Consider the following 106,699-nt stretch of genomic DNA (forward strand, 5'->3'; position numbering starts at 1 on the left):
CAGCTGTTCTTCTATTAACGACCTATTCCATTCGTCAAACGACCGATTTCCATTTTTCTAACTTACATAAATAATGAACTTCCATACAAGTTTACGTCCAAGTTTCAACCTCCTAGGTGATAGATAGTTTTTCAAACATTTTTGAACTCATTGCCTTTAGCTTAAATACCGATTTCAATAGTTGTAATATAATATCAGAAATGATGAATTTCCATACAAACTTTTACCCCACATGTAATCACTTTATCAAGTCGTTATAAAATGTTATTACATATTATACGATTAAAATCAACGAAATATTTAAATTTATCTTGGTTTTTAAAACAAATATGATTTTTAAAGTTAATTTTAAAGAGATATGTATATTTCGTTTTGGTTGATTGTGTACCCCCACCACCACATGCGTCACCAGGCAACCCCCTTTCAGAAATTACGTAAACAAATGGCATCCCGTGCAGCAAAGCGTGTTATTACGCCTTAATACGGATTCCCTGTGTTGTTTCTTATCAATTCATGTAATATAATTTTGTTTCATGTAATTCTTTGACGTTTGATTAAGTTGCAATAAGTTTGGGGAATATTTATTAGCAATAACACATTGTTTATATTCTCAACGCTATGATAACGATATCGTTTGCTAAAAAATTTGTTATTGTTTTTGTTTTATATTTTTATGTCGATGGTTATAAATTGCCAAGAAGTTGTAAGTCTGGTCAGTTTTATGAGCCAAGTTTGATGGATTGCCTGGATTGTCCTGTTAATGCATCGTTAGTCACATCCGCTGATGGTAAGTTAATGTTGATAATTTTATACCGAGAGTATTTGCATAAAATAATTTTCTTTGATGGCTTTTAAAGGAACACTTGTAAATTTAATGTTGTTAATTATCCATTTCCATTCCAATTGCTTATTGCTTATATACTTAAATGAATGCAAGGAGAATGTCAATATTACTAGGTTACATGTGATAGTTATGTTTAATTTTCTCTATATTTACCTATTGTCATATTATTTATTGGCTTGAACTGCCAACAAGATTTTATTGTTGCATGGATTTACTGTCTCAACCTCCAGCACTGAATTACATATTACTGCACACACTTTTCATATTAGACATAATTATTAAATATGTAATTTAGTACTTTGGTTTAAATAAGTTTTACAATTTTGTAATTGTTAGGATTTGCATGTACCTGTGAGGAGCATAGTGTAGCGACAAGTATTGCACGTTGTAAGCCATGCAACGTCACCGAAGTCGTTTCCTCTGATGAAACTACTTGTGTTCCTCGAAGATGTCAAAGCTCCGCGGGTCGTATAGTTTGCAGAAAGTGTCCACAGGATCACATTTCAGGCAAGATGCTTTTCTGGTTTAAGATAAAAATTTTAATAATATATTTGTGCGAGACTATCAAAGAACTTTATTTTTACACATTTTATTTAAAAAAAGATAAATTTATTTATAAAAGGATGCAATTAAGCCTGACTTTGACTTTAACTTATTATTATGAATACACATTTATATATTTTAATATAAAAAGATACATTTTAAATTTCGAAAGGTTTTCTAACAAAAATAAACTTCGAATACGTTGTCAATATTTCTAATTTGATTTGTTTACGCATATTTCAGTGACACAATTATTCGATGGTTCACCAGTGAAAGAAGTCCAGTGTGTTAAGTGTGCTCGTGGCTACAAAGTTTTTGATAACCGTTGTGTCAAATGTGAGGCTTGTTCGTGTAAAAAGCACGAAGTAATCGTAAGAGGAAGATGTATACCGAAAAAATATATTTTAAGTCGACCTAAATACATTGAGAATCAATTGCATCCAAATGAACTATTAGAGATAGTAAAATTGGAATATTTGTGTACGGTAAGTTTATGATTTATCAACAGTTTTTAAAAGAACACTTAATAATAATTTTCTGAACCAATTGTTAATAATAAATAAAATATAATATTTTGAGGAAAGACAACAAGAGACAAATCGTTTCAATTATCAACATACCTTATAAATTCAAGTTGCATAGAATAAATAAAAATTAAATAAGTTAGAAAGTAACCTTTAGAAGTTTTTAATTGTAACTGCTATATAAATATGTGGACGTAATAGCTCAGACCACACTTTATATTAAATTCTAATTAAGTATATATTAAATATCTTATTAAACATTTTAGCAACAAGACTTTAGAGCGTGTCGTAGTTTAGCGAGCGCTTGCGTTCGTAATTTCTATTCATTGGATCCCGCAGGACCTTGTAGGCTTTGGCTTCAACCTAATTTAGGAGAAATCAAAGGTAAACTAATATTTTCTTTATTATATAGGTGCATGAATTAGTCATTTTGTAAATACTATATTCCTGAATTAGTAAATTCCGAATTTTAATGTAAAAACCATACAACGATTTTTTTTCTAATAATTAGAAGTATCTTATTGGTATATAATAAAATCTAGTACACTACATTTTATTCGCATTCATGCGATGTTTGCAATATAAACACTTGTTTTAAGTTTTTTTTTTTAATTAATTTAGGACTCCCGTTGCTTACGATAGATGCTTCGAAAAACAGTAATCCAGTTATCTCTTTAGATCGTGAAAAAGTAAGTGCGTTTGTTGATAATATGATATGGCGTCATTACTGTAGTAGCAATGAAGATTTTATACAAAATCGAGTAGTTAAAATGGAGTTAAAAGCATGGTGATATCATAATTAATGAGTTAATCTTAAAAGATAAATACAGCTTAAGCAAATATAATTAACATTTAATATTTATTATAGGATATATACATAAAAATAGCAACGGGAATCCACACCAGGGTTGGAGGATTAGATTTATTTTTAGATACGAATGACCGTCCAAATACATGTCTTCCACCAATCAACGTTAAGATTGGTGAAGATTTTTCGTAAGTAGTTTCAGTTTCCTATAACAATAGAATTGTTTATTTATTTAATTAATCAACTTGCGATTTTCTTTTTTTCTCTTATATATAATTTGTCTTTAGATACAAACGGATACGTAAACTATATTTAGTTCTGTCAAATCAATATTAACTCGCAACTTACTAAGTGCCTCGGCTTGGTTAAGTTTGATGTGAGCCCAATTAAGATAGGCAGTGCTTAGATTGTGGTTACCAAAAAATAACGCTCATTGCTTAACCCTAGTTTAAACATACGCGATCGGCTACAAAATCAACGTTTCAAGTAAACTTGAGCCTAGCACGAACTACAGTGCATTTATTTATAATTCATCTCTTGCTCGGCTTTTGTATATGTCAATGAATAAACAATTCTGCTGCAATTCTGTTACATGAATATCCACCAAACAGCAGTGGAGCGTGTAGGAAAAACACTCAAGTCATTTCTTTAAAATTAACACTTTGCTCTGCAATGCTATTCTATAAAAACTCACTGCATATCTCTCTCGTGAAATGTTGAACCTGATTTTATATACTATATAATGCATGTATTCTTTATCTGTTATAATAATTACATAATAGTCTATTATATCTCATGTACCTTTCTGGTGTTTCACAACCGTTTTTAGCGGTGAGTTTTGAGCTGCTTTTACAGAATAGCAGCTACAGCTGGGTTACTTTTTATTTTAAATACATAAGTGTCTACTGTTTTTTAAATATGGAAGTCATTTTGCGACGTTGTTTGTTTATTTTATATTTGCTTAACGTCGGCGTTCAAATACAAACTACTCTGTTAATGAATGGTGTATACCATTTGTTTTGTTGGGTGTGTACTAGTGTTTATTTACGTTGTGTAAAGTGAACTTAATTTAATTTTTATGATTACCCGTATAGAAAATTTTGTCAATTATATGAGAGTAAACCACATTATTTAATTTTCTTATTATTTTTATTTTACCTGACCTATCGACAATATTACATATACAAAACGATGTATATTAATATAATATATTCTATATCCTTCTATTTAAAGATATATTTTTAACTTTAAGGGTTGAAAACTTTTATTTTATATTAAAGTTTCTAGAAAACGAAACAATTCAAAAGACTCAATTTTTCTTCACGCTTGAGATGTTCGCAACCTTTCTAACAAGTTTTGACAGTTTTTTTATCTCTTTGAATAAAGTAATTTAAGAACTTTTAATTAAGTTTTTTTCTTATATTCCAGACATGACTGTTTAAAAAATGTAACTAAACTTACAGAGGATGATTTTGGAGGTATAATTGAACTATACATACCTTCTGAAACGAGCTTAGGGCTTCTTCCAATTAAACTAATAAAACCAAATGGTTATGATATTCAGGTATGTAATGCATGAATTTTGACTTCCTTTTAACCGTTAAAAAAATGGTAATCTGCAATGCTTTTCATCTGTACTTGACCGATAAAAAAAGATAAAAAATTACAGGAAACAACCAGAGGTGCAAAACCTACATAACGTACGCGCTTTGAAATTTTAAATAATTTAAATTAAAAGCCATTTACTATCAATCTCCCTCACAGTCGTGGTATCAACGTGAATAAATGACTAGAATTATTAATTAACGTCGAATTTAATTTTAAATATGTTTGTGTGTACCAGACTCGTATATATTCGCAATATTAAATAAAATTATATTGTATTTGCAATTATAAGAATATAATATTCGACTAGCGTCATAATTTAAGCATCAGCTTTTATAATAAGTATAGGAAGAAAATGTACTGAATAAACTGAAGCAATTAAAATAATACTTTAAACTAAAATGCAAAGCTATAAATCTTTCTATTTAATGAAATCGGCTTAAAGAGTATGTAATAATACCTCGCTATATATATGTGTATATATATTACATTTTTTATATAAATTTGATGACCCATATAGTGATATAAAATTTTAAAATAACGTAAAATGGTACGATATAATAATATATAAACTCGTTTCTGCTTTGACAAATTCTCTTATATTTATATATTATTCTATGTTTAACGTGGCTCGAACGTATCTTTCATTCCGTCGCCTATATGTTTGTGATCTTGAAATGTTTACTCGTAAATATAAGTTAATATAAGTTAATATAGGTTTAAGTATTAGGTACATTATCTTAAGAATATTATTTCAATTCCCCAAATATCATATGTAACTGTATTTTTATTTTATTCTAATTATTCTGTGTACATATATCAACTATTATTCCTTTAATCGGCAACGAACTCTTAGCAATCTTCGTTGACATGGAGCTTAATTAAATATTTTTATAATTTAAGAAATTATTTTGCAGAAACAAAAATGGCCATCGAAACAATTTAGAAAATTTTTCCTATTCTATAAGTTTCTGTCAACGGTTACAAATACCACTAACACTGTTTATTTACGAACACTTCTGTTTCAAATAAGGTTAGTAAATTTATAAAGAAATATATAATACATGTAAACAATCGCATAAAAACTCAAAATTAAATTCTAATTTCATATATTTTACGTTTTGACTTATTTATGACATATTTATATCATTGTTAATGGCATGTTATTGTCACGTCGTAATAGTCTAAATATGTATGTACACGGCCACAGCACTGTAATCACGCGGTGTTAAATAGTTGTGTATAAATCATTCGTTTTCTATGCTGTCTTGGGTCTGGGTGTTTGTGGTACAGTTGTTACTTCTGATATTCCATAACACAAGTGCTTTAGCTACTTACATTGGGATCAGAGAGTAATGTATGTGATGTTGTCCAATATTTATATTATATATTCTTATCGATCAGAAGGGAATTTGAGTTTTAAAAAAAAGAAAACACGGATAACAACCTTATAATGAACAATTTGACAAAACATTAGTTACATAAAAAAACAATATGTACACACTACACACAAGCTAACTTTCGAGATAGAATTCGCCCAGTATCAAACGTCACGAATGACACTCGCAGAATGAATCGAGGCTCGGTAAGACGGCCGTTCCTGACAGCGAGGCGTCCTCGACCGCTTCATCATCCGACCGAGGCGGGTCTCTCCGAGCTGCACCAGAGATTGTGTCGGAGTCTGCTGCATCTTGAGGTTTTAAAGGAAAAAAAAAAAAAACACATGTAAGAACTAATGTGAGGCTACTTAACTATGGGGCCTTCTGAATTTTATTAAATAGCCGAATGTTTTAAATCCTCACTACAGATGTAAGCGTGCACTCAAACATCAGCAGCAAGAATTCAAAAATAAAATTTTGAAGTATGAAAATTTTGTTGACTGAGCATTGAAAAGGTAATTCAACGAAAAATGTATTGCTGATCTCAAAAATGCCGGCTTTCTGACAACGGCAACACATCATTTAAACAGGGAAAGGAAAAGAGAGGTGAATGCCATACCAATGTCCCAAACTGCGCAATTCAAGATAAAAGTACGACACCTTTGAAATGGTTAGCACGCCAGAGACGCCTAACAAAGTAGCACACTCTATTGCCCATGGTCTACGATACAGATGAGACCATTGCCAATAAAGTGCCTACACAGTATGGGAAGAAAAAGCCCTGCAGAGCCCACCTCAACCGTACTGTTACCTCAATCGCACCGTAATCCGGATGAGAAGTTCAACCGTACAGCTGCGAATTGAGGACATATAATGTGTGCCCCGACAACAACATACCAGTTTCAAAGAAAGCACTGCATGTCTCCGGGGTCCACTCGCCGCGCCACAGCACCATGTGTTGCGCTGCTGCCTGGGTCTTTTTGCCATAAGATCCAGCGACCAGCTCTAACTCGTAGCGGTGATGAGGGAGCACGCACAGGACCTTGTAGGGCCCGCGCATCCCGGAGTCAAGCTTTCCCGTTGACTGCGTCGCCTTGTTAACGAACACGAAGTCGCCAACGGCAAACGTCATAGGTTGCCGCCGACACTCGTTCACACGCTCGTCTTGCCGTCGCTGATTGGTTACCAGTCGTTCTGATGTTCTCTGTCGACTAAGGGTTAGTAAAGCTTCCCGATTGAGATTACCGCCTTCTAGTGCCACGTCACGCACCAGAGATCTGATGGCTGGGGTGGCTGCCTCTATCCCAACAAGCAGCTGAAGCGGAGATGACTGTGTTGTCGCTTGTTTCGTGATATTCAGTGTGAGCTGCATTTTCCACAATACGTCTGACCATTGGGAGCCTTTGTTTCCAACCTCAACACGCAGCAAGTTCAGCAAAGTTCTGCAGTAGCGTTCCGCTTGCCCGTTCTCACGATGCATGCCCGGTGTTATATAATGTATCGAACAGCCTAGGCTACTAACATAGTTCTTAAAAGCTACACTTTCAAACATTCTTGCGCGATCACAAACAACGGTATTTGGAGTACCAAACAGAGAAATAACATTTGAAAATACACGTTTTAGTTCGTCTGAATCTTGCCGATATAATGCATACAGTAAACAATACTTAGAAAATGCATCTACAACAATCTGAACATATTTGTATCCATTAGATTCAGGAAGAGGTCCTAACACATCAGTATGAATAACAGAAAACGGGTTTTCGGGCTTAGTCCAAGATTCAATGGGCTGTAAAGAAGCGGAAGGTACCTTTTTGTGTGACAAACAGACAATACAATGACCGACATACTTCCTGACAAATTGGCGTAAACCCGGAAACCAAAAATTTCGTAATATTAGATCAGTCGTCCTGTCTACGCCAATGTGACTGTGCTCGTCATGAAATAGCCTCAGGAGACTGAGTCTGTGACCTTTAGGTATATAACACAACAGACGCGAATCGGCACCAGTAGGAGTGTATCGATAATACAGCAAGTCATTCTTAATTTCGTATCTGCGAGAGTCAAGTAAACCGTCTTTTAACTTACTCATTAAATCTTGCGTCTCCTCATCAGCAGTCTGAGCGATCTTTGCCCAGTTGGTAGGGCTGCGAATGTGAGCCACGTCAGCAGGAGGATGCCGGCTTAAAAAGTCAGCGTGTTGCATCAGGACACCTTTTCGGTACTCAAGTGTAAATTGAAAATCCTGTAAGTACACCCACCAGCGCGCGACTCGAGGCACCAGATCCTTCTTTCGCTCTGTAAGCTTCATCGAGTTACAGTCGGTAACAATTTTAAAGTGAATACCGATTAAATAATGCCGAAAATGCTGTAGCGCCCGAACAACCGCCAAAGTCTCCAGCTCGTAACTATGATACCTCGACTCCGCGCCCCGGGTTGATCCACTAAAGTAGCCTACCACCCTCTTTCTTTTACCGGCATGCTCCTGCAACAGAATTGCACCGAAACCCACAGCACTGGCATCGGTATGTAGTTCCGTTGGCAGCTCTGGGTCAAATATCGCTAAAACTGGTTCGGTTGTCAAACAATGCAAGATATACTCACGGGAAGCATCTTGCTCGGCACCCCATTCAAAAGGAACACCTTTCCTTAGAAGTTTAGCAATGCAAGCAGTCTTGGAGGAGTATCCAGCAATGTATCTCCGAAAATATCCCGCTAAACCTAAAAACTGACGTACCTCTCTCACGTTCGTAGGTTTTGGAGACTTAATGAGAGCTTTGACCTTACCTGGGCTCGGCCGTACCTGACCATGTCCAATTAATCTGCCCAGGTACTCAACTTCAGTGGCTAAAAAGGTACATTTCTTTAAATTAACAGAAAATCCCGCAGCAGCTAGCACCTGCAAAGTTTCACGCAAGTTACGGAGCCCTTCGGCGACTGTATTGGACAGAACCAAAACGTCATCAATATACGTCATCACCTTCCCTGCAATACAACAACGTAATCTTTCTACACCGTTTTAAGTAAACTGTCAAACACAGAAGAAAAAACGAACCGTCACTATCAATGTCAATATCTATCGGATAGCCAAACTCAAAGACACGCGAGTATATCCCACTTCTGATCTTATCGATCAGAAGGGAATTTGAGTTTTAAAAAAAAGAAAACACGGATAACAACCTTATAATGAACAATTTGACAAAACATTAGTTACATAAAAAAACAATATGTACACACTACACACAAGCTAACTTTCGAGATAGAATTCGCCCAGTATCAAACGTCACGAATGACACTCGCAGAATGAATCGAGGCTCGGTAAGAATATAATATAATATATATATATATTTATATTATATATAATATTTATATTATATATAAATATTGGACAAAATACATAATATATAATATAATTATTATAAATAAAAATTAAAAATAGTTACTGTACAAAACATGATTCGTGGAATGTTAGCAAGAACAAAAAATCCCAATTCCGACCGTCTGGACAAAAATGAATTTCGTGTTCAATCGCGTCTTCGGTGTCTTGGTAATGACCGCATCACAGCGCACGCGCACATGTACGTTGATGAGTTGTTGGTTTAATTACGACCTATCTTGCTTTACTTGGTGGCGGGACTTTTTGTAATCCCGTCTGGCTAGGTACTACCCACCCATTAGATCGCCAAACAGGGTTACTTACTATGGGCGTGTTCCGGTTTGAAGGTTGAGTGAGCTAGTGTAAGTACGACCGACATAATATATAAGTTCTCAAGATTGGTGTTACATTGGTGATGTATGGTGTGATGTATATTACAGCGTTAATGTCTATGAGTAATGGTGACTAAATAATATCAGATGGATTTTTTATAATAGGGGGCAAACGAGCAGCAGGCTCACCTGATGGAAAGTGATTACCACCGCCCATGGACATCTGCAACACCGGGGGGCTTGCAGGTGCGTTGCCGTCCTTTAATATACCTACAGTAAAATACCTATAGTATCCTACCCCTACTACCTAAATATTATATCTTTCCAGACAAAGACTGGAATGAAACAATATTTTTATTACACGTTATATTATCACACGAATTATTCTTGTCAAAATTAGATTGATTAAAAGTATTACTAATTTGCTTTCGGTAGTTTACAAATCTAGGAGCTTTTGCAAGGTGATTACGCCGTTTATATAATAACGAATAATGTTATTTGTCAAGCACAATATTATTAATTCTAGTCGACGGCCACCAATGATCAAGTCTTGTAAATGCCTTGTACATGTGAAAAAGGAACCAAGGAGCGTAATTATCAAAACGGCTACTGTATGCATAATATAAAAGACTCTTTCTATTCTGAATGGATAAAACAAAGAGCAGCATGAAGGCCAACAGATTGAGTGTGATGTGGGCACGAATACTAATGGATTGGTCAACGTCCAATATATCGAATACTAGCTACGTATCCCGGCTTCACACGGGTACAATAAGGATCTATATAAAAATTTTAAATTGAATAATAAACACAAAATAAAACCTTGGTTATTCTGCCTAGGAAAGTTGAACTTATCTACTTTTCTCTACTACAATATAGATGTATTATAAATATATATCCGTTCCGTAGTTTAAAAGATCTAAGCGTACAGGTGGCGAAAAGCTACTTTATTTTATACTATATAAAGAAATGCGTAAAATACTTATTTATTCCTTTACCGGCGGAACTATCGGTACAATCAGAATCACAACATAGCGCCCAACCGTGATTATATGGGTGTTAGTATATATTCATAAAAAAATCTTGTTTATAGGATAGAGCGCGATGCGTCTACGTTTGGTCTACGTCTGCAAATTACTGTCGAAGGTCATTACGCTACAAAATCTCCTTTGACAGATATCGTCACGACATCTCTCAGAGTTGAACATGAGATGCCCATGGCTGGCGTTCTACGAGGTTTGGAAGTCAGTGCTAAAAGTTTAAATAATTTAGACTATGAATAACTAAATGTACTGCGGAGTGCAGGGATCATACGTTCATTAATGTGTATATATTCAATCAAAATAACTCAACTAACACAAAAAAACAATGTTGATTGATTGAATGTTGGTTGATGAACAATGACTATGCTATGAATAAAGTAAATAAGGAAGTTGTAGCTTTTTTCAAAAACAAGTTCTTCAAGAATTTTGAGTCGTTGCCAATGACGTAAAAAACCATTTCTAAAAGTAATATTTTACATACAACTGTTATCAATAGTTTAAACCGATGAGGAGTTCCTTCGTATAGAGCCTAATAGAATTAAGTCATGCTAACTTGTAAAAATTCAAAAACTTAGAATAATAACCACATTGGTTGCAACTAAATAAAATAAAATAAATTAAATTAATATTAAATAATCAAACAATTATTGCAAGTTAAATAAAAAAGCTTGTGAAAATATGTGATTTATCGGCTTAAACTCCAACGAGAAATAAAGGGAACACTGAAAGAAAATTAAGTTTAACTCGTATCTGGTGACAATATCAAGAGTTATATCAAGAACTCCGTAATCAAAAAAATGTTCAATAATTAAATTATTTTCTTACGATTACAAGCCTGTTTAAATAGGTAAAATACTGTATTTAAGTCCTAACAATAGCATATCCCTATATCTATACCAAAAATTCAAGGCATGAGTAAATTTTGTTATATTAAAAAGATAAAGAACTGTTTAGCAATAGGCTTAGTACACCATTTGTAATTTATTTTATAGATATCCGGGGGAGTTTTTGGATCTTTGATGACATTGTACGCTTTATTGCAATGGAGGGGAGTCCTGAGACGGGGTGGGCTTTGTTTTGTTGTTGTGCCTTTGCTGTCGAGTTGTATAGCCGATGGTCTTTATTTCGTAAGTTATTGTATCAATTCAAATATGACTATTATAATTAACTATCCTTCCGACAATTTTCTGGGTAAAATTTGCTTAGAATGTATGTTACTATGTTTGGATTTCCGACTCCAAATTATTGCATGTCAAAATGTTTATGTAATGAAGGAGTGATGTTCGAATATACTGAAATGGATTTAACCTTTATGTTAATAAACAATTAATTACTAAAATATTGTACCCTCTGACAGGCGATATTAATATCGGCGTTCCACGCGCTGGTTGCGGAAGCAGGGACTCTCGCACTCACTCTACCGCTGTCTCAAGCCGAGGAACAAGCTATAGAGGCGGTAGTTTATAGCGTCATTTGTTTAAAGGTTTGGAACTTATATAAAAACTATGATGAAATACATTCGATTTCGATATTGTATGCCTTTCTTTAAGACTAACTGTACTACTAAAACGAACACATACAACAAAACATAGCTTCTTCATGCATTTTCCTAAAATGAAAAAGGTACATCTTAATCATTCAAGCTTAAGCAGTATAAAGATTTTTTGAATGTTTTATAATTATATTCATTTTATTACTAGCAATCATTATCAAATTTATATTTAACAGTACAATATAAATGGTTTGGTAGAATTTCTTAAATAGGAACGCTAACCGATTTTTATGAAAGAAAGATCTGATGAGTATGTGTTAAGCTTAAAAAGAGGAGATTGTTGTCTAAAGGACCAGAGTTAGAATACGACTTTTTATTTCTAATGTTTTTTTTTAAGAATAGAAAATATCTCTCGCTTCGCAGGCACTTAAAGTTTTTTGGATAAATTGGAACCAATGTCGGTGTGACATATTCTTCATAGACTGGTCGAAATATAATCCTCCTATTAGAGGTATGTAATTAATAACATTCCACACTCGTCAGATAAGACTTTGAGATTTTTTCTTTTTTATGGCATTGGTTGGCGGACGAGCATATGGGCCACATGATGGTAAGTGGTCACCACCGCCCATAGACAAAGGCGCTGTAAGAAATATTAACCATTCCTTACATTACCTATGCGCCACCAACCTTAGGAACTAAGATGTTATGTCCCTTGTGCCTGTCTTGGAAGACCTTAGCTTAGTAGTGGGACATTTATATTGTGAATGTAAATTTGTATATAATGATACATAATACGATAATGTTTATAATGATTAACCAACAGATGTATTTATTCAAAATAAGCCAAAAAATTGGAAAGAAGCCATCTTGGCTAAAGAATGGATGTCAAAACAAACAAAACGTAGAGTTTCACCCGGCTTCACTGCTGTCAGCACTTTGTTGATTTTACATGTAAGTTATTACTAATATTAATAAAATATTTAAATTTTATTTTAAATAATTTTAACATTTTTATCAGTTTTTAGAACAAACATCAATGAATCTATCAAAGAGCCAAGGATACAAATGGGTTATTGCATCCGTAGCTTGGTGGAGTTGTTATACAATACTATTGTGTACAAGGATCTTAATCGATAAATTCATTAAATCTTCATCAATCAAGTTGACGAAAATATGTTCTGATTTGGAACTTTCATTATTGATATTTGAGCATGAGAATTATGCGCATTACGTGGATGGAAGGTGAGTCTCAGTATTGTTTTTACATAAGTTTATTAAGATCTGTATTTTTAATTTTAAGTCTATCCATACGGTTTTTGAGTTTCATTTTTTATTTTGTTAACTGTACTTATTAACTTCTTTAACTGCGAATTTCCAATTAATTAAATTTAAAAAGAAAAAGAAGAATTGTAATAATAGTACATAGTATTGTTTCCATTATAACAATCGTAAATAAGAAATTAAAAATACAACTTTTCAGAAATGAAGATTTAAATGACTTCAGGCTGACCGTTCACGCTTTACAAACATGTCGTGTTGTTTGTTCGCCTCAGTTGAGGTAAGTTTATTTTCCTTGAAATATAATTATACCTACACCTTTAGAGGTCTACATTATTTTAAAATTACTAAATGTAAATCAGATATGGATCTGTGTCATCACCAATATATTTTAATGTACTTAATTTGTATTCCTAATTAAGCTCGTGCTCGTTGGGAAACATCGTCAAAAAACCTATATATGTATGTTGATTGAACCTCACTTGTTAAATAAGCCCCAAAACCAATAAAGAGAAAAGGAGGCCTTTACAAGCAGCGGAATATTCACGGGTTGTTACTTTATTTTCTATATCTTATAAATTCCTTGTTAAGAGAATACATTTGAAATATAGACCACTGAATTGTAATTAAGTAATGTGACGTATTTGATTGCGTTATAACTGAGAAAAGCATACTTTTACACTTATTAAAATTTGAAGTCCAGACCGAAGTCGCTCAAGTCGACTATTCTCTTGGGAGAATAGCGAAATGCGCAGAACATATTATAGTGTACGAGTCCTTGAATTAGTTCGAGAAAAACATTTATGAATTTGAATGTTTTGAACCATTTTTTTTTTCATTCATTTTTAATATATACCCTTTAAATAAAAGAATATCTTTTAACAACTATATGAGAAAATGGTACTAAACTGTTTTGTTTTGCCTGTGTTATCTCAATATATAGATAATAGATATTATGACTATGGGTAGCCCTTCTCAACTTACGTTCCATTAATTTTTATGAGTAACATGACGATTTAAAATTGAGGTTGTCAAACATAATGCGTTGTGAGGTCAAAATAGCACTGTCAATCTTCTAGATCTGACTCGGAATTTGGATAGTTTTTTGCCCCACGGGAAATATCTTTCTCTTGTGTCATCCGAGAAATAAAAAGGGTGGAGTATTACCTCGACTGCCTTGACTGACTGACTCTTAATGCCTAAGCAAGTTTGACAAATGAGATTTTGTTTGTTTTGATTGAAATCTCACAAGTATAATGTAGAATATGATTTACTAGAAATGACAAACGATTTTAATTTTAAAAATAATTAATTCGTGTTCTTGTCTTACCTGAGATATACCCTTATTGTACTTTATATAATTACAATAAATGCGACGGTATTTTTTTTTCTTAATTATTTTGTTTCAATGTAATTCGATGCGAATGTTTTTATTATTAATTTTAATTCTAAAAATCCATCTCTTTGGTGGTTTGGATGGATATAAAGGTCTCCGTAATTTAAAAAGGTGCTGCGTCATTTGTGATCATTTTAAAGGTACTGCTACTATGCCAATTTTATATGTAAAATATATTACAACTATGCTATACTTATGCAACACCAAAATTATAAATGCCTAATCAATAATTTCCTTCTTTAGAAATTGTCTCGTTTTTTTTTAATATGTTAAATTGATATTGAAATATGAAAAATTTATCTTATTTTTTCAGAAATGTATATAAAAAGCTGACAAATAACGGTATGTTTAACTCTTTTACTTAATATATATTATATTTATTGGTAATAGATTTTTTTGGAACTAGATAATTTTTATACTACATTTTTGGGCTTTTGCAATTGACTAATAAGAGAGACATTTTGTTTAATTGAAACTTATATTTTTTCGAATAATAATAGTAGTAGATATTGTAAATACACACCGTACTGCCATACTTAAGTTTGGCAATAGTTTTATAAATAACTATTTATTTCTAGGTGAACTTGACCACAATTCGAACCGTGCACTTTTGTCTCAGTTTTTGAGTGCATTTTTTGAAAGGGTAAGTATTATTTTTATTTCATATGCCGTTGCCTTATTATATTATGTAGTTGACTGAAAAATACAAATGTGAAAAAATAATAACGCATAATTGTTTTTGATAGCCGAAAATATTAGTACTTTTTTATATTTCTATTTTAATATGTCAATATTTTAAGAGATTAATATATCTAAATAAGAAAAAAAAAAATATTATGCTTTTATTTTATATTATTCTTTTTATTTATTTTTTTCTTATTATCATATACGACTGATGTAAGGCTCTTGCCTTACAGTAGTCGTATATGAGATGATGCTGATCATACGTATGAGACTACCTGTAAGTAGTAGAACTTTTGCCTTGATAAGTTTGAAATGTAATTTTTTATTTTGGATGTGATATTGTATCTACTGTTTGTTGTCCCAATGAAAATAAAATAAAATAATAAAATATATACGATGGTAACATTTGTCATCTCCTCTTGGTAATAAGCAACAACCTTAAATCCTCTTGGAAAATGCTTTGGTTTCTGATGGTAATCAGACGGATCCCTCTTTATTACCGCGCGCGCCCATTATTCTAATCAAATAGCGCGCGCTTCTTGTTACACATTTACGTCCTTTTTCACGAAATCACCCCCATAGATTGCAGGAAAGCTAGAGGAAAGTTGTTACACGTCACTAATGTAGAAAATTCAAATTCCTTACAGGCATTAGACGGTCTAAACTGGGTGGCCAGTGAGAGAACAATATTTGAGAAATTATTTGATGTTGAATTTATGGAAAGAGAGGGCGGCAGCACTAGTGTATTACTCTACGATGGTGACGTCACAACGCCATCATGTTTTGCTGTTACGTGGTTAGTTATATGAACTTATATCAGGTTCCTGCCTGAAAATATTTGGTCTTGTTGAAAATGTTTGTAATGATTCTTATAGCTTACTTCGGCAGTACCAACCGCTTCTTTTTCTTAATCAAATATCGCATAATTTTTTTAGTATAAAAAACATATTTCAATTGTTATTTATAACGTTTTCACTATTTTATAATGTACATATACAACGTGGTTATTTTATTTACCTATCGATGGCCTTATGGATTTTTTTTTGATAAATAAAAATATTGCGTATAAATCTGTGTATTTTATTATAATATAATATCAATCGTTTATTATAATAGATTAAATAATTATTTGTAACTCAGGTGGGGAGAAGAGTGGACGCTGGCAACATTCGACTCTATGTTATTTGGCTGTATTGTGATAATGACCGGCAATTCTGTTTTATCTGCGTTAATTACCCTAATAACGTGGCAAGTAAGTTATAATAACGAATTTTACTGACCTAATTAAACTATATACACTTGGCTGTTATGCGGCAAATTATTCTTTGTTAAAATGCAATTAAAATAAAACTTATGTGTACACCGTACTCCCAGTTTTTGCAATGTTACTACAAGTTATAACAATATAATTTTATTAATTTTGTACAACAAATAAATACAAGTATATTCTGATTATAGTTTATTTACAGATAATAGGAAAAAGTTATAATCTATAAATGTTTACGTTTCAGATTATGAAATGTACTCGAGATTTCTTCGGAAATTTGAATGTAAAAAATAAAGTCGGCTTAAATAATTAAAAATAATGGCAATGTTAAGTTATTCTATACTAAACGCAGATAAAACTGTTATACGCAGTATTTTGTAATGCATAGTACTATATTTATTGTTGCTGTAGTTTTAGTACAAAGTGAAACTAGAGAAGTGACAAAAAATATACAATCAGACGATAGAAGTGATATTGAAATTTTTGATGCAAGTAAATACATGAACCGTCCCACCGTATACACGACACCAATCTTTCCAAAATCAGAAATGTATCAATCTTTACACGGCTTCATTGTAAATATATGTAACGTAATATTAAACCGCTTTAAAAGTTCCAAAATTGGGTCATACATATATACATTGAGCAAAACCTTAAAAGGTTTGGGATCGGAATATATAATGAAAGTGATTATAAGAAAATTTGCCAAATATTTAAAGGAATTGTCCACTCTCAGGAGTAAATTCATAAAAGATAAAGTTAATGGTTTTTTGAAAATTATAAAAGGGAATAAACCGAAAAGGAAAGAGTTGTTTAAACTACTAAATTCTTTATATACCCTACCACAAAATATTAAAATGGATGTGTATATAAATCGCTTAAAACTATTTGGTAGAAGTCGATCGCAACGTATTAGCAAATCAACCAGAGATATATTTAAGTATATAATATTTTATACGATAAGTAATCAAGATGATTATATCAAGGATAATATTCGGTTTAAATTCCATGCCGCTCTTGTTGAGTATTTGGAGGAAATAAAGAGTTCTCACACTACATAGATTACAGTAGTATGATTTAAAATATTTATTACTTTTATTTTATTCTAATAAAATAAATATTATGAATAAAAGTTGGTTGGGTTACTTTGATGACATAAATACGTATTAAAAAAACATGTTAAATTAATTAAAGGTTCTTAACTGAAAATGAAATTACATTTTTTTAGAAATTGTTCTTATTGATCAATCAGCCTTTCAGTCAGTTTATCAAATTTGTCTACTCTCATAAATTGAAGCGGAAAGTCGTTAGATAAGTATAATAGAATTAAATATTTAATAGTTTTACTATTAATGATTTTGAACGGTTTGAAATATTATTTTTGAACGAAGCATTGTGTGAAAGGAAATAATTTATGAGGCATCTTAGTTATCTGTCTCATCTCTCTTACATCAACTACGACGCCGGGAACCATTTAGTGTATGTATACATATGTGTGCTCTTAACATTAAAAAATAAAAATGGTTTAATTAATACCCAAAAAGCTATTTCATTTAGACCCTTACACATTAAAAAAACATGTATAACAAAGTTTTTACGTGTATAATTTAGTTGTTTGTGTTTGTTGTTATTGTTATTTATGAATTATGATAAATAATTATATATACAATTTTAATATTGATGATATCTATCCTAAAGACGTTCAAGGCAATCTTACTATATTCATAACTGAATAAATATACACCAATTAATAAAGATTTATTAGCATCAGTGCATTACAGTTTCAGCATATATACTAAAACTTGATTACAATTCACGGACCGTGAAATTAAAATTCATTGCAAACCAATGTCAAATGCTATTACGTTTTCAGTGCTAAAAGTAAAAATGTTTAATGCGCTAACACATATCTTTTTCGGTTTACTTTCTATCGAGTACAGTTGTTGTGTTAGTATAACAGGAATAATAGATGCCCATAATCCGAACGGTCGAATGATATCATTACCGAATATGAAAAAAGATGGTGCTTTAAGATCCTCGGGCATATTCGAAACATTTATTCATAATTTATTGGAAGTATTAACCACTCAATTTCCGATGAAAAAGTTGCCAAAATACTGTCGAATTCTTAGCCGCAATATGTACGATCTAAATTATAAATATGCACAAAGGCTAGCGAAACATATTAAGTATTTGTCACGTATGTATCCAGAAGATTTGCACGATGAATTGTTATTTTATAAGAAGGAGCTAAATAAAAAAACGCGTCATCGCTCTGAGTTCTTAGATGCTATGAACAAGGCGTTCACTTTAAGAGAACATATATTGTTTAACGATTATCTATATGACTTGAGGGACTATGGCAGTGATGATAAACTTTATATCGATGAAGAAACAGATAAACTTGTTGACGAGATTATTTTGGGTAACATTTTGAAGTTAAGTTCGTTGGATCGTAAAGAGTTGCGAAGAAGGTTACGTTATGCTGTTAAGGAATTCACTTGGGATATCGAAACCTGATTGAAAAGTGACAATTATTGATTAAATAAATTAGTAAAGTTATGTTACCAAATTATAAGTTTTTCTTGCCTTATTTTCGTTACTTATTTGCTAGAAGTGTAAACAGCCTGCCAGAATTTAGCTTTATTAACAAGAATTAGCTTTTTTAAATATCTCTGTTACAGTTTTTACTGTGTTAATAGTGTCGCTCGCTTTGATGATATTTATTTTCAGAAATGTAGAACTAAAATGAAAAACTGTAAATAATGTAATATAAATTAAAAAAATAAATAAATGTCGATGACATTAGAAATACACTGCTGGACAAATCATCCAAAATTCTCCAATAAATAAAAATAAAAATAGTTTTAATTCATGTAAGTTACTAGAACATCATTGCATCTTCAAATCACTGTAATCAGCAAAATCCTTTTAAATTAATTGTTAAGCGACCAACTGTTTGGAAAGTAGATTCTACCGAGAAGAACTAGGTAACGTAGGTTTGAACGATTGAAGAATAATTGAGGCATAAATTTAGAAAAATCAAGATATTAACTGTCGTTTCTTAATATATGTTCTGTAATGTTATCTACCTACGTACGGAAAAATATCGAAAGTCGCGTGCGAAAGTTTATTAAGCAATTAGTGAGTTCATAGTTGATACCTTACTATACCTTGGTAATGAAACGGCTTACTGGCTATTTTTTTTTATATTCCGGTTTTTCTGAAGTCAGATTATTATCATTTCTCAACTGGTGGTATTGTTTAATTTGACAATCAATAAATATTTCTATATAGAATAAAGGAATATAAATAGATTTGATTATCGAACAAAAAAACCAACAACTGCCTTGTGATCAATGTTTTATTATTATTTAGACGATTTGTTACTTAGGCTAAGTAGCAAATCGTCTAAATAATAATAAGTTAACTGTAATACCTAATTAGTTTTCGCTGGACAAATTTCTAAATCTACACATTTAAATTAATACATAATCGCTTTTTAATCGCTAGTCTGTTAATTTAATAGAGAACTAAGATTTTCAATAAGAAAACCATCTGGTGACTTGACCTTTCTTAAAGCAATATATGCTTAGCCAGCATTGAATAGCATCAGCTACTATAAGCTCAGTATAATATAATTTGCAACGTATTACATTCAGCAGTGCCGTTGCTATATATAATAAGATAACACCTCGTATAGACGGTTTTATTCTACATAATAAAAGTACATAGTTCTTAAGAGTGACATATGACATAAATAATAAAATGATATAAAAAAAGGAGGTTAAATATTACTACGTTCACCCACACTTTACTTTAAAACATAGTTTTGCAGTCGTGTAGGAAGTCTGTGCTTTCTATTTGATCTACGCAAAGTTGCTTCCTCTTCCATAGAATTGGAGCGATTTCCTTCAGGTGGCAGCTCTTCGGTAGATTCATATTTAGAATTTGATGTATTATCTTCACTTGGTGAATTTTGTTCTTCATCAATCGGTACTTCATTTTCACTTAAAACATCATATTTTCTTTGACTTTGGCCTATAGGTGCTAAATTACGATTTGAAACGGTAGTGTCTATAGCATCCGATAAACGTATGTGGGGAATAATTTGGATTAACGTGTATTAGTTCCATCTCTTCAACGAGTGGTTGATATTTTTTAGTGCGATTGCATTTTCGCATAAGTGCATGCTCCGAATTTATAAATCAACTAGGTACTGATACACCGTTTGCTGATTTACTTGTGTGTGTGAACATTCTTTCGTGTGTCGTGCAATTTGTAGCAGTACAGAGAAGAGAGCGGATAGAATGTAATGCTTAAGGCAGCGCGAATTCCCAATTGACATGTTTTTAGAACGTAATGTACAGCTTTCCATAAAGTAGAATTAAGGCGTTCTGCTTGACCATTACCTCGAGGATTGCGACTCGTTGCAATGCCACGATTATAAAGAAATTCTTTCAAATCAGAAGACATGAATGCTGTACCACGATCAGAATGTATGAAAGATGGCATACTGAATGTAAGACATATTTCGTTTAGATATTTAATAACCGTTTTTGAAGAGATATCAGCACAAGGAAATGCAAATGGGAAACGCGTAAATAAATCAATTATAGTTAGTATATATTTGTTCTTCGTATTGCTTGGAATTGGTCCTTTGATGTCTAGACATCAAAGGACCAATTCCAAGCAATACGTCTAGACTTAATCTTTCAAATGGAGCTGTTGCTTTAATTCTAGGAATAGGATTCCAAACGTAATTACTTGGTGGTAGGGCTTTGTCCCGTCTGGGTAGGTACCACCCACTCATCAGAGATTCTACCGCCAAATAGCAGTACTCAGTATTGTTGTGTTCCGGTTTGAAGCGTGAGGTAGCCAGTGTAACTACAGGCACATGGTGACGTAACATCTTAGTTCCCAAGGTTGGTGGCGCATTGGTGATGTAAGGAATGGTTAATATTTCTTACAACGCCATTGTCTATGGGCGGTGGTGACCACTAGCCTGGTGAGCCTACCGATATGATAAAAAAAAAATGAGGCTTTATTTCTGAACAAACACGACGAGATTTAACATGTTTTTTATTTCTTCTATAGTATATGGTAGATTTTTTAATCCAGTGAGCCATTCTTGTAACTCCAGGATGACATAAAGCTTCATGTAATGAAATCAATTTTGTATGTTGTACTTGAGCTGAGGAATAGATACGTGATAATGCATCTGCATTGTCATTTTGCTTACCTGGCCTGTAAATTATGTCGTACTTAAATAGTGCCTATCTCTATATTTTTTCGTTTTTAATTTTATTTGTCAATTTGTTAATAAACATAAATAATACGGATCTCTGATCGGTTATTAGTCGAAAAGGTTTACCAATAAGATAATGTTTCCATTTTTTTATAGCTTCCTCTATGGCATAAGCTTCTTTTTCAATGGCTGAATGATTTTGTTCTGTTAGATTTAATGTTTTAGAAAAGAATGCGACAGGTCGACCATTTTCAGATAAAACAGGAGTAATAGAATGGTCAGAGGCATCGGTCTCGACAGTAAGCGGAAGGCTATAATAAATTGCATACACAGCTGATTTAATTATGTCTGATTTTAATGACTGAAATCTTTGTACTAATTCTTCAGAAAATTGAAGTATTATGAGATTGATTGATGATTATTATGAGATATAGCATGTATTATTTCAGAGAAATTAGGTATCTATCGACTGTAATGTGCAAACATTCCAACGATCCGACGTTGGGATGGTAAATCTTTTGGTGGTGATAAAGACGTCAGACGTCGAAGGCGATCAGCATCAGGTCTTATAACTTGATTTTTAATATTATATCCTAAAATATTTATCGTTGTTTGAAAGAATTTCTTTTATTCCTGTTAACAGTGAGACCATACTTTCAAGCTGCAGCTAAAAACAAACAGTAATGTCATCTAAGTAGGCAAATGTATCTTTGAGTTTTCTTCTTTTAACACCCAGTCAATGATTCTTTGAAAGCTGGAAACGCCATTATTAACTCCAAAGGGAATACGTCGAAATTGATACAGATTTCCATCGGCTTCGAAAGCTGTATATTGTTTTTCTTTAGCAAGTATCGGTATTTGGTGATAGGCATTTTGTAAATCTATTGTGCTAAATAAAAAATATTTCGACACTTGAGAAACCATTTCTTCTATATTAGGAAGTGGATATGCATATAATTCATATCAAGACGTTTTTTATGATTTTCATTTTTTGTTATTAAGACCTGAGCTCGCCAGGGCGAAGAACTCTCTTCAATGATACCTTCAGCTAAAAGCTTTCTAATTTCTTGAATAATAAATTGTTTGTCATCTTGACTAAATCGGCGAGACTTTATTGCTATCGGCTTACAGTCGGCAGATATATTTACAAATAAAAAAAAGAGAAGGAAATAACAGAGATTTATACTATTAAAGTTGAAAATGGCTACCGCTTCAACATTTAGGATGGAAGTCGAAGAAAATGTCTTGAAGGAGAGAGACATTGAAATTGAAAAGATAATAAAGATAGTTGAGATAATAATAAAATAATTGGGGAATTTGAAAGTAAATGAACTTGTTAATGAGATAAACAAAAATATAATTGACCTGGACATTTCAGACGAGATTTTTGGTTTCCTAATGACTGTTTTTACATGTCTAAGGAAAGAAAATGATAAGCCAGGACATTTGAGATTTTTATAATACTCAGCCAAAGTAGCGTGTGTTGATGTTACAGTTAAGTCTGGAACAGAAACAGCAGGAACTGACGCTTCTGCTACATTACAAACTATTATCGGCTCTTTAGCCCCTCCAAAAGAAAATTCTAATAATTAATGTTTTTCCAGTATATCGTGACCTATAATACGATTATTGTGATTTCCCACTACCACATAGTTCTAAATCATCATAATATTTATCCATTATTTGAGATGAAAAGCATAATAAGGTTCTAGCAAATTGTTGCACTCCATATTTGAAAAAATCTTGAGCTCGTAACCAAAGAGTATATAAAGTACTCGTAACTCACGAAGTCACGAACTGTCCTATTTTTTGTCAATATGACAGATTAGCTCAGTATTGCTATGCTATGCTATATGTTACCTTTACCTTTATATTATTATTAGTATTAATTGCGTTGTTTTTTTCACGAATATGTCTAAAGCCAAAAAAAATTGAAAATTACCTAAATACAGTAATATCGTATCTTGAATGAATATTTTATATTTATTTGATTCAAATCTAATTAAATAGTTTTGTTTTTATTTTTATGAATTAAAGTAAATTATAAACGAAGTGTTTATTTTATGAATTTAGTTGCATAGTTGTCACATCATTTTAAAATTTAAAATGTTTTATTATTTAAATTTAAGAATTATGCTTGATATTTCAGTAAATATAATTTTATTTAAGAAATGAAGACTAATATTACTTTAATTTTCTTACAGTGTTTTATGACTTAAAAAACAATTGAAAAGGAAAGTCATGACCAAGTAAAAATATACACAAGTTAAGTTACGTGGTCTAAATAAAGTTAAAAATAATACAGATGAAAACATAGAAAAGCGTCCATGGTACTTCCCGAGTATGGAGAGTAAACTCGGATAATTAAACGGGCATTTGAGGTTTTTTTACTGTTTATTAGTGTTTTTGCTAAGATATAAAATATGTATACGTTACAAAAAAAACTTATTACATTGTACAAGCAATTTAAGATTCAAAATAAATTTCACATTACAAAATCAACATTAACTTTGAGTTTTGACTATAGACAAAGTATAAAACTTGCAACATTGGCGTTATCGATATAGAACAAATGAAATACGGCAACGTCACGCACAGCGGATTCACAAAGTGTTGAAGAGTGATTATACATTCGGCGTTACAAATAATTATTATAGATACGAATTATAAGCTAAATTAGTGATTAAAATGGCAGATAATAAGAGGTAAGACTATAATCGATTGAAATTTAAATAGTTAATTATTTTTAATGCAAATTTTAAAGAAATGTTGTAATATCATGGAAACCGATATTCGAAAATTGGCTTGTCATCATGTCTAACACTACAGTATATGACAATATATTATAATTCCAACACGAAAATATGCTTAAACTAGATGATACTCTAGTATAATTACATTAAATTTATAAATTTCGTTCAATATATATGATTTTCTAAGAACGCTATCGACGATTTACTACCGGGCGTTTCTCTTGATTTGTTGGATTTTGTTTAGCCCCGATGATCTTTCCACCGCGATCTTGCGCCGTAAAGACAGACCAAATCGCCTGATCGTCGAGGAAGCTGTAAGCGATGACAACTCCGTGGTTGCTTTATCACAGGTCAGTCCTTTGTCTTTTTTACTGATATAGTTTTAAGCTGTAGATTTAACATATAATTTGACAAGCAATTACTGAACTTTATATGATTTATAAAATATACATTAATTAAGTTTTATGGTATAACACTTTATTTGATGCTTTTTGCAGTCTATTTCAACTTACTTTTATAACTACATAATAAATATTAATTGAAAATTTTCAAAACTATTATTTTGATAGATAATTGTAATAAAACAAAAATAAGCTAAATTCAATTTTGTTTCTTTTTTGCTTGTTCTGTATCATTGGCAGTTTTTGACTTTGACTATTAATAATTAAGTGTAATGCTTCTATATTGAAAATAAATTGCATATGAGAAGGTTGAGTATCAAACAAAAACTCCAGAAGAGGCAATTTATCAAGATCTATTTATTTTCATACATATTCATGAAATTATTTTATTATTTCAAGAAATAAATACAAAAGGTAATTTTTAAATGCTAATGAAGTACTACATTATTATTATAATTCAAAGATATTATAGGACTTGAGTAAAAAAAAATTTAAAATAAAATGCAAAGTCATGTTTTATAATGCTTTACCCAGACAGATGCATTTATTGAATTTAAATAAAGTGTTAAATTTATAAAGTTTAGTCTTATCTTACAAAACTTTAGCATTTATTAACAAATCTTTATTAAAAATAAAATTATGCTTTTTGCAGCAGAAATGTATAGAGTTCTAATAAGAAATTTCTCTGTAATATTTGGAAATATGTACTTCTAAAATATTTGTTTTGTTAATAAAAAGTTAATAAAACTTTATTTTATAAAAATAATTACACTCATTTTATATTACTTAAATAAACATGTATTGATTTGTAAGCAGTATTTGTAATTTGTCGATTTAAAATATAGTAATGCCTACATGCATAGAATTATATATGAAATAAAAAATATTGATACATTAATATTTTCATCATAGGCTAAAATGGAACAACTACAGTTATTCCGTGGAGACACCGTACTACTGAAGGGCAAACGCCGCAAAGAAACTGTCTGCATTGTACTCTCAGATGACAATTGTCCTGATGAAAAGATCCGCATGAACCGTGTTGTTAGGAACAATCTCCGTGTACGGCTCTCTGATGTAGTTTCCATTGCTCCTTGCCCCTCAGTTAAATACGGCAAACGAGTTCATATATTACCAATTGATGATTCAGTTGAAGGTTTGACTGGGTAAGTGAATACTTATATTACGAAAATTATATTTGAAACCTTTGTATTAACACTTGTATAAGTACAAAAAAATGTACTGCTGTCTTTTCCTTGATGCAATGTAATTACTTTATTCATTTAACTTTTTTATGAATATAACTTTATTAAATATATTCAAATTCAAAATGGTCTCGTTTAGAAACTTATTCGAAGTGTACCTGAAGCCGTACTTCATGGAAGCATACCGGCCCATTCATCGTGATGACACCTTTATGGTTCGAGGTGGCATGCGTGCTGTTGAGTTCAAAGTAGTAGAGACAGATCCCGCTCCATACTGTATTGTAGCACCAGATACAGTTATTCACTGTGAGGGAGAACCAATTAAGAGAGAAGTAAGTAAATTGAATTTCAATATGTTTTGTATATTTATAAAACTTAATAGCAGGTGGTTAGTTATAAGTTTTTGTGCAAGTCCAAGTAAGTACTACCCAGACAACAGATATTTTAATGCTAAACAGCAATACTTTGTCAATACTAGAACAACTATTAGGGTTCCAGTTTGAAGGGTGAGTGAGCCAGTGTTTCTGTAGGCACAGGGGACATAACATCTTAGCTCCCAGGGTTAGTAATGCATTGGTGATATAAGAAGTGGTTAATATTTTTTACAACACCTACATCAGGAGACATATTTGCCTGTTCGCATTTAGTTAATAAAAATTTAATATGAGAATAAAGACATTAAAAAGGGTTAAAAACAATATTTTAATTTGTGTATACAAATAGGAATATAATGTTTAGTAAACATGCAGTGTCAGACAAAGTATTTCCCCTTGTATTACACAATCTGCATCCTGTTTCATAGCATGATGTTAACATCTATAATCTTTCTTAATAAATGTCATATCACAAAAATTTTTTTCAAATGGGACTTATGCTGTACAACAGCTTATTAAAATTTTTCGGCTATATATTTTAGTATATTTTTGTTCTTTTACTATTTAATAGGAAGAAGAAGAGGCCTTAAATGCAGTGGGCTATGATGATATTGGCGGTTGTCGTAAGCAACTAGCTCAGATCAAAGAGATGGTGGAGTTGCCTCTGCGGCATCCATCACTTTTCAAGGCCATCGGTGTGAAGCCTCCGCGTGGTATTCTTATGTATGGACCTCCAGGAACTGGAAAAACACTTATTGCTCGTGCTGTTGCCAATGAGACAGGTACTTAATACATTTTTAATATTAAATTTGATAATCATAAATTAAATAAAGTGTAATTATAACTACAAGTAGATGATGCTAACTAACAACTATACTGTAAATAAAATCAAAGTTCATTTTATAGAAATAGTGCAATTTAATTATAGTGTTTTTTGTTTATAATACATTTTAATTCAGCTATTAAGTATATCAGTAATAAACAAATTATTTCATTTTATTAGGTATAATTTTTAGTTTTAATATTATATCTGAACAAGCTACAAAAAAAATCTTTTTGTCTAGGTGCATTCTTCTTCCTGATCAACGGTCCAGAGATCATGTCTAAATTGGCTGGAGAATCTGAGTCGAACCTGCGTAAGGCTTTCGAAGAAGCAGACAAAAATTCTCCGGCCATCATCTTCATCGACGAGCTGGACGCCATCGCTCCGAAACGTGAGAAGACGCACGGCGAGGTCGAGCGCCGTATCGTGTCCCAGCTGCTCACTCTTATGGACGGTGAGAAGTTTAACAAGTTATTAGAGAAATATTGATTCACATGGCTTCTTTATATTTGAACTAGATTGGTTGGATTAACAAGGTATTGTTATCAATGGACGTTGTACAGTAGGGTCATGTCTATGATTTGATTCTTTTGTTTAATAAAACAATTGTTTAATTGGCTGGTTTAATAACTATCTCATATAGCGTTACGGACGGATATGCATCCGTACGCAACGCTTATTTTTTCTTTCTTTCATTACTCAGTGGTTAATTCTTGTAACTTTTATAATATGAAATGTGTACAAATCTTTTAATCAGGTATGAAGAAGTCGTCCCACGTGATAGTAATGGCAGCTACTAATCGGCCGAACTCTATCGACCCCGCTCTCCGTCGGTTCGGACGTTTTGACCGCGAGATTGACATCGGCATCCCGGACGCCACCGGACGTCTCGAGATACTGCGCATACACACTAAGAATATGAAGCTAGGAGATGATGTCGATCTAGAACAGGTCAGATCAGTAATAATCACTTTCCGGTTTTGATATTTCAAAGATAATATCAGGTCATATAACATGTATATATGTGTACATTTAAGAGATTTGAGGCAAAGTTGGTATGAATCATAAAAAAAATTGGATGAACTGAGTTTAATATACTTAATGTATACAAGAACTATATGTTGTGCGAATAAAATACATAGTTTTCCCTTGCGTTAATGCCGTACTAATAATATTTTTAGTCTTCTATATATTTTATCGACTATATATTGTATCAGATCGCAGCCGAGTCTCACGGTCACGTGGGCGCGGATCTCGCGTCGCTGTGCTCGGAGGCGGCTCTCCAACAGATTAGAGAGAAGATGGACCTCATTGACCTCGAGGATGATCAGATCGATGCAGAGGTGCTCAACTCGCTTGCCGTCTCCATGGACAACTTCCGTGTAAGTGACATCCACACAAAAGACCATGAAACCATATATGTGCATAAAAAAGATTGAGAATCAATTTAGTTTCTTAGCTTTCAATAAATATGAAGTAATTTAATATTAGGACAATTTAATATTGTAAGTATAAGTAAAGTTATAATAACATTTGACTTTAAGGTTTTATTAATTAATTGAGTTACACAAAATAGTTAGACATTATTTGTTGACACAGTATGCGATGACAAAGTCGTCGCCGTCGGCGCTCCGCGAGACTGTCGTGGAGGTGCCCAACGTAACGTGGACGGACATCGGAGGCTTGCAGAACGTGAAGCGGGAGCTTCAAGAGCTGGTGCAGTACCCAGTGGAACATCCCGACAAGTTCCTCAAGTTCGGCATGCAACCATCACGTGGTGTGCTCTTCTATGGACCACCGGGTTGTGGTATGTTTCTTTTACTCAAAATATGTCAATAAAATTGGTTTGCACATTGATATTAAAAACCTGACATTTTATTAATTTTTCACTTTACTTGGATTACACACAATAAATTATTTTACGATCATATATATACGGAATAATAATAAACTAAAATAATAAATATTCTCTATAATAATTATATAGATGATAAAAAAGCGTGGAGCTAATACTTGTTAAATTCCAGGCAGGATGTATTATATACATAAATAATTGTATTTAAATGTTGAAAAAGTTGAACCACTGGTAGTTTCACTTATAAGCATATAGTTTGTTAAAGAACGATTTAAAAGTGCTTATAAAAGCCTACTTGAATAAAGTATATTTTGATTTTGAATATTGTTACTTGTTAGAAAATCTATCACAAGCAAACTTTGACATGGAAAAGGTTTTAGTGACAAAGCAATTAACAAATATGGTTGGCTTAAACAGTGTTTCTCTTTGATAATAGCTCGTATTCTTTACACAGGTAAGACACTGTTGGCTAAGGCAATCGCTAATGAATGTCAGGCTAACTTCATCTCAGTGAAGGGACCAGAGTTACTTACTATGTGGTTTGGTGAATCTGAGGCTAACGTCCGGGATATCTTCGATAAGGTAATATCATTTTATATTTTTTACATTACATTACATTAGCAGCCTGTAAATTTCCCACTGCTGGGCTCATCTCTGCTCTCAGCTCAGAGCAGAGATGGCCCAGTGGTTAGAACGCGAGCATCTTAACCGATGATTTCGGGTTCAAACCCAGGCAGGCACCACTGAATTTTCAAGTGCTTAATTTGTGTTTATAATTTATCTCGTGCTCGGCGGTGAAGGAAAACATCGTGAGGAAACCTGCATGTGTCTAATTTCAACGAAATTCTGTCACATGTGTATTCCGCCAACCCGCATTGGAGCAGCGTGGTGGAATGTGCTCCAAACCTTCTCCTCAAAGGGAGAGGAGGCCTTTAGCCCAGCAGTGGGAAAATTTTATATTTATTCTAATTAAATCTAATTTCGTAATATTTTAAAATATAAAGTATACCATAAAAATGTCGTGCTGGGACACCCACAAGATGTGAAGCATCTAAAATGACATTAATAATGTAATGGCATGTAAATGGGCGAGAATTAATAAAAACATGATTAAATCAAATAAGTATGTATACTTATTATTATAATAGCAATGAAGTCTATGGCATAAGTTGCTCGCGCAAACATGGTAGTAGAGGAAGGCGGTGGAGACGGAGACGCGGCATGATGGCGTACGACAGCGTATTCCCCGAAGTAATTATACATAGTGTGAATGAAGTTAACACAAAGCATTACGCCGTCAGGCTCGCTCGGCGTCTCCCTGCGTGCTGTTCTTCGACGAGTTGGACTCCATCGCGAAGTCCCGCGGCGGGTCGGTGTCGGACGCCGGCGGCGCCGCCGACCGCGTCATCAACCAGATCCTCACCGAGATGGACGGCATGGGCGCCAAGAAGAACGTCTTCATTATTGGTAAATATTCGTTTTATCAATTCACCTGAATTGAGTTACTCAGCTTGGTTAATATTATTTTAAAATTTTTCTCGGTAAACCTATCGATTGATTAAAATCGATAACACACGATTTCCTCAGATTAGATTGTAAACGATTTTTTGTTTCATTGAAGTAGAAGGAAACATTTTCTAGTTATGTTTACAACATTGTTTCACCAATTATTTCCTCAGGTGCCACAAATCGTCCGGATATCATTGACCCAGCAATTCTGCGACCCGGCCGTTTGGACCAGCTCATCTACATCCCACTTCCAGATGAGAAATCTCGTGAGGCTATCCTCCGCGCCAACCTTCGCAAGTCACCTATCGCTAAGGACGTCGATTTGTCGTACATTGCAAAGGTATGTAATGTAATAACTAGCAATTCTAAAAATATCAGTCGAATGATAACGATTAAAGTCAATTGTTCTTAATCTAAGATTATATTAATTTAAATTCATGAGAACTAAGATTGACGATTCGACACATGTGCACAAATGTTACAAAATATAATCATTCTCAGGTCACACAAGGGTTCAGTGGTGCCGACTTGACAGAGATCTGCCAGCGCGCCTGCAAGCTCGCCATCCGACAGGCCATCGAGGCCGAGATACACCGCGAGCGGGCGCGCCAGCAGCAGCAGGCCGCCGCCGTCATGGATGTCAGTTTATTGTTGATACTTATGACTTGGTTTTAAAGAAATTTTCTTACATTTTTTATTTCAAGTCACTTTATTTTCAAATTAGCAAAAACGTTAACCATCACACAGCTCCAATTAATCCAAGAGCGTTATAGCTATTATTATGGTGTACCTATTCCATGGATTATTTTAGTATAAGTTATTTGGCACGAAAATACATGAAACTAATCGTTGTTTATCCGTTGAAAGAGTTGTTATGATGAAATTTTGGCCTCGTAGATGGACGAGGAAGACCCCGTGCCGGAGATCAGCCGCGCTCACTTCGAGGAGGCGATGAAGTTCGCGCGCCGCTCCGTGTCCGACAACGACATCCGCAAGTACGAGATGTTCGCGCAGACGCTGCAGCAGTCGCGCGGGTTCGGCACCAACTTCAGGTTCCCCACGAGCGGCGCGGCGGCGGGCGGCACGGGCACGTCGGGCGGAGACCAGCCCACCTTCCAGGAGGAGGGCGGCGACGACGACCTCTACAGCTAAGCGCGCGGGCGCCGCCAGCAGACGTCACTTCATAAGAGTATCACTTCCCGACGGCTCGACCGGTCCGACCGCCGTCGATTCTGAATGAATATGTAAATGTATTTATTTCGTGATCCGCTCGTTAGTTTCGTTCGCTTATGTTTAGTCTTACAGTTCGAATGCACCCGCTCGGTCGGGCCCGTTTGATCCTATGGTATATTGTAACTGGCAGATCGTTTGCGTTGGCGTCGTCGGCGCGTGTCGACATTACACGATATCGCAGTGATTTTTATTAAATAAAAGATTTTTATAGTCGAATCTTGTGTTTTATTTATTTCTTCTTGAAACGTAATAATTGGGCTTCTAACTTAGTAACTGTGTAATTATTCCTTAATTTAATTAAATTACGTATTGATTGGCATTCTGAATGACCAAATACCGAATTTTTTGAAATAATTCAAAAGAGTAAAATAAAATGATATAATGTATAATATCTTATTTTTTCATATATAATATCATTGAATTTAATGACAATTTTTTTCCTATATAAATGCCTTCATAGATTAGTTTTTTAAACTACAGGAAGGAGTCTGAGCTTTGATTTTTTTTTTTAAAGTAAATGTCAACTAGAACATTTTAACTAAAAATATTTAAAAAAAAAAAACAAACGTCACATTTTTTATGTGAACCGTATCAAAATAATGCTTTTATTTTTATAGTTACAGCAAAAGTCGTATATAGTCCCAGTATAATCATTGCAAATAAATAATTTAAAATGCCAAAACTAAATGAAAATTATTACCTAAGAAAATATTATCTTGAAAATGAGCAAGTTCCAACTCAAAGCGTTATGAAGGAAAAAATGACACCAATGCTTGCAAATGTTTATTTTAAATCTATGTCACCGAAATTAAAAGTACTTGCTGGTCTCGAGCCCCTAATGAAAGGCGGAGGAAGTGATTGGTACATACCACCAGCAGATTTACTACAAGGAAGACTAGTAATGAAACCTCTCCATAGGAAATTTTTGTCAAAGTTAAATTTTAGCGGCATTGACTATTTCGGTGAAAGAATACTCAAAGAACATCGTGAGAAAATGGAAGAAGAAAAACAGAATGCTTTACTTGAAAATGATAGAAATTGGAAGGAAATGATTGAGAGGAGTTGTTGCCAATACTGGGATGACATATCAAAAGAACAATCTAAAGAAAATACTTCAAAAATTCAACAGGCATTTCATGAATTCACCACATTGTATGCGACTTCTATAACTAAAATAGAAGCTATTCTTTCTGACGCAGCTACCAAAGAAATCGAGCGTGTCAAGGAAGAAGCGTTCAATAAAATGGCTTTTCAATACGAGACTCTGTTGAAACAACAAGCTACAATGCTATATGACAGATATACAAATAAACTATTAAAAGAGAAAACTAAACAAAAGGAGCAATTTATATCTGCAATTGAAAATTGTAAAACAGAGATGGGAAATAAACTTCATGACATTAATGTAGAAAAACATGTTGCAATAGAAAAGCTCCGCATCATCTTGGAATGTCAGAATTTAGCTTGTCAAGTATATGTGGCATTAAAAGAACGAGAAGAATGTAAAAAAGAGATAGAGTTGGCGAAGCACGAACATAAAAAGAAAATTAAAGAATTTTCTGCAATAATGAAAATGCAAGATTTAGAAATCAGTCTTGCAAAAGAAAAAGAAATGAGGAGAAAAGAATTCATTCAGGTTTGGCAAAAGAAAGTTTGCCATGTTGTAAAGAGGTTTCAGGAATTTGTGAAATATTGCTTAAATACGTTGCCAGAACAAGCAGATTTCTTTATAAACATGGAAAAATTAATGCTTTTACAACTCAGCGAAACACTAGATAATCCAAGTGTCGAAAGCATATTCATTCCCGAAGAAGAGACCTTTAAAACTCCAGTTCCGAAACCACATCCATTCTACCTCTTTTGTGATAAAGGATATAAACCAAATATAGAAGATAATCTGTGTCCCAAGCATTGTACATCTAGTGCATCGCAGCTGCCGGTAATTGTTGTTAATAAAAAATGTATTTACTCAGCTTGTGATAACTTTTATAACTTTGCCGAAAAAGTGCAACAGTTAATAGAAAGTCGACATGACGAAGATTTAGTTGATGACCATGACTACAAATTTGATATTCCAATTAAAAGTACGTCGTCAGACCAGCTGAGGGAACTGAAATTGGAGAGTTCCTTAATGCAGCTCTTACAAAAAGAATTTCCTAATCCGAGAGATGTTCAAATCGAATGTTGCGTGTGTAAAATACCTACATGTTATTGCGATAGCCCAGTCAAGAAATCGCCTCATAGGGCTGTGGAAGAATCGAATGAAATAGAAATATGGCAGCGGAAAGACTTTCGTCCAAAAATAATTCCAAGAAGTATTGAACTCGAACACGAACGAGAGCCAAAGTGGGAAAGTTATTTACAATATATGCTGCCCAAAAAATGTCAATGTGCCAAGCGGATTAAAAAAGGTTTGAAAGAACATCTTCCTGCTTATATGCGAAATATGTCAACATACAATGCACCGGATTTGCCAAATTACGAAACATGTACATTGGACAAACTAAAAAAGTTAGTTAAAAGAAGTAGAGGGCGAAGACCTCCGGAAGTGGAAACTGTTTCTACGGAATCTAAATCTAAAGATGTTAGCACGCAATATTCGGATCAGGAATTCGAATTTATGTGTACTTGTTTCTCTGACGAAGAAGCTGATAAAGTACTACAGAACTTGATAAAAGAATCCATGCTATATAAGAAAAATGAATTTAAATTTGTGGATGGCTCTGTTTCTTCGATGAAACTTCAGAGTAGCATCAGTTCTTTTGTCCAAGATAGAGCTCACTCTTTGAGGCGTTTACTCGATAATGCTCCAGAATTAGAGGAAATATTTATTAAAGAAAATTGTAACTTTTATGATTAATTTATTTATCAATTATTATCCTGACATAAATGTAATTATTTTTTAAATACAATTAATCATAACGATATGATTTAATATGTATTATGAATATATACACAAAAAAATGTTGTAATAGTTATTTTACTACTTATAAAAATACTATTTTGAAATTATCTTGAAAAATATTTTTAGGTCAACTTCTAGTCAACGTTATATTCATTTATACGGAAAACTTGGTGATTTTAAGATGGGGGGGGGGGGGGGGTATGAATCGCTAATGAATGTTGTATAAGTATTGCACAGTTCTACAACGCTTTGTCAACTTTCGAATTACTGCTTACTGATGATACAGAGATAAATTGTGGCGAAACTATTCATCCTTATACAATATTTATTTTGAAGCCCTATTTATATATGACAGTTTTCTGTAAATAGTAGCCAGGCATGACCTACGAATAATGTCAAATAATACGTCACAGTTTTTAAAATAATCAAGCGAAACGAAAATAATTCATTTCATACCTCGATTTATTTACGTTTCATGTTATTATTCTCAAAGTTTGTTATCTTTATTTAGTAAAATAAAATTTAACTAAGAATGTAGGGCTTGGGTAGCGTGTACAATTTTTTGCTGACGTAATGGAAATTAAATAAATTAGACCTATTTCTTTTACACTTGAGAGTGAAGTTTAAAATTTTTGCATTTTGTAAAGAAAGAAAGAGACCCGGCAGGATTGACGAAAACTGGAAAAAGACTTTTGGCTTTAGTTGACGATTTTGATAATTTTTAACAATAAAAAAAGTACAAAAGAATTATAAGAAATAACGTTTATTTGTAATATATAAAATTATAAATAACACTTTTACTTAGCACTAATAAATTCAGATCCACTACTACTATGTGACGTCACCGACCGCCATTTTTTGCAGTAGGTTCATAACGTGACAGAATCTTTCTTTGATTTCTGTCGTCGTGCGATGGGGGAGCTGTTCTCTTATGCGACAGAATACTTGTTCGGAGCCAGGCTCTCCTTTTAGCACTTCCAACATCGTCTTATCCTCGTCACGTGTCCAACTTCTACTTTCTACTTTTGGAACATCTACTTTCGTTTGTTTCACTTTAAGTCCCTCGTCTTTTTTCGAACAAGGACTTTTTGTGTCGTGTTTATCTTTCTTCTTAGCCGCGACGTCCTCTTTTTTACAATGTTTGCTTCTCGAATGTGATTTTCCTTTAATTTTTGTGTTATTCAACGGGGTTGTGATAGAATTTTTCGTGTTATCATTTACGTCTTTAGCGTTTTTTGTCGGTGATTTGAGTTGTTTTCTCGGTCTTTTCTGTGGTATTTTACAGACTGTTTTTGCGTTTCTTTTGGGCGATGCTCGTTCCGAATCCGATTCGGGCGGTGAAAGACAATGATTTGGGGCTAATCGTCTTGCGTGAACTCTATAAGGCTCTTTACTGTAAGGATAAGTAACACAAGCTGTGCGTAAAAATCTGCCGTGTTGAAGGAAAACCCGTCCGTGTAAGTACTGAAAATAGTAAAATATAAATAAATACCAGAAACGAATTTAGAATGTATTATATTTCTTAGATCACAATAATATTAACGGTTAGGTTAGCAAAAAAGTAATAAATTGTCTATGGAAAAAAATAGTAATTGAGCAAGACTTAAGACTTAATACATTTACTTGCCTCAGAATCTAGAACTTTTGCTTCAGGTTTTCTTTTGTTGTCTTTGTCTTCAAATTCCCAAACGTCATAGCCCTTGTCGGAAGTTAGAAAACTTTCTTGTAGAATATCCGTACCAGTTTCGTAAACGCTGTGAAAGAAATTCATATTACTTATATAGAAATATATATTAATTCTATAAAACTTGGTGCTTTTCCTTTGTATGTAATTGCTATGTTTCTATTACAATATACTCATTAAAAAATATTATTTTTAAGCTAAATTTTTTTCTTGTTAAGTGCCATTTCGGACCGTACCTACTCCAGTGACTTCAAAATGGCAATAAAACAAACACTTATTAAGAATTTGAAATATAAAACAAAATATACAAGTTTAATGTCACCTGTCTGGGGGACGTTCATCTGGGAACAGGGACTTGAACATCTGTGTAAGTCGTGGGTTGGACCTGAGATGTGGCAGTACCCTCGACTTCAAATCCGAACTGTTCCCGCTGTTGATACTCGTTGTGATTGCGCGTATTATCTTCCTCAGAACTGTAGGTTTGCGACTGAACGTTGTCTAAAAATAATAAATATATATTTTAATAATACGTTTTTGAAAATCAAGATAGTCCAGTGGTTAGAACGTGTGCATCGATAATTGCGGATTCAGACCCAGAAAAGTACAGAGATACTTGTCTGGGTCAGACCCAGATCCGCAATTATTATCGTGTGCTTAATTTGTTTTTATAATTGATCTTCTGCTTGGCAATATAGAAAAACGTCAAAAAGCGAGAGAACTTCGCCTCAAAAGGCCTGGCCCAGCCGTTGGAAATTTACAGGTTTTATAATTATTTTACTGATAGTAAAAAAACCGGCCAGGTGCGAGTCGGACTCGCGCACGATTTCGTATTGGGTACGGAACCCTAAAAAAGTGCATAACGCGACACACTGAATGTAAGTAAATTTTCTGTCAAATATTTAATTGTTAAAAATATTTTGTGAATATTTCAAACGTTTATGTAGTGCTGATTTTAAGATCGGGCAAAAAACGGTAAAAAATAACTTTTGTTGTATGAGAGAAAAATATAGTTTATTTTAATTTTATTATTTATTTTTAAAGTAAATATACAATTAAGTATTTTGTGAATATTTCAAGTGCCTATCTGTTACATTTACTGATATCGAGCAGAAAATAGCTTTATTTGTATGGGAGGCCCTTAAATATTTATTTTATTTTGTTTTTAGTATGTGTTGTTGTAGCCGTAATAGAAATACATAGTTTGTCAAAATTTCAACTGTCTAGCTATCGCGGTTCTGCAGCCTGGTGACGACGGACGAACAGACCGCGAAGTCTTAATATGGTCCCGTTTTACTTTGGGTGCGGAATCCTAAAAGTAATAATTGGAAGCAAGAACCACCGATTAAAAACGATATTTCGCAGGGTAGTGTTCTGGATCCTACTCTCTTTTTAATATACATGATAGATTTTTAGTAACATAAAGAAACAGACGTAAAGTTTTGTTTTAGTATATAGGTTTGGTAATTTCAAGGCGGTGGATTACACATTTATATGTAACGGAATACATCGGAGTGATAACTTGATAACTGTTAAAAATTTAAATTAATATAAATAATTTAATAATACAGTAAAGAGAAAAGACTTTATTATGGATTTTTAAAAAGTTCGAACAGAATTACCAAAAGCCATGTATGTATTTTGAAAACTTTGATACCAACTTTGATAAACTAAAATAAACCTATACCAGATAAACGAGTTTGACGTACTAAATTCTTACAAGAGTTATATTGAAGATAAGAGAGCCTAGAGAGCCTTACTAATAGTAATATATTTTATGTCATATAGATATTCCTGCACAAACAACAACAGCTAAATCATTAACCGTGCGACAACTATAGACATTCTGAAAACAATAGTCCAGAACGATGGCACTGCCGAATATAACGATTCATGGCACAGATGATCGAGTATGCAATTTCAATTAAAACCCATTTTGGTGTAAGACATTAATCAATGCATATTGCCTGCACATATATGAAATTAAATAAAACATGAACACGCTACGTACGATATGCAGATATTTAATTGCAAAGAAACTTAATTATTTGTCTTAAAATTTAAATTACTATGACAACGAAAGCTAAACAACTTAATCAAGCTCAATATTTTAACTGTACTGCATAATTGAATAATATTTTAACATTAATCTTATAGCCCTATCTTATGTGGTAAATACAAAAAACAGACAATACTCGCACACACAAACTCAATAACATCAATTAGTACAAGGATTATAAGAGTTGTCCCCTGAGATACTGAGCTGAGTGACATTTATTTAATGATATACATATATATATATATATATATAGGCGGTTTGGCAAATGGAGTCCTTGATGGTCATTACTACTCATAGTCGCTGTAAAAAAATTTAACCACTCCTTATATGGCCCATGCGTTACGAACCTTGGGAACTATAATGAAATGTCCTTTTACCGAAACACAACAATGGATGAGCTTGCATAAAGTCTTTGTCAGTATAAAACATTGAATGTATGTATTTTGACACGGAGTGTTCATATGGTTATCCATCGGAGACCGGGCCATCTCAGCTCTTGCCGGAGCAAGTAGATGGCCCAGTGGTTAGAACGCGTACATCTTAACTGATGATTGAGTTTATAGTTAATCTCGTGCTCGGCGGTGAAGGAAAACATCGTGCCACCTGCATGTCACTAATCTCAACAAAATTCTGCCATATGCGAATCCACCAACCAGTATTGGAGCAGCAACCTCAAAGGGAAAGGAGGCCTTAGCCTAGAAGTGGGAAATTAACAGGCCGTACAACGTACATGTTGGAGACCGGATATAATAAATATATAAAATAAATTCAACGGTTTTTTTTTTGTAATAATATATTGCAATTTTCAAAACACCAATTATTTGTTATTCCAAATAAACGGGGACAACAAAAAGAAAACAGCAATATAACCAAACCGACGTGATGTCAGCATAAAACCAAACGTAACACGCAAAGTGCACACAAACATATTACGCCATTTTTCCTAACCAATTTTTATAAACAGCAATATTAGTATGACAAACGATAATCACACAAAAACTTTAATAAGTGAGACAAAAATTAACTATGTACTTTTAAAATGCATTTTAATTCAATCAAAGTAAAGTAGTTCATTAACAGCTTAGTTATGTTATATCCCATACTATTTTAACCGTCTTTATTATTACATAATAAATCATTTACCATAAACGAACAATGCCAACTTTTAAATTAACATAATATTGTTAGACCGTGAAGTAACGCAATAAAATAAAACGAATATCTACGGTGTAGTATTGTCTCGTGTGATATCTATCACTGTAAACTCAAAAAAAATATCAAAATATACCAAAGCCAATGACATTTTAATTATGGTTATAGCAACACTAGGCTAACGTTACTTTGTAGTATAATTTAAAATAATCTTTTAGTCAAATATCCATATAAATAAAGCGTTCAAACTCAAATTATTTTAATATAGAAGCATTACAGTTACTTATTGATAGTCAAATGAAAAATTAGCACCGGAAAAGAAACAACCCTGACCTGAGAAGAACCGGTGAAAGAAACTGAATGGGTCTTTTTTTGTCAATTTTATTATTTACACAATTGAATACGAATAGAAATAGCCAGGAAGCGATCGTTTCATTCCCAAGGTGTGGTATTAATGGTAAATTCACTAATTCTATAATAACTACGCACACAAGCGTGTTCCAGATTTTTTTTTTTTAATTTTGCAACAGAGGCATTTTGAACGCTGTCTGGCATTCTGTTGTAGTAGAACCGTATACATTGCCCCGCAAAGGAGTTACTCACTGTATGCAGTCGAGTAACAGGAGTAACAAGTTTGTGTTTGTGCATTGTATCAATGCTATGAGTATCACATTTTTTCATAAAATCGTTAATATTTTTAAACGTACATACATAACATTACAGAATATATATTGAGAAGCAACAATAATATCTTGATTTCTTTAAATTTATACCTTAACGATTCATTTTTTCAATTCGAACGTTATATCAATAATGTAAAATACAAATATTTTTTTAATACTTCATGTTTTAATATATACATATACATAAACGTAAACTCATTACGATAATATTTATGTATAAAAATACATATTATATTATTAATTCAGATGTCGGAAGATTAATGGGTTATATTTTCACTAGCTTTAACGAATCAACCCATCTTTACAAAATTGACGCATACTTATTTGTAAGTAGCGAAATGTAGGAAAATGCTGGTATCTGCCAGGATGTCTGGATTTTAATGGAGGAGCTATTCATATTTATCAGTGTAGAAGTGTCAAAGATACTCTGTATACTTATTCCAACACAATTACAATCCTATACGATCAGACGCAGGACCAACGGTTTTAAGTGTTTTTCGAGGCAACGATTCTTTTTTTTTATTCATCTCACCTGATGGAAAGTGTAGATGAAGACGAAGGTGGTACACGCCCATCCAAAAGAAACCTGTTCACTCTACTCTTAAAGGTTCCAGAGTTCAACTCATCAGGAAAAATAGGCCCAGGCAGGTCGTTCCAAATTTTGGCGACTCTCACCTAAAACGAGCTGTCAAACCATTTGGTTCGAATTTTGGGTATGTCAACAACGTATGGATGAAACTTTTGCCTGCGCCTAGTTGTCCTATAAAGGAATGGGGATGGCTCAACCAGTTTGAAAAGAGCCTTTGAGCACTCTCCAAAGTGTATCCTATAAAAAACCGATAAGCTGGCAACTCGACGACGATGCTCAAGAGTATGTAGTCTGCTATTTGAGAGCTTTTCGTTGTTAATTAACCTACGGGCTCTTCGGTCAACTGAGGCCAAAGCTTCCAGATGATATTTGGCTGCACCGTCCAAGAGATGACTGCAATACTCCATGCGGGATCGAACTTGGGCTTTGTAAAGATTAAGCAGCTGTTCAGAGCTGAAGTACCGCCGAACCTTTGAAAGAATTGATAATTTCTTGGACGCCGCTTGTACCATAGACTCAATTTGTTGGCCAAAGTTGAGGTTAGAGGTGATGGTAATACCTAGAAGCCCTAGATGGTTAGTAATCGGTAATGATACACTTTCGAAAGTGGGTGTTAAATCGAAGCTACTCTTTTTCGAGGAGAAAAGACACGCCTGTGTTTTTGAAGAGTTGAACTGGACAAAATTGGCGTCACCCCAATCGGACACCCACTGCAATGTCACATTCACCCGTCCAATCATGGACTCTCTCAAGGACCGTATTTCCTCTGGACTAGCTCGCGAGTTGGACACGTACCTCTCAATTACTGTGCTGTCATCGGCGTAGCTAATAATACCAGGTTTTAAAGGATCGTTTATGTGCAACAGAAACAAGGTCGCAAAGAGAACAGATCCCTGAGGTACCCCAGCGTTAATGGGCATTAGATCGGAAGAGCAGCCATCCAAGACAACTTGAATTAACCGTTCCCTCAAGAAGTCACATATCACATATCAACTCCAACTCTCGTGATCTTTATCAGATACTGAGGGTAACAGCAACCAGTAGTGCTAGCGAGGAGTGAGGGAGGTCGTGGTCGAGATTTTCGCCTCTTGAGTAGAGCCTTGCTAAGTAACGAGTGCTGCAAAGCATAGCATAGGAGCCGTGGATACGTTTTATAGACACGAATTTACAAGCACTCCGATTCACGACCATCGCAGTGGTTTTAATGGGTAAGAATACCACATAACACGGTCCATCCGACGCACTAAGGGTCCGGATACATTTCCGAAAGTTTTCTTAGGTTAAAAATAATAGGAAACAAAGGCACATATGACATGCCTTTGATACGATATGACATGACTTCAGGACATTATAATGATCATCATCACAAACGTATTTATGGGCGACGTCAAAGAATCTGAATTTGGTAGACAAGTAAATGGTGAATCTAGAATCTTACTGCTTGATGATGAGCGCTTCTTTTTCACGCTACAATACTTTAACGATCTCTTGATGAATTATTAAGGTGAAATATAGACCAGTTCAACTCAATCTGAAAGAGCGATCACATCTATTTCGATCGATATCAAAAAACGGGAGCGAGGCGATCTTGATTTTATTTAGATAAATAAAAAGACACTCTCATAAAAATAAGTCTCAGCCAGAATGACACACGACCACTTCTCTCAAATTTGTCACAAGCCGACGTAGCCTGGCCTGAAATGACTAGTTCAGCCTTCAGAAAGTCGACTCTTAACATCTTGCCAAAACGCTTCATCACCTAAACGGCGGTAATTATCCGGTGTTATCTCAGTGTAAAATTGGACAAGACCAGAAAAGCCAACTTACATGATGCAATAAGATTTGGGTGGGAAGTAATTGGCAACCTTCGGTAAGACTGGATTACGTATGTACCACATGTACAAAATAAAAGCATCAACGAAAATTATATACTCTTTTATTGCACACCAATATAGACAAAAATAATAGGAGTACAACAAAAACAAAGAAAAGAAAAATGTACAATAGGCGGCCTTATCGCTAAAACAGCGATCTCTTCCAGGCAACCTTTGGTAGAGGAGAGAGATAGGATGGTAGAGGTGTACAAATTATTTAATACATAAAAAAAATAGATACAATAATAAATAATATATATACGATACATAAATAAATATTCCATAAATATATAATTATATAACAATATAATATACATATACATTTACATACTATAGATACTTACATAATAAATAAAATATTGAATTGCAGTATTTCTTCATGAAGCAAGATAGTGCTCTTTTATCATTTTTTTAAAAGAATTAATAGTTGGTGCACGTCTTGCTTTTAGTGGAAGAGAGTTCCAAAGACGAATTGAATGGACTGTAAATGAGTCACTATAAAAAGATGTTGTATGGGGAGGTATTTTTAACACCAAATTCTCTTCAGAGCGAAGATTATGGCTATGTGAAGAACAGAGAAATTGAAAACGTTCTTTTAGATATGAAGGAGAGGACGGATTGAACAGAATACAGTACAGATGTTGAAGGATGTGAGTATTCCTGCGAAGCCGGATTGGGAGCCACTTGAGCTTTTTACGAAATTCAGAAACGTGATCAAATTTACGAAGACCAAATATGAATCGGATGCAAAGATTTTGGAGACGCTCAAGTTTATTAAGTTGCTCCTCTTTTAGATCAAGATAACAAGCGTCAGCATAATCGAGAATTGGTAGTAGGAGTGACTGTGCTAACATAATTTTGGTAGGGATGGGTAGAAAGTTGCGTAATCTTCGAAGGGAGCCAACGGCTGCAAAAATTTTTTTACTAGCCTCACTTATCTGTGGTTCCCAAGATAGGTGCTGGTCAAAGGTAATTCCCAAATTCCTAGCTGTAACACTGAACGGTATGTTAACACCGCTAAAGTGTACAGCCGGGAGATCCGAAAAAGATATACGTGAAATTAATTTTGAACTACCAATAATCAGCACCTGTGTTTTATTTGGGTTTACACGTAATCCAAATGCAGTAGACCACTTTGAAATATTTAATAAATCATTATTAACTAAATGTATAGTTTCAGGAAGGTTCGCAATTTTACTTTGTGAATAGATCTGAAGATCATCTGCATACAGGTGATACAGAGAAGATATATGAGAAGTGATGGTACTTATAAAGACCGAAAACAAGAGGGGAGACAACACGCCACCTTGTGGAACGCCAGCAGTTATAGGAGCCCATTCTGAGAAAGAATCTTGAACTCTTATCCGTTGCCGGCGCCCATAAAAGTAAGAATGAAACCAATCAATTACTTTAGGAGATATGTTAAGAGAACACAAAATAGCAAGAAGAATATCAAAGTCTACAGTGTTGAAAGCATTACTAAAATCTAATAATGTCAACACCGTAACCTGTTGATTATCCATTCCTAATCTAATGTCATCAGTTATTTTGATCAGAGCCGTAGTCGTACTATGATCAGGACGAAAGCCAGATTGTAAAGGATTCAATAGGACATTTTTTGAAAGGTATTGGTTTAATTGATTGTGAATAAGGCGCTCAAGTACTTTAGACAGGAAAGGGAGAATGGATATAGGACGATAATCAGTGTAAGATGAAGGATTTGTTTTTTTGGGGAGGGGGATGACTTGTGTGTCTTTCCAGGATTCAGGGAATTCACGAAGGATAATGGATTGGTTTAAAATATGTGTGACTACAGGAATTATGATATCTAGGATTGGGAGGATCATCTTACAACTAATGCAATCCGAACCAATGGCATCAGAATTTATTGCTAAAATGTTCTTCTTAACATCACTATCAGTAAATTGACTAAAGGAAAAAGGAGAATTTTCAGGAGTTGATTTAGCAGAAATTTCTTTTAAAGTATTAGACTTCACAGCAGTGTCGAAAGTTTGAGAGGACGAAAAATGATTATTTTAGAGAATTAGTGTCTTGTCTACGTGTAAAATAACCACCACGAGGTTAGTTTACAAGTAGCTCAGCGAGTTACGCTCGGAGTATCTTTGAAAAATGAAATCCATTGAAAAGATTATATGGAGAAGAAGCATATTCTTGATTTTAGGAAATTTTAAAAGTGGTAGAGGGCTGGTTATGTATGTTGACCTGTTGGAGGTTCCAACGGCCTTCGACTAGGAACAAGTGAGTCCTTGTATCTAGATCGCGAACCGACAAATATTGAGGGTTTCTTATGGTTAGGGGATCAATGACTTTCAGAAGTGATGGGACCCCACTGAATACAAGGCAGAGGATGGTTGCCTATATTCAGTAGAGTACTCGGCTAGGCTGAATGATGATATGGAACTGCATAACTCAAAATCAGAAGCCAAAGATCCTTGCCATAAAACTATGAAATATTCTTGTAATCATACAGATATACCACATGGAATAACATTTAGGAGTGACACAAACTTTACTGCCAAGACACTTAAATATTTGAAATTGTAATGTATCACAAACAGCTAAGACTAAATAAACACATAAATATTTAATACATGAATATGATACTGAACTGCTCGAATAAACATGATCCAATGCATCATGATCAGCATTGGATCATGTTTAAGTGAAATTAGCATCAATTTTTATATATAGATAATGAATGAATCAGACTAAAATTTTCATGTAAGTATCACAAAAATATCAGATTGTTTTTAGTAGTAGTACTCTTATTGTCATGATATGTTACCGATTCTACTTCAAAATTAAACTGGCAACATGAAGGTTGCTTGTTGTTTGTCAGTGTTTACTGATGAGTTGATGGTACCTTCTCAGATGAGCTTGCACAAATCCCTCCCAAAATCTTTTTGTAATGGCATTGCTTGGCTTATTTAAAATGTATCACTAGATCTTAAGTAGTTGATCGTGCCCATTGATATTAGTGTTGTTTGAAATTTGGAAACTGAGATGTTATGCCCCTTGTGTCTGTAGTTAAGCTGGCTCACTCACCCTTCAAACCAGAACACAACAATATATTCTACTGCCAAACAGCAGTCTGTTTGGCAGCAGAATATGTGATAAGTTGGTGGTACCTACTCAGACAGGTTTGCACAAAGCTCTACCACTGTAATAGGAGACCCAATAAGAAGTTGGTTTGCTTGTATATAATAACTTAAGAAATTCCATCATATTAAATATAAGAAACATTATGTTTATTGCAAAAGAAATATTTACATTAAAGATCTAATGAACTTCATGCATATGTATGTAACTTGAAACAAAATTAATATGTAGGTTATTTTGTTAGCCATGAATATTAAAATTAGATATTTCCTCAGATATCATTCTTTAAAGTACAGAAAAAAAAACAAGATATATATCTGTAGATTTATATCTTATTTTGTATATTATTATAAAAGTTATATGCAATAACCATTTTACCATTCGCAAAATGCATGCTAGCTGTATAGAAAAAAAAAAAATATATATAGATAATATATATATATCTAGCCATAGAACACAATTATGATTTTATTCTAAAATATATGGAAATTTTATTAAATCAATATTGACTTATTTATTGCTGTAGGTTATTTTTTAAAATGAAACTGATTGTTCTTCATACTGAGTAAACTCATTATGTGTGACATAGAACTCCCATTTCAAAATGAAGCTCTCTGTAGAAGTCACAGAATCATAGTTTTAGATAGTAGTAGTAGTTTTAATAAAGTTTCAATATATTTTAGAACATTAGAGAGTACTTTATCACTATTATATATGATATATATAAAACTTACTTGTAACAGAGCAATGAATCTTGTTATTTGAGTCATCATAAAATGATCCATAAACCTGCCAACTTGTGAAGCTTGACCAGGCTTTAAAAAGAGAAGGAATTCCTCTACAATATCCTTATGTTCCTCACCAAATAACTGCTCAATCTTTTTAAACAAATCTATGGGAGTCTCCATCGATGGATCAAATGATTTCAAAATATTTCTGAACTGCACAAACTTGTTCGTAGGAACCGATGAGTGAGAAGCAAACCTTGATTGAACTTTTGCATAATATGCCTTAACAAGTGCTGAAATGTTTTTAAATATATATAAACAAATAATATATATAACATATATATTACATTGTATTTATGATATTAATAGATTTTAATATACTATATCAGTTGGAACTGTAACAATGATTGGCATATTACTATTAGGGTCAATATAGTTGATTATAATTTCTAATTATTCTTATAGATTTTAGGAAACTTTTAGTAGTTGTTAAATATTACTTTAATATCCATGTTTCATATATTTTATTTTCACTTTAGTTAAACAATTAATAAAACTTTCTATTTTAACTTCACTTGTTTACCTGCTTCCAATGGTTTGTCATCACTGTTTGGTTTTGCTTGTTCTTCTTTCTTTTTAATATTCGTTTTATTTTTCGTGTTATTCTGTAAATCATTTTGTTGTTTGTGTGCTGACTTCGAAGAATGGGCCTTGATCCAAATAAATCATAATTAAAAAATAGATTATCAGTAAAGTAAGATGGCAGACACCATGTCAAATATGAATCGTTAATGATCGTTTATTTTTACAATACTTAAAGGCGCAATTAACTATTTCTACATTTATCATATTAAAGGACTATTACGTTGTAATTATAGACGAAAAAACAATAAATAAGTGAAGTATTCACGTAAAGAAAATTTTACAAAATAACACGCACTGACTCACCTCTAATTGAACGATGGGTTGAGCTTGAATACTTTTGTTAAAATAACTTGTACTAGGTTCTATTTTATTTCCAAAGGCATCTTGGCTGTCTCTTGTAAATAAAATGGGCATAGAAGGCAACATCTGGCAGATTTATGTGCACTACCTATGAATCTAAAAACAAAACAATCGAATCCACTTTGCTGCACACTTGGTAAACACTTTTGCAATTAATTTAAACACCTTATTAATATTTCCCATATAACTAGTACAATATATCTAAATTAAAAATACAATGTATTAATGATAAAACTAAAAAATATGCCATTGAAGATATGGAAATATTTTTGTTTGACAGACAACTTTTAGCACAACATCAACGACGCGGAGCGGGCGGGCGGGAAGAACATTTTGGACGTTTCATTCTATGAATTAAGATAAAGTTATTAATAAATTTAATAATGTTATAAATACTTTAAGGATGTATGTTTTGTTTTATGTACGTATAAAAGGTTTAGTTATTATTTAGAACTATGAAAATAAAAAAAAACAATAATAAAAGAGCGCGATTTGAAGTTTTAAAAATTTGTAAGATAACTTCTGTAATGTAACTTCTCTCTATCGCTTATGTACAAACCTGGATTATTTTTTTTGATTTAAAACTTTCACATCAACTTTATGACTAAACTTTATTTGTGGGCTCAACAGAAGGTCTATATATTTTTATAATAAAACAGTATTTAGTTGCGTTTTTAATGATTTTACCGTTTTTATGGTTTTAAGTACCTACTTACGTATAAAAGTAATAAAAATATGGTTTGTGCATTATTATTTTGCTATCCTTATTGTTATAATATTCGTCATCAGATTCATAAAGTTTTTCCGCTATTTAAAATCTCATAGAAAAATAGCTAGCAAGCTACATCCTAAAGGTACCTAATAATCTGATTGTTTTTTTTTTCAAAAGTTGGACTTGTAACTTTCTGTAAATAGTTCTATGACCTAAAAAAGGAGTAGGCTTTTGTCTTTTTTTCTGTTTGAATTACATTGCCTTTGAAGCTTAAAAATACTTTAACAAGAATAAATATTTTATTCCCAACAGTTTTATAAAGACACATATAATACATATTATTTAAGAGAAAAATTATAACATTTTAATTACTATAACATAAATCAGGTGTTATGTTGCTTTTCGTCGTTGTCAAGTAACGACATCGATTTTACCATTACTATTTGCAGTTGGCATTGTCTTTTAGATTCACATGCAACACAATGAAAAATTTGAATAATCTTATTTAATAGTCATAACAAACTTCACTTTTTGAGTTTGAAATTATTTAGTATCTAAATACTTATTTTTACCGTTTCTATATTTTCACTTACGAGTCCAAAATGGCATCTATTTTCCCAACAAGCTTGAGGAATGGGGTGAGTGGTTGAAAAATATTCAATAAAATTAATGTGTAAATTACTTGAATTTACGTGAAATTGACATTTATTAAAATTTCTAAGATTTACCAATATATCCATTTCTAAAATGGTTTTGCCAGCTTAATTAGGGCTAGATGTGTCCTTTGAAAGTAATTATTTAAATTATTATTATTTAACTGCGCACCTAGTTACATCAATGGATTTGCTTTGTCGTAAGAAGTGAAACCTACTTCTAATAGAAAATAAAAACAAAATTATACATTGTTATTATGATTATAATAATCAGAATTTATACAACACATCAAAACGCTAAAAATTACACACGATCGAATGCTAAATTGTTTTTTTAGTTTTTAAGTTTGAGGTTCAGTATCAATTAGGTTCTAGATTTCATTATTTAAAGGTTCCGTAGTTTATTACATAATATGAATTTACTAAACAAGCAAACCGATCCGACTTCTATTCTATAAATTACGTTTTATCTGATATCAATTTTGAAGCACATTATTATAATTATTGTACAAGACGACTTAGTTTATTTGAAACATTTTTTGTTTTGTTGTTAGGTTTAAAGAGTTTTTCTGATTCCCGGCTATTATAATAGACGGATGCACTAACCAGTAATAAGAATATTTATACATATTTTTTTCCAACCGAGTGATAATTACTATTATTAGACCTTTCTGATAATTACCGTACGGATGGTTTAAGCCTAAAGTAATTTCCGAGACACGTAAGGTTATATAAGGTTGCCAAGATTTAATGATCAATTCTGCTTGCACTTTTCTGCAAAAATATTAATGTATAATATATTTAGAATGTTTCTTTTTCTGATTGAATATTGCCGCAGAGATTCGCAGAAATATAAACCTATGTACCTAATACGTACTTATACCAAGAGACTTACTACGTCTAAACGTAATTATAATATTTATATTTGGTCATGAATAAAATTTTTAATTCAACAGCTATTATACTTAATTCGAAAATTGGCTTTTAATTCTACTGGCCTTGTTCAAAGGAAACTTATGATGATTTCCGTTAAATGTTACTGTTAAATCTTAGTTCTCATTAACACGCAAACTGGTATAATACAAACAGTGAATTACATTTTTTAAATAATTTAATAGTAGAAAAGTAAATATGGACGAAAATAAAAGAAAAAGTGAAACCGATTTATGTACAAAGGAAGTGAATATAGATGATGTTTTGAACAATCAAGATGCGTCGACGGCAATCTGTGAAGCGGTAATATTTTTTAATCACAATTCACATTGGTGTTGTTTCTAAAATAGATATTACCTAGTTTTACTTGCTATCTTTTTAAAATCATTTAGAAAGAGATAGAAATATTTATTGTACAGTAATATTCGGCGTACTGCTACACTTATTATAGTTTATAGATTGTATACAAAAGTATGACGATGCCCAGTGAATATGACTTGGTTTGTAATTTATTGTCCCGGGTTAAAATCCAGGCAAGCACACCTTAAGCTCGTTAGTGAAGGATATTTTTAGATAAAATGTCAGGTTATTTATAAAAGATAGATATAATAATTGCGTTTAAATATTTGTTAGAGGTAAGATATGCATGTGAAAAATAATCTATAAGTTTTGTATGTACAATGCAAAATCAAACGAAACTTACCTCTTTAGTTTCTTACTGTAAAAATTCTCAAGAGTCTGGAAGTGAGAGCTTGACAGTATCGCCTCTCTTGCCTATACAGGCATGAGATATCATCTTTACGTTGCTAAAGGAAAAATTGTCGAGCATGCGTGCATACGTACGAGCGTGCGTGCGTGCGTGTGTGTGTGCGTGCGAGAATATATAACTTTAAAAACAAAACACAATATGAGATATTTTTATATGAAGTGGAACACTAGATGATAAACAAATTTGATTAATTTTATTTGATAATAGATACTTATATTAAGTTTAGAATTTTCTGTAAATAGCACTTTACGCCATAAGACAATGCTAACAGAAGACGATAGCTTAGCTCGACAGCGTTAGTTTTACACATAATATTTGTTTATTTAGTTTTAAAAAAAATGCATGATCGGTAAATCCTTTTTTTAATTCTTGCGAAGTCAGAACTGAAAGTCTAAATGTCTGAAAGGCTAGTAATAATTAACAGACTTTACCCTCGAACTTCCACTAACTAGCTTAAAACTTCTTCTCAATAAATACAAATAATTTTATTTGTATATTTTTAACCCATACGTTCCTAAACTATTCATCCGATTGTGATGAAACTATGGTGAGGTGTTCTGCGTACTGTTATGCGATGTTTGAAAAATCGGTTTTTAAAAAAAAGAGAAATTATTTTCACTCACGAACTTTTATTTAATAACATTAATTACGGATATGGATAATTTTAAGTACGCGAGGAAATAAATCCTTAGGCAACCGCTCGAGTCAGAGGATAAAGACGAACTGAACTCTGGACTACAATTCGAAACTAGACTTATTGGCAAACCGCTGTACAAGCTAGTCAGAGTAGACCTGTCAGCAATAAGCCTAGCAGAGCCAGGGTATAACACCTCCCCCTTTAAGAGGAGACTTTGGGGTTGATGCAAAGTCTCTGCTAAATTTTAGTCCTAAGTGGAGCGATAGGGCAAGTCATTTCTATTTCAGAGTCTTGTCCGTCTGCTATGTTTATTGTTTTGGGAGCAGGTGAAGGTGATGATCTTTTGGGGTTGAATTTAATTTGAAAAGGTAGGTTGCTGCCAGATTTATTTATTTTCTTATATGTTAAATAACCTAAAAATAGAAGGATAAAAACTAATACTACGATTATAGAAACGGAGTAATGTGTCCCATACCTAATTATATGAGGGCTTAATGTCTTTTCCATAGAATTTAAATCATTTAAAAGAGTTTTAATTTTATTTTTATTTTCAGAATTAAAATCGTCTAAATCTATATTTTGTAAATGGATAGGAGACACTCTACTTGCTATATTATTTAACTTATCTAAGTTACAGCAAGTGTCGTTGATTAAGCTAAAGTCGGGAATATGATTTACAGGTGAGGTAATATTTAAAACAATATATTTTGGTATTAGTGTAGTACTTTTACAATATCCGATACAATTCTTAGGGATGCTAATAATGCCTGTACCTAAAATATTTGTTTCATACAATTTAGAATTCAGACAGTCAATAGAAATTTTGTTAGGTTCCGATTGTATGAAGAGCCACTTATTGTTCGTCAACGATTTCCAAATGTCCAGTTTTCCCACTATGATTTTTGTTTCGCACTGTAATGGTTTTTCACTTATCACTTTTGCTAATAATTCACTTTCACAGGTAGGTTTCGCGTCAGTGGAATACACATTTTCGATGTCGCATATGAAGTTTCCTGGGCTTACTGATTTGCAAATTTCCAGAGTGTCGAATATACAGTAAAAGGATTTGTCTTTGGTCATTGCTATATATTTATTATTGGGTATGATTAAGCTAAATGAACTAGGTTCTTCCGGTCTATAAGGTGTAGGCATTGCAATACTATGGAATAATACGTATTCCCTGGTTTGGACCAGTGGCACTTGTAGAACAAAAACAATCTTATTATTAACATAGTAACAAACTAACTTAGATATATTTAAAATAAGATGGATAGAACTTATATCTAAAGCAACAGGCAATTCGAGGTCGTTTGGTAAACGTCTGTAGTTATCGGCGAGCTCTTTGTATAATTGACTTGGTGTGATTATTGCAGGATGCAGAATATTTTGACTACTAAATAAAATTGCGTTAGTTATATCTTCTAATTGGAATGATAAAGTAAGTATTGATGTTTCTAGGATGTCAAGTAGTTCGTTTATATTAGCAAGTATTTGTAATCCGTTAGTTATTTCAGAAATATTCTTGACACTAAGAGAGAGCTTGTCGATAGCTTCACCAAGATTGGCTTCATTATTTTTAATTTTATGCAAGGTATCATTATAATAAGTCAATATTGAAGTAGTAACTAAGATATTTTCTTTCATCAGTGAAGTCAACTGCTTTTCATTATTTTGCAAGGATATTATCGCCTCATCGTATTTCAAACCATCGTTTTCATCTAGATTACCAAAAATCTGTTTTAGGATTGTTCCTATACCTCCAATCCATGCATTACGTTTGATTCTATTATCTATTAGGTGCGAAATGGATGCAAACTCTCTACTCATGTCTTGAAAGCGCGTTGATAATGGTTGTAACAGACTTTTACATTCTGCATCAGCTTGAATAATATAAGTTTGAAAACACAAACGCCTTGTAGTTCCTAAAGCTGTTTCGATATTTTGTATGTGAGGGCCAAAATGTGAAATATCTACAGGTATTACAATTTTTAATTGGACATTATTAATTTTGAGTTTTCCTAAGTAGTCAAAGAAAAGACCCGAACTTGAAGTAATCGGCTGGATGAAATCTTGAAAAGATTGACCTCGAACCGAACTGCAAATAATAATCTTAATTAACAGTAAGCTAATATACGTAGGTTTATATAGGTATAGGTATATAATATATAAATATACTCTCTTTTACTTTATTTAAATTTTAAAACTTTATTATATTTTAATTTTACCCATTACAAGTTATTATTATACGAGTTTGTTCCGATTTCGGCAGGTTTCACTTGGTCGAAGTGATGCGTGACGTGACGTCGGTTAATAAGTAAAGTAAGTGTACTGTTACCATTAATTCTAATTATTTTGTAGGGCCCTTTCCAAAGGGGTGAGAGTGCTTTACGCATTCTTAAATGATTTTTGAGATATACGTAATCGCCTGCCTTGTATTTAATTGGGCGTGTGCGAGTGTCATAATAAGTCTTTGAGGAGTCTTTTGATTTCCTTATAAAATCTAAGGCTTTCTCTCGTGAATATTTTAATCGGTTCTGAAGCATGCGGACATAATCAGGGTATGTTGCTCCTGATGATTCTTCATAGATGGAATTTGGAATGATTGGCTTACTCCCGAACATCAGTTCGTAGGGAGTGAAGTGGGTTGTTGTGTGAACGGTTGTGTTATAAGTGAGCATAGCTGTATAAACATAACGAGGCCAATTTGACTGCTCTGCGTCAGTGAAAGATCTGAGATACTCCTTAAGAGTCGAATGGCTTCGCTCTAGAGCTCCTTGGGTTTGTGGATGATACGGGGAGGACCAAAGGTTCTTTATTTTGAGAAATTCGCAAGTCTTTTTGAAAAGGTCGGATGTAAAATTTGTTCCTTGATCTGTGAGGATTGTCTTAGGGATACCGAAGATAGATATGTAGTGAAGTAAACATTCACTCGTTTCCTCCGCTGTGGTACTACGGATTGGATATGCAGAAGAGAATTTCGTAAGGTCGTCCTGTATTGTTAGAATGTATTTTAATTTGGCTGGTCCTGCTTCAGGCAGTGGTCCAACGATATCAAGAGATATTCGTTGACAAGGTTCTGTTGACGTGCTAGTGATTTGCATCGGGGCACGATTTATTTGCCTGAGAGCCTTATTAGTCTGGCATTGCGGACACTTTTTAACAAAAGTTTCAATATCGCTACGCATGTTTTTCCAATAGAAGGTTTCCCGTATTCGGTTGTACATGCGACTGCTACCAAGATGTCCAGCGATAGGGATATCGTGGTTTTCCCTAAGAATTTTCGGAACTTCAGAGAGTGACGGGTATATTATTTTATTTTTATATATATGGATATTGATGTTCATATTATCGAATAAATACAGAAACATGTTATAAATTTTAATAAATTGATGAACTTCAAATGGGTTTTTAAATTCAGTTATTGCTATATCTGAAACAACATCGTTATCGAGATTGTTAACCAATTCGTTTCTGAGTGACTTAAGACTTTCATAAATGTCTTCGTAAGTGGATTTGTCGAAATGATGGACTTTAAAGAAGAGGAAGTAATACGTTTTGTCTTCGTGTGTGAAAGACAAGAATGAATTAAGAGTTCTTTCTTTACTTAGAATATCGGAGCTATCGGGTATGATGTCAAGAATATTTTGTACAAAGGGATTCGATTCGTCGAGGTCAATAGAAGTGGGTATAATAACGATTTTTTGTTTTGACTTTGTTATGTCTTCGTTATGTTCTTGAATGTCTGTGGTGAAAGTTTTATCTTTATTATTCATTACTCTTAAGAAAGTAGAATAATTATCATCAGGTAAGTCTAGAGGGGCATTTGCAGGTGACGTTGGAATAATGATTTGAGCATCAGTGGTTGGCAATTGTTCGGGAGCGGGCGAGAGTTCAGGCGGATTCGTCATTTCATTTTCAATTTCCTTCCTAAGGATATCAGGAATATTAGGAGGTAAGTTTATTTCAGGAGGTGGTACGATGTCCTCACTGGGATCAAGAAGATTCGGAAAAGGTGAGTTTATAGGTACTTCAGGTAACGATAAGGTATTTCTACCAAGGTCAAGAGGGTCAGATAAAGGTTGGTTTAATTCATCTGGATTAAATGATGGTGGTGATATTAGTAGGTCCATTAGATCCTTGTCTAATTCATGAGAGGGTTCTTCCTCTATATTAGGATTAGTTTTAGGGACATTTACAGGCTGGACTGGATTGACAGGGAATCGAGATAAAGCGTCAGCATTGGTGTTAATTTTCCCTTTCTTGTATTGAATTTTATATTCGAACTCCTCTAATTTCAGACGCCAACGGATTAGCCGTGATCCCGGATCTTTACAATTAAATAACCATTCTAGTGGTTTGTGGTCCGTCAGGACTGTGAAATTATGACCATATAGATATGGTCGGAATACTTTCGTTCCGAAAATGACGGCTAGACATTCCTTTTCAGTGACACTATAATTGCACTCAGCTTTGTTTAGGGTGCGTGACGCGTATGCAATCGGGCGATCTTTTCCAATTGGTCCCTGTGACAATATTGCAGATATTGCGAAGTTGGAAGCGTCACATGTCAAAAGAAAGGGTTGTGTGAAATCTGGGTATGCCAGAATTGGTGCAGAGACGAGTTTATTTTTCAGGGTATCGAAAGCAAGTTGTTGTTCATTGTGCCATTTAAATGGGGTATCTTTCTTTAAAAGAGACGTTAGAGGTTTAGCCAGCTTGGCGAAATCTGGTATAAACCTTCTGTAATACGATGTCAAACCCAAAAAGGATTTGATATCTTTTGGAGATTGGGGAACTGGAAATTCGGTTACGGCTTTGGTTTTGTCTGGATTTGGTTGGACACCATCTTCACTGATAATATGCCCTAGATAGGCAACTTCCTTCCTTAAGAACTCACATTTTTCCGGTTGAAGTTTTAGATTAAAATCACGGATTCTATCGAAGACAGCTCTCAGATTTTCGATGTGAGAACTTAGGTCATGAGAATAGATGACGATGTCGTCTAAATAGACGAAACATCGTGAACCTTGAAGGCCAGAAAGACAGTTGTTCATAAGTTTTTGAAAAGTGGATGGGGCGTTTTTAAGCCCAAAAGGCATTCTATTGAATTGGAAGTGGCCTTGGGGTACGGAGAAAGCTGTTTTAGGAGCATCTTCGGGAGCAATGAGAATTTGATGGAAACCGGAAGTGAGGTCCAATGTTGAGAAATATTTACTATGTCCTAACTGGTCAAGAATTTCGGTTATTTGTGGAATAGGGTAAGTTTCTCCAATAGTTATGTCATTTAATTTTCTATAGTCAATTACGATTCGCCATTTACGTTGGCCCTGAGGGTTTAACTTTTTGGGCACTATCCAAATTGGCGAACTCCAAGGTGATGATGAAGGCTCTATGATGTCTTGTTCAAGCATTTTATTAATTTGAGTTTCAACCTCTTTCTTGTGGCATTCTGGAAACCTATACGATTTGGTGTGTACAGGAATATCACTACTCGTCTTAATTTGATGGTTAAGGGCTGAAGTATAGGTTAGCTGATCGTTCGGCAAATAGAAAATATCAGAATATTGGGAACAGAGTTCTATAAGGGTATCTTTCTCTTCCTGATTTAGGTGATCCTTTCTGAGTGAATTAATTACCTCGTCAGTTCGGTTGATCACTTCTTGGGTGTTCGTATTGATTGGATACGCAGTAGAATGCAGAGGTTCGATATTGAGATTTAAATTTGTTTTGACATTTACAAAGGTTTCTGATATATTGGCGACAGTTAAATTAACGCGGTTATTTTCTTTTATTTTTACCATGCAATTAGATATGAGTAAATTATCAGAAATATGTTGATCCATAATGATACCTTCTTTAAGATCAGTTTTTTGAATCGAGCATTCGATAACAGCTTCTGTACGAGGTGGAATGACGAAGAAAGGTTCAGAAAAATGTAGTTTAAGATCTAACTTTCCTATTCTCAAAATATCATGTGTATAGTCTATTTTGCATCCAAAGGCGGTTAGGAAGTCGGTGCCTATGATGCCGTCATAAGGCAGATTGATGTTTTGGACTACATGGAATTTGAATGGTATGGATTTACTATCTTTCAATTTTAGTTTGAGTTGGAAATGACCTTCAGTCTGGGTAGATTCATCATTGGGGTCTATGCCTTTAAGTTTAATCGATTCTTTGACTAACTTCTGGGTATTTTGGATGCTGGATTTCTTTAATAAACATATAGCAGAACCTGAGTCGACCAACAATGAAAGGGGTATGTCTGATGCTTGTGTATCAAGTAACACGTGAGGTAGTAATCTTTTGGTAGTATCTATGTTCACTTCATAGATTTTTTTATGGATATTATCGTTAGACGAGGGAGGAATACTTGGATTGTTAACATCATGTAGGGTTGATTTGAATTTTTTCTGACCGTCAGTTTGGGGCTGGTTACCCTGTTGATTGGCCTTATTTGGTTTCTGAATTAGGACTCTTGTTTGGGGCTGATTACCCGAGTGGTCCTTAGGATTAGAGAACTGGACGCTTGTTTGGGGCTGGATACCCGAGTGGTCCTTAGGATTTGAGGATAGGGCGCTTATTCGGGGCTGGTTACCCATGTGGTCCCTGAAATTTGAGGAAAGGGCGCTTATTCGGGGCTGGTTACCCATGTGGTCCCTGGAATTAGAGGATAGGGCGCTTATTCGGGGCTGGTTACCCATGTGGTCCCTGGAATTTGAAGATAGGGCGCTTATTCGGGGCTGGTTACCCAAGTGGTCCCTGGAGTTTGAAGATTTTATTGGTGTGTCGACTTTTGGACTTTGTCTCGGGCGACACCGTGACGAGACTTCTATTCGTTTAAATTATCGGCGGGCGAGTCTACTTCGTCATAGCCGATATTTTCCTCAGATTGTTCGAGGAAGTTTACACGAGGGGAAGGCCTGAAAGGGTTTGGATTAATCACTTGGTTTTGTTGAACCCTGAAACGATTGTTATTATATTCGCGTTTCTTACACACAGAGATATCGTGTCCAGCGGTTTTGCAGTAACGGCAAAATACATTGCTAGGACCTTGTGGCGAAGGGCTTGGTCTCTGAGGAGAAGGATACGTATTAAAATTTTGTTTAGAAGGACCGGCTTTGAATTTATTGTTATTATTATTATTGGGTCTTTGGTCCACCTGTGGGCGTCTGTACAGCGTCTGCTGTATGCGTTCTTCGGAAATAGCGAAATTGATCGCCTCATTTAGTGATTTAGGAGATTTACATCTTACAATGTTCGAGATTCGGGGATGAAGTCCCATGACAAAGTGATGGAGAGCGAGGTCTTCCATGGCTGCAGTGCGACCAGCTAGTTCTTTGGATTTAGTGTTGGATAAAGATATTTCCGTCAATAATTGAGAGAGACATGTCTCTGTGCGTAACGCGTATTGACTCACACTATCTTGCGGGTTTTGTTTATTTTCTTGGAGATCGGTAAGAAGGTGCGAATAGTGTTTACGCTCACTAAATTGCGTTTTTAGGAACTCTTTCAGCTGATCCCAGGATGCAAATTCTTTTATAGAGCAGGCAACTTCTGCTTTACCATTTAACTGGCTGAGAATAAATTTAAACAAAATAGGCTTTTGAGTGTCGGATGCAAGAGCGAAAGCATTATCGCAGTTTACAAGAAATGAGTTAATAGTTTCCCTACTACCATCGTATGGTTTAATGAATTTGAACAAAGTATTTAATTCGAGCTCAGCCATTGCGTGAGCTGCTGCAGTTCTCCTGGTAACTCGAGGAGAAAGAGCAGGTGACTTCACTTCAGTATCACTTTCACCCTGATGTGGTTCAGGAATTTCAACAGTTAATTTACTTTCCTCAGTTTTGGGAACTTTTGGCATAATTGTATTTACGAAACGAAATTAAAAGTTCCAGGTATGAATACCAAACATCAAATTGTTTTAGCGATAAATAAAAAAAATAGCTTAAATTTAGTCTAGACAATGACCAAAGACTCACAGTACGAGTAGCGCGAAGGCGGCCGATAAGAAAGCGCCGGTGACCGGGATCATTCCGCTGAGATAAGGCACGTTCTTGTGACTTGATCCAGACGCCTTTCTCCAGTTACCGATTCTCGGATAATTTCGAGTGACGAATATGGTTCTCGGTCGTATTACAGATGCAGGATATATGTACGCCGAATGTATGTATGTATGTTTCAGATTTGGAGTTTAGAACACCTTTCACGTAGCCGAAGATTAGAAATTTTGGTTCACCCCACAATAGTTTTCTTTACAGGATATAGTAGATTGATGCCGGCAATAACAGCTCAGTTATTGCAATGTTTTATTTATCACTGAATAAGCAGACCTCTCACAGGATCTAGCAGGATTTCGTAACGAAACGTTAAGGATAACACCATAAGTATTATTTATTACACTTATGTTTATGCACTAACACAGGATATGATTTAGAACACTTTGTCTTTGTTTTATTTTAATTTCGAGATACGGAACGAGTTCGCGGAGCGGTGCCTGGCAACTGGAAATTTCCGTATCCCACCGCTGCCACCAAAATTGTTATGCGATGTTTGAAAAATCGGTTTTTAAAAAAAAGAGAAATTATTTTCACTCACGAACTTTTATTTAATAACATTAATTACGGATATGGATAATTTTAAGTACGCGAGGAAATAAATCCTTAGGCAACCGCTCGAGTCAGAGGATAAAGACGAACTGAACTCTGGACTACAATTCGAAACTAGACTTATTGGCAAACCGCTGTACAAGCTAGTCAGAGTAGACCTGTCAGCAATAAGCCTAGCAGAGCCAGGGTATAACAGTACGCTAACCTGGGCCCAAAAAAAGGGCTTCAAAAAAGCCCTGGGCCAAAGAAACATGATATTTTTTTGTATACTTGTATAAACATTTTAATGTTTAGGCCATTATATGCGAAACTGGATCGGACAGCTATTATGAGAATATTAGATGATGTTTGTTGAGATTAAGAGACAATAACAAAATTGAAATTTGAAAGACATTTTATTAAAGATACCTTACGAATTGACAGCCAGAAACTTTAACCAGAACCTTTAACGGCACCTCCATTTTCTCCACTGTATTCTAATTTAATAACTTGAACACTAACTGAAGACTAAAGTTTGTTACGTGGAGACAACTTCCTGAGGAAATCTCGGAGCAATTCTGATAAATATTTTTATAATCAAAGTGTAGATATATAACATCGTGAACTTTAAAAATCTGATACCTAACGGAGGAAACGTAAACAGGTTGTTCAACTGTAATTTTTCATTGCATATTTTCAAGTTTTTAAATAATCTAATATCATATAAAAAAGTGAATGCCTTCAAGGGATCGGGCTACGCTTCGATTAAAAATTTTGCAATGTCCGTTGCAGGTTAAAGGGCTTGATGCCAATCGGTACGCGACGAAGAAGACTGTCGCGCAAGGAATGCTGGACATTGCCCTGTTAACTTCAAATGCTTCTCAACTGAAATATGTGCTTCAAGTTGGTCCTAAGCATGAATTCTATATGCTACTAGTTGTCCTTATATCCATCTCGATAGTTTTACAGGTGAGATAATTAAAAAAAATTCATTTATGTATTATTTTAACTTTTTTATTTTTATAGTTATCGCAAAACTGCGAATTTACTTCTTTATGTAAATTTTCCTTTCGTATTCTTCTAAAAATATAAACAGATTTTCGAAATAAAATACCAAAAAATGGCAAAAAATTGTTGATAATGTTTATCATGAAATAGGTCTAGTAAAATAAGAGATTTGTAGGTGGCGATGGGTCTAGTGCTGCTCACACTGAACTTGCTACGTGATTGCCGATTTCATAAGCCTCAACATCGGACATCTGCTCTTAATATTAATTACGCTACCACAGCGATTGCGTTTGTGGTCACCGTATTAAACATCCTTGTTTCCGCTTTTGATTCCTCTCTTGCAAGATATATGGAACTTGATTATGTTTGAATTTGATTTTGTTAAATATTTTACGATGGTTTTGGGGTTCTGTGGGGCGGGAAACCGTTATAGCCACACTGACAGTTAGTGAGTGTCCGTGTTGTTGGAGAACCTCCATCATTCAGCATATCTATCATTGCTCCAGTAGTTGATACGTTCGTGCACCGCTACGTTATTTAATTATTTTTATTAAAGTACCGTGGTAGGTTTGTCCTAGCACAACACAAAGCGTAATATTATAAGGAACGGAGCACATTCCGAGGGCGAACATAATGTTTAATCGCTTTCATGATTTAATTTTTTACATACCTTTACGAAAACTGTATCCATGATTTGACACGTAATCTTTGTTTTAAAATTGGACGACATTGTATTTCATATCTATTTAATAAAAACTAACTTAATAGTTATTATAATAATAAAAGTTGTTGTTTTAAGTATTAACGTCATGTTGTAACACTGACAAAATTTTAATTGTATTTGTTTGAATTATAGAAATATTTAGCCGTAGTATCTTTATTTTTGTTGAAATTTACATTAATATTGATCCTTCTAGCTTCTTGTTGGATTACTATTCGTTGTAATTGGCGGTTTGGACCTGAACGACGACAGCGACCAGCCCTCAGCAATTATTCTCAACGATGTCATAGTTATATTTATATTTGTAATATCGGTTACAAATATAGTTATATCAGCATTTGGCATAGAATATTCAAATAATCCGCTGATACTTGAACGGTTGAAATACATTAATAACGAATATATAAGAAAAGGAAATGTAACATCTAGTTAAATGTAATTATAACAATACCGTATTTCAAATATCTAGATTGAGTGAACCTTGACGTATCGTTAGGTTTTTATAGTTTTAAGACGGAGCAATAAAACTGGTTAATATTAAGGTATTTTATAATAAATTTAATATGGCAATTCTAAATACGATAAGCCAAAAATTGTCAATAGGCTAGTTGACAAAATTTGGAAATTAGTTTAAAACTATAGCTTAGCATCTATTTCACCCCAAAAATATACTATTTTAAGAAAAATACGTTTTTTAAGTTAGTATTTTGAGTTTTTAGAAATGAACTTGAAATTGACCGCGAAAAAGGCCAAGATTGTCATGGCGTCTTGAATGACGTCACACCTCGCGAAACAGCCGTGTTTGTGTATGACAGTCAATTGTGTTTTTTAATAAATAATGAATTCCTCGTATTATAAATACTGTATGGTGCCCCAATGTGAAAGTACAACGATAAAAACGCCAGACAAATTATTCATATACGTACCAAACAATAAATAAATACGAATAAAGTGGTTAAATGGCATGGAGGCAAGATGCTCTTATTTTGTCAACTAATTCCACAATTTATTTCTGTGAAGATCATTTCGATGTAAGTATTAAATACAACTTGATATATCTATTTATAAATGTATAGTAAAAGAAATGAATTTAGCAAATATAATATATCACACATAACCTATAAAATGTTAGGACTAGAATAGGATTTTATGATTTGTTTGAGTTAAAATATTATTTTCGTTTTATAAAATGTAATAATTCAAACGCTTTTTATTTTTTTAGTTGCCAAATGATATGACTAATTATACAGAGTATCATATTATGGGTAAAGACACAAGTGCGCATGAAACCAGGTTGTATACCAACGAAGTTCGAATGCCAAGACGATATATGTTGAAAAAACAAAGTTTGTTAATAATCGCAGAGTGTCTGAAAGATCCAGAACCAAGTAGTACCCCCAGTTTATCTGCCATAATGATAATTGATAGCAACAACGTAGCGTTCCACTCTTGTTTCGCGAGGTGTGACGTCACGCGACTCTGATTGGTGTTTAATGTCACGTGATTAAATGCCTCATTTTGTCGATTTTATTTTCCAAAAATATAATGAATCTTTTATAATTTTTGTAGAAAAGTTGTTTTTTTATTTACTAATTATCATGGTTAATCATTAGAAACTTAAAGCCATCCGATTTATTATTAGTGGAAACAAGCCTATTATGCCTAAAAATGCCAATCTTAGGAAGCAAAAACATTGATTAATATGGCAGTATTGCCACTAATTAAATGTCTATACTCTATTCCAACCATAACAGGAGAAAAGCCAAATAATCAACGTTTAACAGCAAATTGACACGATATAATTGGTCGGGAGCTTGATTAATTTGTGATATTCAGTATTCACTATGGATTTGCGAAAAAATGGCGTTATGAACGTCGACAAAACTGTTATCGGAATTTGTGTAATTGCATATAAATAATGATATATTCATCATAAATTCTTAGTAGTGCACAAAATAGCTGAGTTATTAGCGAATCGCATGAAATATGTAAATTTAAGATTTGTTTATCTTTATTCCTACTTCGATTGGAATAGGCTATAGTTACAATTACAAGGAATTGTTAATCGGTTACAAATTACAATTGACCATTGTTACTCCTAATAAAAATATACACTCCTTTGCAAAAAAACGGGCACTTTTGATTTATTCGATGTAAAAGCACTTTTGTTTTGTAATTAAATCGAACTTAATTTGTTTTATTTAGATTTTTAGGAGATTACTTAAATAAGGTTACTTCATTTGACTTTCTCCTTCATTTACTAAAAGTTACAAACAATAAAATAACATTAATATCGAGTGTGGGCTCCTCTTGCTGAAATCTGCTGCAATTACTCGAGGCATGCTTTGTATGAGGATTTTTATGAGGTTTTGGGGAATACGCTCCCAATCGACCTAAATAGTAATTTTAAGCTCTCGGATGTTCTGTGGGGCCAGATGTAAAGCACGTCATTTTAGAAAGTCCCAACGATGCTCGATAGGATTGCGGTCGGGACTTCGTGCTGGCCAATCTAAACGGGCGACGTAGACGCTTACTTAAGTGAGGTCGGGCTCACTTAAGTAAGCGTCTACGTCGCCCGTTCGGTGTGCTCGAGCATTGTCATCCATAAACACAGCAGCACTTCCTGTAACAGCTAAAGCTGGTTGTGCATGAGGAATTAGAAGTTCCGTGATGAAGCATTGTGCATTTAGAGAGCCATTTTCTGCGAAAACTAACTCTGTACGATCTTCAGAAGTTATACCAGCCCAAAACATGACAGAGTACCCCCACTGTACGGCGTAATTTCTTCAAAACGTACCTCTGTATAACGCTCTTCTGATCTTCTTAGCACTTTACGACGTTGGTCCTCAACAAATAAGGAGATTCTGGCTTCATCAGAAAATAAAACCTTGCTCCATTCTAAATTGGTCCACGACGCACGATTTTTAGAAAATCTTAACCATGCTATACGGTGCCCACATAGTAATTTAGGACCCCTAGCTGGTGTTCGACTGTGTATGTCGATTTCTAGAAGTCTCCTCCTGACAGTACAACTCACATTTCTAACTTTCTATTCACAGATCTTGGTCTTCTTTTCACAGAACCGGTTTCTTGAAACCTAGTCCAGGTTCTCTGAACAGTTGAACGACTGACACCAAACCGTTAGGACACAACTTTGAGTACAGCCTTCTTGAAGGAGCGTCACTATATTACCAGCGATAATTGTCTTGTCTGCCATATTACAGTAGAAATTTTGTCACGAAAAAAGCAATTTAAGTAATTTTACATCAACATCAATTCATTAAAAAGACAAAAATCTCTTTTTTGTTTATTTATAGCACACTATCTAAACATATACTGATAGCGAGCAAATGTTCGAATCGAACAAAATATTTTTAAATAACATTGAATTTTTCAATTTTGGAACCTTTTATTTTACTTGCCAGTACTTTTTAATACGTAGGCAATTGTTTTTAATAAATTGAATGTATGTAAAACCTTTTTTGGTTTATATTTCCATAGTTGTACCGAAAAGTTTTGGGTGCCCGTTTTTTTGCAAATGGGTTTCTATATTTATACATATATATATATTATAAAGTACATTTTATTCATGCAGATGAGTGCGGGAGTCCTGGCCTTAGTCATATCGGCTTTGAATGGAGATCTTAGTGTTAAACAGAAGAAAATAGCAGATTGGCTTTATCATATATCAGTGGGTATGATGACTTGTGTCGTGTTCTGTGACGTCATCAAAATGACATTTGGCCTTGATCCTGCACTCTCCGAACAAGATTACTTTAGCGTCCTTTAATAGTTTAACAAAGATTGAATATGTATATTTTTTGTTCACTTTAGGATTGCACTTATTATTATTTATTATTTTTATGTTTTGCTTCTTTTTTTAGGTTATTTCAGCAGTAGCATCTGCAATTCTTGCTTTAATCTTTGATATCAACCACGAGCCTCAACAACGCAAAGCTGACATGTTGAATAATCTGTCTCTGATGTTTAAAGTTATAGCCTCTACTCTTAACGTCGTCATTTGTATTTTTTATTCAATAGCTTTTGACACCACGATTATTGTTTAATTTTTTTTTTGTAGATTATAATAATATTGTTTCGCTTTTTAGTACTTCTAATTTTTGTTTATGCCTCTTTTATACGAATTATATTGATAAAGTAACTACGTAATCAATATTATTCTGTTACTCGTGATAATACTCAGGTATAATAATTATTAAGAAAATTTCACTCGTATAGAAATTGTATTTTTTTTTAACATGTAAATTGTAATTAATTAACCTTATAATAGCTACAGTAATTAAATGTATTAGAAAATATATTTTATTTTTATTTTTGCAATTTCTATTGGCTCCGTTGGTTTTTGTGCGTGCAATAATAATGGTTCAAATTAAATTTAAATGACTACATCATAAGTATTACCTAAAAGTAAACTTTGTCCTTTCTTGGGATTTACGTTATTATATATTATAACGAGGTTGGTTTACAATTACACTGACTGCATCAATATTCAAGACGCCTTAGAAATAAACATTTTAACCAAGTATTCAAACTGTTTATACAAATTTAAATCGATACCCATCGTTTGGTTCGTCAACTTCATAACAACGTAGTTTCATATTATGCTTAAGTGTATGTTTGTATAATGGGAAGGACCATTCAATTATTTCAACAAAATCTATAAATATTTGGTGAACTATATGGAGGTCCATTGCTCTTCAGTCCAATTAAGATGTTCACGCGCAAATCTTAAACGAGCTTGTTTTAGAGCTGCAGATAGCTTTGGACTATTTACTGGTCTAAAAAGGGTGATTGCCGCTTCCTTACGCCTCCTTCTTATTGTTCGGGCACCCACGTTTACTCCACGCACTTCATTTATCTCTGATTTGATATTTACTGGCGTGAGGAAACGATTTCGTAAGTTAAAACAATATATCGGTTGTCACGACAGGTCTCAGGCTCGAGTTTTGTCGGTACCAGGACTCTTTTTGTAAGGATCTGTCTCTACAAACCTTTGGTATAATCTAGGAACTGTAGACTGGTTTAAATGATAAATCAGTGTATTTTATTGGTTTTAAACGAGAAAAAAAATAAAGATTTCCATATCAAATGCTAAAATAACAGTATTTTAAGTTGGAAAATCTATAAAATTGCTGTGTTACGGTATATTAATATCAAAGTTTGTAATAGGTTTTTTGACATTAATGTTTAAAACTTTGAATAATCTCATGACAAATATAGATAAACTTGCAACGAACAAGTTTTGTTTCCACGAACTTACAAATTACAAAATTCATTTTGGCAAATTAGCAGGGCAGTCGCATGGCAACATTATAATAATGTTTGATTTCATTTGATTACATTATAAATCGTACTTATTATCAACACGGCTTTTGATGAAGTTAACATTGTTAATTAATAAGAACATTAATATTTTATAAGCTTATAAAATCCTATGGAGCTGGCAAGCTTCACCTGACACTTGACACTCTTGACAGCAAGATTTTGATTCAAATGATACTTCACAAACAAATTTTGTATGACATTACTACTTACTTTGTATTGCAAAACTATCAATTGATAGATAACTTATTAAATTGAATTAATTGTGTTGAGAAGATTTGTCAATTAAGTTGATTTGAATTAAAATTTTCTCACGTTCTACTAGTTAACACAATTTGTATTAATTTTGCGGTTTTATAGTCATCTGTGCTGCTGTTTGATAAAAAGTGAGAGTCGAGGTTACTTTACTCGGCGTTATTGGCTTCTTACTATCTTGCGCAGACTCGTTGCTTGAGTCGGTTAAGAACTGTCGATTAATTAAGACGTCGAAATGGCTAGCGGACGAGTTGTTGTATACGGTGGACGGGGCGCTTTAGGCGCAGCTTGCGTGAATCATTTCAAGAAAGCAAACTTTTGGGTGGCAAGCGTCGATCTTAACCCAAATGAAAGTGCAGATGTCAATATCACGGTTCCTAAAGAAGCGTCGTGGGTTCAACAGGAGGAACACGTGGTTAAGGAATTAGAAACAGCATTACAAGGCCAGAAAGTGAATGCAGTGATTTGCGTTGCCGGCGGCTGGGCCGGAGGTAACGCGGCCAAGGATCTAAGCAAGCAAACCGATCTTATGTGGCGGCAATCAGTTTGGAGTTCCACAATTGCTGCCACTGTTGCTTCCAAATACCTCAGCCCGGGTGGACTTGTTGCACTAACTGGAGCAAAAGCTGCTTTAGAAGGAACACCAGGAATGATCGGTTATGGGTTAGCAAAAGCAGCGGTTCATCAACTGACCAAATCGTTAGGTGCTAAGGATTCTGGATTGCCAGAAAATTCCCTTGCAGTTGCTATATTACCAGTTACCTTGGATACAGAAATGAACAGGAAATGGATGCCGAAAGCTGACTTTGGCTCTTGGACACCCCTGACCTTTGTTGCTCAGTTGTTTGATAAATGGATAAAGGGAGAGGAAAGACCCCCAAGCGGTAGTCTCGTAGCTCTGGTCACAAAAGATAATGTTACTGATTTAATTATTCAGTAAATCTATTAAGTTATATGTATATTGTAATAAGTTATCGTAGATCTGACAATATTCATCATTAATGTTGTGCAATATTGTTTTAGCTCAAGTTAATGGTTATCAAACTGCTTTCTATGTCTTTATGTGATAAGAATAAGATGTATCATTCGTTAAATGGGAACAATCTCAAAGCATTGTATTTAAAATATTTATTAGACATTATATACAAATGATAACAAATCAATGTGATATAAACAATAAACGCTAAAGCAAGTATTTATTCTCTTTTAATACTTCAAATTCCTTGTTACATTGTATTTTTAATTAAAACATTTATATAAAAAAAAAAAAAAAATACTTAAAGACAATATTAATCATACTATAATATTTGTAATAATTTTTTAACATGCAAACTGTATATAAAACAGTTAACAGTTCACAGAAATCTTCATATATCCAATACTATAGTATTTTATAACTTTTCCTTGTAAAGTTGAAACAAAAATTCCCCTTTTAGTCATCGATTTTATAGATGATTTTTGCATGGACGTTTTAATAAGTCAAGATATTAATATAAGTATCTATTACCTGTAATGATTACAATAATATAGTTCAATGAAATAAATATATACAAATAATAATAATATATATGAATAAAATATTAAAAAGTCAAAACTGTCACTGTGAAAAATTAATCTACATAATTTTAATGTAACAGTATAATATGTAATAAAAAAATATACCATGATAAAAATAAATGTTATATAATAAACACTACTACACTACACGTCTATGATAGTGGTTTTTATAACTACCTACTTCGGTTTTGACGCAATCTCGATCGCACCTATCAATTCGTATTTCCTCAAGTATACGACATAGGTACTTGAACGCACAACCGGAGTTCAATTCATATCAAATTTGATAATTAAGTAAGGCCCCTTATGGAACAATTTAATTTTAACTTTATTTATATCACAATAAAATTGAAAAACCAATTATTTTTACAAGCGTTATAATAGCACCTGTTATACCCACATATTTTTTATTGAAAGCGTTTTATATACTCGATATTTTTTTCATTCGATTTCATTTGTTAATTCCTGGAAAAATAATTAAATATGGAAATGAATAAATAAAGCGTCACGTTGAAAGGTGAGTGGTCCGAGGTGGTCCAGTAATAAGAAAGGGTGAATTTTAACCGGAGATTATAGGTTAAAATCCGAATAAGTCCTGTTTTGTGTTTGTTCGTGTTTATAATTCATCTCGTGCCAAGCTGCGAAGGTAATCGTGGAAATCTTCTCCTCACGCGCTTTTGCCCAGCAGTGGGATACTTACTGGCTGTAACTTTACTATTTAAAATTTTCTGAAACTCGATCGATACGTTAACTATAACAGTCGCTTGTGTCGCGATAAATGAAAGTGAATTACTTAACCAGATTTTTTACTTAAGTGATATTATTTACTTTCACTTTCTCCTTTAATAGAAAGCGAACTAATTTTGACTTAAAAAATTACGAAATGTCTTGAAAACAATGTAATAATAAAAGCAAATATTTGATATTGAAATTTCTTGATTACTCTTGTCTCTATGACCCCTTGATAACTCGATTAAAAAATGTTATAGAATGTACCTACGAACATACGAATATGGGTATGTCGTAAGCTAATTATTAATAATATTACTCAATTGATAAAATTTACAGTATAATGCTATATATATATATATATATATATATATATATCATTTTATAGTTTATTATATTCTTTGATTACATTGATTATACTCAAATAAATGAACAAAATATATAGGCTTATGAACGGAATGGACGGAAAATATAGTTTAAAAAGATTGAAACAGTGGTTTCCATGTAATTAATTAATAAAATATTTACACATCATAAGTTCATATCATAATTACTAATTAAGCTCTCTACCAATGGACTTTTTTCCTATTATGGTTAGTATAGAGTATAGATATACTTTTTTTGTTGTTAGTTACTTTCACTCATGTACCTATTAACTTTAAGTTAATTTATTTAAATCCTCACTGCAAGCTATGTTTACCAATAATTAGCTTATCATATTATTTTAAACTGGCATAGATACTAAGGTTATACGGCGTTGGTAAGCCTAAAAACAAAAAAAAATAATCAAGAGGGTCCTGCGTAATACCATATCTGGTATTATATATATATATATATTATACCAGATATGGTATTACGCAGGATATATATATATATATATATATATATGTATATTTATATATATATATATGTCTTTACATTGCTGATTTTAGAAACGTAGTAAATCCAAGGAACTGAATTTATTTCCGAGATCGGCTACGTGTGTGGGCGTTGAAGTCCGTAAGAATTAACACCTCTATAATAAAAAGATCTGTTAATTTGTGTAATATATTCTAGAAGAGTGCGGGAGTGCTATATTATAACGCAGATACTGACTGTAGATAGAGAAAAACAGTAAATAAAGTTATAAATATCTATCATAATTTTCTCTAAATACCCATTTTTAATAAGAATCACTTTTGATTCAATAGTTTAGGTTCAAGTCCGACGTTATTGTGATACGTTCTTGTTTATCTTCATGTTCATACATATTATGTAAATAGTATAGAAGATAAAAAATGAAATAAAAATAAAGAATTTCTTTATACTTACTATGTCCTTGACTCTAACGAAGGTGGCAAATTTCTCTAGAAATGAGTTTGCACGATCGTCAGATAGGTAAACGAGGACCATATTATTGGTAATTAATAAGGATATAATATAAATTATTTCTAGATTATTTTATATCATTACATAGTATAAAATAAAATCCCTCACCGCTGTCTGTCCGTCCCTGTCTATGCTTAGATCTTTAAAATTACATAACGGATTTTATTGCGGTTTTTTTAATAGATAGATTGATTCAAGAGTAAGGTATGCACATGCACAATATAGTAGAAAAAACTGATAATTTTAGAGGTTTCTAAAGTGATGTCGTAAATAAACACATTTTTTTGCGCTTACATTGCAAACGCTGGCTGAACCCTACGAAATAGATCAAAATAACGTACTACAGTATTGTAACTTTTAAACAAGTCTACAAAAAAATCCGCGATGGTATTTGTCTATCACTAAGGGCGTGGACACATGTCTACGGTGCGGCGCCGTGCCGCGCCACGACGTCGGTCATGCCATGTCGGTAATTTTTTGCATAAAATGGAGGACGATTTAGATTTAGAGTTTTTGATATCATCCAAATTGATTCCATAATTTATTATAATATTAATTTATTATAAAACACTGTTCATGAACGTTGTAAGACATTCTGTACTTATATTCATCCCGAAGCTTGGGTTCAAATCCCGAGTAAAATGTGCGCTTTTCTGTCAAAAATAACTTCTGTGTCTGGTTACACACTTGTGCAAAACATTTTTTTTATTTCCTGTAGTTGTAGTTGTAGTTGCTTTCTCTAAATAGGAAATAAATATAAGATACAAGATTTTGTAAGGCAAAATATTATAAAATTTCAGAATACATTATTTTATTATAATACTAGTTTATATGTACCTAATTATGTGGATCGTTGATGATGGATCTAAGATGAATAGTTATAAATAAAAAATGTTTAAATACACAATTATAAAAAATTTATTGGATCACTGCTCGACTTAAAATTAATATTCTTATTTTATGACATATTTTTATTTATTCATCTAAAACCTAGTGTTGTACGATAAATTCTTAATTTAACAAATAATTTAAAACTTAATTTAACAAAATTTACTTATAGTTACGCTACATAATCTTATTCTATGTGTTACAAAATGTTTTGTTTCGTATAAAATTTTACATCTGGATTAAAATTTTGTATTATTTTAAGTTTTTTTTATTCCGTTTGTCGTAATAAGAGTTCTTTGTATTTTGTTTTATTTGTTTGATTCAGTGTATATTTGATTACACTTAATAATGATCTGCAATTAATTTTTTTATAGTGTTTGGATGCTAAATTTTAATAATCTCGTATTTTAAAAAGTGTACTTAACTAAATTATAATTATATTTTTTCATGTATCAAATTCTCATTTTAAAGATAGAGTTGTCTACGAAAGTAAATAACAAAACATTGTTTTTTTTTTATAAAAAATAGGTATCTTTTTAGGCCGAATGACTACAATGCTTTAGCACTTTTTTTACAAATAAAATCACTTTATAATGTATGAGTGTTATCGTCCGACGACAGCCCGAACAGTATTTCTCAGTATGTCAGTTACGAGTTCTGTTGTTCTTATGATCTTGATGCCGATCTGGTCGATAAGTGTCATGGCGGTTGAATATGGCAATGGTAGATTATCTTTTGTAGGACGCATCGTAAAGCGTGTTGGCATTGTGCCTGTACCGACGTTCGCCCATGCTATTGGTGTTGGTCTGAAAAAAGAAGAGATCAAGTAAATAAAATATAAATTATAAACATTTAGTGTATATCAAAATATTTTTATTCATTTTAAAACAATAATAATTTTTTATTCCACTATATTTCCATATATCAATTTATCTCTAGTAGACGTATTATTTCTTGGTCTTTATTAAAATTTAATATATTTGATTATTTATATGCCTGACAGCTTAGTTTCGACGCCGTTAGCGACTAAGTACACGCACACTAGTGATGTATTACGTTTGGCGAGTTTTAAGGGTTTGTATCACGCCCTCTAAGATGATAAAGTTGGCTTATTTGTTTTTTTTTAGTGCGACACTATATTTAAATATATAAATAAACTTAGATAAAAGCATTATAAAAATATAAAATAGATGGGTACACTTCTTTATTAACACATTATTTGAGTAGAGTGCCAGAAAGTAGAATATCATGTTCCGTTGGATTATCTTGAGTTAAGAAAATACTAGAAAAGAAATCTCAAACTATTTATATTGTCTAAGAGCTGCTGCTACAATTTCACTATTTTCATGTGGAGTACCTATCTATACTTATTAAATTATTTAGTATCATTGAATGCAATGTAATGTTTTTTATGTTAATTTTTGTTTGTCTTTTTTTATTATCTTTAAACAGTATAAAATATTGCTGCAAAGTGTCTATGTGTTCGCTTAGCTTCATTTCAAGTCGCGTGACAATTTTGATATTATTTCTATAAATTGTATAAAACAATGTCGCTTTCTGTTCCTATACGTATCTCCGCTTTCTTCTAATGAACCAGTCGATGGATTTTGAAACGGTTTTGGTGGGTTTTGAAACGAGGATGGTTTGAATATATGTGTAAATAGTTTGTATTATTTGTATTAGGTGTATTTTTAGACGAAGTTTATGACCGTCTATGAAGGTTAAAAAAAAACGTAAACGAATACAGTTCCGTACGCTTACGCGGCACACGCTGTATAAACAATAGGAAATACATCAAATCATTGAACTAGAAAATTGTAAGTCTTAAAAAATTTTAAGAGGTCTAATTCATTATTAATCCTTATTCAGATAATCTCAGAGAAATAAAACGATTAACTTAATAGTGATAATAATACAAGCCAAAGCCTTCTTTGTTTTTGAAGAGATGGCTGACTAAACTACGAGAGGTCTATTAAATGATTGTGCAAAATAGCAAATCAGCGATCTGATATTGTGTAATATTTTTTCATTTCAATGTAGTACAATGTTAACACACAATAATCCAATATGATTGTAAAGTGCGTCTTAATTTTAATGGAAACTATAATCGTAATTTTATGCATAATAACCTTTAAACCTGACTTCAACTGGTATGACTATCGGATTACATACGCACCTGCATCTCAATTATTATTGGTCTCTCGTGATATTATAATGAATTCGGAAAATTATATAACATAACACGTAGATCATTAATAATTATACACTAATAACAGGAAATATTATACAAATTAAATCTATGGGAAAACGATTAGAAAATATTTCTTATAGAATATTAAAAAATTATCTTATAAATATATCTTAGAAGTAGTATTGTTATTACAGAATTAACAAGAATATACTTTTTATAAGTAAATACTACATACTTATTTAACATAATTATTATTAGTTACGTACTTCTTATTTACACACATAGCTCTCATAATTACTCATGGTGTTTCTTATTATTATTAATTTTAAATGTTGATCCATTAATAAATAAAAAACCAGAATTTATTTCCGATTAAACCAGTACCGTAATTTTTTTTTTGTCATTTGCCAACGGACTCAAGCCTTGCGTAGCTCATACCAATACTCGCTTGGATAATTAATAAATCAATATTAAAAATAATTTTAAGTCTTCGATATCATAAATCATTCTAAAGTACTGGTATGTTTACCGATTATTACTTATACAGTTAGTTACCTCGGCGGCACAGTTGGCCTCATAGTGCTTGGTCTAGTTGTGAGAATTGGGGTCGGTCGGGGAGTCGTGACCGCCGACGAGGGACTGCCGACCATTACCTCATCTTCGCCTCCAAACCTGAAATTGAAAAAAAAAATAGCATTAATATAAAATATTATATCCGTTTTATTGGTATGTATACTTAGTAAATATAAAAACTTATTATATTGGAACGAATATGCTGACACATACAAGCTTTCTTACACTCTGGGTGGTTCAAAAAAATGGACCACCTGATCAGGTCAGAGGTCACCACCGTAGATAATGGCAATGTAAGATATATTATCAACCTTACATCAGCGATGCACACATAACCTTATATTTATTAAAAAATAATTAGCCTACTTTACATAATTTTTATGTTAAATATAACAATATTATATAATAAAATAAATACAAAAGAATAAATAAAATATTATCCCGCTATAAAAGTTATAAGTTCGTTATGTCATATAAAATCGGGATGCTAGAATTATACCTTCGTCGTAATGTTTACACTTTTACCTTAATCGGACTGATTTAATTAATATTATGAATTTTGGCTTTTAATTTAGTGAGCTAATTTATATCTAAGTGCACACTAGTGTCAACTGTCTCTATACACAGTGGTCAGAGTCAGCCAGTGTAACTAAGGGAACATAACATTTAGTTCCCAAGGTTTTTGGCGTGGGTGTAGTTAATATTATTTGCTAATATATAATACTTTTTCGCTAATTACGTTAGTATCTGTGTTTAGTGACTACTTACTACCGAACACCTATTTGTTAGTATGCCTGCTTATTTTAAACAAACAAAAACTAATAACTGTGAATTCACGAAAGATAGATGACGTTAGTTAGAGTTCCTTTCATCTTGAGGCTATCATATCGTTCGTCGCTAGCATTACTACTATTATGTATTTAAGATAAAATATTAAACAAAAGTAAATAGATAGCAATCGTTACGTAAACAGGAAAAAATAGAAAAATAGCGCATTTTACAGAAATTACATAGAAGAAAATAGAAGTAAATTTTCAGTTCTAAACAATTTTCTGTAAGATAAGTATGTTTTTTTTTTTTTAAATTGGAACATGTATGTGATAATATATAAACATTGTAATAATCATTTCTTTATTGAGTAATCAATCTTTCTCCACCGTCGCGTTGTTCGCACGCAATCGACGTGGGAATGCGTTGCTATAATGCATTGTTTATGCACTACGTCTTAGGGCTGTCATGTATATTCGTTATTCATATTAGATATGGACGTCAGAATCATAGAATAGAATAACTCCTTTAAGAATAATACCTATATTTTATATCGTATCAAAATCCAATGAAAATCATACTCAAAATTAAAATATACTTTGACAAGCACTTTTGAATCGTCATTTAACAAACTATGAGTGAAGCTACCACCGGTTCGAAATGCAGATTCTACCGAGAAGAATCGGCAAGAAACTCACTAGTTACTCTTTTTCAACATTTAAAAATACAAAGTCATGTTAGTTAAATACAATTGTATATGTATATAATACATCCTGCCTGGAATTTAACAAGTAAAGATATTGCTTAATCGATTTTTGTCCTGTAGAATATATACATATTCTTAAATGAACAACCATTTACGCGTACTGCCTTTTTGCTTCTGTTACCCGATTACACAGGTTTCGTAACTATTTCGTGTAGCAAGCATGTATGCTTTACAGTTTAAAAAAAAAAAAACATAATTTTTTACTACATTTTTTGGTTTCAATTTAATAAAAATGAATCAAATATTTCAACCATTTTTTTAAATATCAAGGAGATATTTAGCAAGTCAAAGTTGTGATTGTGTAATAATACAAATCGATTCTACCTCGAGGCAGCTTTGAAATATTAAAATAGATGGATATTCTGGATTTTGGCGTTAATAATTTTCACAAAAATCTGTACTTAACATAAATACATTTAGAACTTTTTTATAATTTACGTTGCCTTTTCTCTTTTCATAACTGTATCAGGTGTCTCTTGTTTCTCAATATGTTAGTAAGAGTGATTGTGTCAAGAACTGTATTTTTTTATATTATTTTGTTCAGATTTTCTTAAAAATGTATGGTCTAGATTAAAACAATTGTAAAAATAGATTTGGAAAGAAAAAAAGCAACGAAAGGATTCGGACATTTTTTTGTTTTAATTAATGCTTCCTGCAGGATAGATGTTGAAAAAGAGTAACTACTGAATTTCTTGCCGGTTCTTCTCGGTAGAATCTAGATTCGGGAGCGGTGGTAGCTTAACCTTTAGCCTACTTGAATAAAGTATATTTTGATTTGATAGCGACATATCGATTAGTTAGCTATCAATCTGAAATACAATAATCAATGCTTTTGATTAACAAGTAACGAGCCATTAAAGGCATTCGTATACGCCATATACATACTTAAAAAATAATGCTATACTATACGTAAGTGAATTAATTCTTGAATATAATAACCGGACATACTCGTAGATATATCGTGCGAATTTGACACAATCATGTACGCAAAACATGCGTGATATATTAGTTATTGTTAGGTACTAGATTATTCAAATAAAACTGGACACTTAGCTATAACAGATCATTAAATAATAGTTATTTTAATTTACGCCCAATGAAGTGGGTAAGTATTTGCTCAAACTTGTTGTTGCTTTTAATGAAATAATCAATAAACATTACATTATTACTTGGCGTAGGATACTTAAAATGAAATAGATACATTAAACATTCAAACATTGCGTTGATTCATTTAGAATTGAAAGTATTAATGAAATATGAAAGCGAATCTCAAAATAATACACGGAAGCGAAAGTCTGCGGAGATACGAAATATTAAATATATATATATAAGTACAAAAAAGCGTTTACATAAAACACGAACAAACAGAATATGATCAAAATCGAAATACTCTTTATTTAAGTAGGCTCAAGAAAGCATCGTCATGTTACGTGTTGAATTTAATGTATAGCTACCACGGGTTCGGAAAGTAGATTGTACCGAGAAGAACAGGCAAGAAACTCAGTAGTTACTCTTTTCCACCATTTTAATAACATAGTCCACGCTTTTTTCTTTTATATATCTTTTATATAATCTTGAATTGAGTAATATGCTTTATTTATTAAAGTTTTTTTGCCTGTATTGAACTGTATTGTCACCAGAACTTAAAAGTGCTTGCAAAATGAAATTTCACTCAAACGCATATAAATTAAATAAAAGTAGAAAAGTTAAATAAACAAAATATACGATTGTGTTTGTGTTATCAACAAAACTAAGATGTTGTAATCGACACATAACAGATAATAACTTATTGAATAAAACCAGTTAAACTGAATTGTGTTTTAAGGTAACAGAACGTTCACGCTGTTTATTATTAAACGCACGCGATTTTAAACTATACAATCTGAATAATTGTTATGCAACAAACTTAGTTTTCGAGAATCTGAGAATAATATATTTTCGAGTAATCTGAACCCATGACTATGTAACAATTACAGATGTCGTGGTTATATCTGTATGTAGATATGTATTTAGAAGTGTGTGTATTATACAGAATTCAATAATTTATTTTAAAATCGTATTATCTTTAAAAAAATCAAACTATCTTTCAATAACAGCATGAGCTATTAAAAATGGACGATATGGGACGATTGACGGTTAAAATATCAATTGTTACCAAATACATCAAATAATTTATAATTTCTTAAAAATTTGGTAACATCGATCATCAATATTTAAAAGTGTATTTAAAATTCGCTTCTTTACGTAATTAAATTTTATCGTCAATAGATATATTGAGGTCGTATTGTAGTAAAAGTTTTATTTTTAAGAAGGACAACTTATCGGCAAAATGTAATATGACGGAGGTCAGCCAGTTATTCCTATTCGCAGAATATCAATTTACAATATTATTACTATTATTTGACAAAAAGTTGTATTTTCAAAAGTGTCATATTTTTTTAAATATTTTATTTTGTTTAATTATATGAATTTCTTAGTCTTTTTAAAATTAAATTACATTAAATATGCTTAGACTACAATCACATAATTATGGATTACAAACATTTTATATATTTAAAACACATTTATTTAGAAAAACATTCAGGAACAGACGTATTTCAATAATAATATACTTAGGTATATTTTATAATAATATCATATATTTGGCATTCACCATTGAGGCAAAAAATTGCATAAAAAGAGTAAAAAAAAAAGAAACAGATACATTAAACGTTCAAACATGCCTTTGGTGACATGTTGGGAAAACACTATAAACATTATTTCATATATCTCGCTGTTTAAAAAAATATCATGGGACAGATCACTAATTTTGCCTGTACGAGGTCCTGGCCTCAATCCAGGCGTTTGATATTTTCATTAAGCAGGCTCTTTCCGGTTACAACGAGTCAAGGATTAATCCTTCACTCTCATTAGAGTGCACTTGTGCTTGCACGCACAATTTTATATGTAATCGGCCATCATTATTCCAAGGTAATGTATATTTTTTTTTATCTACATCAATTATTTATTAACGAGTATAACTTTTTTAATACACATGTAAATTAGGGCAGGAACGATATCAAGAATTCATTTGATATAATTTTGTTTGTCGAAGTGGTTGAACTTTAGGTTTGATGGGATAACTCAAAGGCATTATTTTAATATATATTATACTAGCTACCCAGCCCGGTTCTACACGGTTACAATAAGCTTTTAAATAAAACTTTTAGGTTGAAGTACAAACATAAAAAAAGTTATATCTTTTCCGGCTAGGAAGTTAAAAATGACGGTTTTTCTTTTATCTGTGTATGTATAAATATTTCTCTTCTATCACTCTATTTATTGATCAAAACTGAATTAAAATCAGTTGCGCAGTTCGAAAGATCTAAGCGTACAGACGTTGAGAAGCGACTTTGTTTTACACTATGTAGAGATTCATAATACTCGCAAATTGAATAAGTATAAACTTGCGTAAAATTTGAGATTGGTCTTATACAAGAAAAACAAGATCATTAAAATATATAGTTGATTACTATACCTAACTTTTTTAAGTTTAACAATGTGGTTTTTAGATAAATAATATTTAATTGGCAGAAAAAAATGACAGTCAATTATCTTAACGAACTAAAATGTTGTGCAATAAAGTATTTAAAATAAAAAAAATAAAATAAATAAAATGATCAACAATTAATTCTATGGTCAGCAAAAAAAGCCGAGTGGCAAGAACACGTGATTCTTAAACCGATTATTCCAGAAAAAGTCCATGCAAGACAGACAGAGTTTTCTTGTCCTTAAGAATGGGATATATTTACATTTACATGCTGTTAAAGTGGGACTTCAATGAGCAGTATGTAAACTGAAGATAAGTATCGATTTGAATTTGAATATCATTAAAACCACATAATCTTTTGGATTATTTTAAACACTAATGAACGATTCAAATTGCATAATAATTTTTATTTCAATACATCACTTTCATTTCATTATATTTTTGTTTAATATATAAGAAACAATTATGTACCTAAAATCTGGGAAGGCATTGACTAAAACACAGCAAAGCTAGTTTGGAATTTAGGGCTTGTAATAAAATTGTAAACAAAACTTGTTTGTGAAAAATAAATCAAGTTACTAATATTATTATATTATTGTTTAACATTTATAAACTCCTGTGCCTCGGAGCACGTAAAGCCATTAGTCCTGCACCTGAAGTTTAACTGCTTGTATCGAATTGCCGTACCATCAGATTATTAGAGTGAGGGTGGGTATAGAGTGTGCACTAGTTCACTATAATATCTTGAGCTTGTCTCAGAGACAGCCATTTGGTTAAGTTGCTATTTTACACCAAACGCTCTCTGCGACTTTACATTAATATTTTATTTATATAAATTGCATGTTCTTTTTTTATTAGTTAGATTGACGTTGTTTGAAACTTACCTATTAAGAAGAAGAGGTCGCGGTGGAGTGGCACTAGATGCTGGGGTATCAGACGTCGGAGCAGGTGTCGTAGGTACTGGTCGTAAAGTTGGCAGCGGTGACATCGGTACTTCGTTACCTGTTTATGGTTAAATAGGTCGGCTTTACATACATTACATTAGCAGTCTGTAAATATCTCACTGCTGGGCTAAGGCCCCCTCCCTTTGAGGAGAAGGTTTGGAGCATATTCCACATCGCTGCTCCAATTCCAGTTGGTGGAATACACATGGGCCAGAATTTCGTTGAAATTAGACAATATAGGTTTCCTCACGATGTTTTCCTTCATCGCCTAGCACGAGATGAATTATAAGCACAAATTAAGTACATAAAAATTCAGTGGTGCCTGCCTGGGCTCGAATCCGAAATCATCGGTTAAGATGCACGCCTTCTAACCACTGGGCCACCTCGGCTCGGATCGGTTTAAAATATTAAAAATACTGCAACACAATAAAAATTAAAATATTATCTGGTGACCGCTAATTCTCAGGTGGTCACTAATTCTGTTTGCCAGTTTGCCAATAGTCTTTCCATAATAAATAACAAACAATACAAATTGTAAGGAAGTAAACAGACAAACAGCAAAAAAAAAAATTTTGCACGTAGCGCTGGCCTTCCGTACCCATGCATGGTTAAATTGTAATAAATATAATAATAATATTGCGATACTAGATTAAAAAAAAGTTAGATACAGTATGTTGTATATATAGAGATTATTATAATATTTAATGTTAATAAAACGCATTAATCATATATAAATTGATATATCTATATGTATACCGTATGTGTGTAGACTTTATTATATTTTTTATTTACAACATTCTCAAGTCTCTAATTGTGTAAATTACACTGGATCACTTACCATTCACATACCATAAAATCCATGAATATAGAGTATTTATATTAACCAGAATAAACAGCGATTAAGTGTTACCCATACATTTTATATTCCATTGCCTACCATCCATAAGAATGTTTATTATGATACATAGTTTATTTTTAATAGGGGCAACACCTAATTATGTTACGCAGTACACAGTTTCTGCCAACTAGAACCTCGGAATCGTGACTTTCCAGTAAACTTGCTGATTCCTTCAAAATTAATATTGTATATTTTTTTAATTTAATCTTTCATTACATGATAAGTTTTAGTTTTTGTTTAATTGAATTAATTTTCTTTTTTTTTTAAGTACAATTTGAAGCACTCGACTATCTACCGTAGTAATGTACGGTATTAATATTGAGTGTAAGTTTTTTTTAAACTCAATATTAATACCGTTGTTATGGCACTTCGCACAATTCATTAATTTAAATAAGATTTATATTAATATTATTTAGAGTTTTGATTTATTAATTTGTTTTTTTATCCCGTTTCACTTTAACACTAATCGTAGAGATATGGAAATTTCATATTATTTTAGTTTATAGTTGCAAGACGGACATTCGTTATTATATATTATAGTGTGTAAATAGATCGTATGTTGTTAGAGATATAGGTTCATATGACGACATAGTCAGAGAGATGATGAGATTGATGGTCCAGAAACTTTCATAGCAACTAAGAAAACTATAACAAAACTTAAATGAGTTTTTGTAGGTCTCCTATATGCCTTTATATCTACCTTTTATAAGTAATTCACAGTAATCATAACTATGTATAATAAAATTAACAACGATGTTAGTTCAATTATCACAAAGTATAAAACATTATCAAAGTATCGTACGACAACGGAACGGCGTCACGAGACGGACGAAGTCGCATATAACGGATATTATTATTACTATTAATTATATTTCTAATTTGATGAACAATAAAACATTCACTCTTCCATTAATAAAAAATAGTCTTGGATACATTATACGAATATATTCATGTCATTATCTATGATTAATATAGTATTAAAATATAATGAACCGGTGAAGTCAAGATGATCCGATTCAAACTCGCGATATGTCATTGACCGACAAAACCAAAAAATACATCGTTAATTTTTCATTATATTAACGGCGATGAAGACAAAAAAAACCAATGAAAAAATTGTTTTTGCATTAATTGAATTAATCGAGTTGGATATGCAATAATCCATAAGAATCTAAAAATAAAAATTGTTTATGATATCATAAAAAAAAGCAAAGATCACCGTTTCGTTCGATCAGATCATCGATTTAGCTTGATTTTCACTTTACTTACGTTTCGAAGTTTCGAGTAATTTAATTTTTCGACAGATATGAAATTTTAGACGCGGTAAACCTTGCAAGCAGGAGAGTTTAACTCAGTTGCTTTTGGAATTATACCTAAAAAAACTTGTATTAATTTATATAGTCGCGATTCATTTCAAAAGTGAGCATAAGTATGCTATAACATCCTTAACTCATACTAATAATTAAAGGTATAGGACCACGCATACATCAAGTGGCCCATCAGGTATGTGACTCGTTTGGCGTCTTATTTAAAAAAAAACAACCGCATAACTGAAACGTGCCGCAAACGAAAAAAGAAAAATGTTTCTTGTTATCTAGTTAAATGTAGATCTTCTTTTAAATGTCAGTTGCTTGCTATGCCGTTTTTTGTGTTGTTTTTAAGATTAACCGGTACATACAACTTGTAAATACCGAAAACAATTATTGTCTTCTTTTAATAATAAGTAATGTTTATCCATCGTTGTTGTAAATTTACAATAGTTATTCTACACTATTAATCTATTTACAAAGAAGATAAATTGTCATACTCTTTTAGGTGGATCCTGTTTTTTGCGATAAAACACGTTCGGCATTCAAACACACAATAACTCTTTTATGTGTCGTAATTATACTTCAGATGCGATCACGAAAACTACATTTCATAAAATAATTTGAGATGATGAGCCACGTTTTAATATGGAAATAATGTTTTTAATTTATAAAAATGTTTTAGTTGAATAATAAATATGATAATAATTTACTTTTAGTGCCTGCGCAAACACAAGTACACACTGACCCGAACAGGACCGGAACGTAAGTTTAGGGGTTCCTGGGCTAACACTACTTAGGGGCCCACCTAAGACATATCTGAACGTAGACTTGAATTAAATTAATTGAATCGGTTTGATTAATTGCAGGACTCACAGGCCTGCAAACCATACGATCTGTTTAATTTAATAAAATTATAGTTTCTTTCGCATTATTACGATCTGTTTAATTTAATAAAGTTATAGATTCTTTCGCATTATCGTATATTTTTGACTTTGACTTGACTTAGCTGGGGCCCACTTGAATCCACGGGGTCCTGGGCTGACTCCCAAAAAGCCGTATGGTAGATCCGGCCCTGGACCCGAATTCGTGTCCAGGGCCGGAAACCCAGAAGGGCAAACGAAAATAATAAATATTTACCTATTTAATTACTACTCTTATTGTGGATATTGTTTTATCAAATTTCATAACGTTGACTGATTTTTTTCAATAACATTACAGTTTTAGATTATAATTATTAAATTTAAATCGATTATTTATATTTAAAAACATATTTACACTTACATTTACATATTAACACGATAACATATTACGACAATACTATTTCAATAATGATTTTACAAATTAATCGAGAAAATTTGACTTTAAAAAAAAGGTTTGGTTGATTTTAATAAAAAGTCCACAACGCTTAAATAATAAATTATTTCTTACATATTTGATTACTTTATGGAATAAACAGGTTCGTTGGTTTTAATTACTTTGTAGTGCGAAACTATCCAATACTTTACTTCAACCATAAGAGGAAAAAGGCCAAATAAACATTTGACAGTAAATTGACGTGATATCATTGGTCGAGCTTGATTTATCTATGATATTTCGTATGGATTTGCAAAAAAATTGCATGTTGAATGTCGACGAAATTATAATGATATATAGTAATGTGATGAATATGACGAAAATATATATAGTAATGTGCAATGGTGTTGTATTATAAATAAAGATATATTAATCATAAACTCTTGGTAGTGCACAACATAGCTGAGTTATTATCAAATCGCATGAAATACGTAAATCTAAAGTTTGTTTATTTTTTTTCCTGCTTCCATTGGAATAGGCTATACATAATCTAAAGGTATGTCATATGGATGAATAATTTTTATATAAGGACAATAAAAATTAAAACTGTAGGGACCACTTTTATATTATAAATTCATATAAACAAAAAAAAATCTTAAAATATAAATCATTTCTTCCAAGTGGGTTTCTATATACGTAGAAATTGTTTAACAGTTTGATTTGTTGTTTTTATTTATCCTTTGGATAATTTGGAAATTTCCTAAATGTCTGAAGGTTACATTGCCAGTTTCGTTTTTGTTTTTGTTTAAGAATACGTTCCAGATAAAACATTATGTCGTAACTTTAAGCTTTTATATTTTTTATTATTCACTTCTTCTAAACCTTTTTTATATAATTTATTATTTTTAAGGCGACATAATTTATACAAAAGTGTATAAAATCAGAATCATTTACATCAATAGTTACTAATATTGTAAATGCGAAAGTAGCTTTATCTGTCTGTCTGTGTGTTGCACTTTTACGGCCAATCCACTGAACCGAATATGATAAAATTTGGTATTAAGCAAGGTATCAACTACTTCGATTTACTTTTGGGGTGTTCAAAAGTAATTAATTAATGAATTTTAACAAATATTATTTAAGGCTCTAAGAAGTATCTAATCCTTCTATTTTCTATACTTACATTACTTGCCGCATTAAAATCCATTAAATACGTATATTAATAGATTTTTGAATTTATTAAAGCTTTTTATTTCTGATTTATACTCTGCAACTCTATAAGCCAACGAGGCGTATTACCTACCATTGCCAGATATGGTATTAAACTGCTCATTAGCCAGGAACACTTCGAAGTATCGCGTGAAGTCTCCCGTTGGATCCCATCTTGAAGACAGCTTCGCCCATTCGTCAGGATACTCATTTTTCAGTCGCTTGATTATCTTGACTGCTGTCCTTTTCTGACTTTCCGTGCATCGTATGCACTTTGTCCTTAAGGCTTCTGGCAAGAGCCCTGCGAAAAAGAAATAAAATTTATGTAAATATTAATTATTTATAGTGACGGCTTAAATAATACTCGCTAAAACTTTACTTAATTGTAAGCCCTTGAATTTAATGAAAATATATCGCATTCTTTTCATGATTTGATCATATTAATTTTTTCAATTTTCACTGTAATTTATCGAATGATTGGGGCTTTATGGCGAAACTGAAGGCTTTAACAAAGAAAGGAACAAAGAGTAAAGGATATTTTTTTTTTAATTTATTAATACTATATTCTTATGTAGTTTGCATTAATTGTCATTTAAACAACCTAAAAGTATATTAAGAAATAAAATATGCAAGCAAGGCAAAGATTAATTTATTTAAAAAAAAAACAAATAGAATCTATTTAACGTTGTTATTTTTATATTAAAGAGACAATCAATCTGTACTAAGATATTTTAAAACTCGTTACAAATACAGTCTGTAACAGATATACTTACAAATACGTTACTTTTATTTCATTTATTGTTTAGTTTTTAAACCTCACCTAATTATTTGGGTTTGAATTTGTATATAATAAAATATCGTGAAAAATCGTTAGTTTTACTATGTTTTTATAACATTTTGGTTTTCAAAGAGCGTCATTCAATTGAAATTATTGAAGGAACTGTATCAGAGAGGTTTTATTTTATTTCATTGATTTTATTCTGCTAATAATCTGAAATTTAAAGGAAATAATTTTATTATGTAATGGTTACATTTTTGTTTTCATTAAAAAGGAATATATTACAAATTCCCCTAAATACGAAACATTCAAAATATATATAACTCAGTTTTTATGTGACTATATTATTAAGAGTAATTATGCATGTTGTGTTTGGGTTTTATTTCCGTGTTCTATATTTTTTGTTATGTTTGTAGTTTTGCTTTAACTGGCTCAGGGAAGATTTAACATAATGATGATTTCTGTTGAGACTTTTAAATTTGAACTACCTGTATTAGATTGATTGTAGAATCTTTAAAACAATACATGAGAAATTGAAGCTACTAAATAAATAGCTATATAACTAATTTTACTAAATAACTAAATAAATTAGCTACTAAATAAATTAAAATCACTTATTACTAGAACACTTATATCTCAACCGATGATTACGAGCTTAGGCCTCAGCCCAGCAGTGGGACATTTAGGTACAGTGTTATAGAATATTGTTATATTTTGGCACTCTTCTTCATTAAAAAAATATAGTTTATGGTTTACCTTAATTTAGTTAACCCGTGCGAGGACGGTACGGATAATTATTTAAAAAAAAAAAAAAAAAGTTATGTTACGCTCTGGCAACTAAATAAATCGGCCGCATAAGTTGTTCTGGTTAAATCTGAGAACCTAATTGTTTCTTTCCTGCATACGAATTACGATTGAGTCACGAAAATAAATAGTTGTGCTATTGAATAATCGTATTGAACTTGAACTTCGAATGTAAACCTGCGTCTCTGTAGAACGAAATTGTTCCCTTTCGGTATATCGATTATTCGGTTTAATATATATATTGTATACGTAATTAATGGTACAAATAAATTACAAATAGTTTTAACTAAATTACACCATATTACGATTTTTAGTTACAGTACCTTCAGAATGGACCAGTCATCAGACCAGTATATTATCGATACACATTTTTTTTCTTTCGTATGAATGCTCAAGCAATGACATGTACAAAGAAATAAAAACGTTATTGTATTAGAAAAAAAACATGTTTGTTAAAAGTATAACGAGATATGAGGAACCTTGAATGTCACTAAAGTCAGCCAAATATCGACTACCTTTCATGCGATACGAACATATATATTTGTCACTATCGTTTTTTATTTGTCTCCGTTCAAATAACTATTGGTATTCTACATTTTGAATATATAAAATTGTAATATTGTCTATTATAGAGTAAAGTAAGGGAGACAGTTTATTAATGCACTTATATTTAATAAGCATGTGTCCTTGTTGTAAGAATATTTACTAAATGCTAGAACATATTAAATGTGATTCTTTGACTTAACGGTTTTCTGAGAAGATTAAAGAAAGATAACTTTAAGAACGTGATCAAAAACACGTGAAAAAATTCCACCTTGACAGACATTGCGCTTGTGTATAAGAAACGAGGAGTATTGTTCCAGAAATTTCCATGTTAGCTTGCGACCTATGACATCGAAGCGTTAATAAAAATATTTATTAAAAAGGTCTGCTTAAATAATTATTGACATCTTATAAATAAATAAAAAAGAAAAAGTATTTCGTATAAACATGTTTAAGCTGGTTTTGCGCTTATACCAAACATAAACAAAAAATATTATATTTCAATTATTTATCTGAGCATCTATTTTTTCTTAATTTATTAATGAGGATAAGAAATAGCATGTATACAGCCTATTAACTTCTGATTTAAGATAAATTTAGGTGGCTGTCGTTCTAGATTCGTGTCTGTGATCTTTGAGTATGATTGAAATATAAAATACACCTAGTGTCTATGGATTTCCAACCCTATAAAACTGCAACGTTTATTTGTTATCAAAATAAATATTGAAGAGTGTATTTCATTTTATTAATAGCGTATATTAAAATGAACGATTCAAACCAAACAACAACATTCAAGAAGGACAAAGAACTAAGACAATATTAGATCTCTTCGTCGCGGACGTGATTTCTACAATAATTAATTAATTAATGAATTACGTATATGCAATTTGATGTTTTTATCTCATTAAATTTTGAAATCATTAAGTCAAAGAGATAATAAAAATCTTTACTGTACGTGCACAAAAAGTCTTCGAGTTAAAAATTGTTGTGTTATATGATTAAATAGGTATCTGTTTTTTGGACACTATCAAAGTACGTATTTAAGTTATTTCCTTAAAGTATAATAATTTATTAACATATGCTGATATTATATATAACTTTGGCTTATAAAATAATTAATAATACTAATATGTTTTATAAATTTAAGATTTGTTCAGATATTTCACGTGTCAATCCTACCTTTATATTAAAAAGTACTTTACTTATCTCCCTTTAACAAAATATATTACTTAATTATTCAGTATTCGGCCGAATAATATGTAGATATGCGGTATCCGGCCAAATATAATAAAAGCAGCCGAATAGGCCGAACACCGAATAGCAACCGAATATTCGTTGCAAGCTTAATACTCGTATTATGTAACTTGTTAAAGCGAAGTAAAAATATTTTTAGATAGATCAGGTTAATGGTTTACATTATATTCTTCAAATAATGTAAAAATAATAACGATTAGTCTTGGGACTTTACAAAACAAGACAATGTAAGCTAGGATAGCTTACATTCTCTTGTTTTGTAAAGTTGTTGTGTAAAGTTGTTGTGTAAAGGTTATATTGATTATTTAATCAGCGATTTTTTAATTAATTAGGTATTTAGACTGTCACAAAGCGATTGACATGGTAATAATTGCCAACTAGTCTCGTAATAGTAGATGCCTTGTTTCAAACACATGCATACAAACAATTTAACCTTATATTAGTTTAATAAGTTAAAACTATTAACAATGTTTTTTTTTTTATAGTCTATACTTATTTAATACTTTAGACATTTTATTGTTGTATGCGCTAACCTCAGGAACATCAAACGTCTAATTTGAATAATTCGTTTTGCGCTATTAAGTCATAATTCGTTTATTGAGGAAGGTAGGCTTTATATCGCCGTCACGATCCTGAGGAACAAGTAATTGAATTGATTTAAATTATATACAACGGACATATAAAATAAAAATTTAATATGTATTCGCGGGTTATCTTTCTTGTGTATAAGAGCGGAATGAACGTAACTATTATTATAAAACAGCTACTGGTAAACTACTTTCTTATCTTTCTTAATAAATATCTAATAAAATAAAATTTAATTTTCAGTTTATGCTCTACATTTTTTCAGAAATGCATATTTTATAATTCATGTCATTTTATAATAAAAGTAACATAAAATAATCAAGAATGAAACAAAAAAAATAACATCTGAGTATTTTAAAGAGGATAATATAAATAATCAGAAAATTTAAACATAGCTTCAGTGGTTAAAATTCATGCTGAGGATGTGAACGTGCATGCAGATTAATTCTAAACAAAGGTTTAGAATTAATTTATTTTAACCACCGAATCACATTAGCTTTAAATTTATGTTTATTAGCAATAAAAAAAATCTAGAATTTGATGAGTTATGCTTGCTTGGGCTTGTGAGCTTGTTTAAGGAAGTGCCTGGTACTACCACTTACGTCTACTGCACAAAAATATAAATAATAACGTCCTCGGAATTAGGGACATAACAGCTTAGTTGTCGTGGTGCTGAACATGACACTGTGCCTGTAGTGATCAATTGTCATGTGGTTATTTCGCGATATCTATAAAAAAATCATAATGCGGTTTTCGTATTATTTACTTATTAGATTATTTATTATTTAGGTTTACACTGAAAATCGAATTGTCGAGAGCCGAGATGGCCTAGTGGTTAGAACGCGTGCTGAACGCGTTTGAACCCAATTACATCGGTTAAGATAACCGATGATTTCGGGTTCAAACCCAGGCAAGCACCATTGAATTTTCATGTGCTTAATTTGTGTTTATAATTAATTAATCTCTTGCTCGGCGGTGAAGGAAAACATCGTGAGAAACCTGCATGTGTCTAATTTTAACGAAATGCAACATGTGTATTCCACCAACTCGCATTGGAGCAGCGTGGTGGAATTTACTGCTAACCTTCTCCTCAAAGGAAAAGGAGGCCTTGGCCCAGCAGTGGGAAATTTACAGGTTGTTACTATTATATTATACTATTAACTACCGCAATCAGCTACTAAATGGAAAAAAGTGTGATTCTAGGTGTCGCCTATAACAATCACAGGAGGAGCAAAGATAGGTAAACGACTTTGAATGTGGATTGATATCATTGGTCCAGGTATCTTGAGTACTTCTTGTTCTCAAAACACGGCGTTTTGAATGTCGACGAAGTTCTTCTTTGGCAAAAAATATGTAAATCCAAGATCTCTTTATCTCTCTCTTCAATTGGTTTCTTTAGGGATCTTTTCGGATTCAAGATCATATTTGAATACTCACAATTCAAATATGAACTTGAATTGTCCAATAGACTATTCTCAATGTCAATGTGACTTTTTATCTTACTTTTAGCAATAAGGAAGTACTCGCTTACTTGAAGTTGGGGCGCCACTCCAATTATATGAATATTCCGACATTATTACATTTTTTTTAACATTAAAACTTTATAACTTACCAATTTTGTGTACTCCGTCAGTGTTTTTTTGGAGTTTATTATATTCTGTTTTTCCTGCTTCATATCTGTTGTATCTGTTTTGATAATCTAAGCTAAAATTATAAATGCGAAAGTAATTCTGTCTGTCTGTTATGTTTTCGATGCCAATCAGAACTGAACCAAACTAGATACCCAAGGAAGAACATAGACTACTATTTATATCTAACACCTGACGAGCAACGAAAGCGACAACTGGTACTCAAATAAGGAATTTCTTTGTTTTAGATTTTTAACCGATTTCTAAAAAAAGCAGGTCATCAGTTCGACATGTATGTGTGTAACATTGTTAGAATTGTATTATATTTGAGTATGATAATCCATTTAAGCTTCCAAAGTCTATATCGATCTAAACTTTAATCACCAGATATATTCGCCAGGTACCAAAGTTTCAGTTGTCAGTCAGTCAGTCGTAGGCAATAATATGTCTTGTCTATGAGATTTTTGTATCACGTTTTATTTTTATGTTGGATTGTTTAAAATAAAGGGTTCCTAGTTTAGCAAAAAATACTGAATACAAACACACACACATTTATAGTTTAATAACATAGATTGGCTTGCAAAGGCAATGCCAATGCGCCACCAACCTTGGGAACAAGATGTTATGTCCCTTGTGCATGTAGTTATACTGGCTCACCCGCCCCTCAAACCGGCTCGAGGTAGAATATATGATAAGTGGGTGGTACCTGCCTAGACGGGTTTGGTTTAATAGATATTATGCAAATGCATTTAAACTTCGCTAATAATTATATAACAAAATATGTTTTTACTATGAGAATATTATTTGTATTAAAAACACTTCAAGGTATAATTGACAAATCGATAAAGTGGAACAAATGTATAATAAGTTTTGACAACTTCGTTTAAGTTGCAAATTTGTGAGGTCATTGATAAGTTGGTTGACCAAAATATCTAATGACCTCGTCACAAAGCAAGGCGTTAAGTACCGATGATATTCAAAAATATTATAATACAATAGAAACTACATACACATCGGTCACATCTCATTACAGTCCCTACGATTACAGAATATTAGTGGAAATGGTATGGCATCGTACGCTATACTATGAATATCTAGAAATTATGTGTTAAGATTTAGGGTGATTTTTTTTTGTTTATTTGGCAAACAATCCTGATCCTCATCTGATGGCGATAGTAGTAGTATAATAATCTGATTGTAATAGTAGTAGCGATAGTAGTCACCAATGGACATTTGCAACAAGGGGGGGTTACGTTTTGTCTTTAGCATGGCCCGCTTGATAAGGCAGTCGTAGGTTTTTGTAATAAAAAGTATATAGGACAAATCCTTGGAGATCAAGCTTGCTTCAATACAAAAGTGGAACAGACAGACGGAGTAACATTCGCATTTATTATGTTAGTATAAATATTGTACAACAAATATATACAAACATAAATTATTGTTTTTTTTTGGGCCAGGAACTCTCGCAGTGTACTGAGAAGAACCCGTAATTTGTTACCAAAATCGGATCAATGGCTTAGGAACGCACAGAGGACAAACATATACATACATAATACGGCCCGATGACCTAAAGATGTCAATGACCTGAAGGAAATGGCGGGAGACTTTGTGCACTATAATATGTCCTGCGTATTTGGGTACTAAATGTAGCCATGGAAAATGCAGCCGGCGTGGCCGGTCGGTCAGGCGGACATCCTGACAAAACGGAAAAGCATAGGTACTAAGCTATAATAGCGTTTTTGAGTAACATATCCATAAAATTTTGTTTGATAATACTTGTACATCCTACTCTATATGTCAAACGCGTCATGTGATGGAATTATTTTAACTGTTGTTAATGCCAGTGCCTCACTTACGAGTACCTTATAAAAATAATATACTGTTAAATACTACGGTTGTAGAATTTGAGTAAGTATACTTCCTTAAAAATAGTTACGATTACAACCTTATTTGAGTATTCAACTAGGATCACTGGCCTATATGCGTATCAAATACTCCTTGTAAGTCTCACGTTTCAGACGTTTTAATAGTCGTTTTTTTGTTTGTTATCAATTAACATATCGTTGCAAGCGTGATAACTAGGTGACATTATATAAATACTAATAAACACGACATAATTTTCAATGCACTAATGACAATTATTTTTTAATTTACGTGTACACTTTTAATTATCATTACTTACATACATACATACATACGCTTGTCAAAATGTAAACTGATTAAATAATGCCCAGCAGGGGGCATTAATGGGTTGTTACTTAGATTAGATTTAGGTATAGATAGGTTAGATTATAATCTACCGAAATGTCATTTGTTACATTGTAATTAGTATGTTATGGTGCACAATCTTTCGACAGTTCGACAATTTTACGGTGACATGTACACTGATGATGACACCTTCACTTATGAAAATGGCGTATCCGTACCTTAAGACGGTAAGTGAATTACTACAGAATCGCAGTGCAGGCATTATAAAATTAGGGCGGAAGGTAACAAAGGTGAACATACATACATACATGAACCCTGAAAATATTACACTCTGTTTTAGGCAGTCGTGTTTATAGAGTGATATTTAGACATCTATATATATAATAGGACTTTATATGTAATGTATATACTACAGAGTTATTTACAAAACTCGGATTAACCACAACTATGTATCAGTTATAAACTATATTTAAATTTTTTATCTTAAAACCTATAACATATACATATATATTTAATTTCTTGTCTATTATTTTTGATCCACTTATTTTAAATATATCTTTAAATAAGTTATAATAATTATTAATTAATTTGAGGTCTTTGTATATAAGATTGATGTCTGAGATTGGGCAGCGAGGATAATAATTACATTCACCGCTGTATGTACAGAACAAGTAATAATAAAAAAAAAACAAAAACAAAAAACAAACGTCGATCAAAAAACTAAAAAAACCAAAGGTTTTGTTTAATATTAATTAAAATTCTCAATTCAAAATGTTACAGATTATACAAAGAATCTTAAAAATTTTCACTGTTAAATGTATAAAAAAAAACGTGTGAAAACTTGTCTAGACTACTCGATTAGCATTCACAGGGATATAGTCAAGTAATGATTATATTGTGTTTCGTAAACATATATGTAAATATAACCAGATATATAAATACGTATAAGTACAACTAACTGTATTTAAAATCGTCCCGTTACTTTTCAAGGATTTTAATGTTCTCACTTCTGTATAATACATACATCTCTACATATAAACATCAAAAATATTAAATAATATTATTATTAAACTGAAGTAAAATCTAAAAGACATATTTTTTATTTTATTATGTATGAAGACTTATCTGTAATGTAATGTAAATAATCTGGCTATAAAAAGTGTTTAAAAATAATAATTATCACATAATGACTGAATTTTATTCGTCTGTTGTATATTCGTATTGAAACTTATTTAATTTTATCATCTTAAAATTTAATGATATTTCGTTAACTCATAATTATCAATAGCTCCACATAATATTAAAAATTAAAATTTAACACCGCATAACAAAATAAATGTTGCGACTTCGTAATGGACTGTCAATAATACCTTATTATTATTATTATTGAGGTTAATCCTCAGAAATATCTTTTTCGACAAAAAAAAAGATCTGTCGTGTGATTCGTGCAGCCATCGTGCACTGGTTCTTAGAATTAATTCTAAAAATATTTACTAATACATATAACATAATATGTTCACAGTTTTTATATATTAATTATGAAGTTTAATAATGCACCCGAAACAGTTATATAACATCGAATAATGCCTCTTTTATAATTGAAACATATGCGATTCTGTCCTAGTAAAAGCTAATGAGAAGATAATGTCACTAACACTAGAGTCAATTTTCCTATTTTTTATTTCATTTCATCATTATAAACAATCTATAAATACGAGTATTAACAATTCGTCTTGCGACAGATTCCTTTTTTTTAATTATATCATAACACGTATAAAAAGTGAAATGCCCTATAAATCTAAATTCCACGCATTCTGTTAAACGAAACTATTGTTTACAATTTCGCCATATATGGGTCCACAGAATAAAAAGTACAAATGAAATGGCAGTATATTACTTGGATTGAGTTTGTGTTTTGCCAACGGGATCCAAATTCGGTCAGGAGATTCGGAGGTCAGGAATCGGTCTTGACATAAACAGTTTCAGATATATATTAAACATTATAAATATAATTCTCCATATTAAAGTGCTACAAAATTTTGGTAGTTGTTCCATTAAATTAATCGACAACATTCGGTTTGTTTTAATGTTAACAAAAAATATATGACTAAAAATGCATATAAATGAAGGTCAAAGTTATAAAAAATGCATTGCTTCTTATGAAACAAAATATTTTCCTATATAAATATATTTATAACCTCAAGCAAAAGTAAAAGGTCCTACAGCCTTGTCGAGAAAATCATGCTTCAGAGAAATATTAACATAGAACTTTTTAATTTTTAGTACTTTTTTCGCAAATATATTTACCTTAAACAATATTTGTAACATGTATTGTATATTTTTGAGATGTATTAAATTTACTAAACACATTTTAATTATGATTAATGGAATTTGTACTTTTTATTGTATACAAGCTCGATGCCATATTTTGTGATAGTCTGTTCTGTGGTGACATAGTTAACGCAAGGTCGCCAATACGTATTCCACACACGCCTATGATTGATACGCCGCTAATATATTTGTACTTTCTTAGTAATCTGAATCATTTGCGCATCACCAATCTTTTCATATTAGCTTTATTTCCTGCCATATTTAATGAAATTTAAACATATTCATATTCAACCTTTTTTGTGTAAAATAACCTTCGTATTACTAACATATCCCTAAACTATTCAAAAAGTAGCGTGTACTTGTGACTGAAATTAATGTTTACAGTTAGGTGAAATGTGTGGTTTCCTACCTTTTGTTTCCTTGCGCTTTAATTTTTTTTCTGTCATCGTAAACAATCGTGTGTGCTTCAAAAGGATTAACTGTTAATCGACAGGAACAGTTTAATGTACGCAGGTAGTGTTATCTGCCCACGTACCTTTTTTGCGTGGAATTCGTGTTAATTGTTCGATCAAGATCGAAAAATGTCATCTTACTGTTCAATGACCTTACAAGTTGACAATCTTATATTTATAGTCATTTGACACACATTTGTCTGTTGATTGTTTAAATACGTAAGTTAATCGTCTTTGTTCCGATTTTTTCTGTATATTACTTATACAATACAGTACAGTTAGTCCATCCAATATGGTATAGTAGATAGAATGTGGTGTAGGCCAGCGACCTCTTCGTGATACCCCCTGGGCGTGGCTAGTAAGCATTTTAAGCACTCTTCAGAGTACTTACCGGCCGTAGCGGTGTTTCCACATATGTGACATTTCTCCGATATTTAGGGCAGTCTAGTCAGGAAATTCCTTATCTCTTTCTATAGGAGCTATAGGCATAGTAGAAGTCCAAACCAATTCGTTTTAGATGACTTTATGTTTCGGCCCTCGAGGCTCATGCATGACGAAGATGAGAGTCTCTCTTCACTTAAGTGAGAGTTCGAAATGAGGAAAAGTGTCTAGAGTGCCTTTGGAGAGTTCTACCCAAAGCGAATGCCAAAATTATATGCATGAAAAAGCCATACAGGACGAGTAATGGAAGTATTACGGCAAAATGATTCCGTAGCCTTCATTACGTGCAGAGTACGGCAAATTTAACAAAACATAATTACCATTTAAAATAATCATGTTCAATAATGGAGTTTAAAATCTGTGTTATACATTAACATCTCTTATCATATTGTAGTCATACTTACAACGGTACATTTAAACATTAGCACTGTTACCAGTTCATTTAATTGTGAACTAGGGCATGTGACAAGTATACAGTTATCCCTACCTATACCCAAACCCACAGTTTTTCTCCGGTTACAACTCAGTAATTGAGGTCGAGTGCTCCAGTAGAGTAAAATTCAAGTATTGTAACCGAGTATTGCGGGTAATTTTACGTTAGTTTCGTCTAAACGAATGATGAATATTTTGAAATATTTATTAAGCCTATCATTGAAAATATTATCATCATTTTAATAGGTTAATAGGTCAAAATGCACTGTAAATAATCATAAAGCCTAGGACGTGATATAAGGGGCATTTTTTTTAGAGATACTTAATGAATTATTTATCAAATCAAATGAAGTACATCTCAAATAGAAAAGGGATAAGTTTATCTCTGTTATATCTTTCTTAAAATATAATATTCTTAACATATCACTGCTTTAAGGTCAAGTTTAATCACCTTAAGTTTTTCGACCATTTGCGATGTTAATTTAATAAAATATAAAGATTTTTTGTTACTACCAAACTATCCTTGAGATTTTTTTTTGCATTTGGTAGTAGCATTTTTAAACAAAATTATTTTGACAAAGATTGTCAGGTTTGTCTAAGTCGACGACCTAATATGGGGATATATAATATAACTCGTGTAATTTTTATTATTTATTGTTATTTTATTTAGTTTAAAATATATGAAATTAAGTTTACATATCTACTCCTGAGTAATGGAGAGTGGCGTATGTGAGTAAAGTGGTCACATACGAACGGTCTAAAGTGGTCTAAAGAGGTCTAAAGAGACGGACAAAATGTAAATTTTGGAAAACCTGTCTATGGTAAAAATGTTTAGGAACATAAAAATGATCTTAATTAAAAATATATATATCCGTACAAAAATTAACATCAATTAATGTCGTAGTAAGATTAAAAGTTTTTTGACCAATGTTTCGAGGGCTTGAATTTTTGTAATAGATCTTCAATAGGGTACACTATTAGTGTACACATTAATAGTGCACGGAATAATGCCCATTCGATGGACTGAATGTACCAGACAATCTGCAAGCAGAGATGTGGTAAATGCTCGTGAAGCAAACTACATCTGCTCAAGCAAAATATTATGCTATGATGACCACGACTGCTCTAACAGGAGTGACACTATAAAGAACAAATCTTTAAAATTTATTAGAAAATTTCCTTTTTCATGGTTTTTTAATTTTGTATAAGAATTTATCAGATACATATATGTAGCTAATGTATTTTCCAGGTATCATAAAAACTGAATATTACCTCGGGTTTTTATTATATCATGTAATTTTTTCCGTCTGGTGTTTCCATGGTTAATACTTGATTATAGAGTAACTCTTGCGTTCGATTAATAAAATTCAGCCGAAGCCACTATTACCTCTAGGCTTCGACATCAAGATCAGCTTGATGCCGATAAGTCCTATTTACAAAATTAACATATGTGAAAATTTTAGAAATATGTGCCAAAAATATTTTAGGTTATATGGTTTAAATTATAACTTACTTAAAAATATGATTTCTCCATTATGACATTTCTACGAGGAAAAATATAGGTAGGAACCGTAACTATGGCGGGAATAGACTTTACTTATGTATGTATATGCTGGAATGCTACAATTGCCACAATTAGCATTCTCTCCACTTTGTAATTATATTTTTTATCATAATTACCTTATTTTACAATATTATTTCTTATCAACTCTAACGAATGTACCTATTTCTACTTTAATTGTTGCCTATGCTTATTATTCCGCCTTAATTGATTAAGAAAATCGTTTATATAACAAACTAACATCAGTTTTAATTATATTTTTTTTATTTGTTGTGTATTTATAGTGAGCTGCCATGCTACATTTTGTTTACTTGCTTTTAAAAATGCGTCTCTTTTTGTAGCTATATTTAAGGATAGAGTCAGTAATGAGATTGTATGGACAACTAGATTTACCGACATAGCTTGCAAAATTAGCAGATTGAAGTGTTAGTGGGATAGTCACGTATGACCGATGGCCGTTGTTGCAGACGAGTCCTTTGCCGGTGACCGCTGTGGAGTTGGACCCGACTGGATGCTTTGACGCACATTGAGACCTATCCCAAATGGAATTATTATATGTACATAATTCCAGCAAAGGATGATCACAATCGTTAAAATTATTCATATTATATGATACTAATTAATAATTACGCAAGCATAAATCTTAATTCGAACGTGAACTGTCCATGTGACAATGTACAAACATGCTCCTAATCTCTAAGAACAAGCCCGATCGTGAAATGTCAAAAGTAATATGCGCCATTGGCTGCAATAACTATAATATTTAAAGAAAGGAGGATTTTAGTGGGTTGGATTTTACACGTTGAATAAAGACGATAAGTTACCCTGGCGATATAGTAATTGAAATTATTATTTTTTAATTGAAATTTGTTAATTATTACATTTATTTTTCTTACCTTATAAAATACATATATATCAAAATAATTATGATGTTCTTTTACTTATATTTAGAACATTAATCGAACACAACGGAAAAGCCTGTTAATTTCCCACTGCTGGGCTAAGGCTTCCTCTTCCTTTGAGGAAAAGGTTTGAAACATATTCCACTACGCTGCGCATGTGGCAGTATTTCATTTATATATAAGTAGCGTTCTATATAATAATATTATATTATTTTCATCTATTTTATGCGTTTACACATCGTTCATTCGATTGAATTAATATTCTGTAAACTTGTATGTACATATATAGGAATTTGCTTAAAGGCTTCTGGCATGGCGTTGCGTGTCGGATAATTTCTTATTTAAAAAAAATATATTTAATGCGACATTTCATGCGTGCCAGGCATTAGCGAGTTTTATTTTTTTTTATTTCAATCATTGAGATTTTCAAATTTTAAATAGAATACAATAAAATAAAAAATATATAAATAATTGTCCCTATGGTATTATATACCCAGGACGCTGGGTCGCTGGGACACCGTTCCGTTTCTGAAGTACTAGGCTCAGTCTTTGAGCTAAGCTAAGTAAGGTCTCACTTGGGTCACTAGAGTGCGGACCAATTTCTTAGAAAGATCTTTTATTACTTTTTTTTGTATTTAATTACCACTGATTAATAATAATTATATGTTATTATTATATATTGATTGCTATGAAAATTATTTCTTATTTTACAAAATGTATTCTAAAATTATCAAAACTATAGTTAGGAAGTGAACCGAAACTAATAAAAACGTACCTTTGGCTGGTGACCAAGATAAGATGTTCCAGTCCACTTATAATGTTACTAGTTTCTGGCGAAATCGTATGTTTGTGAAAGTCGCATCCACTTATCGATAAACGCAAGAGGGGGTTCAAATATTGCATTATTAAAACCTGCAATCTTTTTTTCGGAACTATATATAGTATATATATATATATATATATATATAGTTCCTTATGAATCTACTTATTAAAATTATTATTTATTAGACCAATACTTCGCACTGTATGGTATGGTACTTTCAAGAAATTATAATATTATTTTAACAATTTCGGCAGGTATGTAGTAGTTTTTTTTAATGTTATCGTTTATGCACATATTTATTATACACTACTATGTTATCTTAAAAATAATGCGGATTATTTTGCAAACGGTACCCCACGGAATTTAAAGTGAGCTGTTTCCTAGTCGTAGGTAATTTATTGACGGGAAAACGTATCGGTTATTTCCAATATATTTAATTTATCGTTTTAATAGGCAAGTTAATTTACATTAAATTATATAATATTTTCCTTCAATAATACTTTTTTATATATAATATGATAATAAGTCATATGTTCATATTCCCGTAATCAATTAAATAACTTAATTAAATAGTGACTTTAGGTTTTTATTTGTAATAGTGACTTTGTGTTATTATTCGTACGTACGTACGTACTAGACGTACGAATAATTTAATGCTTAATTATGTAATAAAATTATTTCGAACTGTTTAGTGTTTCATAACATAAATAATGTAAATCAGCGAATTTGATTTCTCACTGTGAAAGAGAAGGGGAAATTAATTGATCGCTGTTAAATTCTAATTGCTACAAGATCAATTGAAAAAAATTAAAAGTAATTCAAACCAATCAATTCCAAGACGATTAATTGTAATTGGAGTATGTAATAAAACTAATTTATGAATATATCTAATATCAAAGACATTTCAAAGACAAAATATAATAACATATTTTCTAAGTGAATACATATAGAAAAAAATCGTTTTCACTACCACTGCTAACAAATATCTGATTTTATTATTTTTCTTTGTATCGGTAAAGTATTTTTTTCTTTAAAGACAATGCGAATTTAACTTTTTATTTTGACAAATTTAATGCTTAGAGATAAATTATGCCTCAGATGCTTACTTACATATACATATGATTGCATATTATACAGTATATATTTGAAATTATAAAAAAAATTGAGAATAAAATTAATTAATAATTAATAGGATCACTATCATGCCTCAGTTTATTTTTTTTCGCCAGATTCGTTGTGCTTATGTATTAAAAACTTATTCTTCTTTATATTATTCTTAATTAAATTATTTACAGATTTGATTACAATTTGTATAAATGATATAGATTTAGTTTTTTATTTTATTTTATATAAACTTGATTTAAGTAACATAAACATATTGAATTATTTTTAGAAAAACAAATGCTAACATCACCTTGAAGAATTAATTGAATTACAAGGCCTATATTTATTTACAATTGTTGTATTATTTATCTGTGGTCAAATATTATGAAGCTTGAATTCCCGCTTTTTTTATCTGGAACTATAAAGAAACGTTCTATTTTCTTGACTTTCAAAACAAAATATAATATAATATAACAGTTAACGTAATACAAGGTATATCAGTAAGCACAACGTGATTTCAAATATCACTTTAAAGGCAGGTTTGTATAGTCCATTCCAACCACAAGAGGACAAAATCCAAATAAATAACATTTGACATCAAATTGATGCGATGTCATTGGTCGAGAGCTTGAATAGTCGATTATAGTCAATATGGATTTGCGAAAAAATTGCGTTTTGTATGTCAACGAAACTGTTATCAGAAATTTGGAAGTAAAATTAAAGTGGTTATAAGTACTTAAGTAGAAAAGTGTTGCATTATAAGTAAAGATATATTAAGAACTGTTAGTACACAATATAGCAGTGCTATTAGAAAATCGCGTGGACTACGTAAATCTGACGTTTGTTTATCTTTATTCCTTTTGTGAAAGGAATAGAATATACGAAGGTACTTAATATTGAGTTTGTTTTATTTATTAATTCATTTCAAAAAATTGGAAAGTGGTAGATATTGGCTTGTTACCGCGAAGCTACATCACTGTGGGTCAGTGATTCACTGACTGATATCTTGATACACGTGTTTCATTAAAATGTGTCGTTTGAACGCCAAGTATGAGACGAATTTTAAGAAAAAATTAAGCAGGTGAAATCTCAGTGGTCTCGGCCGATTAAATCACACGATATCCACTAATGCACATCAAAACATTTATCACACGAATTCCAAATTTGTAAAATATTTTTTTGCATTAGATTATTTGCCGATATTGATACGGCTCACCTTGTTTATTTCAGTTACTTTCACAGTATAATGTCCTATGGTACTATGCTATCCCAAATGATATATGTTATCCCAAATAACGCAGCCGCTATCCATACTATATTTGTGCTGCAGAAGAGGGCTATTCGCGCAATCTATAACCGAGGAGCCAAGGAATCATTAAGGTATAAATTTTAAGAAATTAAGATATTGACTGTTGCTTCTCAATATATATTCTGTATGTAATATTTTGTATGTACGGAAAAATATTAATGTTTTTATGAGAAAATGTGATTCTAATAACATTACAAGGAATAAACACAATCTTGTTACTCCTATTACTCGACTGCATAGAGTCAGTAACTCTTTTATGGGGCAACAGGATCCCAGAAAGCGTTCAAAATGCTTCTGTTGCGAAATTTAAAAAAAATTGTTAAGGAACGCTTGTGTGCGAAAGGTTACTATACAATTAGTGAGTTTATGTTTGATAGCACACGTTGGGAATGAAACGATCGCCTCCTTGCTCTTTCTAATCATATACAATTATGTATATAATTACAATTAATTATCTTCGACGTCGTCGTCGTCTTTTTTTTTCGTCCAATGACGAAAAAAAAAAGACCCGCTAAGTTTCTTTCGCCGGTTCTTCTCAGGTCAGGGTGTTTCCTTTTCCGAACCGGTGGTAGTAGGTATTTAATTTGACCATCAATAAGAAAGTGTAATGCTTCTATATTGAATAAAAGAATTTGAGTTTGAGTTTGCAAATATTGTTATTTATAAACGACATGAAAGAAAAACAATCCATATTTTTTTAACTGGTAAAGTAATATAAATTATCCACTGTTGGCTAAGGGCTCACTCTCGCACTCCTTTTTCAGTGGATATTGTTTGCAGCTTATTACACAACGCTGCACCAATGGTATATATGTTGTAGGTTGGAGAATATATGTGGAAGATTTGAATTTGACACATACAGGTTTCCTAAATATGATTTCCTTTATGACCGATTACGAATAATATTTCACGTTTATAATTTATAAACACAAATTAAATATATGAAAAATAAGTGGTCCCGTTCTTGAAGCTGTAGTTTTAGATATTACATAATAAAACTTAAGGCAATTATTTCGCTCTCTCTTTGGTTTAATGACTTACTTAATTTTAAAGAATCAAAGATATGTATTTAATTTGTTACATTATAATTTATTTTGTAATTAAAATACCATCAATGTCACATTAGAAAATAAATTCATGAGATTAAAGTTTATATAAAAATCTTCACAGAACCGTATTTATATTAAACATTAATGTAAAATGGTATTTAAGTTATAAAATATACGAATCATGACAATCCGAAATCGTGGCATCAAAATAAGTGAAAGCAGTTTTTAAATTTTTACGTAAAGTAATTGTTTATTAACGAATAATTTTGTACGATATACTTTGTCTTCTTTATATTTACAATAAATTTGTATCCTACGTAGATATATAAAATATTAAATACATAAGTATGTATGTTTAAGTGTGATCGCGTTGCATTAAAATATAAATTTTCCCGCCAACACAAAATTCAATTTTTTTTTATTAGATATGTGATAACGTTAAAATATTGATGAATTATTATTCCTTGTGTACAATATATGACCTTTTTCCTTTTATAGGAAGAACAGGGTTGATGAAAACGAACTGTGTTTATTAATTACGTTGTTCATTACAGCATTTTCCTACAACACCGTCAAGTAATATCGGAAATTGGTCAAGTTTAAGGTCAAGTAAATAAATATTATTCATGCTCACTCATATTTACTTTTTAATTTAATTTCCTTGAGCTAGCTTCGTCATTTATAAATACTTGTAATCTTATATTATGCTCAAGCTTTTTTTATTTAAATGACAATTTATTTAAATATAGTGATTAAGTTTGAGAAACACTTCATTTTTATCTGATAAAATATCTCTGAATTAAGTTACTGTTTTATGAGTTCGAAACTACAGTAAAAAATCTAAATATATTATAGGTAAATAGGCAACTAGGTAATATTGTTTAGTCCATTTTTCTCTACCTTCTTTTTTTCTATCATAAAAATTTGGAAAATAAAAATAGGAAGAATCCTGAAATTTCCAATAATTATAATGATCAGGACCACTGAGCGACCACTAGTAATAATAAATGGTTTATTGTATGTATATTATGTATATTGAAATTGAAAAATTCTTTTTTTGTTTGGGCAGTCCAAACTAAAATAGAATTGAATTACTGGTAATACTAGTGTACACAAGGTATACTTCCCGTTTGTTTCCATTTAAATTTGAAGAAAAATATGAAAGTTTGTCATTTTATTTAATTTTATTATTTAGGTATTTTATACATTCTGGTTTCTACTCGATATGTAAGTCTATAAATATTTGCTTTATGCTATTATTATTTATGTATTGTGAGTATGTAAAACTTACTTTTCAGGGCTTTTCCTTCAGGTGTGCACCTGCGACTGTTAATCAAACAATCCACATAGTTCCTCACTAGCCTTTTACTATTAAATAATGCGTCTACATCTAGGTAATCGTATCTCGAGTCATATTTGGGCATATTCCGCATCGCATCGATGTCCTGTCCCACTACTATCAATACACAAACACTGAAACACAACACTATAAACCGCATTGTGTTTGAAATAAAAACTGTCAAAATTTAAATTCCGAAGTCACATATCTTGCGGTCCGGAGTGTTTTCGCGTTCGCGCTGTTGGACATGCGTGCGCGCGCATCAAGTAGCGATGTTGTTGTGCTGCGCGTGCGATCATTGCTTCGGTATATGAAAGGTTGTTTATCCGACACCTTGCGTCCTGAAATCAGACAGGTTCCTTTCAAGGGCAATCCTAGAATCAAGATATGTAGGGTTAATGCTCATTTAATCTACAGATACACTATTTGTGCCTATAAATAACTTGAATCTTCGTGGAGTCATGCCTAGCTATAATTATTTGATACAAAGGCACATAAATATCAACATACTGTATATAGTTGATCCATGTAAGTATTCCTAGTTAGAATTAAAACTTTAAATTTCTATATCTAACGTAATTTAACAAAATGTAGTAATTGATAAGAAGGTTGAAATTGGTTAATCGATACACTGCTAACAGAAAATGACATTTCGGAAATGCATTTTTAATTAAATTATCATTACACAAATATTAAAAATCTGTACGATTGTCAACGACCACATTGTAAATCTTTTAGTTTCGGCTACGTTAATTTTATGAAACTGTATAAATTATATAAAAACATCCACATCACAAATATCTATGATGACATAAGACGACCCACCGAGATTGAATAATAAATAATCAAATTGTGCAAACTTTCGCATTTCTAATATTAGTAAGACAGCCAATATCGAATGATTGGTACCTTTTTAGGGTTCCGTACCCAAAGAAACAAACCCTTGAAAAACCAGGCTGAATCTAAGCTACCCGATGTATTTCTGTTGCCGCTATTACAACAATAATACTAAAAAAACAGAATAAAATATATAGTTAATTGCTATTCGCACTTGGCCAGTTTTAATAACACATGTGGGACACTAGAAAGTAGGTCAACTGATGGAACGTGGTCCCCACTACCCATTTACATTGGCACTTTTAGTAATATTAACCATACCCTACATCGTCAAATTGTCACTAACCTTGGAAACTAAGGTGTTATGTTCCTTGTGCCAGTAGTTACATTGGCTCACTCACCTTCCAAACACAACAATACTAAGTATTGCTGTATGGCGGTGGATGAGACCTACCCAGACGGGCTAGAACAAAGACTTTCCTCCAAGTACAGTATTTATTTGTTTAAAAATAGTACTTCTTATGTATAATTGTTACACGTGATTTTTTTAAATGAAAAAGATTTAGTACTGAGTTTTTTGTCGGTCCTTCTCGGTAGAATCTACTTTCCAAACTGATGGTAGCTTTAAATTTTTCATGTCTCGTATTTAGTAGATTTTAAAGTATTTGTAAGGGCTTATTTGAATAAACTGTATTTTTATAAAACAGTTTATTGATTAACTTACGTACATGTAAATGTGTTATTTGAAGCGCGATGAAAAAGGGCCAACTCTAGGGTAGCAACAGAAAACAGAAACAAGTGAACGTTGTAGGCGCCAGGAAGTAAAGGAATAATAAAATGGCGCCTTGTGAGCACTTTTTTTTAGTGAACTTTAATTAAAATGTTTTTTTTTGCGTTTAAACGAGA

At 32.2% G+C, this 106,699-nt stretch overlaps 7 protein-coding genes across 7 annotated transcripts; 5 read left to right on the forward strand and 2 right to left on the reverse strand.

Moving 5' to 3' along the window:
* Positions 1 to 618: 618 nt before the first annotated feature.
* On the forward strand, positions 619 to 16,887 carry LOC125070659. Its single transcript, XM_047680607.1, has 21 exons — positions 619 to 787; positions 1,181 to 1,351; positions 1,631 to 1,872; positions 2,178 to 2,295; positions 2,533 to 2,672; positions 2,780 to 2,907; positions 4,148 to 4,283; positions 5,242 to 5,357; positions 5,894 to 6,049; positions 10,505 to 10,655; positions 11,447 to 11,581; positions 11,812 to 11,937; positions 12,370 to 12,457; positions 12,773 to 12,900; positions 12,968 to 13,191; positions 13,430 to 13,507; positions 14,937 to 14,965; positions 15,202 to 15,266; positions 15,955 to 16,103; positions 16,448 to 16,559; positions 16,819 to 16,887. Exons 1-21 carry the CDS (start codon positions 619 to 621, stop codon positions 16,885 to 16,887), a joined length of 2,730 nt encoding a protein of 909 aa, XP_047536563.1.
* Positions 16,888 to 24,388: 7,501 nt separating this feature from the next.
* On the forward strand, positions 24,389 to 32,155 carry LOC125070235 (transitional endoplasmic reticulum ATPase TER94). Its single transcript, XM_047680012.1, has 14 exons — positions 24,389 to 24,527; positions 24,820 to 24,925; positions 25,889 to 26,142; positions 26,321 to 26,513; positions 27,127 to 27,337; positions 27,620 to 27,832; positions 28,136 to 28,329; positions 28,596 to 28,760; positions 28,978 to 29,185; positions 29,688 to 29,815; positions 30,535 to 30,700; positions 30,913 to 31,082; positions 31,244 to 31,381; positions 31,640 to 32,155. The coding sequence occupies exons 1-14, from the start codon at positions 24,511 to 24,513 to the stop codon at positions 31,892 to 31,894; spliced, it is 2,418 nt and encodes an 805-aa protein (XP_047535968.1). The 5' UTR covers positions 24,389 to 24,510; the 3' UTR covers positions 31,895 to 32,155.
* A 580-nt stretch (positions 32,156 to 32,735) lies between these two features.
* LOC125070660 lies at positions 32,736 to 35,018 on the forward strand. Its single transcript, XM_047680608.1, has 2 exons — positions 32,736 to 34,631; positions 35,007 to 35,018. Exons 1-2 carry the CDS (start codon positions 32,736 to 32,738, stop codon positions 35,016 to 35,018), a joined length of 1,908 nt encoding a protein of 635 aa, XP_047536564.1.
* Positions 35,019 to 35,626: 608 nt separating this feature from the next.
* Positions 35,627 to 48,093, reverse strand: LOC125070240. The gene is made up of 6 exons (XM_047680022.1): positions 47,715 to 48,093; positions 47,350 to 47,476; positions 46,773 to 47,059; positions 36,887 to 37,062; positions 36,508 to 36,634; positions 35,627 to 36,344 (listed from the first exon to the last, which is right to left on the reverse strand). The coding sequence occupies exons 1-6, from the start codon at positions 47,835 to 47,837 to the stop codon at positions 35,712 to 35,714; spliced, it is 1,473 nt and encodes a 490-aa protein (XP_047535978.1). The 5' UTR covers positions 47,838 to 48,093; the 3' UTR covers positions 35,627 to 35,711.
* Positions 48,094 to 48,371: 278 nt separating this feature from the next.
* Positions 48,372 to 62,225, forward strand: LOC125070662 (ninjurin-1). The gene is made up of 4 exons (XM_047680609.1): positions 48,372 to 48,404; positions 49,080 to 49,121; positions 60,856 to 61,032; positions 61,989 to 62,225. The coding sequence occupies exons 1-4, from the start codon at positions 48,372 to 48,374 to the stop codon at positions 62,223 to 62,225; spliced, it is 489 nt and encodes a 162-aa protein (XP_047536565.1).
* A 5,102-nt stretch (positions 62,226 to 67,327) lies between these two features.
* LOC125070316 (dihydropteridine reductase) lies at positions 67,328 to 68,585 on the forward strand. Its single transcript, XM_047680127.1, has one exon. It carries the CDS (start codon positions 67,626 to 67,628, stop codon positions 68,328 to 68,330), a length of 705 nt encoding a protein of 234 aa, XP_047536083.1. The 5' UTR covers positions 67,328 to 67,625; the 3' UTR covers positions 68,331 to 68,585.
* A 3,832-nt stretch (positions 68,586 to 72,417) lies between these two features.
* LOC125070269 lies at positions 72,418 to 105,244 on the reverse strand. Its single transcript, XM_047680062.1, has 5 exons — positions 104,909 to 105,244; positions 85,508 to 85,714; positions 80,644 to 80,761; positions 74,679 to 74,795; positions 72,418 to 72,738 (listed from the first exon to the last, which is right to left on the reverse strand). Exons 1-5 carry the CDS (start codon positions 105,114 to 105,116, stop codon positions 72,537 to 72,539), a joined length of 852 nt encoding a protein of 283 aa, XP_047536018.1. The 5' UTR covers positions 105,117 to 105,244; the 3' UTR covers positions 72,418 to 72,536.
* Positions 105,245 to 106,699: the final 1,455 nt, after the last annotated feature.

The sequence above is a fragment of the Vanessa atalanta genome, chromosome 17, assembly GCF_905147765.1.
Source record: "Vanessa atalanta chromosome 17, ilVanAtal1.2, whole genome shotgun sequence".
Taxonomy (NCBI): Eukaryota; Metazoa; Arthropoda; class Insecta; order Lepidoptera; family Nymphalidae; genus Vanessa; species Vanessa atalanta.

Coding starts and splice junctions, on each gene's coding strand:
- LOC125070659 (XM_047680607.1), top strand. CDS start 619: ATGATAACGATATCGTTTGCTAAAAAATTTGTTATTGTTTTTGTTTTA. Junction 1,873..2,177: donor AATTGGAATATTTGTGTACG/GTAAGTTTATGA, acceptor TAAACATTTTAG/CAACAAGACTTTAGAGCGTG. Junction 5,358..5,893: donor ACACTTCTGTTTCAAATAAG/GTTAGTAAATTT, acceptor TGACACTCGCAG/AATGAATCGAGGCTCGGTAA.
- LOC125070235 (XM_047680012.1), top strand. Junction 27,338..27,619: donor TGCTGTTGCCAATGAGACAG/GTACTTAATACA, acceptor CTTTTTGTCTAG/GTGCATTCTTCTTCCTGATC. Junction 31,382..31,639: donor AGGCCGCCGCCGTCATGGAT/GTCAGTTTATTG, acceptor TTGGCCTCGTAG/ATGGACGAGGAAGACCCCGT.
- LOC125070660 (XM_047680608.1), top strand. CDS start 32,736: ATGACACCAATGCTTGCAAATGTTTATTTTAAATCTATGTCACCGAAA.
- LOC125070240 (XM_047680022.1), bottom strand. CDS start 47,837: ATGTTGCCTTCTATGCCCATTTTATTTACAAGAGACAGCCAAGATGCC. Junction 37,063..46,772: donor GATTCATTGCTCTGTTACAA/GTAAGTTTTATA, acceptor TATTATTTTTAG/ACAACGTTCAGTCGCAAACC. Junction 36,345..36,507: donor CAAAAGTTCTAGATTCTGAG/GCAAGTAAATGT, acceptor TACTATTTTCAG/TACTTACACGGACGGGTTTT.
- LOC125070662 (XM_047680609.1), top strand. CDS start 48,372: ATGACTAAACTTTATTTGTGGGCTCAACAGAAG. Junction 48,405..49,079: donor ATTTGTGGGCTCAACAGAAG/GTCTATATATTT, acceptor TTCACTTACGAG/TCCAAAATGGCATCTATTTT. Junction 61,033..61,988: donor CCATCTCGATAGTTTTACAG/GTGAGATAATTA, acceptor TGATCCTTCTAG/CTTCTTGTTGGATTACTATT.
- LOC125070316 (XM_047680127.1), top strand. CDS start 67,626: ATGGCTAGCGGACGAGTTGTTGTATACGGTGGACGGGGCGCTTTAGGC.
- LOC125070269 (XM_047680062.1), bottom strand. CDS start 105,116: ATGCGGTTTATAGTGTTGTGTTTCAGTGTTTGTGTATTGATAGTAGTG. Junction 85,715..104,908: donor TGAAGGAAAAGCCCTGAAAA/GTAAGTTTTACA, acceptor TCTTTTTCGCAG/GGCTCTTGCCAGAAGCCTTA. Junction 74,796..80,643: donor CGACCTCTTCTTCTTAATAG/GTAAGTTTCAAA, acceptor TTTCAATTTCAG/GTTTGGAGGCGAAGATGAGG.